This window comes from Hirundo rustica, chromosome Z (assembly GCF_015227805.2).
Source record: "Hirundo rustica isolate bHirRus1 chromosome Z, bHirRus1.pri.v3, whole genome shotgun sequence".
NCBI classification, from domain to species: domain Eukaryota; kingdom Metazoa; phylum Chordata; class Aves; order Passeriformes; family Hirundinidae; genus Hirundo; species Hirundo rustica.
Genome location: NC_053488.1, coordinates 37,430,657 through 37,574,835, shown reverse-complemented (window position 1 = coordinate 37,574,835; position 144,179 = coordinate 37,430,657). Strand labels below are relative to the sequence as shown.

The 144,179-nt window shown below is 38.9% G+C and overlaps 1 protein-coding gene across 4 annotated transcripts; it reads left to right on the top strand.

Annotated features, from left to right (window-relative positions):
* Positions 1-38,686: 38,686 nt before the first annotated feature.
* Positions 38,687-118,892, top strand: LOC120765157 (transducin-like enhancer protein 1). 4 transcript variants are annotated; one of them, XM_040089675.1, is made up of 20 exons: positions 38,687-39,936; positions 40,518-40,618; positions 42,262-42,325; positions 42,420-42,464; positions 61,633-61,695; positions 62,579-62,653; positions 85,103-85,304; positions 86,046-86,062; positions 93,840-93,956; positions 97,250-97,303; positions 98,914-99,066; positions 99,892-100,036; positions 100,756-100,946; positions 102,398-102,474; positions 110,392-110,641; positions 112,314-112,561; positions 114,282-114,429; positions 114,818-114,968; positions 115,392-115,468; positions 115,639-118,892. In XM_040089675.1, exons 1-20 carry the CDS (start codon positions 39,913-39,915, stop codon positions 115,744-115,746), a joined length of 2,310 nt encoding a protein of 769 aa, XP_039945609.1. In that variant the 5' UTR covers positions 38,687-39,912; the 3' UTR covers positions 115,747-118,892. The 4 variants fall into 4 exon arrangements, with proteins under 4 accessions (XP_039945609.1, XP_039945608.1, XP_039945607.1 ...); XM_040089674.1 differs by having other exon boundaries at positions 85,100-85,304; XM_040089673.1 differs by having other exon boundaries at positions 62,579-62,683; positions 85,100-85,304.
* The last annotated feature ends 25,287 nt before the right edge of the window (positions 118,893-144,179 follow it).

Sequence of the window (144,179 nt, the reverse complement as noted above, 5' to 3'; positions counted from 1 at the left end):
CATACAAATTGAAGCAGTTACGTGGCATACTGTGCAGTGCATTCAAATAATTTCACTCTATAATAAAATTTTCCAGCTGCATTACTTTTATCAGCAATTGTTACTATGTGTCATACAATATGTCACACTCAAAAGGAATCTGGTTTTCTTCAGCGCAGTGATACTAGAAAAACTTCTTCAAAATACTGCTTTGCAATAGATAAGCCTTTTTCTCAGTTTGATTCAAGGACTGAGGCCAGTTACCCTAGCTGTAATGATTAAAGGTCTGTATTACATTAAACACTGTGTCAGGAGCTCCAGGAGCACAACCAGACAGTAATGTTTTCCTCATTTGGAAAGGAAACTGATCTCAGTTGACCTTCCTACCTAAGCAAGACTTTAAAATGGTTAACAGATTTGTTGAAAGTGACTGATAACAGAAAGTCTACAATTAAGATGATCTTCTTCAGAAAACTGTTTGCTATTCTGGCCCCAGTAATAAAGATTGTCATGTCAAATCAAGCTCTTGATTATTCTTGTATATTTTCCTGCATCATCACAGGTCCAAAAACAAACTGATGATAAAACAGTTTTGTTAAGTAAAATAAATTTCATTGGATAATTCATGCCTCTAGTCCCTCCCCTCTCCACAACCCTAACACACAGATGCTGTCTTTTTCCATACTCAATAATTTAGAAAGCACAAACTTTGTGGGTGATTATATTTTCATCTTGGGAAAGAAATAATTAAAGACTGACTGTACTTTTAAAATTGTTGTGCTTGATTCTGTAACCAGCCCTTCTAAACTTCTCAAAGGAGCATTCTTACAGAACCAAATAAGCTTTCATAAGCAGGAATTTGGACGACTGGGCTTTACTAGATGAATAATTTTCACATGTGTGTTAAGCTCTATTCCTCTGGTTATCCATCCATACGTTATGTGTGTTGTCTTTACAATGGTTTCTACTTAGTGGTCATTTCGACATGAAAATAAGGATATTTCTGAGGAAATCAGTGGTCAAGTTTCTATGAAAAATCTTCAGATTCAAAATGAAAATCAGAGATTTGCAATGGACATTGCATTAATGGCACAATAAGGCCACTATATTTCACCTGCATCTGCTTGCAAGAAATTATTTTGTGTGAGTACATATTATAAAAGTTCTTCATAGGTTAGTAAAATTCATATAGTTTTAAGAATATAGTTTTTACTGTAGCCTCCCAAAATAAAACCTGTTCTTTTGCAAGCAGAATTTCTGTATTCATGAACTTACTCTGATATGTAGTTTGCACAAGATACATAGAGCCTTTACACAAGCTAATGCAGCCTATTTTAAAAATAATTTTGAATAAAGTTTGTTATAAAATAGTTTGTGTAGGTATGTAATATACAGTTGAGTGATGAAGTAAATGAGAGAAACTTTCAGGGAAGATTCATCAGAAAAACTGAGGAGGATAACTGTTGGGGGCTCTTTTTTAGGAGCTTAAATTCTCTGGCATTTAGGTGGTTTTAGAGTTTTGGCTTTTTGCAAAGCTTTGTGCTAAACGTAGGAAAAGACGGAGTCTTTAAGGTTACATGCTTTTTTATTAGTTTTTATTTTACAATTTTTTTAGTGTCTAAAAGATGTTTGCTGCGGCTTGGACATTTGGTGATTCTTTCTGTCTTTGGGCTGTTTTTATCTTTTATATTAATTGCTACGTGTTTTTTATTTACTATTTTTTATTAATGTCTATTACTATTACTAAAAAGGTTATTTTTACTTTGACTTAATCTTTACTAACTACTTTGTGCTAACGTCACTGTAGAAATGGAGTGAGGGAACAAGAAGGAAGAAGAAAGAGACAACGCCCTAAATTCTCCATCTTGCCCCATTCACTTCAATGCCAAGAATCCCAAACCCACTGTTTTTTCACCCTGTGATATACTAAACTACTATTTTTACACTCTTGTGGCCTGCAATGCTTCCTGCAGTGCAAGAAGCCTCTCCCATGGACTGAAATCAAAGCCAGTGTCTCTCTGAGCTCTGGGCTGGGGTCCCAGACCCCCCTGCCCAGGTCCCTGACCCTCCAGGGCAACCAAAGGAAACCCCTGGACTCCAACAGATAACCTTCTTGAATACCTGTTTCCAAAACACTACAAATTACAATCTTCCGTAACTTGAAGTTACACTTCTGAGAAGAAGAAGAAGGGAAAAAAAAAAAAAAAAAGGAAAAAAAAAAAAAAAAAAGTACCAGAAAACAATGATACTAATGTTTTTCCTGTAACACTAATACATATGCTGTCATCTTAAGCTTATCTTTACATCTATTGAAATTGTACCAGAGGGGAAAATGTGGTTTGGAAAAGTTATTTCATTTGCTGTTTTGCAAAAATCAGGAGAGGTAAAGAAATATTAGTAATTAACATTTTCTACGGTATATTTGTTCATTTAGTGGCTCATAAACTTCCAGACAAGAAGAACTGCATCAGAAACTCGTGGATCTGTTGTAATCTCCCTTTTGTATGTGGAGGGAAAATAATTCAAATTACTTTCAGTAGGAAGAATTGCTTACACATTTTTCTACAAACTTCCATCACCCTGTATGCAGTGGTACTGTGATCAAATTCATCATCTGGTCATAACTTCACCAGCTCTTGGAATCATAGTCTAAACTTTACATGACTGCAATGGTTTGGGTTTGGTTGGTTGTGTTTTTTGTTTGGTTTGGTGTTTTTTTTTTGTTTTGTTTTTTTTTTTTTTTTTTTTTTTGTTTTGTTTTGTGTTTTTTTTTTTGTTTTTTTTTTGTTTGTTTGGTGGTTTTTTTTTTTTTTGTTTTGTTTTTTTTTTTAATTTTTTTTTATTATTCCTGAGTGAAGGAGATTATGTGTAAATCAGCCCTTTAAGGAATCCATAGTTATTGCAGAAGTTTTTTGTCCCATTATTCCAATGCAATAACCTCCCTGCTGTTTCTTTAAACATTGGAAATAATTTTAGTTCTTTTTCAGTAATTGGAAACTTATGCAATTTTGTGGCTTAATATTGCATATGTAAATATAGACTAATTGAAATTTCCAACTAATAAATGTTCCTAATATAATATTCATAAATGCAGTATATTTCACACAAATATTTGGCTGCGTATGAGACATCTGAATTAAATTTTGCTTTGAATAATAATAATAATAAAAAAGCCTTCATTTTATTGAATTAGGCTTAAAATGTCATCCTAGACTTGGAAAAAATGTATTCATACAGAAAGATTATGACAAATATCAGAAGATGCATAATCATATTGCAATTCTTCCGTCTTGTTAATGATTTATACCATAAAAGTTTACCTCTGGATAAGAAACTGCAATGATTGGTGGTGGCAAAACAGAATCATATTTTTCATGCCAATGTTTCTAATTTTGTCTGTGTTTCATGGCTATCTTTTCCATTTAAAGTTATGTTCTCAGCTTGATCATGGTATATGCTGCTCGCAGGTTCTAAAATGCAGCAGGTATGGCATGGCACCAGTAAATTTGATAGTCAAAATAAGAATTATTTAAAAATAGGAACATAACCTCATGAAACTGTAAGTCCACTGCATTTCTTGTACAGTGTACACTTGGGAAGAAACACTGTTTCATGGCAACCATCAGGCTGCTTTATCAATAAGCAGAAAAAGACACTAACACTCTAAACACAAACGTGCCCACCTTATCACTGAAAACAGCCTTTCCACCACTGCCCACAGGCAGTTGGTAACTGCAGGTGTCTTCTCCACAGTGGCAGCCCCAGGTGACAGAGGTCAGAGAGAGTTTTCTGTAAAAGTACTAGTAAGTACTGAAAATAGTATGAAATACCTTGGTGAATAAGACATTAATCAGACAGCTGAAATGGTGAATGGGGTTGAAGAACTAAAATGAGTATAAAGTGGAGTCATATTTGTATCAATAGTGTTTACTCTACAGCAAAATTACAACTGTGGCGCACTTTTATCCATGTATCCTGGTTGTTTCTCATGTCAAAGTAGCCTGCTAATGTGTTGAAAGGTAATACAGATCCTCTAGTATGAATGTAATTACAAAAAATATCTAGAGACTTGCTAGTCATCTTGAAAGCTCACGTGTGAACCAAAAGCATATGGTTTTATAAAATCTCTCTTTATTCTCTGAATGGGTTACAGTATTTGATGAGTAGGTACTTTTAGCGAGCTAGCCTTTGACATCTCACTGGGAGGCGCAACATGGCCATCTGTGAGTTTGCAGTGGCACAATACTTTTGGTCATATACCCACTGGTGTTTCTTCCCCATAGCCATCAAAAAAGTGGTGAAGAATGATTTCTCCTTTCTCTGAGACACTTTCTATGATTGAATTCTCTCAATTGGATCTGTTGCTGGCTCTCAGGTCACAGAAAAAAATTAGACTTACATCTGTACAGACACAAGGATTGTGTCTCTGGACACAAACCTTTTTCACATCCTTCTTCCCAAATAGCCTGACTTTTTTTCTCCTTAGTGCACATGGCTTTGAGATGTCAGCTATCTGCCAAAAGCTGAAGATTTGCCCAAGCTGACTTTGGCTAACAAATTAGCCAGCATGTGTTTCTACTATGTATGCTATTGGCTTAATTAGGTTTAATTAACAAGTGCTTATGACTGTTGTAGTGGACAATGGCTATCTAGCAAAGGCTTACATATTGGCAACATATGGTATTTTGGTAAACGATTGTCAGAACAACTATAATGAAGCCTTTAAAAGAGCTTGTTCAGTTCAGAACACTGAACTTGGAACACTAAAAATGTTTTTTAAATGTCTGCACAGTTCTTACTTCTTTGAAAATGGGCCTGGTGCTTCTTTCAGCATGTTGTGATGTAAAGAGATGAGAATTGGGGGGAAGAAACTGTAATAATATTACATTATTTCAGCAAAATCTTGCATTTATAAAACAGTAGAGGTACCTGGAAGCATAATAGTATTATTGAAAAACAGCATCATTTAGAAAACATGCTAAAATTCCTTGTTTGTATCCTAGCACAGTTACACCCTAGACTTTATAGTGATAAACCAAGAAACAGAATCTCCATTTCAAAAGACACAGAAATTTAGCATTAGCTTTGAGTAACTTGTAAAGCAGGATACAATTAGAAATGTATATACTCATGGACTCTATACAAGCACAGACACTAACAGTAGTTAAAAAGATTTGCCACAAAAATTTATCTAAGAGAAAAAATTGGCAAATCCCACATAATAAAAGATGCTGGTATAAGCAAACATGGACTTTGCAATATAATGCTTTTTAATAGGATTGGCAAGTAAAAGCACAAATTCTGAACAATAGTTTGCCATTAAAGTTAATCTTCTGATCCAGGGTCGATGCTGACAGGATTTCTATCTGGATTTTAGCTAGGAGCTCATTGGCAGTTTAACCACCTCTGAATAAAAATGTTTATTCTTTCATAGAATTATCTTGACTTTTGCTGGAAACAAAGCTCTTTCCTTTTATTACTTCTTTGAATTCTTGTTTTCAGGCCTGTACTTGCAAACCAACACTGGAAAAAACAGCCACACCAGTCCTGGAATCCTTTTGGCATAAAGTGGCATGCAAACTGAATTTACAGGCTTCTAAGAGGTTGCCTTATAAATGGAAATTTCCAGGACAAAATTTTCATTCTGAATTAGTGTTCTCAGCATCTCAGCATCATTTGGGTTTATATTGTATTTCATTTATATTGTATTTCATTTTATATTGGGGTTTGTAATGGTTTCTTCTGTACCACCCCATTCCCTTGGAAAATGTATCACGAGGTTTGTCCCTGCTCCTTCTCCCCGCCCATCCTCCCACATTGGAATGTAACGCAACTCTGTTCCACTCCCACCTTATCCCTGATTGGGTAGCGGCTTGTCCCTGCCTTTAACCTCTTGGCCCTGGGTAAAAGCCCTGGGACCACTTGGAAATCTCTCTGGCTTTTGGGACCAGGACAGGGACGGGAACTGGTCTGGGCTCCTGACCCTGCGGGGGCAGGAGCAGAGACTGAATAAAGCCTTGATTCCCTCTGGACCAAGGGCAGACTCTTTCCTTTTGCCAGCAACGGACACCTGCTCCCTCTAAAGGAAAAGTTTCCGGCTCTCTGGGATCTTTAAGGCCCTGAAGGGAAAATTCCTTCTAGTGTGGTTTCCCTCTCAAGCTAGCTGAGGCAAAAACGGAGCAGGGGCTCCGAGGGAGAGAGAGCCACATCAAGCATCAATCCCATATCTAATATTACTGAGGGGACTCTACACCACTCCCTTCCCCACCCCTCAGATAAAGAATGATAGATCTCTTGTTGGTAGGCAGCTTTCATAGCTCCTTTTTCCCTGGAGGAATAAGGACCAGGAGGTTTTCCTATACCACCTCATGCTATTGCCAGGCATGGGGGAAAGGGAATCTCTTCCTGGGAGAAGGGTCGCTCTGGTTGAGTAAATGTGGCAAAGGGAACACAGGAGGACCCCACTTCCAAGTAACCTTAGGCAGATCGTTCACCTATCCTGTAGATTTCATTATTGTTTGTGCTGTTGTTACTGGTCCCTTTCTTATCTCATTGCTGTTTCCAGTAAATTGGTCTTGTTTCAAACCATGATCTTTACCTTTTGTGTTACCAGTTCTCCTCTTCAGTATGTCAAGGGAGAAGGGGAAACGAAGAGGGGGAGAGAGTCGAGAGAGATTGAGAGGGAGAGAGATGTAGGAACATGTCTTGGTTTGAAAAGACAGGTGTCTGCTAAGGAGAGGCAGGCCTCTCCAGGAAATGAGGAATTCAAATCCTTCTCTCCATGTTATTATATTTTGGAAGATTAAAAAAAAAAAAACAAAAAAAAAAACACAAAAACTTTTCAGTCAGAGCTATGGGGAAAAGGAATAACAGTCCTTCACTAGTAAATATAATAGGACAGACAAAAAAAACCCAACAGCAATTATAACAATAGTAGAACAGAACCAAGAACCCCGAGGACAAACGGTGGAAGCTCTGGCGCTGATGGCTGGAAGCCGGGCGCGGTGGACTGTCCTCCGCAGGCACGGGGTGTCCTGGCAGGCAGAGGTGGCAGTGCCGGAAAAGCCGCAGCGGCTGGACCCGGGCTGACCCAAAATCCAGCAGGACAGCGAAGAAAACTCCGAATTCCTGGGTGCTCCAACAGACGGTAGAATTCCCAGGGCCAGACCCCTCCGTTACCCGTGGACTCCAGCAGCCAGCAGTGGCCCGATTGGTGTTCCCCCTGGAAGAAGAGACCCGCGAGACCCCCCCCCACCCTCAGCTCTCTCCGGGAGCTTTTCTCCCTCCCCCAAACTAAGTTATCAGTTTCTTTTGTCCAGGTTAAGCACTCAGCATTTAGTCTCCTAGCAACTTGGGAGGGGGAAAAAATTCTACAGTAAACTTAACCCTCAACAGAACACCATTCGTAAACCACTACAGAGACAAATAAAATATAACCGTTTTAAGGGACTGCATCGTTCAGGGCTGTTATAGTCAGCTAATCCAAAGCTGAAGTGTGGAAAAAGAACAGTCATGGGATAAGAAGTCCTGTGTGATCGCTTCTGTGGAAGTGTTTTATCAGTATAAACTCCCAGTATTTATAAAGAAATGTCACAAAACCTCTAAATCATTGATATTTAACCAAGACTGGTGGAACCATATGGCACTTCAGCTTCTTGTTCTAAGAAAATATTATAAAATACTTAGAGTGTGTAAAGGTTTTATAAATTTAGTTTTATAATGTTGGCAATATCAGCAGGAAAAAGGAGGAACTATTTTTGACTGATTGAATGCTATTACCTAAAGGCAGCTCATAGGACAAAGTGTATGAAAACTATCCACAGTTCTTCAGTATCTGAATGATTCACATGAAGTTTGCATATTCAAGGCAAATGCAGCCCCAGTATGACCCCACAGAAGTCAGTGATATTATATCTCTTACACTAAATTTGATTTCAGTATGTATTTCCTTGTTTAAACAAGTAGACAGATTGCTTGGTTCATACTGCAGTCATGAAAAATATAAACAAGCATATTAAGAAAATTGAACAATTTTTTTTGGAGGAGAGTATTTCTATCATTACCTTTGTTATTGGGCCTCCACATTTACTGTTAGTGAAATCCTGGAAGATCTGAGGCACCCAGAAAATGTGGACATCAGACAGGATTCCTCATCAAAGTTTTATGAATAGGCTTATAAAAAATTGCAGTCTCAAAATAAAACTTTGCTAATAATATGGTAGTCAGGAACAGCTCACCAGCTCTAAATACAACAACTCATTAGTTGGCCAGGGCCTATGTGAACAAGAAAAGTCTTTTGAGATATATTCTTATTTGTGGCAGGGTTAGATGCATCTTCCAAGAAATGCTGCTGTGATTACAAAATAATATTTCATTGGAAGATGCAGAAATACTAAGAGAGGTTGAAATGTAGCTAGGATCTTTTTAAATCCACCCCATGATTGGCAAAGTAGGATGAAATATGTATAAGAACTGTACTTGAAAACAACACTATAGCAACATTAGAGTGGAAATCCTTTTTGTTCAAAAAACTAAAGAAACTCCAAGTCAAGCTTCTCACTGAAAGCATGATCGTGTCCCTCATTACTTCTGAAGTACATGACTTCTTAAATTATTTATAATTGCCTAATATACACCAAGTGAAGTCTCATAACTTAATGATTGACAAAGAAAAAAAAGGTGTTCCTTCCTACCCCATAACTTGTGAACATTGTGTCATAAAGACCTTTAGCATATGCTGAAGCAAAGAAGGAAAAAATAAAGTATTCTTGTTGCCCTGAGATTTTAAGCCTTCTGATTGTTTGCATTTTTATAGTGGAATTTCTCACGGAATGTAACATAAACAAAGTGATTGTTTTCGCATTCCTCCTTGGAGGAGGGACAGTTGATGGACTTCTAGTTTGACCAGTGGTGTCGGAGAGGTGGCAACCTCATTCTCCAGTCCCTGGTCAATGTCCAAGGTCTATAAAAATCAAGGCTGAGAAAGAAAATGCCTTCTTTTTGCCCTGACAATAGACTGCGTGATTGTAGTTATTTTCATGTCCTCTAGCGATGTTGAGAACAGATTTGAAATTCTGATGACTGGTGCTCAACTGAAACAGGGCTATGCTGGAAAAACAGGGAATGAAATTCTACGGTGTCCTAGGTTACAATGTAAAATGTGCCCAAAGTATGTATTCTATCACCATCTACATGAAATGTTGTTGTGCACCACTGTTTCCCGTGCCCCCTCCCTCCAGACTATCTTCTGTTAATGGCCCATCAATACCGTCCTGCATGACTCATAGATAACTCTCCCCAGGAGCTATCTCTGTTTAATAGGCAATCAAGGACCCATTGCAAAAACTGATAAAAATGATATCAGTCCATTGTGAGATGCTCCGCCCAGGGGGAGGAGCCAAGCATTCCCACCTGGATATAATCGGGGCCTTGGGACAGCACAGGCAGCCTTACCCACTGGACTCCCAGAGGACAAGAGCTACCAGACCTTTCTGCAAGAACACTGCTTCAACAAGACCACTTCATCTGGACTGCCACCACCACGGTTTCAGGTTGTATTCTGACTCTGTCAGTGATCTTTTGTACCATTGCATGTGTTTTATTTTATTTTACTTTTTTTTTCCTCTCCTATTAAATTGTTTTTTCTGACTTGGAGTCTCTCGCTGGTTTTGCCTTCAAGCCAGCACATATATTTTGGCGCCCAACGTGGGGCAGGAGGTACTGAGAAAAGTCAGAATTACAATTTTGTAGTGAGGAAAAAAGAAACAGCTGTCCGCTATGATGCTCAACATGCTTTCATATATCTTATACCTAGCTCTCTACATTTTCCCACACATGGGGCAGTATTTGCCAGTCTTAATGCTCATGTGTAGACCAGGGTATGGTACCAGAATTGCTGTATTGGTCTATTATGTTTATTGTATGATAACCTCTGAGGCAATGAGCATCATTCGGAATATATACTCTATTTTGTGTTCTTGTCCTGGTCCAGAATGCTACATCTGGGCTCTCAATAATCGCACCCAGCCCCTGTGGGGAGGGGTAAAGAATGATTTTTTCCAGTCTTTTAGGTATGGCACAGGAGTTTTCAAAAGTATTGAGTTCTCTCTAGGTGCCAAGGACAGCATAATATTGTTGTTAGTTCTGCTTTGCCTTCTCTGCACGGTCTGCACCATGTTTAGAAATCAAACACTACATGGGGTGGTGCAGCGTCTCCTTGAGGAGGAGGGAAAAAGAAACAAATGCAAAACAACGGCATCCGTGTCTACACAAACTGTCGTAGAGGAAACAGTTTCTGCATCTACTCAGACCATCACAGAAGAGAAAGGAACCAAAAACAAAGCAACAGTTTCTGCATCTACTCAGACCATCACAAAGGAGAAAGGAACCAAAAACAAAGCAACAGTGTCAGTGTCTACACAAGCTGTCACAGAGGAGAAAGAAACCAAAAGTGCCATCAGCATCTCCACACAAACTGTCACCGAAGCAGAACAACCTAAACCAGTGGCAGTTGCCCCTGTTCAGAAGAAGAAATCAAAGAGCAAATCAGTCCGCATAATGACTGATGAGGATGTGGCAGGACCTTCGCACCCAGCAGAAGAGACAGAGCCAGAGATCATCACCCGCTCTCTATCCCTGGGTGAACTGCGTGACCTGCGGAGGGAATTCACCCGCCAGACAAACGAGTCCATCCTGACCTGGCTGCTCCGCATCTGGGACGCTGCAGCCAATGACACCATTCTGGATGGAAGTGAGGCCAGGCAACTGGGATCGCTGTCTCGGGATGTGGTCATTGACCAGGAGATCGGGAGAACCCAACAAACTCTCAGCCTCTGGCGGCGACTGCTAACAAGTGTGAGGAACAGATACCTTTGTAAAGAAGACCTCCAGGTGCACCAAGGAAAATGGAGCACAATGGAACAAGGTACCCGATGCCTGAGGGAATTGGCTGTGCTGGAGATCATTTTCTCAGAAGACGAGAGATTTCCTAAAAGCCCAGATGATGTCCAGTGCACATCGCAGATGTGGTTGAGATTTGCACGGCTTGGACCAGAGATGTACTCCCGTTACCTGGCAACGCTGCAATGGAGGGAAGGTGAGGACAAGGTGGGCGTCTTGGTCAATAAACTAAGAATTTACGAGGATACTGTCACCGCCCCATTTCGTACCCATGTCTCATCCGTGGAAACAAGGCTGGCTGAGCAAGTCCGGAGCTTGATTGAAGAGAGCCATCAGAAACTAAAAAAGGAACTTAAGGAAGAAATTTACCACATCTCGCCAGAACCAACAAGAGTCTCTGCCATTAGGAGCAAGTACCCACCAGCCAGGGAGAGAGCATACACTCCACGGGGTAACCTCTGGTCTTTTCTTCGGGAACATGGAGAAGACATGAGGAATTGGGATGGAAAACCCACCTCCTCCTTAGCAGCCCGGGTACGTGAACTGAAGAGAGAGACACCTACCACGAAGAGCTCATCTAGAGCCAACATTGCTCCAGTCTCAAAGGCACAGAACCCCAGACAGTATAAGAAGAATGATATGACTGATCCACTTGAAGGGACCTCAGGAACATATTTACAGGAAGAAAGCAACGTGTACCATGACCAGGAATAGGGGGGCCCTGCCTCTAGCCAGGTAGAGGAAAGGGACAATCAAATCTATTAGACTGTGTAGATCCAATAGCCTGGCACATCTGACCCACAAAAATATACGGCTTTGGTTGACACTGGTGCCCAATGTACCCTGATGCCATCAAGGTATGTAGGAACAGAATCCATTTCTATTTCTGGAGTGACAGGAGGGTCCCAGCAGCTGACTGTATTGGAGGCCGAAGTGAGTTTAACCGGGAATGGATGGCAAAAACACCCCATCGTGACTGGCCCAGAGGCCCCATGCATCCTTAGCATAGACTACCTCAGAAATGGATACTTCAAAGATCCAAAAAGATATCGCTGGGCTTTTGGGATAGCTGCTGTAGAGACAGAAGACATCAGACAACTGAGTACCTTGCCTGGTCTCTCAGATGACTCCTGTGCTGTAGGACTACTAAGAGTTGAAGAACAACAGGTACCAATCGCCACAACAACAGTACACCGACGGCAATACCGCACCGACAGAGACTCTGTGACTCCTATCCATGAGATGATTCGGAAACTGGAGAGCCAAGGAGTGGTCAGCAAGGCTCGTTCACCTTTCAACAGCCCTATATGGCCAGTGCGTAAGTCCAGTGGAGAATAGAGACTGACTGTGGATTACCGTGCTCTGAATGAAGTCACCCCACCACTAAGTGCTGCTGTGCCAGACATGTTGGAGCTTCAGTACGAGCTAGAGTCCAAGGCAGCAAAGTGGTATGCGACCATTGATATTGCCAATGCCTTCTTCTCCATTCCTTTGGCAGCAGAGTGCAGGGCCCAGTTTGCCTTCACCTGGAAGGGCATACAGTACACCTGGAACCGACTGCCCCAGGGGTGGAAACACAGCCCCACCATCTGCCATGGACTGATCCAGACTGCACTGGAAAAAGGTGAGGCTCCTGAACATTTACAGTACATTGATGACATCATTGTATGGGGGAACACAGCAGGGGAAGTCTTTGAGAAAGGAGAAAAGATCATCCAGATTCTGCTGAAAGCTGGTTTTGCCATTAAGCGAAGTAAAGTGAAGGGACCGGCCCAAGAAATCCAGTTCCTGGGAGTAAAGTGGCAAGATGGACGGCGGCAGATTCCCACTGAGGTCATCAATAAGATCATCGCCATGTCCCCACCGACCAGCAAGAAGGAGACACAAGCTTTCCTAGGCGCCATAGGTTTCTGGAGGATGCACATTCCTGAGTACAGCCAGATTGTGAGCCCTCTCTACCTGGTCACCCGCAAGAAGAACGATTTCCACTGGGGCCCTGAACAGCAGCAAGCCTTTGCCCAGATCAAGCAGGAGATCGCTCATGCAGTAGCCCTTGGCCCAGTGAGGACGAGACCAGAGGTGAAGAACGTGCTCTACTCAGCAGCCGGGAACAATGGCCTGTCTTGGAGTCTTTGGCAGAAGGTGCCTGGGGAGACTCGGGGCCGACCACTGGGATTCTGGAGCCGAAGCTACAGAGGATCTGAAGCCAACTACACTCCCACAGAGAAGGAAATCTTAGCCGCCTATGAAGGACTTCAAGCTGCCTCAGAAGTAATTGGCACTGAAACGCAGCTGCTTTTGGCACCTCGACTACCAGTGCTGGGATGGATGTTCAAGGGAAAGGTTCCTTCCACGCATCATGCCACTGACACCACATGGAGCAAATAGATTGCCCTCATCACACAGCGCGCCCGTATTGGAAACCCGAATCGCCCTGGGATTCTAGAAATTATAACTAACTGGCCTGAAGGTGAGACTTTTGGACTATCTTTTGAAGAAGAGGAAGAACAAGTGACACGTGCCGAGGAAGCCCCACCGTATAACGAGCTACCAGAGACTGAAAGACAATATGCCCTTTTCACTGACGGTTCCTGTCGAATTGTAGGCGCTAACCGGAAATGGAAGGCTGCAGTATGGAGCCCCACACGACAAGTTGCACAAGCTACTGAAGGACAAGGTGGATCAAGTCAAATTGCAGAACTTAAAGCCATCCAGCTAGCTTTAGATATTGCCGAACGAGAGAAGTGGCCAAGACTCTATCTCTACACCGACTCGTGGATAGTAGCTAATGCTCTGTGGGGATGGCTGAACCGCTGGAAAAAGGCCAATTGGCAGCGCAGAGGGAAACCCATCTGGGCTGCTGAGATTTGGCAAGACATCGCCGCCCGAGTAGAGAAGCTGACCGTTAAGGTTCGACACGTGGACGCACATGTGTCCAAGAGTCAGGCTAATGAAGAGCATCACAACAACGAGCAGGTGGACAAAGCCGCCAAGGTGAAAGTATCACAGGTGGATCTAGACTGGCAACACAAGGGAGAAGTATTCTTAGCCCGTTGGGCCCATGATGCATCTGGTCATCAGGGGAGAGATGCAACATACCGATGGGCCCGTGACCGAGGGGTGGACCTTACTATGGACAACATCTCACAGGTCATCCACAACTGTGAGACCTGCGCTGCAATCAAACAGGCCAAGCGGGTAAAGCCTCTGTAGTACGGTGGACGATGGTTGAAGTACAGGTATGGGGAGGCCTGGCAGATTGACTACATCACCCTTCCCCAAACCCGCCAAGGCAAGCGCTATGTGCTAACTATGGTGGAAGCCACCACTGGATGGTTAGAGACCTACCCTGTACCTCATGCTACTGCTCGGAATACTATCTTAGGCCTTGAAAAGCAGGTCTTGTGGAGACATGGCACTCCTGAGAGAATCGAGTCAGACAATGGGACCCATTTCAAGAACGGCCTTATAAACACCTGGGCTAGAGAACATGGCATTGAATGGATATATCACATCCCTTATCATGCACCAGCTGCCGGGAAAGTTGAAAGGTGCAATGGGTTACTTAAGACTACCCTGAAGGCGCTCGGTGGGGGGACTTTCAAAAATTGGGAACTGAACTTAGCAAAGGCCACCTGGATGGTCAACACTCGAAGGTCAATCAATCGAGCTGGTCCTGCCCAGTCTGAACCCTTGCACACAGTGGATGGAGATAAAGTCCCTGTGGTACACATGAAAGGCATCTTAGGAAAAACTGTTTGGATTAATCCCACATCAAGCAAAGGCAGACCCATCCGTGGGATTGTTTTTGCTCAAGGACCTGGTTCCACTTGGTAGGTAATGCAGAAAGATGGAGAAACCCGTTGTGTACCACAGGGAGACCTAATTTTAAGTAAGAACTGAGTGTAAGGTTTCATTCTGTATATGTGTATATTTATCTATCTAGCTGTAAGAATGTATTAATTTAGGTATAATGTAGATGGTCATAGAATAAGGGGTGGATTATGTCCTAGGTTACAATGTAAAATGTGCCCAAAGTATGTATTCTATCACCATCTACATGAAATGTTGTTGTGCACCACTGTTTCCCGTGCCCCCTCCCTCCAGACTATCTTCTGTTAATGGCCCATCAATACCGTCCTGCATGACTCATAGATAACTCTCCCCAGGAGCTATCTCTGTTTAATAGGCAATCAAGGACCCATTGCAAAAACTGATAAAAATGATATCAGTCCATTGTGAGATGCTCCGCCCAGGGGGAGGAGCCAAGCATTCCCACCTGGATATAATCGGGGCCTTGGGACAGCACAGGCAGCCTTACCCACTGGACTCCCAGAGGACAAGAGCTACCAGACCTTTCTGCAAGAACACTGCTTCAACAAGACCACTTCATCTGGACTGCCACCACCACGGTTTCAGGTTGTATTCTGACTCTGTCAGTGATCTTTTGTACCATTGCATGTGTTTTATTTTATTTTACTTTTTTTTTCCTCTCCTATTAAATTGTTTTTTCTGACTTGGAGTCTCTCGCTGGTTTTGCCTTCAAGCCAGCACATACGGTTTCTCTCTCCCCTCTATTCCACCAATGCACTTAAGAGACTTTGGCTTTCCCAGCTGTCTAAGGAAAGGGCTGTAATGGTTTTAATTTAATAAAACCAGGCAGAGACACCAATTAATGTAGGTGTTTTAGTATTTATTCTCTTTCTGTGGGAGGGAGAGACTAGGAGGAAAAAAACAAAGCAGGCTTAAGCTTAAAAATGAAGAAAATTAGTTTTATTAACACACACTAAAAGAATGATAAAAAAAGACCTGAGAAAAAGAGAACCTAAACTAAAACAGAGTGACACTTTAAAACACGCTCCTCTCCTCTTACAAACTATTAACTTTCTTATTAAGCAACATAGAAAGACACAACCTGAGATTTTCAGTTTCACTATTTAGGCATAATCACTCATTACTTAGGAGAAGAGTCTCTCTAAGTTTTTTTTTATGAAGATGTTTGCCACAAGACAAAAATAGTCCAGTGCTCCCAATGTCACACATATGATGCCGCCTGGAGTTTTCGCAGACTGTGATGTTCTATCAGCAAAGCTTCTCAGCGTATCTGGGGTACTATTTACGATTACTTCTTCTAGTCTAATATCATCTTTGTCTCAAAGGCTGAGACCTCCTTCTAGCCCAGGAGTGGGGGCTTTAAAGTTCTCAAATAAATCTCAATTACATTAGTCCTCAATTTTGATTAGAATTAGCATTCTACCCAACAACACTAAGATGCTGCAAAGAACAGTCCATTTCTCCACAGTTTACCTTAGAGAAGTCCGGTTGAAAATGTCCACTTCTTCAATCCTATTTCAATATCATTAGTTCTTTTAATCTAACTGACTTCATTTGGTATCTGTTCTACGTACCCTCTGTTTTCTTTCTTCTTTCTTTCAAAGAAGAATTGTGCTTTAAAAGCTCCATGTTGCTAGGAAAGAGTTAAATCTGCCCCGGCCTGCAAGGGACACATACAGGCCCTGGGCAGCAGGGGCTGAAGAAAATGCAAGGCTGTGCTGATGGAGGAAGCTGGTAGATGTCCTTTTTTCCACCCCTCGGTCTCATCCAAGGCAGCTCAGCTCAGAGATGTTATGAAGCTGCAGGTTTTCTTTCTCTGCTGCCAGTGGCGATTAAGCTGGGCCATGGCTTGGCCCCTTTCTGCTGTGGTCTGAGCACGTGGCCAGCACTGCCGAGCTGCAGTCGCTTTTCTTCCCTGCCGTGTCAGGGGAAAGGGGCTCAGCCAGCCAAGGCTGCTCCCTGTCTGGGCAGCGGCCCCCGGAGGCCCGGATGAGCCCAGCCCGGCTGAGCCCAGCCCGGCCGCCCGGAGGGGCAGCAAGGCCCGATCCAGGCCAGCCCGCCACCTCCGATGTTACCTCATGGCTGATTCTAAAGCGAGAGAGAGACCAATCAGCAGGAGAGTAGTCTTAGATATCCCCTCCAAAGTCGCATCGACATTTCCCATTGGTCAATCTAGCTGCCAATATCCTGGCCAGCTTTTTGATAGGTCCCTGTCCTCCCCCCCAAACCACTCCACAGTCATGGCAGGGAAGAACATTTCACATTTCTCTATAACCAGAAAATAAAATTGTGCCAACCCATGATAAGGGCTAATGTCCTTAGTGGTGGATGTAGATGCTCCTTGAAAGAAATATAGGCACTCAATCAAAAACCTGAGCAGTAGACTGAGATACAAATTAAGATGTCAAAGTGTTCTGAAGTTTTCCCATATCCAGGCTCAGGCGGATCTGTTTTCTCTCTGGGGTACTCCATAGGCCTCACCCTTCACTTGTGTGGTACCAGTAGCTGGAATACATAACACAAAACTGCATATTCATATATTGCATATAAGGTATTGTCTTGGTTTGAAAAGACAGGTATCTGCTAGGGAGAGGCGGGCCTCTCTAGGAATGGGGAATTCCAATCCCTTCCCTCTGTGTTATTATACTTTGGAAGATAAAAAGAAAACAAAAACAAAACAGAAAACCTAACTTTTTAGTTTGAGCTATGGGGAAAGGAATAACAGTCCTTTACTAGTAAATATAACAGGACAAACAAACAACAACAGCAATGATAACAACAATAATAATAAACAGAACCAAGAACCTCGAGGGGCTTTGTCTCACAAGTCCTGGGCAGTCTGATCTCTCGGGACCCCAAGAGCACCAAACCGAAATGGTGGAAACTCCGGGCTGATGGCTGGAAACGGTGGGGTGTCCCGGCAGGCAGGGGGTGTCCTGTCAGGCAAAGTGAGCAGTGCTGGAGAAGCCACGGTGGCTGGACCCGGGCTGACCCAGCTCCAGCAGTGCGGGCGAAGAGCTCCGAATTCCTGGGTGCTTTGGCAGATGATAGAATTCCCTGGACCGGACCCTCCATTAACAGTGGACTCCTCACGCAGTCAGCAGTCACCTGACTGTCCTCTACAGAAGACCAAGAAGAAAAAACCACCACCCTCAGCTCCCAGAGCCCCCGAGCCTTTCCCTCACCCCTAAACTAAGTGATCTACTTCTTTTGTATGGGTCAAGCACCCTTTAAGCATCAGTATTTAGTCTCCTGGCAATTTATGGGGGGAAAAATTCCACAGGAAAACTTAACCCCCAACAGGTATAAGCCCAAGGATTGTCTAAAGTCCCAAACCCCTACATGAACCTCAGCTCAGGCCATATCTCTACACAATTCAATAAGGTGTCACATTGCAGTATGAGTAAGGCTTAAATTTCACTTGAAGTGGTGGGAAGTGTAACTAAAAAAATATTGGAACAATTTTTAAATTCATAAAGCCTTTTAAATTAACCTTCTTCCTACATTCTTTAAAATCCCTGAAGCAATGGCCTTCATCTTAGCACAAGCATTACATTGCACAGAGCCAAGATTAGCCTTGTCATAGTGAAAAGTAGCAATCTGGCAGTCCTGGTAGAGTGTAACAGTGTTGCACTCAGAAAAGAAATTATTCATTTTAACTATGGAAAGCTACTCTCATGTCTAATACCATTACTGTGTTTAAAAGTAACTTTAATTGTTGTCACTTTCACTAGGAGATCAATGACATTTTTCCATGAGGAAGTAGGCGGTGACAAAATTGAAGGGGTGTGTACAATGACATTGAGATTTTGTCCCTCTCTTAAAAAGTCTCATTGCCTGCAGAAAATTGTTAGGAAAAAAAAAAAAATCTATATTTTTTCTAGTATCTGCCAGATAGTCATTCCCAGGTGTCAGCTTTCTGATTCAGAGCAATATATCCATTTGCCACTCCTCTTCTGAATGTGCCATACAGTAAGAAGAGCACTGTTGCTGACATGACCCTGATAGGCTGACATACAAACAAAATTAAAATTATGGTGTTCAGCCTCCCGCTCATTGCCAGAATGCCCTTATAAAGACACTACTCAGACTGGGTGTTTATGTTTACTATGGAAAGGAAACAAAAGGGTTTGCTCTATATGTCTTCCATGAGAGTATCCTCACATTTTCTCTAACATAAAGTGACTTCAAAAGTTGTTTTAAACAAGACGAAAAATAGGAACTACTTTCCTTTTATGCAGTGAGACAAATCAAAATTACAAAAGAGAAAAATCTCCTTAACATTCTTAAATTAGTACTTGTAGTTGTACAAACAATCAAAAGCATGTGTGTGCAGATAAAAAGTAATTATAGAAAGAGTAATGTATTATATTATTCATCAGATAGTTAATTTCCAACACAGCATCTGCTGCAGAAAAGCTAGTGTTAAAAAGCAATGACCTTTAGATGGGCAGAACTTTAGGCTCCATGCAGTAGCTGATCAACTACTCTAAAGTCATCGAAAGACCAAGTCAAAATAGACACAATTTCTTTTCTTCTCCTACTTCTTTCCCATTTTAAAATAATTGCACTCCTCCACAAAGCCTAATAAAGATAACTTCCTATAACTACACTATAGTTATAGCCTATAACTATAGTTATAGCCTATAGCCTATAACTTCCATTATAACTACACACTTTATGTTTTGCCACTGGATTTCATAATAATGGTTGATCTGGATGTCAATAGTGTTGTCAATTCAAGTAGAGCTTATTCAGCATTTCTTCATTATGTGCATTCCTGAACGGTCCATGACAATAAGATATGGAATTTTGGAATGCATTTGGTTTGTGCAGTTTGTGGAAAGGCAGAGCAAGCCTATCTCTCCCTTTTCTTATCCTACCTTTCATCTTTCACACTGATCAGATTTTATTTATTTGTTAAAAGAGAAAAAATATTCCAGGAAGGATGAATGCAAAGTCTAATTTCAGATTGTGAGTCTCTGTGAGTCCTGGGGGTTTTTTTGTGGCATTATGTTTATCAGAAAGGGATCCCAAGACTCACCTCAGTTCAATACAAAAAGGAGACATTAATGACTTTCTGTGAAAGGCACATAGAAGCACAATCACATGACCACAGATTTTACAGCATAACATGCCAATCATCCATGTAAGAATGTATTATTTTTACAGCATTAAAAAAATTCTATTTCTAGAAAACAACAAGGGAAACCAGTGGTGAGGAATGTTGTAATGCCTGCAAAATCTTCATAACCTCATTAATTAAAATATGAAAATATAAATTAATATAGGTAATCTCAAATTTAAGAAAAATTGATTATATGCAATTGAAATAGGCAAACAAGATGTTTCAGTAGTTCTTTCTAAATGGAATAAAAACCTGAGTTTCAATATTTAAATGAAAGTATTTTTAAAAATATGATTAGGAAAAATATCTAAGGTAAAGATGAGATTCATAAGGAAATTTTTATTTATTAAATTTTTATTATAAATCAAAGGATCTTCCAGTCCAAAAGACCTTCTTTTTCTTTAAGTAAATTGAACTTACTTAAAGTATCAATCAAAACTCTACTTAATATAACATAATGAAGTCCCATGCTGTAAAAGGGATACTCAGAACATAAAGGTGCACATGGGCAGTTAGTTTAACTAATAAATATGGAATTATCAAGACAGACAATTTAATCTTACTATTCATGTAAGGTTCTCTCATGGTATGACACAAATGGAAGCAGGGGATTCATTTAGTCCTTTTCTTCCATATTGACCTACAATCTTTTCTCATTTCCCTGAGCACTACCAAAGTTTCTTATTCCTCCTCTCCTCTCCTCTCCTCTCCTCTCCTCTCCTCTCCTCTCCTCTCCTCTCCTCTCCTCTCCTCTCCTCTCCTCTCCTCTCCTCTCCTCTCCTCTCCTCTCCTCTCCTCTCCTCTCCTCTCCTCTCCTCTCCTCTCCTCTCCTCTCCTCTCCTCTCCTCTCCTCTCCTCTCCTCTCCTCTCCCTCTCCTCTCCTCTCCTCTCCTCTCCTCTCCTCCTCCTCTCCTCTCCTCTCCTCTCCTCTCCTCTCCTCTCCTCTCCTCTCCTCTCCTCTCCCAACAAATATAAACAGAGAGAGATCATTACTAATAAAAAGTTTTGAGCAGAAAGGAAGATACTTCTTTCTGTATGAAGGCAGAGATTTTTAAAAACAGTGTTTACTTATAGAAGCATATTACTGGAAATGAGAGACAGGTAATTGTTTCACTCAGTGGTAAACATGAATTACTACTTTGTTTCCAAAGGAGTTTCACGCACCCTCTAAAAGCTGAATAGCATGTAAGGTGAAATGCAAGATTGAAAACATAGAAAAGCTTTTTGTTGATTTAAGCTCACTTGAGAAGACACAGAGACAACAGAGCCATGGGCTGATATGAGACATGCATGATGCAGGAACATTAGTCACGTAAATAAGGCCACCTGAAAGGATTAATAAGATAAATTATACCCTAGTTATCACCATCTGAAAATATGAAAGAAAATATTTTTTTTAAACATCAGATCACATGTTCCACAAACAAAGGATAAAAGTTGACAATCTAGATAATAACCCATGTTCTTATAGGTATGCTACTGGTTATAAAGGAATGCAGTCCATGCTCCAGGTTTTGCAGGAGCAGTCTTATGCCTGTTTGCCTGCTTGTGGATGTTTCTCTTTTAATTGAGATATAATTATTTTCCTTGCTCTAACAAACAGTTTAGGCCAGAAATTTCAGGTACAAAACCTCCAAATAATCAATTTTGCCTAGTCATAAGACTTGTTCTCCAGACTCTTTATCAGCTCCATTGCTCTTTCACGGACATGCTACAGCTCCTCCATGTCTCTTGTCATGAGGGGCCCAGAACTGAACACAGGATTCAAGGTGTGCCTTACTAGTGCCGTGTACAGGGGAATGAGCCCTTACTTAGTCCTGATGGCCACACTATGTTGGATGTAAGCTAGGAGCCTCATGTCATTGGCCTCAGCCCATGGATCTATTCCAGCCTACAGATTTCCTTCTTCCAGCGGATCAATACTCCTGACTGACTTGGAGTCAGCAGCAATCTGACAGATCTACCATAAGAAACCCAGGCTGTTTTTCTGCTTGCCACGTGCCTGAGTATATACTTGTCCTAGGTTACAATGTAAGATGTGCCCAAAGTATGTATTCAATCACCATCTACATGAGATGTTGAAGCTAGGCTGGGCAGTGTTTCCCTTGCCCCCTCCCTCCAGACTATCTTCTGTTAATGGCCCATCAATGCCCTGCTGCATGACTCATAGATAACTCCCTCCAGGAGCTATCTCTGTTTAATGGGCCATCAAGGACACATTGCAAGACTGATAAAATGATATCAGCCCATGGTGAGATGCTCCGCCCAGGGGGAGGAGCCAAGCATTCCCACCTGGATATAATCTGGGATTTGGGACAGCACAGGCAGCCTTACCCACTGGATTCCCAGAGGACAAGAGCTACCAGACCTTTCTGCAGGAACACTGCTTCGACAAGACCACTTCATCTGGACTGCTACCACCACCGTTTCAGGTTGTATTCTGACTCTGTCAGTGATCTTTTGTACTAGTGCATGTGTTTTGTTTTGTTTATTTTACTATTTTTCCCTCTCCTATCAAATTGTTTTTTCTGACTTGGAGTCTCTCACTGGTTTTGCTTTCAAGCCAGCACAATACTGCAGGAGCAGTATACAGTCTCCAGCACTATGAGAAATGTATCAATTATTTTTTATTTTAACCATGGACTTGACAACTTCCTGTTGAATTTCTACTTTATGAGGCCTGTCTACACAGTCTCCAGTTTCTCTTTAGGATTTACCTGCCCCCTCTGCACAAAGATCTTGTGTTGTGCCCTGTGTATTTATTTTCATATTGTATTTTATGTTATTTATTTTTGTTGTAATGGTTTGTTCTGTACTCTCCTGTTCTCCTGAAGAAATGTTATGTTCTGAGGTTTGTCCCTGTTCCTCTTCCCTGTCAATCCTCTCATATTCTTCCCAGTCCCCTCCTACGGGCCCTGTCTGTCATTTGATTGTTCCTCCTGACTTCTAGAGAGTTTGGGTAAGGACGTCAAGTGATAGGGCAGGAGCTGAGGAGGTTTCTCCCTTTATGTTCCCACTGGTTTCTTTAAATGGCCCTCCAACCCTGTTCCACTCCCACCTTGTCCCTCATTGGATGTTGGTTTGTCTCCTCCTTTAGCCCCTCTCCTGTATTTAGTCCCGGAGCTCACTGCCCTGGGGCTCAGCTGGAGAGGCTCCCTAAGGTTCAGGTGTCCCTGGGTGGGACTGAATAAACACCTTGGACTTTGCCCTCCAGCTGAGCCTGATTCCTCCCTCTGTCTTCAGCTAGGTCTCTCCCATGATAAGGGGAAAACCTCCTTGGCCGCTCCTCTGGTTCCCAAAATCCAGAGGAGTGTTCCCCATCTGATCGCAGTGTCAGAGGGTCAGAGCTAGCTTGGGTGGACGGAGTCATTGCTCCAAGAAGGCACTAAACCACAAACCTTTCTAAGTCTTCTTAAGAGGTGTTTACACCTTACAGGCAAGGCCTACAGCCACATGCCTCACATTGCCTATTCAGCCACCAACTATCTATGGATTTTGGGAATTTTTTTTTTTTTTTTTTTTTTTTTTTTTTCTTTCTTTCCATAGCCTTCTTTTTTGACAGCCACTGATTTGAAATATTCACAGAGATCTGCCCCCCGGGGGACTGGGAAGCATGCTTGTGACCAAAGTGAGGAACTAGGCACTTTGCTTTGTTGAGTCTCATACCACTGGCCCTGGCCCATTGGTCCAGCCTGTGCAGAACCTCTGCAGAGCCCTCTGATCTTCGGACAGATCAACACTCTTTTCCCATTTGGTGTCATCTGCAAACTGACTGAGAGTGCCCTTGATCCTCTTGTTCAGGTCATCACTAAAGGTATTAAACAGAACTGGCTTCAACACTCTGGAGCCCTGGGGAGCCCCACTACTGACTGGCTGTCAGCTGGATGTAACTCCATTCACCAGCACTCTGGGCTCAGTGTGTGGGCCATCCAGCCAGTTTTTATCCAGCAAAGAGCGCACTCACCCAAGACATGGGCTGCCTGTTCTACAGGAGAACACTGTGGGTCACAAAATCGAAAGCTTATTGAAGTCCAGGCAGACTGCATGCATAGCCTTCCCCTCACTTACTAGGCATGAATACAGCATGCTACGGAAGACGCATAATGTGCTTTCCCAGAAATACCTTACTTTGCTCTTTTGTTGCTTTTCAACGCTTCTTTCCTCTAATAATAAGAAGAGGGAAAAAAGAGTGAAAGACTTTTTTTTTTTTTTTTTTTTTTTTTTTTTTTTTTTTTTTTTTTTTTTTCCCTCCCCAAGTTTAAAGCAAGCAGATCTTTTTAACTGGAAACCTCGAACAATGGCAAAAAAAAAAATCTTCAAGAATATATGGAAGACCTAGAAGTAACCTGTGTTTCCAACTGAGATATTTATTTCCAGAAAACAGCCCATGAAATGCTGTAGATCTTTTAACAGTTTAATGTCCTTCTTGGCTACTGAACAGCAGATTTCACAACTTTTCTGTGCCACTAAGTCATTCCTGGGTATTTCCTCAAATCAATGTGCATCAATGGTTCTCACATACAATGATAACTCAAGGGAATATTAAAAAAAAATCAGACCACTTTAATAATAATTAAAAAAAAAAAGTTCTTTAGGAAAAGCAATATTTTTAAAAATAATTTTTCAATTATTTCAATAAGTGCTTTCAGCTTCATAATGTGCATATATGCTGGTAGGTATCATGGGAACAGGTTATAAAGAAGCAATAACATTACAAAGATGCAGAACTTCAATGTTATCAAATTGGATGCACTTGCAATTCTTTAACAAGCCATTGTGTTGGGTTTTGGTAGGGTTTTTAATTTGTTTTTGGTTTGATTGGTTGGTTGGTTGGGGTTTTGTTCAGTTTTTTGTTTGTGAGTTTTTTTTATTATTATTTTTAATAAAGAGAGTGAAAGTAGTTGATTTCTGAAAGAAAAGGAAGTAAATTTAAGGTAGCAGCAATAATATAGCGGGAAACACACTCAAGATTTTTGAATACTGAAAGCTGTGGCCATTTGTTAACCAATCTACTAATTCCAGTCAAGACTACTATAAAAAGGAAATATAATATGTAATTGACAGAGGGGCATCTTTTGCCCACCAAAAAGAATCAGACTTTCTTAGGGACAGACTAGGTCTTTGCTTTTCCTCAGTATACTACATTTCAGATGTTAGAAGCTAGATGAAGGACACCTGATAGAGGTTCAAAACTGTGTCATGGTAGGTATTGCGGAAGTGAAAGAAAATTTAGTCAGACTTCTACCACATAACAGCAACTCACAGCCACTGGGTTTTGTTCTTACTTAAGAAAGTCTTATTAATTCTCACTACATCACATGTCTAAGAAACCTGAGTCAAGATTTATAAAATGGCTAATATGAAAAAAAAAAAAAAAAAAAAATCCAGAAGTTATTTCTGTAAATAATGTAGGATCTGAACTACAGCATAAACAGAATCACATTAAATGAGTTTTACTATTATTTCAAACATACATATAAACATGTAGAAATGCCTGTGACTTGCTGTTTATGAGAAAGCTCAACATATTTGATTTAAAATGTAGATAGATTGATTTTTTTATACTTTCCATAGTTTTTATCATTTAAGTATAGATAAAACAGAGCTTTTTAGTATACACAAACCAAACCATGCATTCTGTATAGAAATGTCTGCTTATATTCCCCAAACTGCTATGACTTCCAGCAAAAGATTGTTTTAAAGTTATTTTTTGGCTAAAAATTAGGAGAAGCTCCACCAGAAAGAAGACATGGCTTATGACCACACATCATCAATGTAGCAGGTGGTGGGTAGCATGAAATCCATTTGTCTGCAGATATGGCTCCTTCCCTTTGGAGTTACTGCAGCTCTATCAGATCTAGATGTTTAAGAGCACAAAGCTGTGCTTCATGTTGCTTGGAGTTCTTCTCATAATGGATTTGTTGCTAAATCTCTGGGTACACCAGTTGCCTCTTATTATTTTTTCCAGTTGCACTTCTTTTCCCTCATGAATTTCTGAGTAAAATCCTCATATTTGACAAAAACAAATAACGAAAAGGTATCTTTGTAGTTACACCTGACTACACACCCCAAATTTTTCATGAAGTAGATGAAATTGGGCCAGTACAGAGGGACCTGCACAGAACTGTTCCGCGTCAAAAGCACTGTTATGCCGTTACCACGTGAAAGTATCTGATAATAGCATCCCCCTTGACACAAAGAGAAGGGAACCACTGGCAGTGGTCCTTTAAGAGGAATGTCAACACCACTCGCTTCTGAAAAAGCAAGCTTCTCCTCTTGGTGCACCTATTGGCTATCCCTATATTTTGTGGAAAGCTAAGACAGTGTTCCCAATGGCTGCTGTTGGTCCTCTCTCATGTTGGCACTTTATCTTGTCATGCTAGTTCCATTTTAGCAGTTTGCATTGATCAATAAAGTACAGTTACTATTCCTGTATTTCAGCAGTTGTAAATGGCAAATTAAAAATTCAACTACATGAAAAATTCAATATTTTGACAGTTGCTTTTTTTCCATTGGAGGTCTGAGTGTGCTCTTTGAAAATTATATTAATATATCATTAGTACCCAAGTATATTTCTTAAAGGTTGTTTTGTGGTTATTATAGCAAGTTCCCCATTGCAATTGGACTACTCCACCCTTACTCCAGAAGGGAAGTCAGTGTATTGCAAAACTACATGCAATCACAGAATATTTTTTATTGCAGAAGTGCTTCAAGTACCAGTTTTCACCAAAATACCCAGCATATGGTTGATAACAAACTCTAAATGAGATAGCATAGACAGTAGAAATGACCTAGCTGTGACCACTAATTGCAAAGCAGTTTTATGCCTCTTTGTTGTATTTTGGCATGCTTCCAGTTCCCTCTTAAATCTTTTCCACAACCAATATGAGCATAGATCCACATAATTTGAAGAAGAATCTTAAATAGGGTTTGTAGAGAACAGTTTGGTTACATGAATCTTTGTTTCTCAGCCTTAAAAGGACATCTTTGATGACATGAAGAAAAATATAAATATGCTTCTACAAAGACCACACAATAATCAGGTAATTGAATCTAAAACCTAGGCACTTTGCAAAATATTCCAAAGCAATTATTTAAAAAGTACTTTAAAAGAAGCACTCAGGGCTTTTTAGCCAACATTTTTATTGTATGCTAGTTGAAAGAGATGAAGCCCTAAAAATAAATTCTATGAGGTTTCTTTTAGGGGAAAAGAAAAATAAAAAGGGGTAAACTCCAACCTTGTTATCGTGACTGTTTCCCTCTAACCACTTTCAACACCTGTAGAACCCTAATACTTAATTTGCAAACTGCAGGCTTCTTCTTTTTGGAAGTAAAAGGAGAGGTCTTTTAGCATGGAGCTGTAGCTGGATCTTTGAGTTCTTACTGAACTGGAAAGAATCGCTAGACACATAACTAGCCCTATTCTCAGTGACAGAAGCCCCCTAGTTCTTCAGATATCCATGGATAAAAGGTTGGGTTTACAAATAGCAGAGAAATGACTGAGCCCAATGTACTTGCGCAAAATAATAATTTCTCTTGACTAAACCCTTTGTCTTAAAATACCTCTGACACAAGAATATTCAGCAGATTTATGTAAAAAAAATAGTTTTAAGTGGTAACACAACAACAGACACTTTGGTCTAGACTGACTAAAACAAAATTTTGAATTAGAATATTTTTAACATAACAAAAAAAGTTATTTGACTAATTTATTCTTTGCTTCACAGAAACATTCTGACTTCCCTTTAAAGTAAATGGGATGGACATCAAGCCAGCCTTTTTTTTTTTTTTTTTTTTTTTTTTTTCCAATCTGGAATTACAAGACTGGGTGAAACAGGATTTCATATTTGTGGCTGTTTTTACCCTGAAACCTGAGGGTATTACTTGCCATATTAATAAAAGAAGCCAACCAGTGATTATTTTGTGGGACCAAACCAACACCAGTATACAACGTGAAGGTGAAGTGGTGTAGGAATATTTGATTTATTGTCTCCAGCGTTTTTTCACAAAACCTGAGGACTACCTCACAGTGGAAGTTTTTGGATTCCCTTAGTGAACCACAGGCTCTTTCACTTTGTTGTGCATTAGCTGAAGAGCAAAATGTAACTTCTGGGTATGTCCTGTCGTGATTCTGAGTATGTCCTGCCATGTCCTGCAGGACACATCTTTTCCCCCTCTAACCAGTAAGTAGGCAGCAGGAGTAATTCAAATGGAAAAAGAGAGAATGGTGTGTGGGAAAGAATATCATGTTTTCCAAAAACAGTAATGCAGCAATGCAGATGTTTAAATTAAAATAGAAAATACAGGCTTATCACCATCCTATATGAGCTCCAACACTATACAAAAATCTTAGTTTGGTACTGAGTACAGCTTTTCTCTTTGTGACCAGAGCCAGTGTGAACCACACATAAGCTATCTACATGGTCTCACAGTTTGCCCTTTGTACCTAGACAAAGGTACAATCTATGCTCATGCTCTCCTTTAACCAGATGCAAGGATGAAGATAAGTTGACAGCTTGTTTGCTTCCTATCTATAAATGTAAAACTCAAGTCCTGCTATTTAATAAGCTAAAGAACAATGAATATATATCAACTAGAAAATCCTTTTCACCAAAGCACAATCAAAATCTTTCTGTAATTTCTTCTATTCTGCATAAATTGATCACAAATCCCAGTGGCTTTGTATCTTCATACTCATGAAGGATCTTTTGATCTGTGATGTATTTTTTTGTGTCAATGCATGTGAGTGTGCAATCTTGTGTATACAGAGAAAGAGAAAAAATGGAACAACAGTCTCATATTTAAAAACATGGGTATAAACCCCACCTGACTGAAACATATAGGCCCAGAAATGGAGTGACTTGTAAGAAAAAAAGCCACAAAATGTCTAAAGCACAACTTTGAATCAGTTAATATGGTGTCAGTTTTACAACTGAGTTTGCATGAAATAAAATCAAATCATTTAGTAAAAGGAAGAAACATATGTTACCTTATTTTTGTATAAAACTTTGGGAAGAAAGGAAACAGGAACTCAATTTGCAAGAAGAATGTTCCGTTTCCTTATGATGTGATAGAAAGTTAAGGTCTTTATTAAAAAAAGATAGAAAGTTAAGGGCTCTTAATTATAGAATTATTCCAGGAGCATTTTTCTTCTTAAGATCTCAACAGACATTTATTATTTAATTTAAATTATTCTTCACATATTTATTTTGGGGTAAAAAAAAAAAAAAAAAAAAATACATCTGTTTTCACAGCTATACACATTTTCAAACAGATGATCCAAATGAAGGTGATATTACTTCCAGCAGGCTGTTTGCACTTATCAATGTCATGCCAATACTTCAGTGCATTTTAACACTCTTTTTCAGGTGCCAGTTGCAATTTTCCATTTATACTAAGGAACAGAAGATATAAAATGCTGGAAGCAGAAGACCCAGCATTTCCTAGCATCTGATGCTCTTAAAAGGAACATTTTAAACTAGACTGTTAACATTATCATGGGTTGGCACAATTTTGTTTTCTAAATATAGAGAAATGCAAAATGTTTTTCCTTGCCCTAACCGTAGCATGGGCTGGGGGGGGGGGGGGGTGGGGGGGTGGGGGGGGGGAGGACAAGGACCTATCAAAAGCAGGCTGGGATATTGACAGCTAAGCTGACCAATGAGAACTGTCAGTGCGACTCTGGAAGGAACATTTAAAACTCACCTGCAGCTGACCACCCACTCTCTTGCTTCCCTGATCCGCCATGAAGTAACATTGTGGTCGGGGCTGGGTCAGGCCCTTCTGCCTCTGGGCAGCTGGGCCAGGCCTTGCCGAGCCCTCTGAGAACTGCTGCCTGCATGAAAGCAGCCTGGATAAAGTTTTTTTGCAGCTTGGTGATAGCTGTGAGCTGGACCGCCCTGGATAAGACCGAGGGGTGGCAAAAAGGACATTTGCCAGTTTCTTCTACCAGCCCAGCGCGTGCACATGGCCTTTGCAAGCCCAGGCAAAATTTAACTATTTCTTAGCAACACAGAACTTTTAAAGCACAATTTTTCCTTGAGAGAAAGAAGAAAGAAAAAAACAGAAGGTACATGGAACAGACACTGCATGAAGTCAGTTAGATGAGAAGTGAAAGAACTAATAATATTTGAATAGGATTGAAGAAGTGGACATTTTTTACCGGACTTTTCTAAGGTTAATTATGAAGAAATGAACTGTTCTTTGCAGCATCTTAGTATTATTTGGGTAGAATGATATTCTAATCAAAATTAAGGACTGATGGAATAGAGATTTATTTGGGAACTTTGAAACCCCCGCTCTTGGGTCAAAAAGGAGGTCTCAGCCCTTTGAGACAAAGATAATTTTAGATCAGAAGAAGTATTTGTAAATAATACCCCAGATACACTGAGAAGCTCTGCAGGTAGAACTGCAAAAACTCCAGGCGCAGCAGATCTGTGTCAAAGAGCATTTGACTGTTTTGTCTTATAGCAAAACTTCTTCATAAAAAGAACTCAGAAAGACTCTTCTCCTAAGTAATGAGTAGTTATGTCTAAGTGGTCAAACTGACTGAAAACCCTAAGTTGCGTTTTTTCTATGTTGTTCAATAAGAAAGTTAATAGTTTGTAAGAGGAAAGAAGCTTGTTTTTAAGTTTCATTCTGTTTTCATTTTTTTCCCCAGCTTTCTTTTTTTCTATTCTTTTAATGTGTGTTAATAAAACTATATTTTTGTTCATTTTTAAGCTTAAGCCTGCTTTGTTTATTTTTCTCCTAATCTCTCCCTCCCACAAAAATATTAACACTAAACTCCCTACATTAATTGGTGTTTCTGCCCGGTTTTATTAAATTAAAACCATTACAAACATATATTTTGAATAATTAAGGGGAAGGGGTCGGGGGAGAGGAGAGGAGAGGAGAGGAGAGGAGAGGAGAGGAGAGGAGAGGAGAGGAGAGGAGAGGAGAGGAGAGGAGAGGAGAGGAGAGGAGAGGAGAGGAGAGGAGAGGAGAGGAGAGGAGAGGAGAGGAGAGGAGAGGAGAGGAGAGGAGAGGATGAGGAGAGGAGAGGAGAGGAGAGGAGAGGAGAGGAGAGGAGAGGAGAGGAGAGGAGAGGAGAGGAGAGGAGAGGAGAGGAGAGGAGAGGAGAGGAGAGGAGAGGAGAGGAGAGGAGAGGAGAGGAGAGATTTCCCTTGCCGTCTTGAAAAGAATTGGTAAAAGTCTTCTTGTGTTGTCCCACCTTCAGAAGATTAATAATGTAACTCTTTCATTTAAGTAAAACACCTTATTCAAAAACAAAATATGGGCAATATAAAAATACTTATTTCAATGTATAATAATGATAAATGCTGCATGTGCACCTCTATTCCTGTACACCTTGTGCTGTTTACTCTATGCTTTTTTATATGGGTGAGATTTGCAAAATCTATTGCAAAATTATTTAAGATATAATGGTTTCACTTACGAGATTCAGTCTGTTCCCAAAGTACAATCTACTGCTGGTTTTAGGGCATAGACATTCTCCTGAGTTATGCTCTAGGGTCACATTGCATTGAGATTTTCTCCTGCATGGATACTACTTAACTTGGACAGCTGAGCATCTGAGCATGCGTAAGAACATTAACAGGCAGCAAAACTACAGCAGAAAATGTGAGAGGCTGGGTAGAAAATGTCTTACTACCAACTATTGAATATATAATAGTAAATTATGAGTATGTGCATACTTTTCATTGCACTCTGGCAGATAGATGGAAAATCATTGTGCAAAAGACACACACAAACCCAACCAAAGAACAACAAAAAACCCCAACAGTGACCTGAAACAACAAAACACAATCCCTCACTGACCTCACCATCCCCTCCACATCCAAGCAATGTTCAACATCCCACCTATATTGTGCTCATTAGCTCTCTTGTTTTCAAAAGGTATCCTCTAAGTGACTCTCGTTCCTCAACAAGCAGTATTAACTCTTCACCATGTTTTCTTTCAGCTAAATATTCAGATATTTGTACTGCTAATCATGATTATTCTACTGTCTGTGTAATTATGATGTGGTTTTCTGCAATTGAAGGTATATCAGTATTTTAGAGGCAGTAATATGCAAGTGGACTTGAACAGGATGGATCTATTCTTAATACCTTCATACCAACTTTTTACTGGGTGATGTCAATAATTATGAGCATACCAGCATATCAGAATAGATGGATGGTTCCAAGACATGCCTTCTTGATTGGATGCTTCATGTGGACATTCACTTGAGAACTAAGGAGACAATACACATTAGTGATAATTCTATGTGTATGTCAAATGGTGGAATTCATTTTTTTGTGTTTTGGAAAATGGATATATTCTATTAACAATCACAGTTGTCATTACATGTTAGCTCCTCGGGATCCAAACTAAGATTCCTGCACTGAATGTAGTGGAAGGGCAGTGTAAGTAGAAAAACAGAGAGGTGGACAGTGCTGGATGACTCAGATAGTTATTTTCTTTTTATACTGTGAGCAACTGTTAGTGCTTCCAATCCTGCCTGAAGTTCAATGGTGTTTTACTAAGGAAATTTCCACATTTGTTAAGAACTGCATCACACTGGTACTGAAATGTTCCCTCCTGATTTAACTCCTCTCCAGAGCTCTCCTCCCTATCACTACTATCACTATCCTTGTAAGCAACTTCTTTCACATAATTTCTCCACTTCTCATTGGATCCTAAAAGACAAATTTGTTAATTCCATTCCTGCAAGAATATGGGACCCCAGAGCTTTCAGAGCAGATTTAATGCCTTTTTGCCACCAGTGCTGGAAGAGCATCTCCACAGATGTTGCAGCCATAGCGCCCCAGCATATTACAGCATCTGTGTTATGAAGAGACAGCAGGACAGGACAATCTGAGGTCTGGAGTAGAAGCTTGATATAAGAGTAGCTCATACAGTGTTTATAACCTCAGTGGGCAAGACCCTCTTCTGAAGGACAGAGAGGCAGAAGTTTTACAGGAAACAGCTGTCAAACTCGCGCCAACTTTCAGCTGAATCTGCTTCCTAATGGCTGACAGAGAGCCATGGTTTCGCACACAATATTTCTGTACCACATCTGTAACTTTAAAGATTCCTAAAGACTACTGCTTTCATATGTGGAGAACAGATACTCTGGTAAAGGATAGGGCTTCATGTACCTAAGCAGCAGCAAGTTGCTGTTCCTAATCCTGAAATGCCAGAGCACTTGGAGTCATCTCTCCCTCTCAGACAATTCCCTTCTTTGTAAAATGAAACTTCCATCAGCCATTTCAACAAAGGTTTTGAAAACATCATTTTCACAAGACCATTTACCTCAATATTATTTCCCCTGTAATTTTAAGTCTAAGGGCCTCTGGTGATCTGTAGACTCTTTCTAATGTTATTGACAGCTTAAGGGGAAAAAACCTTCTATTAATCCTATCAAGAGACTATATATATGGAATCAAAAGAGGATGGAAAAGTTTTAGAATTTTGCCAGGCAAGGAAAAATAGTATAACACAACTAGTCCACTGAAGTGCAGTGATTAACTGTACATTTGTGGCAACCTTCCCTTTTAGATAGCTCCAGAAAAGGAGGATAAAGCTTCTACATTTGCATGAAATCATTAGTAAAAGCACATGTGTTTTGCATATGGATGTCACACACAACCTACTATTCTGTATGCATGGCCCTAATCTGGTGAAGTCTACACAAAGACATCTTTTTTCAAGCAAGTATTGTCATGGACTTCAAAGGGACTGTTTCCAGGAGTAAAACTTTGTCATGTGTGTGATGACAGGATCAGGGAGCTGGTATGATCATGCGCTCTCATTTACTGTACCAAATATACACACATTGCTCCTTTAGTTGTCACCTCCTGCAATGGAGGCCTCATTCTGCTGTGGGCTGAAGTGTGATACACTGGCAAGTGGTCTTTATTAGAAAGGTCATTGACATTGTCAAGCACCCTTTGAAAGGTGACATTGCACCTAGAAGGTTATCAGGCCAGAGCCATGAAGTCTGCAACAATTTCTCTGTCAATATTGTAAACAGGTAATACATCTGACCTCTTTTTGGACTTAACAAAACACAGATGATTAAAGTTCTTCTACTCCTCTTTCACCCTTCTGTCATCCATGTATACACTTTCCCAAGCTTTGTCTTGAAGTACCCTGCAGAAGTAGAGAAGTTGAGAAAGAGCTACTTTAATTATAAGTACCACAGTAATGAATTCAAGTACACTTATTTATTATAAAGGGCTTCCCCATCTGTCTCTAAAGCATGCTCAAAAATGCAGTGTATTTGATAAAACAAATGTTGAGAATTTAACACATTTTAGTTTTAAGCACTCCATTTTGGCTAGCTTTCTGTAAGATTGTACAACTGAATTTTGACTGAGGGAGCAGATTGGGGGTGGAGGGGGGAGTGTGTGTATGTGTGTGTGCGCGTGCGCGTGTACATGAGTGTGTGTGGTCTCTCTCTCTAATTTATTTGCACTTCAACCCACTGGGATCAAGCTGCAATCCCTGTAGGCGAAAGAAGATTAGGGAAAGCAACTGACTGTTTTTTCCCAGACACAGAAGGCAAAGCGACTTCTCAAGTACTGCAAGTTTTTCTGGCCACTGTACAAATTGTTCCTTAGTATGGAGAGTTTCCAAAAGACCTAATTAGCAACTCGCTACAAACATTTCTTTGCATTAGCTAATGATCCGGCTACACTTGTAAGCAAACAGTACCAACATATCTAATCAATGCAGAAAACCAACAGAATGCCTATTAAACATCTGGATGTAATTTTCTAGTTAGAACAAAATGAAAACATATGCAGGTTTCTTTCATCTATGCCTCAACAAAGGAATTGTTGATAAAAAAATATACTGGCCACTCAATGTGTCATTTTCATAAAGCTCGGTCATTTCTTTTCAAATGTTCCCAGTTTAATTTTTTTTTGGTTTCCTGCAATCTCTAATTTTACCATATTGTGTGAAGCCAAAGGGACTCCTTGGATCTGATCCTATTTGAGGTTTTACTGCTGCATGATCTGCTACTGACTTGGTGGGGTTTTTTGTTTTGTTTTGGTTTCGGGTTTTTTGGGTTTTGTTGTTGTCGTTGTTTGGGGTTTTTTTTGTTTCTTTTTTGTTTCTTTTTTTAAATTCAGCTCAGGGATTTTTTAAGGGTGAAGGAATGAGGGAAGTGAAAACACTCATGATGGTAAAATAACCTAGTGCAACTTTCTGAACATCCTTGCCTACAAAGAAAGCTACTAATTAAAAAGAAATCAAATAACTAAGAGGGTATGCAATGGCTATTAGCCAAAAGGCAGCAAATAATTAGAAATGTAATTGCTTTACCCTGCTCCCATCATTTGCACTTCACAAATAAATGAATATATTAGAAGTAATATTGTTTTGCATGCCCTTATAAAAATTATTATTCTTTCAACTGGATAGACAGCCACTACTATACCACATGTACTGTATGAATTCAGTATTATTTTCTATTTCACCTGCACCACACTGGCATTAAAAACAAACAAACCAAACCTTATACAAACAAACCAAATCCCCTATGCCCATTAACACATTCATCTTCTCTTTCAGTTGAAAATCTGGTGATCTGAAACTTTGAAAGCATAAACTCTACTGAATTATAAAAATGCTTCTTCCACTGACTAGCTCTTACTATATAGAGAGTAAAGAGTGCGACAAATCACACTAAATTGTTTACTGCCCACCACCTGCAGCTACCACTTAGTGATTAACATCATCTACATCTTTGTTTTATGTGCCAGTTTGCACAAAGTTAAAAAGCATTGCTCGTAAATAGTACTGTGAATAGTGAAGGGAAAAAAAATAATGAACAGTGCACTAAACAGAACATCATACAATACATAGTTTTGCTAAAGAATGGATTCTACATCTGAAACCCTTTCAGTATATTTAACCTACATTTTGGATCCAAGAGTGGTGTTTTTGTGTTGTTTTGTTTTGTTCATTGTTGTTGTTTTGTTTTGGTTTGTGTTTTTTAATTTTTTTTTTTTTTTTTCACTCAAAGCTCCAACTACTTCCAGTATGAATTTTCAGTACATAGCCAGTTTAGAATTAGGCCCTTGGCTTTATGAGGTAGGAAGACAACAGTAAAGTTTTTACAGTAAAAAACAACTGATTTCAAATAACAGAGTAATACAGTTGACTGGCAGAACAGTTGGGGGGGGTTAATACTGAAGGAAATATATTTACTTTTGAAACATGAGACAGACATTTAAAAACAAGTATTTTCAATCCAGTTGGAGAATTGTTTAGAATATATACAGCATGGTGGCAGAGTGATCTGGAACAAAATGCTACCTACTAGAATGCAACATGCTTAGCCATATTTTCCTGCCTTTCTGTGGTGTAAATAGTGAATATTGCCATGGAATGAGAATGTTCAGTTTCCTGGAATAAATCCAGATCTATACCAATCCAAGAAAAAGAATATTTTTTAATGCTTTGATGAGCCAATGATGAGCCAATGCATTATAAATTAGTTAAACATCAGATCACGTAATTATTCCTGCTATGTAATGGCAGTAGCTGTCATTTGCAAAAAATCCAGCACATTTGATTCTGTTTCTGCTTGTACAGCTCTTCTATCTCAAATATAATGGATAACATTCAAAATGCCATTAAGTGTCTGATTCCAGAATCAAAGAAGGTTAAAAGCACTTGCTAATAAGAACCAGAAAAACAGAGCTTTTCTCTTTCTGTTAAAACATGCCTTGGATGCTTTAATGTTGACAAATACAGGTAACAAGACATTTCAACTTTCATGTAGGAGAGCAGTTAAGAAAAAAAAAAAAACACAACAACCCTTTTGTTTATGTTCCAAAACACAGTGTTGTTTTAATGTCATATCTATCAATATCTCATTACCAGCTTGTGCCAGCAGGTTAAACAAAGTACAGCGAAAGTTAGGTAAGTGTAACATTATTATAGACTCCATAGATACTAGGTACACACACAAAGTATATAATCGTAATTTTTATGGCACCTTTCATCTGAAGACCCAAATACTTTAATAAGCATAAAGTAATTAAGCTTTCCATTGCCATGAAGAGAGCAGTGAGTTGGCTCATCCAAGACAAGAAGGGAAAAGCTGGGAATAGAATGCAAGATTTTTAGCTTTGCTTGTGCAAGTGGAACACCAGACAAGTTTTCATTCCTGCCTTGGGAACCACAATCTATCAAAGCTCACTATCAAGGGTATTTTGCCTCATCTCTTAAAAACCATTAAAAGCCCCCATATTAATTTAAGCATTCCCCAGGATGTATGATAGGCACCATATACATAAACAGAAACACACATATATATGTACACCTATAGGTACAGACACCATTACATGCAGACATATACATGTACACAGACATGCATGGAACCATAGATCTGTCAGTGCTCACTGACAAAACTCTGCAGCCCTGGAATGAAATCCAAACTTTTCACTACAGAAGACTGAGACATTTTCACTCCCTTTTGTGTTGGATGTTTTTAAGTAAAACTGGGAATACAGAATATTCTGGGAATAATAATGGGAAATTATCACTCTGAAGGAATAAAGCTTTATGTTGATATTGCAAAACACTTAATTTCCTATAAAATTTTAAACATAGACTGATCTTTCTTTAAGATACAAGACGAAGCACAATACAATTCTAAGGGACCAATCTGTATCTAGTAAAGGTTAGTGGGGAATTATAAGAAAATACAGACTGTAACATGACCCACGTTTAAATAATGCAATTCAACATTCTAAGACCTCTTTTTAGGTAGCACACAAGTATATAACACCAGCAAAAGTGTGTCTTAAGGCACTGTTTTAAGTCCAAATGTATTTCACACTTCATTGTGGAATTCTGCTATTCAATAAGGTGCTTTCGAACAGAGAATATGTTTTGAAGTTTATTTGCCACTGCAAGCTATGTCACCATTTGTCATCTCCTCAGCAAGCACACACAGTCTGTGGAATTTGTTTGACCCTCATCTATCTCAAGTGGGCCTATAAACCAAAGTTATTGACAGCTTTCCTCTATCAGACCCCTCTTAAAAAGAAGCCCGTTTCCCCCAAAGGGCAACTTCCGTCTGAGAGAGGGTCACTCCAAGCAGCACAGCAGTTGGCGTGTCCTGAGCCGCGCAAGCAGGCGGGAGGGCTTAGCCTTCCTCTCGGCGTTTTCTGTGTCGCGCTGTCAGCAGGTGCCACGGCCCGGCCGCTGTCGTACGGCGAACGAGGCGGGGCCGTGCGCCCGACACGCCCGCCGTGGTACTAGCACGCATCGCCGTGCGGCGCGGAACGCTGTGCGGGTCAGTGCCGGGGCGCGGAGCGGGCAATGCCGAGACGCGCCGCGGGGCAGTGCCCGTAGGACGCGCCGTGAGGCGCTGCCCGCCCGGGACGCCACCGCCCCGCGCCCGCGGCGGAGCGCGCGCAGGCGCCGCGCGCCCGCTGCCGCAGCCCCGCCCGCCGGCGCAGCAGCCCCACGTTACTTTGATGGACAGCTCGGCCTCCCCGCTCTCCTTCCCGCCGACCTTCCCCGCCCCCCCGCGGCGCCGCGCGCCCCGCGCCCTCCCATTGGCCAGCTCCGAGCGCTCCCGCCGCTCCTCCGCAAAAACGCTTCCCAGCGAAAGCCGAGGGGCGGCGCGACTCCGGCTCTCTCCATTGGCCAGCGAGGCCGGGGCGCGTCACGGGCCCACGTTGGCTGCGGGGCCAGCGATTGGGCGGCCGCCTCCCCCCCCCCCTCGCGCGGCGGCGTGGGCGGGGCCTCGCGGCTGGTTAGCCGGCGGAGTGTGAAACCGCGTGCTAATGTAAGCGGCGCGGGCGAGCTCGGCGAGTCCAGCTCGGCCACGGCCGCGCTCAGGTCCCGCCGAGCGCCGCCCGCCAGGCCGCCGCCTCGGCTTCCCCTGCCCCTTGGCCAGCGCGGAGGGGACGGGGCAAAGGAAGCCGGTGGTGTTCCCGTCCGCTCGGGTTCGGATTTTTCAGCTGGAGAGAACTTTATCCTGGGTCGACGAGCAGCAGCGGGCCACCGCGGAGGAGAGCGAGGATGGGGATGATGCTGCTGCTGATGTCGCCGCCATGTATCGCGCTCGGGGGGCTCTGGTGAGACGCGCAGCTCCCCAGATACGCGCCCGCCTGTGGGAGGCTGTAGTGGTGCCGTTGCACGAAGGAGCTTTCCGTGTGATTTAAACCTCAAACGGACGCTTTCATTTTAATCCTCCTCAACGGGGCTGGTTGTTTGGACGCTAAGGCCAACGAACATATTGAGGGGTGTGCTTTCCTATTGTCCTAGGGACTTCTCTGCAACTAACGGAAGAGTCTGTGCTTTGTGTGTGGTACCCTTTCCTCTGCCCTCCAGCGTTTCGTGCATGTTCTATTGGAGTTGCTCCGATCGGGGACGGCTGTGCAAGAGCCTCCGCCCGCCTCCTCCCTCCTCCTCCTGCCTTCCTCCCTTGTTCATCGCTCTGTGTCTTGCCGGTGGTTTGGCCCCTGCGCCTACGCTTGGGAGCAACGCGTCCCTCCCTGGAGACTTTCTTTCGCCCCCTCGGCTTGCGACGGTCCCGCCGCGGACACTACGACCCGCTCGCTCAGCCTGGATTTTCCCCTTTTGACAACGCGGAGAAGTGGAGAGAGGAGTCACCTCCGCTCGGGGTTTCCGGCCTTACAATCGCATCGACCACTTGCGAGTCCGTGAAGGGGATTATTTGCTCCAACTGAGGGGCGGCTGTTGCCTTCCCCCCTGCGCCCCGTCGGGTCCCGTCCCGCCGCGGCCGGGCGTTGCGGGCGCCGCCCGCCGGTCGAAGCGCCGGCGAAGGACCGCGGAGCGCTGGTAACCGTCCCAAGCTCAGCCCGTCCGCCTTTCCCGGCCACCTTCAGCCCTCCTTGAAACGACAGCAACAAAGGCCGCCGCGGCTGGGGGATGTCCCCGCGGCGGGGGCACTGAGTCGCACTTCGCCCCGCTGCTGCCCGCGGCGGGTGTCGCCGCTCCTGTCCCCTTGCCGCATCGGGTGTGAAGCCGGGGCAGGGCGGGGAGTCTCGTCGCGAGAACCGCGCTGAGAGGGAGACCTGCCGCGGCTGGAGCCATGTTCCCCCAGAGCCGGCACCCGGTAAGTACGGCTTGGGCCCCGGGTTGCGGGGCGAGGGCCGGGCGGGCCGAGGGCCGGGCGGGCCGGAGCGCACCTCCGGCTCCCTTGCTCGGCTGGACCTGGGGGGCGGGAGAGGAAGGCGCCCTTCAGTTCATTCCCTCCGGAGAGGCTCATCCTGCCTGCCGGGGCGGCCTCCTCGACTTTTTCTTGCGTGGGCAACTTACTTGCCTTGGGAAGGGCGGCGGGGGTTCGCCTCCGCTCCAGGCAGCATCCGCCGAACACAGCTCCCGCAATGTGCCAGGCTGTACCACCGCGACGGGGGTCGGCGGGGAGGAGCCGGCACGCCCCGCTTTCGTGTAGATCGGTGGCGGCAGGAGCGGGTGGGTCGGGGCCGGAGCGCGGTTAACCTCGACCCTACCGCAGATGAGGGACGGGAAGGTGGGTAACAAGTGCGCGGCGCCCCGGGGCGGGGGCAGACCGGGCCGGGCGCTCTCTCCATCCCTCCGGCCCGGCCGCGATGGGCAGCGCCGCCTCCTTTTCCCCGCGGGGCGGCCGGGCAGTGTCTGAACGTGCATCTCTCTCCCGTGCCGCCACCGCGCCAGACCCCGCACCAGGCTGCGGGCCAGCCTTTCAAATTCACCATTCCGGAGTCGCTGGACCGCATCAAAGAAGAGTTCCAGTTCCTCCAGGCGCAGTACCACAGGTGAGCGCCGGCGGGCCGCCCCGGGACCAGGGACTACGGCGCGGTCCCCGTCCGGGCGCGGGGGGCTGCACCGAACGGGCGCGTCCAGGCGGTGGCGTGCGGCGTCGCGGCAGAGCCCCGCCGGGGGACCCCGACGCGCCGGTGAGGGGAGCGCGGGCAGCCCCGGCCCGCGCCCGGCGGGGGCTTCCGGGTGGACGGGGCGCGTACAGGGAGACCTGCCCGCCCTGCCCTGCCCCGCCCCGCCCTGCCCTGCGGGGGCCTGTGCTCCCCGGGCAGCTGCGAAAGCTGAACTGTCGAAACTGGAGCGTTCGGCGCCTCTGTGCATTTGAAAAAACACAGTGTGTCTTGGGAGCCCGTATGTGGAGGGGTCATCTCAGTATATCAAGAGAATACTTGTGCCAATTCTGTGGTACAGCGCGTTAAGGAGGCTGCTTCTCATGTTTGCTCGTTTGTGTGTGGTGTTAATGCAAAAGTTAATGAAACTCCAGTGTCCTGTGGTTAAGAGCCAGGGAGGACGGTTAAAATACACAGGTACTTAGAGCAGTAACTCAAAGTTTACCAGAATCCGTGGAAGTTGTGAGATGTGCTCCTCGTTGCTGCTCTGCCCTTCAGAAGTTCTTTGTGAATGTGTGCTTGCTGCTGAGGTCTTTTCAGAAATTTGGGGTACAAGTTCTTTCCGACCCTGGACGCCTGGTGTTAAAGAGCATTAATCTTCCTTAATTTTGTACTTATGTGCCCCTGGAATATTTGGAGAGAAGTAAAAGCTTTACAGGTTTCCCAGTCAGAAATCGTTTGGGTTTAGTTATGCTTCCTCTCCCTTTACCTATGATGCTGTAGTCTTACTAAAAATAATTAACTTGCTTAAGCTATTTATTGGTTAGGAAATGCTATGTGGTTTTGTAGTTCTAAGTGAAAACTACTTCTTGCGCTCTAACTGTTCCGTCGGATGCTCACAAGTATCATTAAAAAAAAGAAAAAATCAGTTTCATACAAAACAAAGGGAACATTGAGGCTCTCAGTGAAAGTAGTCAGAATTATATCACTGTTTGTGATGCAAGTTTGTGCAAGTGTCAAATGCAATTTATTTTTGTTTATGAAAACAAAAATGTAAAAAGCTTACCAGTTAATGATAGTCAAAATTAGCTGTTTTGAAGCACTGGGCAAGGTAACATTTGCTAGAGTGTATTTAAGGTAAGAATTATGCTCAAGTTGTAACTGTAAAAGTGAGTGGTATTACTTGGCAGTCATTTACTAAACCCTGTATAGAAATAAATGCCTCTATTTTATCCTTTTCTTATTCCTGAGAAGTACTTCAGGAAAATTCAGATCTTGTTCTAACTTGTAAGTTGTAGCACTTAATAGCAGCTCTTTGTCAAAGTATGAAGAGTAGATATGTTTAGGTTCTGTAGACAGTTCAGGCCTCATACAGCACCCATGAAATGTTCTGTAAATTTCTTCTTTGGCTGTTTTATTTCAAGTATGAATTAAGTCTTTCTATATTGCAAGTTAGTTTATGAGGTGGTGGTTTGTGGGTTTTTTTTGTTTGTTTGTTTGTTTGTTTTTTTTTCTAATTAGCAGCTTCTGTCAAAAAAAAAAAAAAAAAAAGAGAGACATGTTACATTAAAGCATAATCTATTTTGTAGCCTTAAATTGGAATGTGAGAAACTGGCAAGCGAAAAGACAGAAATGCAGAGACATTATGTGATGGTAAGTATATTTGTTTTTGTCTTTATTTCAGTAAATATCTCCTAGTAAAGTGTAAGTCAGCATAAGAAAATAATGTATGTTCATTTATTTGCAGTACTATGAAATGTCATATGGATTAAACATTGAAATGCACAAACAGGTAAGACATTTTGTTTTCTAAGCCACAAAATCTGCAGTCTGTCTGCTACATTTAAATGTAGCTGTGCTGTTTATGCTCGGATAACTGTATCATGTCTGAATCAATAGCCTGATTTGTAGCCTGATTAGCAGACCTTTGCCTACCTCGTGTCAGATGAGGCGTAGATTAGGTTAAGCAGCAATGCCTTTTTTGGTATTGGTCCTGAAAGACTGTGGCATAAAAAAGAAAGATCTTGTTATCTGTGGTTTTGAAAATGCAGTTCAGTACTTTACAAGTTTGGGGATTTTTTTGCATTGTTTTTTTGAGGTTTGTTTTGTTACTGGTAGGGGCTCTGACGTGTAGAACTGATCCTATGTCTGTGTAGCATATGTAGTCATAGTTACTCAAATCCCTGCCTTATAAAGGTATGAAGAGATTAGTGACTTGGAAAGCTCTAGTTATGACTATGAGTTTGCAAGTTCCCATAAAATTCACACTTATGGCCACTATAATGGTGAATAAAAAGAGTATTGAACTGGAACAAGACACTAAGGACCTCATGAGAGAAGAAAAGCTAAATGATTGCACAGCCCAGAGGACCCTCAATTGAGTAGTCATTGTCTGCCAAATAAAGCATTAATGGCAGGGTGTAAGTATTCTCTAGATATGCTGACATTCACTTTTTCATCAAGATGCTAGTACAATAAGTCTTTCAGAAATCGATGGCCTCTTAAAAAAATTATCATTAGATGAAGTTGCACAGTTGGACACATTTCAAAGTGCAACAATACAATTCTTTCTTGATGTGTATGTGCTATTTCATCTAAAACTCTTGTTTCATTAAATTAAAGAGCATGGCTGACCGGCTAGGGCACAGTGAAGAAATTGATTAGTTCAGGCTTTAGATCTTCAGTATATTCAAAGACATTCATTAAGCAAGTGAATTACAGAGTTGAATTTTGCTTTTGTAATGCTGAATCATTTGAAATTTTTTTGTTTGTTTTGTTTTCCCCTAAAAATATCATACTTGGTAAGGTGGCATTGTAGCTCTGTGATAGCTTTCTATCTGCAAATCTGGATAGGTATTCTTTAGGGCTCTGGAGGTATGATTGTTTCAATTCAAAATGCCATTAAAAGGAGCCATGACAACATTTTTTAATTTTTTTTTTTTTTAAATAATGCACCAAATAGCCAGATAGAACAGCAAGCTTAGTGTTTGTCTTGGTTCTGTACTGTAGCTTAATTAATTTTCTTGTGGCTTGTGTTTTAGAAGTTTTTCTGTGAGGTGATTTTTCATAGCTTTATGATTTTGAGATTTTTTTTCTTGCATTTTTTCTCTTCAACAACTTCTTGGCATACTGTAACCTGTGATGAAGCCAGTATCTGTATAGGAAGCTCATCTACTGCAAAATAGATGTTATTTTCAGGAGGTCTTTGAAGAGCATGTGTGATTTCAGTTAATATACTAGGAATTGTCTTTAGGTAAAATCAATTAAACCCACAGGATTAAAGTCGTTGAGAACTAAGGTTTCCACTTTGACCTTAACATATGTATATATAAAGGTTTAGTGTTCTGTATGTATGGCAATTAGAATTATGTACCCAGTAGGCAGTGATACTTAGGAAGCTTTTAAGATTTATGACAGAGCATTATATCTATGTTGGTTGTAGTTGGGGAGAGTAGTGCACACTTGATCTGTGCATGCTGTTAAGAAAAAAATAGGCTTTTGAAGATATAAATACATTTCTCTGGATGTGAGTCTCGATACTATGCTTTTACATATTAAGGAATTCTAATTTCTGGTAAAAGTAGCACCTTCATGTTCAAGGCTATTGATTCAGATGCCTGCAGTGAGGATGCCAAATGGTGTTGCAGTTCAGTATGTAGGTGGCCTTAGATGACAGGAAGAAAAAAGAAAACAAACAAACAAAAAAACCCCAAACAAACAAACAAAAAAACCCCCAAAAAACAACAACAACAAAACGGAAAAAAAAAAGCCTAACAATTACATTCTTCTGAATTTCTGCTGCAAACGATAAGTTCTGAGGAGGCTTTTGACAGATAGTAATCATAATTCTTACTAACTGGTGACGTCTACCCCCAAGGGTGTAGCCAGGCTCAAATTGATGCTTTTTGCTGGCTGATCACCAGCATGGCCTAAGTGCTCATTATGTTGTAGAAAGGGCCTTTGGAGCTCTCATTACATTTGACAGGAATTCTCTCTAGGGGGAAACTGGGCATTAGCTAGACTCCTGACAGGCTGAAATTATTCCTGCTTTATGGCTTATAACCAAATGCTAGCAAGGCATCATCAGGGGACACAAAAAATTGTCATTTCTGAAAACATCTTTGTTACTGGAAAATGCAGTGATGGGAAAACTTTCCAGTGAACAAGCTTTAACATTTTTAAGGTCTTCCTCCTGTTTGGATGCTGTACTTGTTCTGTGTGAAACTCTTCAGATTGCTTGGGCTGCTCTTAGAAAAACAAAATTACACTGTGGCCGAGCTTATTTATGGAGTGTGGTGTGTACATCACTGTTAAGGTACAGTCACTTAGATAAAATGAAGTACTTGCAGTTAGCCTGCATGTAAATGAGTTTGAGTTCTTGTACTGATGGATTTGTGTCAGCAGTTCTGTCTTCATTTAATTTAGTAATCTGTTATAATTTAACTAAAATAAAGTTAGTCAAGACTTGAATGTTATTGTAAACGGTTTTAACTGAAGTGAACTTTGCATACACAAACAGCTATACTGGCAGAGCTTTTCATATGAATAGTTGCATTTAAGTCCAGAAATGGCCATGGTAAGACTTCCTTCACAAATTTATCTTTGTCTCTTTGCAGTGTTTAACTGCATGATGTGTGCTTAAATCAAGGTGCTGCTGCATTTCAACCTGGGGCTGTATAGTGGTCAGGAAATAATCTTTTTGACACATTTGTGTCTGGTTTGGATTTGATTTTGTTTCCTTCTTTTTTTTGTGCAGGTTTTTAAACTTTTTAAAGTTAAGAATTCCAAATATTGTTTTCTTAAGAGCATGTTTCATGTAAGCACTCTATGCCATATTCTTAGAAGCTATTTTAAGGTGAATAGTTACTGAACAAGTTTTGCATTCCTGAAACAGAAACAACCACCTGAGGGTTTGTTTAGGTAGATGTAGGTTGATTTAGATGTTGTTTTCATATGTGACAAAACAGAATGAATAAGAACATTGTGTGGTCTTCAGTTTCTTTTCTGTTAGTCTGTCCAAGTGAGATTTTCCCCAGTGTGACATGTGTGGCTGGCAAGGCAGATGAATCAACTGTTAGTGCCAAGATGAAGAGTTGGTTGGGTGTTAAAAATCCTGCTGTACTTAGAGTTGCTGCCTTTGGCTCCTAGGGCACTGCATCTTTATTTTTGCCAGCTCTGCTTGTCATCTTCTGTCGTAAGTCAGAAAATAAGATTTCCTGTGCATTTAATGTCTAGAGTGGTTAGGTGCAAGATTATTTTTTATTCACTGGCAGGCAGCCACAGGAAAAAAAAATCTATCAGTGCTGAACCAAGTGCTAGACTCATAAACTACTACAATGTCTGGATTTCTGCTATCCCAGCAGTTATGGCAAGGTTTCCTTCTCTTTGGGTGTGTCTTTTTCATCTCTGTGACCTGCCTGGAGGCAGACTTGTCATTCAGTGTCCTGCCTGTTGTAGAAAGGTATACAAACTCCAAAGCTGCATTGTGTTAACCAGTTGCGCAGGAGTTACAAGTCCGTTTTATCCTGGACTGGTCTGTGGAATCATTTCTAATGCTTCATGGCAAAAGACAAAGTCTTCTAATGATATCTCATTAGAACATCAGTCTTCAAGAGAGGGTTAAACAGGAGGGAATTAAGGAGCTTAGTTAGCTCTCTGCAGCTCTTGAGTAGGATGGCTTTGCTGTTGAAAGGGATTTAAAGATAAATTAATTTTCTTCTTTTTTCCTACATTTTAATTATTGGAATGAAAAACTCCTTAAGGTTTTGGTGGTGTGCAGTGAATATTTCAAGAGCCTTTCACAGTTGGCACAGCCACAAAAGATGCAAAAATATTTTTTCTTTAAAAGAGAAAGTGGTAGGATTGATTGTCACAGTATTTTTCCCTGAAAAAAATGTACTTATACAAGTATTTGGTTTCTAAATGAGTACAATTGTGTCAGCAGCCTAGCCATTTCAACCACAAAGAGACTTGCCAGTTTGAAAGAGGGGAAAAGACTAAAGTAATTACCTCAGCTTTTGTGACTTTTGAACCATGTTTCAAGCTCAAGGCCAGCATTATTGTGAAGGTGTTATCTGACAGATTCAGGGCACTGTGAGGTACATCTCCATATGGCTTTCACATAACCATGTTGTCAGATACTGTCTATTATGTCAGCTCCATATAGAACTTAATTCAAAATTGTGTCACAGTGTAAACACTGTACATACGTTAAATCATCTCTCATTTTAGACTTAAGTCTATCAGATTTCAGGTTTCTCACAGAGCCAGACTGGGGAACACTATTCCTACCAGCTACATTGTTAAACTTCCCTTTCATTGCTGGAGCTTGCATTGCCACATCTGTTGATGTGCTCTGTGTATGTGTTCAGTTGGAGGGAAAAAAAAAAAAAGTCCTGGTACCTTTTGGGATAGGGGGGAATAGTAAGAGGGGGAGATGGTTTGTGAATGTGCAATATCCTTTTGTCACAACAGATTCCATGGGGAAAGCTTAATGGTTTTCCTCCTTCTGCTGGTTGTTATACCAAATCAAGCTGAGCATTTGAATTGCTTTTCGTCCCTCTCAGCTTAAGTGTTTGCAGCAAAGAGCTAAAATGGCAGTGTCTCCCGTGTAAAATGGAAAATTCGTATGCTTTAGGCTTAATAGATCACCACTGGCATAAAGTAAAGGCCTTTAAAACCAATTTTGGGTCAACTGGCACTTATCAGAAGACTGCACAGTACCTCCTTTAAAAATGATAACAGCTTGGAATGAAACTAATGAAATTACTTTTCTACTTGGAGTAAGATGTAGGAATATCTAATGCAATTATGTCGAACACTACTGTTGTCACTTTACTGCGTCATGCTTCTTAGTTGGTTTATTAAGTCTAGGTATTTGAACAATGGTTGATACATAGTTCCTCTCAGAATGGATAAAAACAAAGGCGGGGAGAATACATAATTTTATCAGCATTTAATTGTCAAAACAGCTAATTTAATAGATTACTTGGAGGCTATGGCTTTTAAAGTTTTTGCAAGTTGGTCCCATAATCAAGCTTAATTTACAACCTGTGTTCTGTAAATATCAAGTTTCTACTTAAAACAGTTTTCTGGAGGTAATATTTCATGACATGTCGGGGCAACACTTTCTAGTGTTTGACCTGCCCTTATTGTGAAGAATTTTATCCTTCACCAACTGGGATTTGCCTTTCCGCACTGGTAACCATTATGTGCCTTTTGTTCTTCTGTTATGCACCTCTGAGAAGGAGCTGACATAGTCCTCCCTGTATTCACTTCTTTGTCAGCAATGAGGTCTTGTCTCCCATTAATCCCCTTCTTCTTGAAGCTGATCAAGCTATTTTCTTCCTGGTATGATGCCTGATCATCTTACTGGTGGCACTTAGAAACTTGCTCTGGTTTAGCAAGATCTTCCTTCTTGCCAAACAAGGGGAACAGAAAGGGGAGTAATTTCAAACAGCCAGTTGGTTACAGTCATTCTCCTGTGTCCTCACATGAGGTGTAGCCTTCATCAGCACATGAGTGTGGGGCTGATGCATATTCAACTTGCTCTCCAGAGCCCTCCTCTGCAAAACTGCTTTCTAGTGTGTTTCCACCATTGCTGTGCTGTTACAGGGAGAAAGTTAATTCTGATTTAGGACAACCTCTCACCTTTGTTTGCTTTGAACCTGGTTTCCACTGTCTTTATTTGATGGCCACTGCTTCTCAGAACAGAAGCTGTTGATACCTAGCTGTGTTTTCATTGGAGTCAAAATGTTATACCTCTTGCAGCCCATTTGTGTTGACTCATTTCCAGGTTGGGCAGTCCCAGCTTAAACAGCTGTGTAGCTTTCTTTGATCACTTTCCTTGCTTTTCATTCAACCTTTTTTTATTTTTTAACTTAGACTTTTGAAATAAGGAAACTAGAACTATATGCAGTTCTCAGGATGCTGGTGAACCAGAGATTTGTGTTGCCACCTTTTTCTGTTTTCTGGATGTTTTTTGTTTATTTTCTTAATTTTTATTTCTTCTTCAGTAAAATTTCCAAGTTTTGTCTTTTGACTGCCATGAAATGCTGAAGTGCTGGAGACACCTTTCACATTTGAGTTCTTGCTCATGAATGATAATTGTAAGTTCAGGAACCATCATTTTACATGGCTAGGGATGTCTACTCCTAGTGTGTGTAAATTTTGTTCATGTACAATTGTTTCATTGCCCATTTACTTCTGTAAGGTCTCTTTGCAATTCTTTAGCTGTTGATTTTACTTTCTTATGGATAAAATATATTTCTATTTCCTTGTAGCCTTTGTATATGCTTTCTTTCTAATTCTTTTATGGAGTAAGTTTTCTTACGTGCTGCTTGCTGCTTTTTCTAGGCTGTGCTGCTGATCATATTAGTAAAACAGATTGCAGCCAAGGCCCCTGTGAAACTCCACCAGTGAACTGTTTGTGGCATAGAGCTGGAGGTGACTGAAAAGTGGATTACAGCTTGCTGAAATTGAGTTTAATCTTAACTGAACTCTAGTTAAATCAGGTTAGACTTAAAATCAGTTATTTCCTGAGGCTGTCTCAGCCCTAGTGCTACACAAACAAACAAAAACCTCCAACAAAACAAAAATTTAAAATAGTACAACCCTGTGAAATAATGTTATAAGCTTGCTTTTTTTTTTTTTAATTCCAATTTCACTTGAAAGTATTGTGATTATATTTTCAAGTTAGAGATTTTAATATTGTTTCCATAGGTTTGTATGAATCTTGACATCATCAAGGTGGGCTGTTCAGGTTTCTTTTGTTTTGAGTGTTGAGTATTATTTCAGATGTTAGCAAGCCTACTTACAAAGTACACTTTCTAGTTTGGTGAAATCAGTTCAGGAAATTAATACGTTTGGTGAGTGTCCCTGAACTTTTTTATAATGATAATATTCTGTGTCTAATGAGAAATTGCAGAGTGTGTTAGAAGAGTGTAGTCACTAATTGGTGATTGGCTAAGTCACTTCCACCTTTTCTTTATATTCTTCAGAACATTTGCTCTTTGTGAACAAATTAGCACTGATGATTAAATTACAGATTAAAGTTCTTTGAGGGTTGTTAGATAAGCTTATGTCAGGGCTGTTTGTCTGAATGTATTTTATACTTACATGGTCTGAAGAGCTAACTAGCCTTTTTGGTTATGTGATAATGAAACAGAAAACTTGGGCTAATTTGTGTTTTGGTTTAATACTTCCTAGTTTGTTTGGGGTTTTGGATTTTTTTTTTTTTTTTTGTCCCCCTCCCTCAGCAACATGTATGTTCTCTTTTTTTCTGTTTGGTCTTTATTTCTTTGTCTTGAAGCTTTTTGATGTTTGTGTAAACAGTTGATCAAAGCAACTTACTTGTAAGGTGACCAGTCACTGTATTGACAAGAACAGACACAATAGAAAACTGCATTAGGAGGCAAGCCGTTGGGATTTGCAGTAAATATATTGCAGAACACAAGTGCATTGCCGATACTGCTTGTTTAGCAGTTTGCAAGGGCAATGGTAGTATGGATTTTTGAATTAGAAGGGAAGGACTGGTCTTTCTGTGTGCTGGAACATCTAGTTGATGTCTGAGGATAACATTGATTTAGAGAACAAAATGCTGCCTTCTCTATTTGTGCCATTTTAAAGGTTTCTATGGATTAGCATGAAAAAACAAAAGATAGCTTTCATTTTGGAGAATGGGGACAAGAATGGGTATGCTTGCTGAGCTGCATCTTGGTAAGATATTAAGTCTATGAGAACATGCTTCTGTTAGCTCAGGAAAAAGAAAGGACATCTCAAAATAGATGGGGTTTATGATCTGTGAAAATTTGCCTATTTATGGATTGGTTTCTCAAGTGTTCTAAAAGCCTTGAAATACCATGTTCTCTGCTTTAAGACATAATCTCAACTTTAAGTATAGAAATTTGAATTAAGCTGGGGAGAAGGGATGAAAATCCTACACTTTCTTGGGAAACATGACTTCAGAAAGATCATTCTATTGTATTTTTTCTCCAACAGTTTGTATTTACAACAAAGCTTTTTGTTTTGTTAAAAAAAGCTAAAACGTTCATCTTTCTTTAAGGTGTAAGGGTATGAGGTCATTCTGAATTTCTATTGTTGTAACTGGTTATAAGATTTCCAGCCATTACTTTTCAGATAGTAAACTAGGCTAGCTGTCTGTGGCCTCAAATGGTGATTATAAATAGTCAGTTAAACAAATGCAAATTTTTCAACAAGACTTTTAGGATGCTTTTGGTTATTTCTTCAAACTGTAATATGAGCTCTAGTATCATGTCACTAGCAGGGACCTAGTGCCTCCTTGTGTCCTTCTAGCAGGATCAGCTTATATCAGTGTCATTGCTGATAGGTTGCTTGTTCTATCTGATAGTAAAGACTTCAAAAGTAGTGGCAACCCTCAAGCTCTTCAGGTAGCAGATTGCTTTTATGTCCTTGCTGTTGAAGTGCTTCTTCAGTTACAATTTCAGTTTTTTCTGCTGTATCTTCAGCTCTTTACTATGCATTTTCTTCACCCTGAATGAGGAGAGCAAAATTCCCCTGCCTTCCAGAATCATGCTGCATACCTCTAAAGCTGAGTGCTCATTCTCTGAATGGTGTTGCCCAGCTGAAGTACAGTACTCCAGGGGAGGAAATGCCACGCTGAGTAGCATAAAGGTTCACTTAGAATACGGCTTACTGTGGTAGCAGCCTTTTCTGCAAGAGCCTGCTATTGACTTATGTTCAACTTCTGATCCTCTGTGACCAAGAGATTCATTCCTAAGGCCCATTATTTCCTTTTCTTTTATGTTCCTGTCTAGGAATGCTATGGGCTTTTATCCCTGTCCTTTTTACTTTTCAGTCCATTTTTCCATTCACTGTAAAGTGAGTTCTGAAGCTATTCTCCAGCATATACTCTCTTTCTCAGCTTGAAACTCTTTGCAAATTGAGGATTAGGGTAAATGAAGAGATCTTTATGCTCATTAGTGGGAAATACTAAAAAATACTGGACCTATCATGAATGCTAAACTTCTTCGTTTCAAAAAAAACCCCCCAAACCTGATTTTATCCATACATGGTTTAATAATAAAGCACTTCTGTCCTTGTTCCCATGAAGTTTTTGCTAGTGTTGTTCCTAATAATGCTATGACTGTCAGATTAAAAGATTATTCAAAGATGTTAACATCATCTGCCTCTCTTATCTGTAATTACTTTAACTTTTTCGACTTTGCATAATTCTTATGCTTTCTACTGAAAAATATTTCTGAGCTGTGTTCTTTTAATCTGTTTCACTTCAATTTTTGTGGGTAAGAGGCTTTTTAATGCCTGAAGTTGTGTAATTAAGCTGAGTTCTTTGCTCTTTCATTTTTTGTTAGGCACTGTCCTCTCACAGTTTCCTGTCCATCTGACTCTTGAGGTTCTGCAAGGTGTCCATTAGCTGCTCACTCTTCGCTAATGTGCTTTTTGTATTTCATCAGATCTAGTCAATATGAAGATATTTTACTTGGAACTCTCCCTCACATTTCTTTGCTGTTTTGATGCCTTGGAGTGGCTACTTAGAATAGAGGCTAGACAAGATTAAGAGAATAAATGTGGATATTATTAAAGGCCTTCAGTAGACACACCTTGGGCAGTCAGAAGCCTCCAAGAGGAGCTGCACCCAAGATGGGTGATGGGCAGGAGTTTTTCAGAGAGATTTAAATTTGGTCCATTTACATATCAGGGGTTAATTGTCCAATTACAACTTCAGGTAGTGGAGTCATATACCCCCAGTTTGCTCCTCCCAGCTCACTTTTGTTTATACTTTTCAGGGCCTAAGGCAGTAGGGTGTCCTTGAGTTTCAGGCCTAGAGGAATTGTTTGACCAAAATGTGAAGACAGTAGCTAATACTCCGTATGGATTTTAGAATGTTTACACTGCCTCACTGGATTTAGCTTCCACTTAATGTATGCTTTCCTGTTTGTTTGAAGTCAGGGAAGACTCTGGGATTTCGTCTCTTGGCACAGTTCCATCCTTCCTGTTTTTCCTCTGTCCCTTCCACCTCCATGTGTAAATCTATTAGCTGTCATCCATGTCCTTAATATTGTTTCAAAAAAAAAATGTTGCCTCTCCATAATGCCATTTGATTTCCCTTATCAGTAGGAGGTCCTACGAAGCTGACCTTACCATTTGGGATGTGCTTTTCTGAAGTTTTTCTTGGTTTTCATTTCCTTCCTTTCCCAGTCATAATAGATTGCACTGTTTTCAATCTTAATCAAATTTGTTTCTATTCGGACTGTTTCAGTGCACTCTTGTCTATTAGAATGCAGTTTAGATGGTCTTTTTTACTATTGTTTCTATTCTGTAAGCAACAGAATATATTTTAAAAATAATAAAATGGTAAGGAATTTACTGTCATGCTCCCAGAGTTTTGCTGAAAGATTTGCAAACCTTTTTCTCCACACAGTGAAAATATCCATTACGTTCCCCTTCTTTGCAAATCGTGTGTGGTGGGTAATTCAGCTGGTTACTATCAAAGGAGTTGTCAGTCCTTTTTATCCTGTTATTCATTAGTGAGTCATCTGATGGCACCTGAAGCATTGATATGAATGAGTGTTTAAATTGTTTTTCTGACTTGATAGATTTTTGAAACTGAGCAGTGAATATACTAAGTACCGTTTTAAAATGGTGAAACTACATTTAAAGTAGAGTAGTATATGTGACTTAGTTGATATGCTTAATTTGGTAGTTATTTCTAAAGTCTGATTGTAGCATACTGATTATTTTTTCCCTTTCCATGATTTAGACCCTTATCTTAATATTTCTCTTTTGTTGGATGGCATGCTTATTGTTCTTGTAAATAAATTCTAGTCCTACTGCTGTAACAGTCTTACTTGAATGTTGATAAGGACAGAACCCTGACTAGGAGCTTTGTTATTGACTTGCGTACTGTAAATGTATGTGCTTGGTTTGAGGAACTTTATGCTCTGATTTTTTAGAAACCATTATTCCAGATATTTCTCTAGCTGTGTAAGAACTTTGACTTTCTACTGCCATCTCAGTCAAGTGGTTCAGTGTGACAAATACCAAAAAGATATTTGCAGAAATTCCAGTGTGGCTTATGGGAGTGAGAGCAAAATAGGAAGTAGTTTTAAAATAACATCCTAAACTAAATGAAGAGCCATTGTTGCTCTTAACTGGTAGGAGTGTAGCAGTTACAGATATACTTTTTATGATCTTCTATCTTTCTCGTCTCTTTGTCTCCTCCTTGTTACCATGTAGTGTAGTGTCGCTCAGTTGTCCAGAGTAAATCAAGGTCTTAGTGACCTTAAAGATAATACTGCACAGGATTCTGGATAATTCTGGAGACCATGCTGCTTATAGAGCACCATAACAACTTGTTAGAGTGTAGTCAGATGAGAAGTGGGGAACCCATTGATAGCTTATGTTTCACCCAAAAACCTCTGCTCGCATCTTGGTTCTCCTGATGCTTTGGGCTGTTCTCCTACTGGATGGATGCCTCCTGTGAGTTTATGTAGCTCCCTGATGTAGTGGTCTACTAAGCTGGTCCTTTCCCATTTTGTATTATAGTAATGTTTTCTGCCTGACTAGTTGTTGAGGTGTTTGGCAGGTCTGTAGATGTCTGCAGTATGGTTCAAAGAAATTGTGTCCCGGGAGGCAAAGGTGGCAAAGACCTCTTCTGGATTGGAGTCAGCCTTTGATTCGCTTAGCATCTCTTGGAATCTAAATAAAAGTGGGAACTCTGTGTCCTGGAGAACAGCTTGAAAGTAGAACAAAGCTGTGTGCTCACTTAAGAGATTTAAATACTTCTGTGTGTATTTAAGGTTAGCTTAGGCTTGGAAACTAAACAATGAAACTAAAATTTAGATAAACACACCTTTTGTAGTTCTGAGTACTTAAGCAAGATGGGCTGAAGTTAGATTAAAGGAGAAATGTGGTAACTGCTCTCTTTAGCTATGTTTTAGAAGAGTCTTGACATAGTGAAGATATGCAAAAGGAACGCTTTGACATCCTGACAACAGATTCTTTGTTGCCAGTTGGCTTTGTTTCAACAGGATTTACAGCTGTAAATGGGACGGGCAGTTGTGTACTGTGGTTCATTGAGAGTTACACAGAGCCTCTCTCTGTTATTATAAAGCATTGAAATTACACGTCTGAAATATATCCAGTCACTTTACAACTGAATGGGATCCAGATCTGTAGTAGATATTTGGCAAGTGTAGCTGTTGTCTTGTGCATCATGTGTAGCTTATGTTTAAATTAATGTGACCTTTCTGTAATTTAAACAAACATCTAAGAGGATTCAGATAAAAGTAGTTTAGGTACTGAATTAAAGCCCTTTAATTTCATTTTGGAAACTATGTAGCATTCTGTGGCTTTATAATTTTAAATTATTATTCTGTTAATATTTCTGCTAGTTCTTCCTTTCCCCACTCTCACTTATGATATGGTGGTTTGATTTTTTTCATTGCTAAAGATTTTTCATCTCAGTCGTCTGGCATGTTAATATCATCTTGTGGTGACTGATCTCACAATTAAAATGTGGGGCAGAAGGAAAACTGTATTTATGAATTATATGTCATGCTAAACTGAAGTTTATGCCCAAAGTACAGAGATTATTTCTGTTGCTGAAATGAATGCTGCCCATTGCTTCTTGTCAGATTGAATATCAAGTATCTGTTGTGAATAAACCTTCCCATTCCTTCCTATTGGTTAGAGTATTAGTGATGACAGTGTTTATAGTTTAAAATACAGTTGGAAGGCCGACTTCCACAGTTTGTCACAGGTTGGTTAATATGCCAGTAAAGGGGAGATGGATGTGGCTACTTGTGCAAGTCTATTACTCAGGAGGCCTGTAAATTTGATTGGCTGCTGCAGTTCTTCCAGAATCATTGGATTTGAGAGCAATAGAAAGATAAGATATCCAATTACCCAAATGATTTGCAGGGTTAGCCAACGTTGTCATGGAAACGCAAGTTGGAACAAATTAAATTTTAAGCAATAAAATAATCTTAAAGCACGTCTGGGAACAAGAAAATTTGGCAGTGGCACTTACCTGAATTGAATCTTAGCTTGACATGCTGTTGTTTGACATTGATATACTATGGGGACCTAAACTTTTAAATGGCATGTTGCCTTTATTTTTTCTTTTTCTTTTGCAGCTGTTTCCAAAATGGAATGTAGTGTATTAATTTTAAATAAAAGGGCATTCATAATATATGCATATCTCTTTGCTCAACCTGGATTCAATAACTCATGAATAGCAAAGTTCACAGAATGCTAGCCTTAATCATTTGAAGCTTTTGAGTGTTTAAGTTTTGCGATTTAATTATAACTCCAACATCCCCTCATCCCCTGAATTCTTAGCAACAAAGTTTTGAAGGTGCTAAAGTCTTCCTATAGTAAGTAACACAGTAAGTAAGTAACAAAGCATGCAGAAAGCGAAACCCAGTGAAATAAGTCTTTTTCTGTAATTACTCTCTGAATGTGTGTGCTTTCTGTTGTTTTTTAAGATCTTGATCACAAAAAGAGTAAAAGGTTTGTCATTTAAACACACTGCTTGTTTCAGTGATACTGTTGGAAAAAAATTAAAACACTAAATGGATATTAAACTTCAGTACAAGACTAAAGTATACAGTTTCTTAGTGCATTTCACAAGTCTTTGGATATTTGAATGAGTTCTGGCTTGCAGCAGGGATTAAAAAGGAATGGTCAAGCATGTCCCATAAAGAGGGCTTTTATTCACATGCCTTATAGACAGATAGAGATGAAAACTGGGCCGGGGTCAAGCCATTTGCAGTATTCTCATAGGCTTCATTTTTCTTCTTATCCCCTCCACAGATAATCTCCGATGATTCAGTAATGGCCAAAAGTGCAACATTGACCTTTCCTCCCCAGTGGATTACTGTGTTACATGTTGTAAATGGCAGGAAGTTAATTTTCTCCTTCCAGGAGGAGTTCAGTGTTGTACTTGGCTTTCTGAAGAGTCTTGAAAGTGTAAGCAGAGGCAAAGTGCTTAAGAATTGCCTTCTAAAGCTTTTGTGAATGTGTTTTAACAGCATATTCTTTTCTTTGCAGTAAAGGCTGATTCTCTCATTCTTTTGCTTGAAGGGAATGAATTAGGACATGCTTCTTTGGTATTATCACAATTCTAGGTTTTTGCTTTATTTTTAATCATGTTGTTCCTAAGCTGTATTTTCTGTTTTTATTAAAAAATTATTTTGAGAATTGGATCAAAATAATAGCATAAATAAAAACTTAATAAATAAGAATACCTAAAGCCATTTATCGGATAAATGATAGAGTGGTGATAGAGTGCTTTCAGGTCTGATTTAACTTTGTGGAAGTTCAGTGCAGGAAAGAATAACAAGCTTCTGACAAAAATGGACATTTTTAGCTAATCATTGCTTTGTAAAATAAAGTCTGGACAGCTTTGGGTCTCAGCAATAATAATGGAGCAGCTGTTGCCGCACAAGTGATTGCTAAAACTAATTTAATTTTTGTCTTAAATCACCATGGATGATATAGCTGAAGTTACTACTTCAGGGATATGTATTGATAGACACTGGTTGGAGCAAACAAAAAATTACTCCTGCTGAAACCTCTGAAGCTGAAAGGGGATTAAGCAGTTCCCAGAGGAAGTCTTGTGTTCTTCACTCAGAAGTTATACTGCTGGTTCCCATAAGCTAGGGGTTCTTACATTAGAACTAAAATACACGTGGGTGTTCGTTATGCTATGAAATAGAATTTGGATACTTGTATTATATTTCTTTTTAATTTCATTGCAAAAATCTGTTGTTTTCAAGACATTGTGGTGATTTAGGTATGATATGTGGAGCTTTGGAAAGTACAGGCTATCAAGATGCAAAATTATCTGGAATAAACTATCGTATAAAAATCATGTGAATACTTTTTTCTAACAATGCAGAAGGAAAACTATTCAGTTCTACAAAGAAACTTAAGTCCCTAGTAAAGTACCTTATTTAAATGAGTAATATATTTAGTAACTAGTGTGACTGCTTTGTTCTTTGTTACTATGTTAAGAATTCACTTTAACAAGTGAGCAAGACAAACTTAAGTACAAACACTCGAGTTTGGCCATGGTTAGGTCAAAACATTTAAGTCCTTAACTAAATGGAACAGAGGCAAAAAAATTACACAAGAGAAAGAGATCCATCAGCTTAACTTAATTTTACAAAATGCAGCTGAATTCCTTCATGTTAATTTTTAATGATACTTCAGAAAGGAGGGTAGCACTTCAGTGAGGGGTCTGACAAGCTAGTCATTTGCAAATAAATCAAAAGACAATCATTACAGCAGCAAGAACCAGTGAATGATGTAGTTTTGTTATTTGATGGGCCTCATGCTCAAGTTCTCTATTAGAAATGAATGTATTCAAGAGGCTCTGCATTAAGAACACGAACGATTAAGGGCACTTCAGATGCTTTGCTAAGAGCTGCCATAGAGCTCAGAGGACTTTCACGAGAGGTGCAGGCTTCTGTAGCCTGCTTTACCAAGGAGCCACAGAACACGGGCAATTAGTTGTGTTTGTCTACGTTTGAGCAGCTTTCTGCAAAATTTCCTTTGTTTATTCATCCTTAGGACCTGTCTATGTGTCTAAAGATTACCAGTTAGGTAATAGTTACATTACATTTGAAGGCCTCTAGAAACAGAATATAAGTACCTTTATTTTATTTTAAGACTTTCAAATTCATGGGCCCTAGGTGTGGGGGGCTTACTCTAGTGACTCCAGTTACTGATATCTAGTCTTGATTAAGGAAACTGTCCTTGACTCTTTGAGAAAGGGGTTTTGCTTTCCAGAATGTATGTGTATACGCAGACACATGCGCATGCATACTCAAGGGTTATTCACCTTAAAAAGCAAGTGTACATTGTCTGTTGAACTGTTGCATTTACATTTAAAGCAACAAATGTCCCTTTTCTCAGTTCTGCAAACAACCTCTTGCAACTCTTGATCAGCAAAATTACATCAATTGTGCATTAAAACCTAACTTTTACAACTTGCTAGACAACAAAAATATTTGTTTGTGAATAAAAATATTTTTTACTTAATATTAGAGGGCAGCAAACAGGAGGTGCATAAATTGCATAGTAGAGAAATGATTTTAAGTACTTTAAACATGTGTGAAAACTCTTAGACAAACTGCTTTTTAAATGCAAGCAGATTTTTTATGATTAATAGAATAGGCATTCTAGTTTTCAGTGTAGATGTCTCTTGACTGGCACTTGTGACAACAGCAAGAAATCTCAAAATAAATTTATTTTATGGCATATACATTTAAGTTTATCTAGCACTGTAGTTGAATTAAGGTTGCTATTCATATATAGTCATCAATGATACCTAGCCTTGGTAAAGATAAACTAAGGAAAATACACTTTTATTTTCTGTTCTGATACTAAATCAGGTGTGGTAGTACTGAGAATAACTTCAACAGAAGATTGGTGGGGAAAGGGGGAAAGTTGATTATTTTAGAAAAATAATAATTTTTAGAAAATAACTTAAACATCTAACTGACTTTCATTGGAAGGCAATTATAACCTGATGCATATGAGACTGCATTCTTTTATCTTACTGTTTGATGTCATATATGCTGTATTATTACAGTGTAGCTCAGATATTTGGGACAGAAGAATACAATAATATGGACAATTTGCATGTTTTACAGACTCTACTAAAAACAGGATTGCATTTTGTTTCCTTATAGCAACAATAAGGACATTTACATCAGAATAGGGAGAGTTTTGTGTAGACCATACAGGTCAAAGAACTTTCCAGTAGACACTGAGTGACTTCTTTACTTTATTCTTTCTTTATCCTCTCTTGTCACCTGCTATGATTCATACTTGTTTCTTCCTGAAAAACAAAGTTAATCCCATTGGTCTATGCAATTAAGTCCTTGGATCTTAAACATCCTAGCTAAACATCAGCCAAACAGATTGCTGTGCAACAGAGTACCTTTCCATGATGTACCCTGCTTTCTGGAGAGATATACTAGGTATGTGGAAAAACGCCCAATAGTACATGTGGTTTGTTTTTGTGTGGGATGGTGTTTTTTGTGGTTTTTTGTTTGCTTGTTTGTTTTTCTCTTTAACAGAGAAATGTCGACAGGTTTGGTAACAGTTAAGTCTGATAACTAGTGATAGTTAAGCTGGCAAATTCCAATTATTGACTTTACTATTATGTATGTAGTACTAAAGGCTAAACATGGAATTACAGATGTACTGTCTAGTTGTGGCCATACAGAATGGAAAAGACCACTGTACTCTGTGCAGTGATAGCTGTTTCAGTTGAAAATAATTTACCACCTTGCTGTAGGGGGTAAAGATTTCCTGTAAAGCAAATTTTACTTTTTTTGTTGCTCCATTGCCCTTAGTTAAGGGAAATCTTTTAATCCTAGATAGAAACCATCCCAGAACTTCTTGGAAGATTCTGCAAAACATTAGAGAGTGGGTGTGTCAAATATCAGGCTTTGGTCAGGTGGAGTGCTTCTTCCTGAGAGAGAAAAGGTGTTTTACAGATCTAGATGCCATCATGAATTTTCCCTGTGTCTGTCAGAGGTTGGGAAGGAGGTATTAAAACTTGCTAATTATACTTAGATCCCAAATCACTTGTCTTCTGAGACATAAAACTAGGGGGTGGGTTTTGTATCCCAATTGTTACATGACTGATGTATAAAGATCAACATATCATAGTCTTCTTTAAAAAACTCAGAATTATGGGAAGGTTCAGGAAAAGTCTTGGGAGATGGTTAACAGTTTTAGTCTGACTTAAGGGAGTTTATCTTAGCTCAGCTTTAATACATGTCATTTCACAGAAGGCCTGATGATCCACAGTAGTGACCACTTGTTTCTTCTGTCTTGAAAAATACAAAAAATAAAACCAACTAACCAAGAAGTAACTTCATGGGTTAATTGTACAACAGATTGACAGGAGTTGTTCAGTGTCTTTTACACAAGCTGTGTTGTTGTCTGGTTGCTGATTTTGATTTTGTACAACTGTGCTACGGTGACTGAAATAGCAGTTTTTAAGGAAGACTAAGGAAATTGTATAGGTACCTTAAGGGTTAATTATAATAGTGGTTCTGAATTAATGGGCTGATGTATAGGTCTGAAAGGCTGTAAACACTGATAACACTGAGTAATGAGAGCAAAAGATCCCTTTACCCCACCAGGAAAGCAGTGTTTAGGTAGACACGCCAAAATGGGAGATACAGAAGTACAAGATATATATAAAGCTGTTGAAAAGTGGGACTCGGACTCTTTGTCCTGCTGTAATCTCTGTTGATTTCACTGAAGAATTGTTGTGTTCTTTACTGGTTCCAGATTGTTCTACCTTGTTCTCCTGCTGCTCGTGGTTTAAAAAATTTGCCATTAGAGACTATCACATTTTCTGATCTGATTTTTTTCCCATGTTTGCATTATTTTAATTATCTTTCAATATGGATTTTAGAAGTCTGTACTTTTTGTCCCCATTCTTCATCACCTCTGTTATAGTTGTTCTTTTGTATTCCCAATGGTACATTTCTGTCGTTTTACCTTCTAATAGGCAGATAAAATTGATCATGAAAGAAGCATTTTTCTTCTACGCCTGTTGCCTTCATGTTATGCTGCTTGATAATTTGAGTAATAATAAATCTACCTTTTAAAAGGCTTCATCTTGGAGTTAATGGATTTCAAAAATGCTCTGCTTATTAATGAACTATATACAAAGACCAGATTTGTGCCTAATGTGTATACAGATTAGGTGCTTTAGACATGGCAGATGTCCTAGGATAGGTATCAAAATCTTTCCTTGTCCAGGCTTAATATATAAAGTATTTATATTTGCAGTAGTATGAAAAATGGGTAATGTTTTTCTTACTTTCTTCACTGTCTGAATATAATATAATCCTATATACTAGTTAATGTGTGTCAAACCCCCTAAAATGCAGTTTTTAATAAAAATACTTTGTTTGCCTCTATAGACAGAAATCGCGAAGAGATTGAATACAATTTGTGCACAAGTCATCCCATTTTTGTCTCAGGAAGTAAGTAAAACTGTTCAGCTGTTAAAGTGCAATTATGTTGTTTTTCTGTTTGCAAATTAGCTGGTTTTAAGATGTTAATTTTATTACACTACACAAATGTAAGGAACATCTGTTATAAGTGAAGTGTGCAAACCCCGTTCTAATTGATCTAACAAATCAAATCCGAGTTCAAACTAGTGACGACGGCTCAGCCTCATTCTTTGCCTGAGGAGACTGGGAGTCTGTAAAATAGTAGTGATACAAGAAAATGCCTTTATTTCTAGTCATGGTGATTGTTTGTTAGATTCAGTTGTCAAGTGTAGATCCAGCAAAATAAGCATGCTTATGTTCTCTACATAATTTATATCAAAGGTGAGGTTTTTAGCTCATATGCAAAACAATATTTAAGTCTGTAAACGTACATTTGGGCACAATGACTGTGATTTTAGCACGTTGTGGGCAGCTGGTGTTATGTTTTGAAACTTGTTATTTTCAAACACTACATTTGTACAAAGAGTATTTGTAATTCTTGATCAGTTTTCCCTGTTTGAAATTTCAGTTGGTTTTACTATGTGGGCACAGAGTCTATAAATGTTAAAATCAAAACTACTGTAAAGTTGGCATTATTATCCTGTCAGCTCAATTAAAATGATTATTCATTTGCCAGAAAACTAATAATGAAGGGATGTAGGATAAGAGATAAGTTGTCTGACTTCAGGTCTCTTGTTGCCTTTTGTATGCATGAAAAATAGGGCACAGTTACCTTTTACCCACATGAGATGTCTTGTAATGGGTAGCGTGGGCTTCTGCAGACAAACTGGTTTTTCAAGTATTTGTGATCCTGGTTTGATATGGTGTGGTAATACCTTAACACAAATTCTTATACCCCTTCTTCTTTCAACAGCATCAGCAACAAGTGGCCCAAGCTGTAGAACGTGCCAAACAAGTGACCATGGCTGAATTGAATGCCATCATCGGGGTACGTGGCCTTCCAGGTCTACCTCCTACAGTGTGTATAACTTGCTTTCATATCTTACTGCTTTGCTATTTTTCAAATAAACTTAATGTTTTGATATCTAACACTGTTTTTATGCCCAGTGTTGCTGAAGTGTTTTTGCTTCACACCGATTTTAGCAGAGATAAAGGTAATAGTTTACTTTGTCAGAACATAATTTTGTCCAGCAGTGCTGCATGTAACAAAACTTTTTCTGCAAGAAATACAGTTTTAGGAGAGTTGCTTGTTTATTTATGGGTATTGTATGTCAGTTGAGCTAGATACTTTTTCCTCATGCTTCTTGTGACACTTGAGTTCTTGGAGCTTTTACAACTATTCATTCTTCTTTCTTTCCCTTTCTTGTGAATCTTTCATGAATTTTAAATTAGCAAGCTACTGAATAGAAACTTCACTTGCTTTTGAAGTAGCATTAATTGTCTGACACAGTGTTCTAATAGCCTTTCACTAAGAATGTGCTTTTAAATATGCTAAAAAAGTTAATACTACTTGCTTGTGACTGGTTGTCAATCATAAGTCATTTGCTTTGTATTAATGAACTTTTTGAACCATACATTCCTTCCACTGTATGAGTTCATTTCCCCTGCCACTAAGTCTGGAATATTTCTCATGTTTTCTGCCCTTCCGACTAAGTGAAAGAAGTAGCCGAAACAAGAACCTGTCCTTTCTGATTTTATTCATAATGTGAGCGCCTTGAGCGGATTCAAATTACTCATTTATCAATTTATGTTAATTGCTTGTGAGAAGATGCCCTGCTGGTCTTTATAGTTCTCTCAGACACTTTGTAATGATAATTAGACATGCTGCTGTACGGATTAACAGTGCCATAGTCCAATGACGTCTACAGACAATGGAACCAGTTAATCCATCTGTGCTTAAAATTACATCCCAACTGGAGATGGAAAAAAAAAAAATAGGAGTGAGGGAGGATTAAAAGAATGAGCCTCAGCTTGAAAATGCTCCTTTCATCAGTTTCTCAATTGCAGATCTGCAGTCGGTTTGCCTGTGGTAAGCTATTGGCAGTCAATTAGGTGAAATAAACTGGGAGGGTGACCTTCATTTCCTTTTAATAGCTTTTCCTCCCTGAAATGGGGAGCTTCAGTGGATTTTCAGCTTAAATTTTATTCAAGCTGCTTTATTACACTTGACAGATTAGCTTTGCATAAACATACCCCCCCTTCAAATCTGCGCTGTTTTTCCTTCGTATCAAATTTTGACTGTTACTTAGTTGATTTGCTAATCACATCTTAGAAACCCACACAATTACATCTGTATTTGTCAGAATCTCCTCTATGCTTTGCTTGTGTAATGAATTTGTTTGTGAATACCTGATTTGATCTTTGAAATACACCACATGTACATTTGTAGTATTCGATTAGCAAAGATTAGAGAAGCGTACTTTCTTGCATTTTTTACAACAAATTACTTCTTAAGGATAAAAATGGGACAAAACCCCCTTCATTATGAACTAGTTTTAATGAGGAGTTTATGCAGTAAAAGAAAACATATTAAAACATATTTAAAAGATTCTTACATGCCTTAAAATAGTGCTGCTTAGGCAAACCAAATTTTGCTATCTCAGGCATATAATCTGCTTCTTTTTAAGGTCTGCACAATAGAGTTTTAAAAGCCATAGGATCTACAAGTACCACATGCAGTTAAGAACTTAAGAGTTTTTGGAGGAGCAGGGAGGGAAGCTCTTTGGAAGCAGGAGTAGTGGGCTCTACTGTTCTTGTTTTATAATTATCTAAGGTTTACCTGAAGAAATACTTTCATGTGTATCATGAAAAACTTCTGAATGATACCATACCAATCCAGAACTCTGAATGAGGCAATTAACATGCTGGGCACAAAATTTGTTTGACCATGTAGATGTGTGCATCTACATAATGCCCAGTGATCTTTTACAGTCTTATTAATCAATAGTTACCTTGTGCTGCACAATAAGTTTCATGTTCTGACATATGCTTGGTTTTGTTTGAAAGGGACGGTGTATGTCCTGAAAAATCTGAATAGCATAAAATCAGGCTGACAATTCAGTGGACCTTTGCTCCCCCTCACTGAGCACTCAGGGTGTCAAGCCCTTTCCCTAGAGGGGAGGACACATCAGAAGCCTGTCTATTCTTACAAGCGGCAGCTGCACTGAGGGTGAGCATGGCACAGTTCGATAGCAGCTGTCAGTATTGTTCAGGAGCCTGACTTAGCGTAAAGAACAATGGAAGGGCCATGCTGCTAAAGTGCAGTGTCCTTCAAGATAAGAAAAGATATAGTAATTTAACGGTTTAGACACCTATTATGGGCATGAAGGATCATCAAACTTGTTTTCAGGGTGCAAATAGGCTGGACCAATCTGTAACAGAAGAAGATGCAATCAAGGGGCTTCTGGTGTCACACTACCTTAAACATATGCATATGATAATTCTTGAGGAGTCTGTCTGGTTAACTTGCCTGGTTTCTCTTGACTGAATAAAATTCCACATTTTTACCACGCTTTGCTTTTTCCCCCGCCCTCTTCCTTTCTGTCCTTAAGGCCTGTTGCTTCCTGACACCAGAGTTTCCCAATTGGCTTACTTCAAATAGAGAAATTCCTGGTACTCCTGTGCAATGTGTGAATTCTGGAAGGGAACAAAGACCTTTTAATTTCCGGGAATAATGTTTTGAAATACTAAATTATTTTGAACTGTATTTATTTTATACTTTTTATTTCCAGTTGAAAAGAGAGAGGCGTATTAGTGGACAGACTATGAGGATAGAGACTTAGGGTCTCACAGGACTAGGATTTTTCAGAGCATTTGCCTAGAAAATCAAAAGCCAGGCTTTGGAATAGGTGTATATTAAGCATGTACAAAACAGAATGAATAAATTGACACTTTTTTTTTAAGAAAGTAATATAGTTGGGCTCAGTGAGCTTCCAAGCAGTTCTAATCCTCTGTGTTGATTAAAAATTCTTACTTCAGGAAAAAAGCCTTGCATGATGTTTGGTGATTTAACAGTCATACCCCTGCCCTTACACTTATCCTACATGTTCATGAAGGTTCTTACTTTCAGCCATGGGGTAGCAGTATAACTAAACAATCTCCTTTCATTTTTTTTAAAGAGCACCATTTAATATTTATTATATTAGAGTAAAATGAAGTAGCAATTTTGCTAGATAAATAATGAGCAAAACAGGAGCCCTAATTAAAAGGACATAGGCAGTGTCTACTTCTGCAGTCAAGGAAGAATCTAGATCATGGTATGAAAGAATTAGGTAGACTATTATGGTTTAACTTGAAGGGTTAAATTCAGAGTTGTTTTGGCTTCTTTGTGTGTGGTTTGTTGTGGTGGTGGTTTTTTTTTTTTTTTTGGTCTTGTTTCATTGTTTGCTTGGTTTTTTGTGGGGTTATTGTCTTGAGATATGTCTAGAAAATAAAAGGCTCATGTTAAGCAGTATAAAGGGACAGTTAAATTGGTATGTCTAGGTGTGAATGATGCAAGATTAGATTTACTTTCTAATCAATAAACTGGTTTTATGAGTAGAATGTGCAAATATCTGAATGAGAAATGCAGGCAGCAAACCGGAAACTTTCTTCAACATTGCATTTTTCATACATGATTTCAGCATAGAACTGAGAAGCCAGGTATGTCTTATTTTTCCTGTTGAGGTGGGTTGCTAATGATTCAGTGAAATATGTATCTTTTGGACTACAGTACTCCTGAGACAGATTGAGTTGTTGGCCTCCAAGAGGCCTCTCTGCTGTTGCATGAGGTGATTGGCTAAAGGATTAGCAAGATGTGGGATTATTTTTTCTCTCTTGGCTGTGGTTGCCAGCTATCTCTGGGATTGTAGTGTGTGAAGCTTAAGAGGATGAGGTTAACCTCTTGAGGGTTTATTCTTATGAGTGTGTAGTTAATCCCTAGAAAGCCTATAAATAACTAGGCTGTATGTTTCATTATAAAATAGAAATAGAGACTAGAGCAGAAATGAATGCAGAATTTAGTGCAAGGGAAGGGCTAAGCAGCTGTAGCATTACTTTAGATCCTTCTCAGCCATGATCTGCATTATGTGCTGAGGGAGGGGAAATTGCCTAGTTCTTTTAAATTAAATAAAATGAGATCTAGTGAGCACAAGACGCTCTCCTCACTTTCACCATAAACTCCCAATAACACCAAGTCTAAATTACTGAACTCTGGAAATAGGAGCTCTATTATGTAGCAATATCCTGGGTTATCCTTCATATTTTAGAACACATAGAAATCTTAGTTTCATCTTAGGATTCATGGGAGCTATTTTTAGAACACAAAGTCTCCTGACTTAATTTACTGGTTTAAAGTAGATAGCAAGGGAGGAAGGTATTTGTCGGCATGATAGTCAGTATACTCAAAATACTGGTCCCCAAACAATGGTTTAAACAGCAGAGATTTACTCTGAGTTTAGTGCCACTAAGCTTGGAGGAAAAATAAGAAAGTGTTATTGATATATATTGGTAACTCGACCTAGTCAAAAGAGAAAATCTGGGAGAAGGTGAAAATATGAAGGTGGTGTTAACCAAACTTGGTTTTGTCTTGACACCCCACTCCCACACACCCACTCTCTGGGGACTGATGGGAAATGAAGAATCTTGGAGCAGCAATATAGAGCGTGGTAGTATCTAAACGAGACAATTTTCTGCAGAAGGAGGTATTCTCAGTCATTCTGGAGAGGGCAAAACTGCATCCAAAAGTCAAATGGAATTGGATTGCAGGCCAGACCTCTCTTGTCTTGCAAGGCTTCATGTGGGGTAGATGGAAAAAGCTTCACCTTGGATCTTGCCCAAAAAGAAAAGCAAAAGAATGGTGGCTCTCATCAAGATCTAGTATCTAAACTACAAGTCAAAGGTGAGACCAAGTATGCAGTTACAAATTTGTGAAGCCTAAGAGCTTTCAGGAAAGGAGTGAAAATATGACTGTTAAACAAAAATACTGTTAGCTAGTGCTAAAACCTGAAGATAAGCAGCTTCAACTGTGAATGCAGAGAGAAGGTAGATTCTTATGAGATAGCATGTGAGGTACCAAATGTGAGTTGCTACCTCTTGCTTGCTATTGCTTGCTACCTCTTGCTAAATTTCTTTTTATTGAGTGGATGTTGGGGATATAGCGTTTACACTTTGAATGCTGTAGATCTCAAAACTGGTCTGTTTTGCAGCAGGGGTGAATGGTAAGTTTGGAAAAACATGTGTGCGATAACAGTGAACAAAGAAATTCTAACTGGAACGTGGTTTTAGGAGGGGTTAGAAGGATTTGATACTGAAGAGTTGATTGATTTGGTTTAGACTGGTTTAGAAAGAATGGGTTTAGTGGAATATAAGGGACTGAAGTTGGATACAAATGCTGGAATAGTGCAGTTGAAAGCAAGAATTTGCAGAATGTGGTTGGAGCAGTATGCATGTGTATTCATACATGTATTTGGCACAGAGGGTAAGTTATTTCATCCTGGAGAAAAGTATTACTTCCTCTAGAAAGTGATTCAACTCACCTCTCTGGATTCGAGTGTATAGGCAGAATAGCTTACCTTGTTTCAAGAAAGTGATAAAGTGGATAATATTCATAAACACAAAGTTAAGTAAAAGGAGACAAAATGAAGAGATGTCCATAATTTTTTCTCTTACAAATGTCTGCTTTGCTTTCATAGTTAGTGAGATATGTGGGGGAATTGGAGTAGATAGAGTCAGTAGGCTGAAATAAAATGTGATGTAACTTTCAGTACTTGGAAACTACTGGAAAGTATTTGGAAATATGGTATATTTGGAGGAGGAAGGAGTTGTGTGGGAGAAGTGAATTTGTTGATGCAGACAAAAAAAAAATTCAGGTTGGACTGCACATGAGGAGAAATTAATTGTAAAGAAGTTAGTTGGGTAAGGACAAAGGATGGTTATGTTCATCCATCCTTTAGTTGTCCCATCCCAGTGTGAGTAGGAGCAGAGAAAGTTGTTGGGAATTAGTTTGTTGAGTGATATAGGGTTGCAGGTAGGCTTACTTTACAGTAAAAGTGGTGCAGCGAATGAACCATACAGATTTTGAGAGGGAAATGCTGATAAACTGAGGTGAACTAATTGACACTGCATGGATGGGAGTGATGCGGACCGCACAGGCAAAACAGACCTCTAACTATGTGCCAATGTCAACAATTGAGTCACTGAGCGTAGGAAAGTGCAGAGGTAGATGTAGCTGGAGGAAGATATAGGGGGACACAAGTACTGTTCTGGGGTGATTTTGTGGTGTTTGTATCCACATTCATCTGTTTAGCCCAGAAATAAGTTCTACATCTTTAAGACTTGGCTCTGAGAGCAAAGCGGGGAAAGAAGAAGCGTGCAGTTTGTTTTCAGGAACTGCACTCACTCCTCCACATTCTGCTCCTAGACTGTATTGTGTACGGGCTGACAGCAAGAGAGCTCTTCTTTGCTTTTTGGTTAGTTTTTTGCTAGCTGAGGCAGAGGAGTTCCCTGGACTGTTTTTTTTGGTTTTTTGGTTTTTTTTTTTAAATCTTTTTCTTGGGACTGTTTAAACCTGTTCTGTACTGAAAAACCCTGAAAACACCCGGATCTCACACCTGCACCCCCCAGGGCCCAGTTCTGCATTTTCCAGTGCCAGAGGGACCAATGAGAGGCTGAGCACACCCATGACAAGGACTTTCTCAGTTTTGCCATCTCTCTTCAGGACAGTGAGAGGTTTTAATGTTTAATATTACTCATTTTTTAGGCTTGTGAACACTTTGCTTGTTGAACAAACAGTTTTTTTCCATTTTTCTCTTAAGGAATTTTTTTCTCAAGCCCGTTGGGGGAGGGGCAGCTTGAATTTGCTTTCTAGAGGGACTCCATTTGGACATTTCCTCACAAAATTTGCCCTAAACCAGGACACTGTAACTATAAACACTGGAAATGTACAAGAAAACAGCAACCTGCTTGCTGTGTTTTTCATGGAGGAGAAGAGCAAAACAGACTTGAGATAAGGGCTCTGTGGGAGGACTAGACAAGAAGCTTGCCTTCCTTACCCTTGCATAGAGAGAGGCTAGCATAGGCAATTAGGATAACTTTAGGAAGTAAAGGCATGACAAAGACACAGTTTTCACAGTATTTTGCTCTAACTCTTCAATATGCACAAGAATTTGTTTCAATTGCAGAATTTGTTATCTAATAACTTCATTAGTTTTGAATTTTTCAGAGTACTTGCTGAACTACCAAGGTTGCTATCTTGTATAACAGTTAATTGCCAGAAATTAATACTCAACTGCCTGAAACAGTATTTAGTACTATTTAGAAAGATGCTGGCTAACTGACTCTTTAGATTGAGTACTTAAATGCAGCAGTATTGAGGAAGTAAAAGCAAGTATAAGCAAAAGTGTTTAAATTCATATTTAGAAGTAACTGTTGTTTGGTGTGTCAAAGTTGTTATGGAATGTAGAGAAAACATAAAAGATTCTGGTCCTGGCTTGGAACACTAAATAAAGATTGGTGTAATGCTTTTCTTGTGACTGTCATATTTTTCATTTTTTTGGTGTCTGAAATGTTTTTGTAGTTAGTAGTAGCTGGGATAAAAAAGTAGTGAGTATAATTTAAAATCCTCAATTTAAATTCTAGATTTTAATTTACCAAAAAGCCTTACTACTTAATAATTTCTGTCATGCTTAGCAAGAGTTAAATTTCTGGAGACTAAAAGAGCCTGGAAGGAAAATAAATACTTTTTAAGATAATCATACGTCAGTAATAAAACCCTCTAGAGTAATATCTGTAAGTCATTTCTAAATTGATGCATGCTTGAGCTAGTTGTTTTTGGCAGCTGTGCAGTAGGAGCATGCTTTTGAAATGTTGTTGGATGGTGGTGGTATGCTAACAGTAGCTAAAAAGGCAAATACATAGATTTGAGGTTAGAAGGTGAGTAATAACAGGAATTTATGGTTGCCGCAGAAATGAAATGTGCTGGCAGTTTCTGTAGAGCAGAAGCAGTGTGTGCTGACAGCTTCATTCTAGGGACTTCAGGCTTGCATCTGAGTCTTCAGAGAAGGTGATATATACTTGTCTAAAATTAAAGAAAAGCTTTGTTCTTGAACAGACGTAGACTGACAGTGATAGAGGAATGTGAAAGGTTTCAGAAAACCAGCCTTTGTGTTGTCTGGATCAGGAGATTTTAAGGTCATCTTCTGTGACTTTTAGATTGTGGTTCTGAATTTATTACTTTCTTATGGAGTCTGGGAAATCCTTTGGTGGAGACATGTTTTCCTGAGCAAGGATCATTTTTTCTCGGGTGACTTTGATTCTAACCTTATTGTCCTATGGCATCTGTTTTTTACAGTTTTTTCTGGCTCTTCCATTGTGGCAGTCCTTTTCTCCTGGTTGCCTTCAGCTTTGCTCTTTATCCCTTATTTCTTCACAATTTAGCCTAAGAAAAGAAAAAATCTCATGATTTTATCTAAGTTAAAACAAGGCAAATAACATAATTAATACAAGGGCCCTTAAAAACATGGTCTTCTGATTAATTTCTATTTGGTTTTGTTGTTTTTTTTCTTTTGCTGTGAAGTGTTTGAGACAGGAATTGTTCTTAAACAAGCCCTGGAGCACACATTTTTTATATGTACAAACACACTGAAGATCTATGTTTTTACATAGAAGTATAAACAGTCAATATATATGTAACATACACAGAACATATATTTAGAACATGTATATATAGTATATGTTGTATGTAATGATATATTAGTGATCTATTAAGAAGTAAAATACTGTGTACATGTCATATAAAATGTGGTGCGCTTGTACATACATAAAAGGTTATACTAGCAAAAGGGCTTCTTTAGTTTGTGTTGTTTTACTCCTGCTTCAGTGGGTCTGCACGTGGTCCAGCCTAGAGTGCTAGGTTGACTTGCATTGCCTAAAAGCAGAGAGGAAGAAAGAAAACCCTTTTCTATCAGCACAAGCCTTTGTGTGGGTGCAGCTATACTAGTGAAGTGTTCATGCACCTTGGGGAGATGTCATTGAACTGGAAGAATTCCATCTGCTGGCAGTGCCCTGCATCCTCGTTGCAGGGCTCTGCCTGCGTGCAGTGGGATGATCCACAGAGGCTCCACAGCATAGAGAGGCTGCTAGAGGAGGTCTGCTCTGGTGAAGGCACCAGTCCTACTGGCAGTGCTATATAATTTTTCCATCTATGATAGTGAGAAATCCTGCCATTTAAGAATTATCACTAAAAATTTAATAGTTAATTGCTGATCACTTTAGTGGAAAAATAGCTGATGGGCTTATTTACTGGGTGGTGTGGCAAATAATTTGGGTGGGGTCACCCACACCTGTCACTTACTGTTTACAGAAGTGATCTGAAGTGTATTATCTCTTATCTTTCTAATTCTGGTGCCTGGGCTTGGCCTGGAAGATACCAAAAGGAAAGGCAGTGAAAACTAGCTGTTTACAGTAAGACAGGAAGGTGCAGTGAAGATAAGAGTTGCTTCTTGGATTTGTACTAAGGGAAAAGATAGGAGTCCTTTCCCCCTTATGATGTATAGTGATAATGTGGAAACTAATCAATGGTTAATAAGTTACCTTTGAATATTAAATTTTAAATGCTTTTTGAGTTATATTGGAAAGCATTGGACACCTGTTTTTTAGTTCTGTACGTGTAAAACTAATTACAGTATTAAAATTTAAGGATGGTATCTTGTGATTCCGAAAAAGTACTGTGTGTGTAGTGGTACTGGCCATGTAATTAAGAGCAGCCCAAGCTTTTGTTGTTGTTGTGTTGTTGTTGTTGGTTTTTCTCTTCTTATTGGAAAATCCAAAAATTCTCATAAAAGTTGAAAATATATCAGAATGCAAGACAAAGAATACCTGTACAGAATCAAAGAATGGGTAAGGTTGGAGGGGACCATCTGGTCCAACCTCCCTGCTCAAGCTGAGTCATTCTAGAGCACATGGCACAGTACAGTGTCCAGATGGTTCTTGGCTATATCCCTTGAGGGAGACTCCAAAACCTTTACTGGCAATCTGTGCTAGTGCTCGGTCACCTGCATAGTAAAGAAGTTCTTCCTCGTGTCCTCGTGGAGCTTCCTGTGCATCAGTTTCTGCCCATTGCCTCTTGTGCTCAGCACCACCAAGGAGAGCCTGGATCTGCCCTCCCTTCAGATACTCAAACATTATTGAGCATTCATCTGTCATCTGTTCTTGAGGCTGAACAGGCCCAGCTCCCTCAGCCTTTCCTCACACATGAGGTACTCCATTTCCCTAATCACCTTAATTCACTAGGTGAAGGCTTCACTACGGCTGAGTAGAGGGGCAGGATCACTTCCCATGTCCTGCTGGCAGTGCTCTTCCTAATCCATCCCAGGACCCCACTGGCCTTTTTGGCCACCGGAAGACACTGCTGGCTCATGGCTTGTTGTCTACCAGGACCCTCAGGTCCTTCTCCACAGAGCTGCTTTCCAGCAGATCAGATCCCAGCCTGTGCTGGTGCTTGAGATAATTCTTTCCCAGTGCAGGACCCTGTATTGGACCTTGTCAAATTTCAGAAGGCTCCTCTCTCCCCATCTCTCCACCCTTTTGAGGCCCTTCTGAAAGGTGCCACTCTGGGATATTGGCCACTGCTTCCAGCTCTGTGTCATCAGTGACCTGCTGAAGAGGCATCTGTCCCTCTGTCCAAGTTACTCATGAACAAATTAAACAATACTAGGGTTATTGTGAACCTTGGGTTACAGGCTTCCAGCTAGGCTTTGTGCTGTTTTGAAATAGTTTGATGGATTACTTTGAACATGTTGCTGGACCTTCTGTGTCTTATTTTTTTCTTTTAATAGTTAAAGTGACCCAAGGCCTTACTGTACTTAAAATCACTGTATCAGTGGATCACTGAAATACAACTTCTCTGTCTTAGTTACCTTAGAGCTGAAATTAGTTTGTGAAAAAAGGATTTGGGGAATGTGTGTGGCAAGCTGCCTTTATCCCAGTATAGCATCAGTTTTCTGTTTTATGAGAGGCAATTTATGCAACCCTTTACAGCTTAAAAATGTTGTTGCACAATTGATACTTATTAGTGTGGTTTGCATTGTCTGAACAAGTGAAAACAGGAAATGGGAAAAACTTTGAAGAGCTTTCTGTTCAGAAATTTAACAGACTAACTTAGGTCTTCTTTCTGACTTGGATATTTGCTTTCTGACCTAAATTCTCTTCCCAGTTGTTATGGTTTTAATTTAATAAAACTGGGCAGAAACACCAATTAATGTAGGGGTTTTAGTGTTAATATTTTTGTGGGAGGGAGAGATTAGGAGAAAAATAAACAAAGCAGGCTTAAGCCTAAAAATGAACAAAAATAGTTTTATTAACATATCTTAAAAGACTGAAAAAAGAAAAAAAAAAGTTGAGAAATAAGAAAACAGAATGAAACCTTAAAACACACTTCTTTCCTCTTACAAACTATTAACTTTCTTACTGAACAACATAGAAAGACACAACTTTAGGATTTTCAGTCAGTTTCACTACTTAGACATAACTACTCATCACTCTAGGAGAAGAGTCCTTCTAAGAACTTTTTATGAAGATGTTTGCTACAAGACAAAATAGTCCAGTGCTCTCAGTGTCACACATCTGCTGCCGCCCGGAGTTTTCTCACTGTGATGTTCTATCCGCAGAACTTCTCAGTGTATCTGGGGTATTATTTACAAATACTTCTGATCTAACATTATTTTTGTCTCAAAAGGCTGAGACTTCCTTTTGACCCAGGAGCAGGGGGTTCAAAGTTCCTAAATAAATCTCAATTACATCAGTCCTTAATTTTGATTAGAATAGCATTCTACCCAAATAATACTAAGATGCTGCAAAGAACAGTTCATTTCTTCATAAATTACCTTAGAAAAGTCCAGTTAAAAATGTCCACTTCTTCAATCTTATTCCAGTATTATTAGTTCTTTCACTTCTCATCTAACTGACTTCATGCAGTGTCTGTTCCATGTACCTTCTGTTTTTTTCTTTCTTCTTTCTCTCGAGGAAGAATTGTGCTTTAAAAGTTCTGTGTTGCTAAGAAAGGGTTACATCCACCCGGGCTTGCAAAGGCCACGTGCACGCGCTGGGCTGCAGGGCTGAAGGAAAAATGCAAGGCCGTGCTGATAAAGGAAACTGGTAACTGTCCTTTTTTCCACCCCTCGGTCTCATCTAGGGTGATCCAGCTCAGAGTTGTTATGGAGCTGCAGGTTTGCTTTCTCCGCTGCCAGCGGTGATTAAGCTGGGCCATGTTTTGGCCCCTTGGGCCGTGGTCTGAGCACACGGCCCCGCACTGCCGAGCTGCCGCTGCCCCTCTCCCCTGCCCGCAGGCAAGGGAAAGGGGCTCAGCCGGCCCCGGCTCTCTCTGTGCGGGCAGCGGCCCTCAGACACCCACAGGCCCGGCCCGGCCGCCCAAAAGGGCAGCAAGGCCCGACCCGAGGCTGCCCGCCACCCATGATGTTACCTCATTGCTGATCCCAAAGCGAGGGAGCGAGCGGTCAGCTGCAGATGGGTTTTAAATGTTCCTTCCCAAGTGGCACTGACAGTTCTCACTGGTCAACTTAGCTGCCAATATCCCAACCTGCTTTTGATAGGTCCTTGTCCTCTCCCCCAACCTATGCTACAGTCAGGGCAGGGGAAAACATTTTACATTTCCCTATATCTAGATAACAAAACTGTGCTAACCCATGATACCAGTAAAGTTGTGGGGTTTCATTTGCATTTTTGGTAGGAGTGGAAGATTCAATGTGAAGACTCCAAGACACTACCATATCTATGCATCTCCTTTAATAAAGCATTGCCATAGGTTAGTATAGTTTGGTTTTTTAGTTATAGAAGAATGTAAAATAATTCTCCAGGTCAGGACCTGGGAATTGTTTTAGAAAAGACAGGGACCTATCAGAGGGTTAGTTGGAATACTGGCATCTTTTCTGACCACTGAAAATTGTTGGCTACGACTTTGGGAAGTACCATATAAAACCCCTTGATTTGCTGTAGGTGGGCCTTTTTCTGTCTTTCTGTTGGCCAGAGAGAGACAGGTAACATTGAGTTGGACCTGCGCTGCTCTCCCCTTTTGGGGGGGAGCTGGCCTGAGGCTGGCTGGATTCCATCGGCTCCTGGGTTGGGGGAGGGAAAGAGAGGTTGCTGCTTTACAACAACTACTTTCTCCAAACTTCCCTGGAGCAGGGAGAGAACTCTGCTGGGCCCCTGATAAGAGCTATGGGCACTATTTAGGGTGAGGCCACCCCAACTTACACCGAGGGGTGGGCTGAGAAGGCATTTATGATCCTGCCTGGTTTTTTTGTGATTCCGGACTGCCCGGGTGCTCCGATCTCTGATGTTTCTGTGTGAGTTCTTCCTCCCTCATCAGTGCAGCCTTAAACATCTAACACCACGAGCTACAGAGGGAGAGACAAAGACTTCAAGCAGATTTAACCCTTTCCTGGCAACATGAAGCTTCCAGAGCTTAGCCCTTCTCTGAGAGAGTAAGAAAGGTCAAAGTGAACATAAAGAACAACAGCATGGAGTCAGTAGAGCAAGAGTGAAAAGACTGTTGGGACAGAGGATTGAAAAGTTCGTTGTTCTATTCTTACTTGAGCCATGGAAATGAACTCTATATTTAGGTCATTCCTTTAAATAATGGGAAAGATAAGCATTTGGGGAGATGATTGTTTTGATTTGTGTGTGGATTTGAGCAAAGGTGTTTGTGATAGACTAAGTGATATTAATCCTATAAGATGCTTGAACAAAGGTAGAGATGAGAAGCCCCCTGCACCAGTAAAGAAGTGAGACGATATCTCTGTACCTTGAGGTGAAGAATCCTTTGCTTTGGAGTTATTCATTTTTAAAAGGTGACACCCCAGTATGCAAAAGTCTAAGGCCCATGACCCATAAGCAGCTTGGGAACCTGCTAATAGGAGGAGTCACAAAGGCAGGTTTCTCTGGGCAGTTGTTTTTGTGACAGTTTAAAACCCACAAGAGAACTGTTCTAAGTTGTCAGTGGGATCCATGACTCTAAGAGAGACTCTTCCCCTAAAGAACTGATGAAAGACTATTATCAGACAGTGAAACTGACTGAAAATTACAAGCTTTGTCTCTTTATGTTGTTTTGTAGGAAAGTGAACAGTTTGTAAGGAGAGGGAAGAGTGTTTTTTGAAGTTTCATTCTGTTTTAGTTTTTTTCCAACTTTCTTTTTCTGTTTTTTTAGTGTGTGTTAATAAAACTAGCTGTTCATTTTTAAGGTTGAGCCTGCTTTGTTTTTCTCCTAATCTCTCTCCCACAGAAAGAGTACTAAGACCAGAATTTAGTAAACGTGAAACCACTACAAACATGAATAAGGAACAGGATTTTACCCATGGGACAGCTGGGCCTTTAAATAATCATGCCACTGCCGCACAAATTCTCTATGTGTGAAATATATGGCTTTGAATGGCTTTTGCCAGTGTTGTCCTTTTATGGACTTAAATTTCTATGGTACAATGACATTTCATGTGGTTTATAGATGGAAGAGACTTGCTCAAGACACTATTCTTTGTTTCTGATGGGATATCTCTTCCCACGTTAGGCACTGTGGCTTGTTCATTTAAGGATAGTTTTCAAACAACTTCTTCAAACCTGCATTCTTGGCTCATTAGCTAGACATGCAGAGGTGGGCACTTTAAAATTTGTTTACTGTCATAAGAGTGTGGCTTTTTTCCTGTCACAATAAAGGTTTCAGAAGACAAGGAAGCAAGGAAACAAAATTGACCAAAATAAACAAATATTTCAAAGGAAGTAGTTAGAAAATTAAGAAGTTATAGTACCTGACTAATTTTTCTAAAACTTGTTTAAACAGGGGAAACAACAGTAAGCAGTAAGAATTGGCGCATGGTCTAGTGGCAGGCCTATCGCTAGCAGGTGGACTACAAAAATTATTAAGGAACTGGAGCATCTCACTTGTGAGGAAAGGCTTACAGACTTGGGCCTGTTCAACCTCTAGCAGAGATGACTGAGAGTAGTCCTCTTCAGTGTTTGTGTGTAGCTGAAGGGAGGATGTCAGAGGATGGATCCAGGCTCTGCTCAGTGGTGCCAATCAATAGGATAAGAGGCCATTGTCACAGACTGATGCACAGGAAATTCCATTTGAATATGAGGAAGAAATTCTCTGCTTTATGGGTGACCTAGTGCTGGAACAGATCATCCAGAGAGGTTGTGGAGTCTCCCTCACTGGAGATATTCAAGAAATACCACATGGACACAGTCCTGTGCCATGTGCTCTGGGGTGACCTGGCTTAAGCAGGGAGGTTGGACCAGATATCCCCCTGTGGTCCCTCAAAGCCTCAGGCATTGTGATTCTGCAGTCCAGGAATCATGAAATTGTTAAGGCTGGAAGCGACCACTGGGGGTCATCTTATCTGCCTGCCCCTGCTCAAACAAGACCACCTAGGGCCAGGTATGCAGGACCATGTCCATGCAGCTTTTGAATGTGTTTAAGGATGGACACTCCAAAACTCCCTGCGTAGCCTGTGCACGAGCTTGGTCAAAAAATGAGTGCATTCTAACGTTCAAGATGAACCTCCTGTGTTTCAGTCTGCACCCATTGCCTCTTGTCTTGTGATTGGGCCATACAGTGATGGGCTATAAATGTAAGGGACTGGGATATGTTGTAAGAGGAGGAGCTGAGAGGCCTGGGACTATTTAGCCATCTCTAGACATATTGTTGGATGCTCTCTGTTTTGTTCACATTTTTTGTAAGGAGAAACCCAGAACAGGATATAGTATTCCAGTAGATAAGAAGGAACCCCCCTCCCTAGACCTGCTGGCATGCAGCTCAGGATGCCATTCACCTGCTTTTCCACAAGGAAACATTGCTGCTGGCTCATGCACAATTTGGTATGGAAGGACCTTTTCTGCAAACCTGCTTTCTAGGTGTGTGGGCCCCAACATATATGAGTTTATGGGATTGTTCTGCCTGGTGTATAGGATATCACACTTGCCCTCGTTGAATGTCATGAGATTCCTCTGAGTCCATTTTTCCAGCCTGTTGAGTTCTCTGTGAATGTTATCGCAGCTGTCTGGTATATCAGCCACTCCTCACAGTAGTCTAGTGTCAGCAAAAGAAACCAAACTCAGACCTTAGTTTTGTAAATTGCTGCATTAGTACTGAACATTAGGTCAGATTGAAATAGGTCAGAAGGAAGTCTTGTGAGGACTATTAACACACTTTGTGTGGTGATATTATCAAGGAAAAAGAAACATGTAGAAGCATCAAGAAGGAAATATAACAGCTGCTGCCAAAGCAAAATTGGGAAATGGAGCAGTAAGTAGTACATATTCGGTGTTTCATAAATCTGTTTACCTATAATAGAAAGGTTTGGATTGGAAGCAACATTCAAAGGTCAAGCCCAACCCCTCCACCATGGGCAGGGACACCTTCTATGAGGCAGGTTGCTCAAAGTCCCATCCAGGGTGACTTTGAGCACTTCCAGGGATAGGGCATCCAGTGTCTCACCACCCACAACATAAGAAGTTTTGTCATTGTGTCCAGTGTAAACTTACCATCTTTCAGTGTGAAACCGCAGCCTCTTGTTCTGTAGCTACAGGCTCTGGTAAAAAGTATTTCCATTTTCTTACCCACCCACTTCTATATATATAAGATCACAATAAGGTGTCTCTGGAGCCTTCAGGCTGAACAACCCTAACTTTGTCTTTTTTCTTAGGAAAGGTGTTCCTGCCGTCTCAGATCATTTTTGTGGACCTTCTCTGAACCTGCTGTGTAGCAGGTTAATGTCTGTCTTGCACTATGGACCCCAGAGTGGGGCATAGTACTCCAGCAGGCATCTCATGATGTAAAGGGAAGAAGAGGGACAGAATCACTTCCTTTGACCTGCTGGCTAAATTCTTTTGATGCATCCCAGGATACAGTAGGCATTTTGGGCTGCAGATGCACTATCCAATGATTTATCTTCTAGCACCTGCCAGTCCTTTTCAGCAGGGCCATTCCCAAGCCCTTCATACCCTAGTCTAGGAATTGTCACAGCTCAGGTGCCAGACATTGCATTTGGCATTGTGGAACTTCATGAGAACCTCATAGATGGTCTCACTTCTCAGGCCGGTCAAAGTCCATCTCAATGTCACCCCTTCCCTTAAGTGAATTAATTGCACTGCACAGCTTGGTGTCATCTGCAAACTTGCAGAGGAGACAGTCAGTGTCAGTGACACAGTCCCATTACCTGTGTTATTGATGAAGATGTTGAGTAGTGTTGGTCAAATTTTGCCCTCCTGAGGGACACTACTAGTTACTGTTTTCCACAGGGGGTGGAGCCATTGACTCTTTTTGGGTTAAAGTTTCATTGACTCTTCAGATGCAGTCATCCATCCAGTTCCTTATCCATGTAATAATCCATCCCTCAATGCTCTATTTCTTTGAGTGGCAAGAATTTTGTGAGGGGCAATATCAAAGACATGCCAGAAGTCTTAAGTAGATGGTATCTGTTACTCTCCCCATGACCATGGATACAGTCACTTCTGCAGAAGAATGTGGATATATTCTTTCACGGGATTTGTTTGTTATCCTGAAATATGCTGTTCCCTGTAGCTGAAATACTCTTTGGAAAGTCCTCTTACAGAAATTTAAATGTAAGTATTCATCAACATCTTAGAGTCTATTGAGTTTCCTCGTGCCAAATTGGAATGCTGGTACTGTGGGTTGTGCATGCAGTGTTTTGGGCTTTTTAAGGATGGGGGAAAAAACGGGATGTGACAGGAGCATAGTCGTGAATGTTATTTGTTTTATAAGGTTATATTTGCAATACTGGTTTTAAGAATATTTCTGAACAGTGAGGGAAAAGGTTATTCCTTGATCAACTACCTGCGTGTGCTCAGACAGTGGCTCTCTTGTGTTTGTTGGCCACAGATATTTGATGCAGTCTCTCATTTCCTTATGAAATTCAAGGAAGCAAATGAAAAAAATTGATTATGTCCCGTTGGAAAGGAATATGATAATGAAACTGAACACAGTACGTGTTTTTTCTCTCACAACTTTCTGTCTGCTTGAGTTGAACAAAATCCCATTTCTTCTGTTTTACAAGAGTTGACATGAAATAGCGTCCTTTACATTTTAGGTCTCTAAATTACTTGTGTTTTCCAGATATTTTCTCAGAACACCTCTATGGAGCTTGAAGGCGACTGTTGATAATATTACTAATGCCAGTGCTGAAAAGATTTTGGAAAATTTTTTCCGTGTCTATTTTTCAAGAGTTTATTTAGAAAAGCCCAAGGGAAGACAACTATTGTAGTTTGGGACAAAGCATAACTTTTTTTCCACTGTTCATTTACAATCACGTCAGAATTTTTAATCCACTGCTTTTCAAGAGATACAGAAGAGTACATCATACATCTGTTTAAAAACACAAGAATGCTCTAAGTGCTTAATGATAAGGATTAAAAACATATTTAAGTGAAAAGGTGTTAAAATAAAATCAAGTGTTTGAGATCTCAACAGAGCTGCTTTAAGGTGAGGAGTGGGATTGTAGGAGCTTGTTGTCTATCTTGATGACCAAGGAGCATAAGGGAGATCCTAGCCACTGTTTGATAACAGGAACTCTATTTCACAAAGACATACTAACGCTGTCTTTGGAAGTCTTTGTCAGAGATTGAAAATGTAATTCCACATTTTAAGTCCTGAATAAAGATCTCTTCATAGCTGGACTTTGCCTAAAATATGGGAGATAAAAAAACTGTACTGCCTTTGAAATTGATAGGAGGTACTTGCTTGTAGACACTAATACTGTTTTTTATATGCCAAGTTTTGGGTCTCTATGGTTTGGTTATGGAGACACTGGGGAATAAAAATCTGAGGCAGTAAAACCTACATCCAAACAGTACAGTAATATGGGTTTGTAATTCCTTTTCTCCCTTTGCAAATATGAAGAACTTCTGGGTTTGTAACAAAATGGTGGGTGAACTACTGATATTTTTAAAATCATTGCTGTGGCTAATTATCTTAGTGCAGTCACTTGTATGCATCATTGCACCCTTCTCTACCTTCCCACTTTCCTCTCAAAGTGGACACAGCCTTTGCTCTGCAAATAATGATGATAATTGGTACTAAGACAGACCTGTTACTCATCCTCTTTTGAGCACATTTCTTGTGGCAGATGTCTAGTTTTTAATTAACTGCTAATGAACATGCCTAGTAGACCATGATACTGCTGCCATCCTACTCCATTTTATATCTCACTGCTGCTAAGCTCTTGAAAGGTTACAGAGCAGACATTAGTGTCTTTGAAGTGATGGGAAAGTGATTACATGCATAACATAATTGTTTGTAGGATCTACTGTGGCAAATGTTTAGTTACTAAACGCATCTGGTGAACATTGCTGTTATCCCTCTCCTTGGTCTTTATTTTTTTCCTTTGTGTGCAGCTCATTTTATCCCTCCTACAAAGATAATACAATATGCTTTTAAAAATTAAAGTTTTTTAAATAAAAAGAATACGAACTTCTGGAAAGGATCGTCTTTATGGATGATGCCTTGACTCTTAGGAAGAACTTCAAACCTATTATGAATAAATAACAAATAAGCAATAAATCAGTATATCAAAGTCCTAAACAGCAATGAACATCAGATAATAAACATGAAATCATGATATAACTTTGGTGCCTTAAAAGACCATGATCAGGGTTTTAGTCTTAAGTCAGTTTCATGTAGTGCCATATTTACATATCTTTATGTATCATGCCTGTAAGTAACCATTTGCAAAGCTACAAAAACATGCGGAGCAGCTTTGCAATGCACTTGCAGCTCTCACGCCACACCTTGCTCCTTGCTCCTCACTATCTGTGTGCAACACCACCAGTGAACATAGGATGCAACCCTCCCACTCTCAGCTTCAGAGCCTTTTATAGAGCATTAATCTGTTCCTCATTTCTCCGACTTTCATAATGCATGATATGTAGGCTACAAACCATAGCCAGGGAAATGGTGGCTAATGTGCGCCTAACATTTCTTAAAATTTTAACCTGTGCTTCCTGAAATCAAGTGGTTTAACTTGTTTGCTAATTAAACCAAGCAGGAGAGAGATGAGTGAGTAATCTTTGTACATTTCCCAAATGGTAGGGATGAAAATGGAAACAATGTTTCCTGTTTCAACTTCCCCGTAGTCATGCTGCAAAACAAGCTCATTTGAGCCTATTGTTGGAAAAGAGAGGAGGCTTTTCTGCATGAAACCAGTTTGGAAGGAATAAATCCCTTTTTATTCTTAGGCAGCTGCACCAAAACTAGGTAATGTGGGGTTGATAGTGCAGCTGGGGACAAGTAAGACCAAGGGAGGCTGCCAAAATATCTGTTTTGAGGAGATGGGGTGGAAACTACTGAAGTCATGGTAAAGTTTGCGTGAGAGGGATGTCACATTGTTCTTTAGAGGCTGGATCCAAAAAACCCAAACAAAACCTCTGCAGGCCTGTCAGACCTTACAGTGCTCCTACTGATAGTTCTTCAGTTAAGTGAAGCTTCACTAGCAAAAACTGATTGATATTGTAGAAAGTGATCTACTGTTTTAACTACCTTAATCAGTGATTCCTAATACTTCCTTCAAAAGGTTGCCTTTTGTGTTGTTGTAAACATATGAAATTAGAAGAATAAGAAGTACTTACCTTTTACCTTGTTTTCTAAACACATTAAGAAAGGTGGTGATCAGATTTATGTTTTGAAGTGTATTTTTGAGTGCATGGCTTTTAATGGAGCACTCAAAAAGTAATTCCTGATACATCGTGTGAGAAAAACAACGTGTGACTTTATAGAATTGACTAATGGATTGTGGTAAATTTAAAGATTGTTTTGTATATCAAAATAAGTAAATTATGGCTGCATGACAGTTGGGACAGCAGAAAAGTGAAAAATTAGCAAGTGCAGTCCAGAGTTCTTGAATGTTAGCCCCTGTGTCTGTATAAAATAATTTTATAAATAGCTCAAGGCATGTGAGATGGGGTTATGAGAAGTAAAAGTGTAGGACTTCAGTAGTTACATATATAAATTATAATAAGTAAATTCATTCATATGCCAGTAGATGTTATACAGGTACTGTTGACAGTTTGTCTTGAAAATTCACACCTAAAGAAACAGATGAAATATTTCTGCATTATTTTGAGTTGAGGTTTTTTTTTTTTTTTTTGGAGTAATGGGTGAAATATCATAAACTTCACTCCAGGTATGATTTCAGTAGCTACCAGCAGTCCTGTACAATTTTATATGCTGTTATAGGACCACTAGCACTCACCTGGTCAAACTTAAGTCCATCCTGTTCAGACATATGTTTTTATTTGTCTCATTTTCGATACCATGAATTGGATGGCACTCTGGCATTTTCCTGGTATCTGCCTTGAGCAGAGGGATAGTGGAGAGTGGCCAAGGTGGAGGGGATTGTTCTATCTTATATTCATATGCCCAGACACAAGGAAACAGGAGAGAAAGGCAGAATAACTGTTAACCTGGAGCAGATTATGGGAGCTATGACTAATCTAAAGGTGCTTTTTGTTGCTTAATTTTCTAAAAAACACCTGTGCTGAGCATTTTGGGCAAATTAAATGGATAGCTGAACTTGGTAAACATTAATAAAACTATGGAAGTTTTAACTAGGAAAATATCTTCATATTTAAACTATGGGGAAGACATTCTAATGTAAAAACTCTGTTTCTAAAATTGCTTACAGATTATTTTAGCAGATTGGTTACAGGATTGTATGTCCACTCATTGTGATTTTCATCTTGCAAGCTCCTTTTAAAAACAGGCGGAGGTATTAATTAATATCACATTTCTTGTTGAGAATTCCATGCTGTCCATGAGAATACCTGGATTTTCAGCTCAAAGCTGGTTCCTAAACAGTGTTAAGTCATGAATAATTTCCCCTGCTTCCCCTAAAAACCTTGGCTAGAATAAAATGCAAATTAAATTTTACTAAATATGAAATTCAGAATATCTTTAACATTTTTTAATATTCAGGGTAGAAATGTGCTTGTTGTTTCCAAGTTGGGGGAAGAGAGAGATGTGAGTTTAAATCAATCTTGCTGCTGAAACTTTTTCTTTCAGAGCAGTGATAAGGCTTTCTATAGAAAAGGAAAGGTGTTTGACTTTTCTGCCGCTGTTCTTTGTTGCCAGAGATGCTGTGGCAGGTAGTGGCTGCCCAAAGCAACCTATAGTTGCTTAACTTACTCATCAGGCTGCAAAATAAGTATCCAGCTAGCTTTTTTGGGACACGAGCAGAACTGTCCTCAGACAGCATGATATAATGCAGGGTATATAAATAGTGTGGTGGGTTAAAGGGGAGGGGCTAGATTGAGAAGAAGCAAATAAATATCAAAATCCACCATAGATTCTCAATAATTAACCAAACTTCTTCCTTATTTTTCCCAAACCCTCTGCTATACGTTGTTCTTCTGGGGATGATGATACTACTGGGAACAGCAGCAGCAGTTGCAGGCCCAGCACCTCTCCCATGGCCATGGACCTCCAGTGCCTCTAACGCCGCATCCATCAGGACTTCAGCCTCCAGGAATCCCTCCACTTGGAAGCAGTGCTGGCCTTCTTGCCCTCTCCAGTGCTTTGGGTGGGCAGTCTCACTTGGCAATAAAAGATGACAAGAAGCATCACGATGCAGACCACCACAGAGGTGAGAGGCGTGGCAGGCCTGATTAGGACATTGTCAGATTTGCACATTGTCACAAATAATGTGCATCTCTAAAGAATTCAAGTTATATAGAATGAGAAAAAACTATTGGCAAGCTTTAAAATGTCTGCATATAAACCACTGAAGCAAAATTCCGCTTGGAATTTTTCAATATTTTAAAGGGGATCACTAGGTGTCACCTGCTCTACACTCTGCAGGGCCTTTTGACATCCTGGTAAATGCTTAGTTGTAATAGCAGTGGCCTGCACCATATTGTGTAAAATTGTTAAACTGCATAATGGTGATTTTTTCAAAGAAAGTAATGTTGTGAAGTGGGTGGGTGGAATGGTAAGGGGAACAAGAAGTTAAATTTTGAAGTGAATGTGTTCAAACAAAAGATTTAAATAATTGCTTCTGTTACTTTAGTTTTATAAGCTTAAATTCTAGTACTCAGTTAAATATTGGGCAAAATTGCACTTGACTAATTTTTGAAAAGAAAATAATTTATTCTGTCATGAAATAAAACTAGGCTTTGTGTATGGTTAAACTGTAAATCATGTTTACAAAATACTGTAATTTTCAGGAAATCACTGTATTAGGAACGTGCAATGACATATAAATAAAAGCCCTTTTAAAACTGTTAGTGGCTTGTGTTCTAATTCTTTTTTCCCCTTTTTTATTTCTGTTCTTGCCTCTGTGTCTGAACGGGCATGTCTGTCCATTTCTTGGTTACTGTGGGAGCAGACAGAGAGCCAGGCACAGTAAGTACCAACATTCCTGCTAATGTTTCCATTTCCAATAATGTAGTAACCAGATATTGTGCTGTTTGTGTATTTTGTCTTCCTTTTAGTTATTTTCATGATACAAAGCATTTTCTGTTAATATATGTCTTGGTTTATGCAGAATACCAGATCATTTGATGAACTGTATCAAGGAGTTTTGTTTCTGAGCAGAATGCTTTTAGGTAAACTTGAACTTTTGTTTGCTTATTGGAGGCAGAAAGGGGGCATGAAGCTGCAAATCACAAAGAACATGGCAAATACAGCATTTTTAGTCAGAGTTAAGATTTTTTTAGCCTCTAGGATTTTCAGGAATTAGAGTTGGAGACTAGGTGAGAAATTTAAATGTGAGAATTTTAAATGTGTCACAATGGTGTTTGGTCCTAGGAGGTTTTTTTTTTTTATCTACATCTGTTTAAGCTATCCTAATGTCATTACTGTTTAATTTGTGCTTCAGGTATAACTCCTACAAACGATACATTTCCCCCCTGTAGACATAAGCTGTAGTAGAATTGGCTTTGTCTCTAAAGCTCTCTGAAGATCTGCTTGCTGCTTCTCATGCTGTTTTGAGTGATACTGCCATATTAATCTGTTAGACACAGTCATATGAAACTTACGTCAATTCAAGTAACAAAGCTCATTCTGTTTATGTCAGAGGTGAATTCAGGCTCTATTTTCTTCCTTCTCTCAATTAGAAAAGACAAGAACTAGGAAAAGTTATTTGACAGATATCTGTACGGTATTAAACTTCTGACTTTTATTGCTGTTTATTTAATATATATAAAAGGCTCACTGACAGTTTTTTACTGGAAACTATCTGCATATCTTTTGCACCAGTCTTTTTGATAACTAAGCAAGAAGCATTAATTTCAGCTTGGTTAATGTAATTAATGACAGTGTATCTGCAGAAATAATTTTAAGCTGGGTTTTTATGAAGTATCTGACTTATTAAGGACTTCTTGCTCTGTTGGAGACATACTTCTTTGAGAGCTGTTAGTTGACTGCAAGAATCCCTACCTAATGATGGCTCTGTTTTGATTTGGTTGTTATCTTTCCTGTCCTTGCCCTGGTCCCAGCTTCCCCCACCCATGTCATTTGGTCAAGGGTTTGAACTTCAAATTAGATGCTTAGCATTGTGAAGTTTGGACTCTGAATTCATCTTGTAGCTGAGAACAGTTCTTGCCTATGGAAGGAGAGCTATCAAAAATCAAACCTGGCTTTTGTGTTTTGGGAGAGTTGCAGGATAACTTGCTTAGTTTACCAGAGATGTAAATTTTACTTAAACTATGTAAAATTTTTGCTGCAGTTGCTTCTGTATCCATATGTCTAATTGATGATTGCTTGCTTACTACTTGAAGCAGACTATTTTTATGCTGGGTTTATCAGTAATTAACTTCTAAATAATCTGGGGCTTAATATCATAAAGGAATTTTGCCATGTGGATGTATTGAGTTTTGGATACTATACTACAGTCATTCTAGTTTATTTTTGGTCTCAGTTTAGGATAATACTGAGTAGCTAACTTAAACTTTAATAGCTGAATACAGGCGAACTTGAACTTAAAATTGTTTAAATACAGTGTTACATCAAAATCTTGACTTAACAGTAAAGGACACTTTCAATGAAAATAATTCAAGAGAGCGTTAAATTCAGCTCTGGCTAAAATGATCACCTGGGAATTGCAGGCTCTTAAGGATAATAGGAAATGGGTCTCAAGTACACAAGGGATAGCAGCAGGTCTGTTTGTTTATTATGTGTGGCTGAAATCACTTAATAACATCTGGGTCATCAAGATAACATCAATTTAATTTTCAGAATAACATTTTAAAAGTAGTGGTGCTGCTAAAAATCCTGACAGGCATACTTTCATCATCCAAGACAACATGCTGTTTGTAAGCTACCTAAACTCACCATGATGTTTGATATTACTGTGCAGTTCTACAGTATGATTTCCATCAAATATGTCTAGCATGACCTTTGAGCACTAGCAGTAGAAGCTAACAGCTTGACATGTCAAAGTTTGAAAAGTTAAAATTTTGTGCTTGTCTATGGTGTTTTAAATTGAGTTTTTGTGACATAAATTTGAGTTAAAGCATATTGTGACAGATTAGAGCATATTCATTTTTAAATTAGATTTGGATTTACTGTTTTAAAGTCTCCTTAGATAAATAAGCAGTCATGAGCTTTTATGTATTGTATGTCTAGAAATACACCAATATTAGTGAAATTCTTTTATTTATAAATTAATATAAAGACATGATTTTTTAAAAAAAAAATTTTTGACTAGTTTAACTATTTTTGTTATATCTAAATAGCAAGGGCTATAGTTTTCTTTTATCTATTAGCTCAAGTTCCAGAAAGTAAACTGAAGAAGTTTTTTGGTAAATGCATGTTTGTGTAATGTGTAACATATAAGTTACGGGTTTTGGCTGATGTATCTCTAACAATCCCTGACAGGGTTGTGTTATTGTGCAAATGCAGGAATCCCTTCTAATGTGGCAAATTCTGGCTGCGGGTTGTGAAACCAGGCAAAGGAAGCAAGTTTTGCAACTGAAACTGAAAGCTTTGAGAGATGTCAGTATAAAAGAACTTCGATGTCCACATTTTTTTTCATTAGGAAACATATTTGCAGCATTTTTAAAACTCATTGTAGGTGTTCATTTATCACTTGTCTTCCCACTATTCTAGTATCCTGTTTGGATAGCATAGAAATGCAAATGTTTTGATGCACTCTGTTGTTACTGTTGTAACAGTAGTGATTTTCAGACAGTGAAATCTTACTTCATTGTGTGCTTAGGTTTTACATTAGTTGGTGTTTGTCTTTTGTCCTCATAAAAAATACTGAGCTTATGTTCTAAGACCTAGGAAGTATTCATAAAATTTCCCAGACATTTTTTGTCTTCATTGTTAAGTGTAAATATATATATAAATGTTTTGTAAAACAAATGCTCTTTTCCTACTGTAGAAAAATATTCTGTGCCCTGAGCTCTCTATCCTATTCTTCATCTACCAGTCTTGAAAAAGGGGGGCATGAACAACTGAGTGCTACTTTTTGGAAGATATGTGCAAGCTGTTTTTGTTCGGTGTTTTAATTCTTTTAGTGGGGGGAGGAAATTCATAAAAGTTATGTGAAAGTTTAGGGTACTGATCAGCATAGCACAAGTATGTTTCGTGATCTTTTTGAAGAAAGAATGGGTCAAGACTACTGAAAAGGTTGCTCATATGTAAGAACTGTGGGTTGCTTTGTTGCAGTTTAGTTTGTAGCTGATAGAAGGCAGCATAAGGTTGATGACAAAGGACAATGGGATTGAGGTGGTCTGGTAAAAATTTTTGTGATTTTTTGATTTTGACAAACAGTAGCTTGAAAATACTGAAATCAACTTATTCCTTGTTAATGTCTTCTGATTATAAAATCAATGTAAATAAAAAATGGTGCTTGAAAAGAAGGTGAAGTCAAGTAGCTTTCCATCAGGAGTTACCTGACACAAAACCTACTGATGACTTTGTAAGTCAGCTTTTGGGTTCTTGACATGTGTGTTTGCAATAAGGACTTTTAACAATTTGAAGTTAATGATTCTGGAGTGGAATAGCTTTGAGTGCAATCTTCTTTTGCCTGTCATGGAGATATTAAAGTCCATCTTCCAGCATCTACTGTATTCCTGTCAGTGACTCCTAACAAAGAACAACTGATGTTTTGGGTGTAGTTGTTAGACTTGATCCTGTTTTCCCTGCTCAGCAATGAATGGCATCTGTTCTTGTGTATATGACCCTATCTGTAGACAGTACTCTTGTGGGGTGCAGTGGCAGGGCAGAAGTCCTGTGCATGGTTAAATTAAAAAAAAACACACAGCCTCTACTGAGTCAAAGCAGGCAAGCCAAAGTTGTTAGCTATTGTAACTAGTTGTGATGGCTGGTGGCTGTCCTTGGCAAGGACGTACAGGGAGTCAGGAAATGACCAAGCACAGAATAAACTTACATCTTTGGGGGAAAGGGGAGCAAGAGGACTAAGGAGCCCAGCACTAGATATTTTAATTGGGACCAGTTGTAGTTGAACCATGTGTGCAGATATAATGTAAATACTGTTTTTCAATTGCTGTAATGATCAGCATAAAGTCGGTTGTCAGTTCTGTATGTACTATTCTGTATGAATTGTTTGTGCTGTATTATAAGCGGTATAATGGGATGAATGAGATACTGTGTGCTCTCAGCTTGTACCTCTGGCACACATGGTTGAGGTTTGGAAGTGGTTCCTGTGGGGAGCAGTATGGCAGTCAAGGAGGTGCATTTGATGATGTGCATTTTATATATATATATATATTCTCATATATCCTGATAGGGGACCTACCTCTGCATCATGACTTGGTTTGTGTTTTGCATTTGGTGGTTTCAGTATTTAGCTTTTGCTGGCAGCAGAGTTGCTTTAGGGATCACAAGTTGCCTGTTTTACAGCATTTATGTGGTCTGGTAGTTGTAACAGGAAGCCATGCTACATTAACCTTTTTATTTTCTTTTGGGACTTATGGAAGAAAAGGGCTTCATGTGTATAAAGCAAATGATTGAAAGAAAAGGAAAACACATAAAACTGATTTTGACCGCTTGCTCTGATCTGAGCTTCATGATTTGCAAATGTTGCGTTTGTAATCCTTAATAAACTGAACTCTTAAGTATGAAAGGAAATCCTCAGTCATGTATCTAATCTGTTGAAATTAAGACAAAATAAAAACCACTGCCTTGCAGTTTTTCTTTAAGACATAAATCATGCATGTATATATATATTTGCCCTTTTTGCATAAGCTGATTATTATTGAAAATCTATCCCAACTAAAAATTTCTGCAGAGTTATTAAAAAAAAATTATAGCCAAAATAAAAATTCTTGTCCTACTTTTGAAAATAGCTGTTAGTAGACCTGTTGGGAGAACTTAACAGATTACTCTTCTAAAGAGAAGATAAGGAGACTCTAATATTGTGAAGCTGTTGTTGCTGCCTTTTGGCTGACCCTGTTTGATAATGGACATGCAGCAAGTATAAACTCTACCAGAGCTGAAACGAGGAAAGGTGGCTTTTATTATGCTGTCCTCACTGTTCCCTGAACCTTAACATTATAAGGGTGAGAAATATCAATAGTCCAAGGCTAATATGATCATCTCTTTACCAGTTCTTGTTTGTATTTTCATTTATCTAATCTGTTCTTCAGTGTTCTGGATTTACCATTTGCACTACTCTGAAAGATTCATATTTTCACATTGCTGAATGAAATCTTACGTGTTTGGTAGTTTGAATTATGGTAGTAGTTTACAGTAGCAAGCTGTTTTTTCTTTACATGATTTTAATCATAGTTAGAACTTTCTTGAACTTTCATGGGAAACAAAACAGGAACTTTAAAATTTTTTTTAATTTACTGATTTTGCCATAAAAAGAGCACAATCTTAATTGCAATTTCTGATGCAGCTGTTGGGAAATGAGCTGCTCTACAACAGCTTCTAGCATGGATGATCACAGAGAACAGCAGTTTAAATTAATGTGGTAAGTTACAGAAAGGTGGTGTAAATATGACCACAGGGGATATGTTTTGCACAATAGGTTTGTGATATAATTACATGTCGTGTGAGAAACCACCAAGAGAAAAAGCAAATCTAATAATCTTTGTTTGGCGTTTAGGACACAGCGGGTGCTGGGATTTCCTGTGTTAATTTCACAATTTTGAAATTCTGCAAAACAGTATAAAATAATGTCAGCATTGCCTAGGTATACTAAATTAAAAAAGAAAATCAGCTGTTGTACTTATGCCTAAACCTATAGATTGTCAAATTTTGCAAGCTGTAACTCCAAATAGCATGTTTGCTACATTTTTTCTAGATGTTGCCTCTTTGCCACATTTTTGCTATTCACACTTCTTTTTAGAAAATTGACGCGACGAGCTGACTTTGTTCTCTTTACTGCATTTGCTTTAATTTTTTAGTCTAAACTCTTGAGTAGTAAAACAGGTATTTCTAATTATTTTTATTAAGGAAAACAAAAAGACTTTCTTCCTTAAGAGGAAAATATTTCTGGTCAAGTTTGAATTGACACCTTGCTTCTTAAGGTGTTTCTGCTGCTTCCTAAGATTTTTCTACTGCCACAAATGTGATGGATTCAACATTAAAAAGTTGAAAATTAGTGAAGACTAGTGAATCCCTGAATGCATGCGCATCTTGGAGGAGATAAGGGGTTAAATTCCAAATGTATTTATCAAGGCAATTAGTTCAATGATCCGACAAGCCCACCTTTTAGCTACAAAACATTTTGGTAAAGACATTATTTTGAGCTTCTTTATACTGAATTTCAATAGACCCTCCTATATGCTTTATATAAGCCCTTTGGCATTTGTTTAGCTTGAATAGTCATGAATAAAAGAGCCTAGAGTTGGCTTTAAAGTTCAGCTTCTGAATCAGGAAAAAGAGGATTCAGAGTGCCATATGTATCCTGTTTCCTTGTCCTTCTCCTTGGGGCTAAACGTTTGTGTCTGAGCAAAACTACCTTGATGTCTTCAGGTTTTAAAGGGGAAGCTATTCAATGCACAGTTCACTGGCTCTTTGTATATGTTTATGATATATTACAAGTAAATATCTCTGTCTCTTGGGTAGATATAAATATGCCCTTTGAGGGCTTATACTGAAGTACATGTTGGTATTAGAGTTCTCTTGAGAGACTTACGTGTATGGATGTAAACGCATGTTTACTTATATATTTATGTGAGTCTATATTTATTTATCTAAGCATGTACTTGGCTATTAGGATCTAGGCTTACCAAGTCTTTGTGAAAGGAGATTTTTTTCTCAACCCATTCAGTATTGTTCACAGCATTAACACATCAGTGAACAAATTGCCCTCTTGCATATGCTAATCCTGCACTTAAAAGAACTCATTGTAACACATTTTAATGCTTTAGCTGAAACTGAGATAGAGATGGGAATCGGGAATCACAGGCATATCAAATTGTCATGTGACTGAAAAATGTCTGAAATGCTCTTTGGGTCAACAGTTTGTACTTAGCATAACTTAGCATGAATGAAAGCAGTCCATGTAGTTTGAGGAAAAGATTAGTCTTTGCTTTTGTCTTTTGTGTGCCTGTGTTGGCCTCAGTTTTTCAGATCAAGTCTGATTAAGCAACACTTTAGCCTTAATTTCACACTAGTAGTGAATGTTATGCTGGAAGTAAAAATATTTGATCTTTGTTTGCAATACATTTGTTGAAGAAATCCAATTGGAGTTTACTCCAGCTAACAACTGATGACTGCATAATGACACTCAGCAAGTACTTGTTATTTTAGGCATTAAAGGCAAGCTGCTATTTATCTGTACACACCAAAGCCTCATCTATTTATGATGTTCTAAAACTGACTGGTCAGTCAGATTGTGTAGTATTATATGGAATCTGAATATTAAAAAAATAATAAAATCGTTGTTACTTGCTCATGAATAAACCAAAAGCCTGCTTTTTCTCCTAAACAATAAATTCAGTTGAATTAATTAGTTAAATAGATGGTGACTGACAAGTGAACTAAACTTTTGATAAGTTGAACAATGGAAAGCCTAGCTTCTTAGAATGCGTGAAGCTGTACATGTTTGCCTGGAGGACTTTGTTTTGAATTAAATTGAATTAAATACTAAGTACTTATCACATTTCTAAAGCATCTATCACATCAGTTTGAGTTTTTAAGAATATATGAAGGAATCCTGAAAGGAATTTTTGATTGACCTTGTTTTTTGTCTTTACAGAGTAATTCTCTGTTGGTCCCCGACAGTCTACGAAGCACAGATAAACGCAGGAATGGCCCTGAATATGCCAATGACATCAAAAAGAGAAAGGTGGATGATAAGGATTCCAGCCACTATGTAAGCAAATCTCTGTCAAGGAAATGATTAATTTATTTGCACATTCTGTGCTTGTATGAGGAGTAAAAGAGCTGTGAAGAACAAGGCAACTTTCCTATGGTATGAATGTATGTGCCAGTAAGGCACAAGATTCAAATCCTGGGAAGAGCAGAGACTCAGTAGTTTGGGGTATTGTGAAGTAGTAATCCTGAATAGGAGTAGCTGTTTGGGATTCATGTGTGCCCTGGGGCATTTTTCAGAGTTTGAGTGACATTCTTTCTGGACTGGTCTAGAAACTGCAGGTTTGTTTGAAATGGAGGATTTTGTTATTGATAGGGGTTTGGTAAATTTTAATGCTAAGTAGCTATTACCATGCTGAGTTATAATTACTGTTACAAATTGTATATGCTGTCAATCTATACCGACTTACTGAAGTTCACTTTTGGCTGATACGGCAGTTTCAGCAGAAAGCAAATTGAAATATTGAAAGTTCAGAGTGTTTTGTTCTGCATTTTTGACTAGCTTGCTTGTTGCTTGGTCTCAAAGAGGCTTTTCAGTAGAACAATGTATGTGAACATCAGAAAGTTCACATAGGCTTTCGACTTCAAGGTTAAATGCTCAGCCAAAACACAGGATGGTTCTTGAACAGGAGACTAGGGCTGGTGTGAGAGAGTACTGAAAAGCAGAATTTAAATCTAAGAGAATGTACTGTACTTTGACATAACAATAATGTGGCAAATTGTCTGGTTTATGTGATTCAGATCACTAATTAGTTCTTGGTTACTGAAACCCAAGAGAAAGTTAGGTGCTATTTTATTTTCTTAGGGTTAAGAAAATATTTTATTTTGTTAGGGTAATTTTAATTTCTCTCTACTTGGTTAATATCTTTGAGCAGCTATCAGATATTTTAATGCTGTTAATGGTTTTACGGGCTGTATTTTTACTCCTTTCTAATAATAATGTTTTGATTAGAGAAGGTTTTGGTAAACATCCCCATGTTACTTCCTCAGCTTTAAGGGTTTGATACACTATTGACATTTTTCATTTTAAATATTTGGAGATTAGGCATTCTTAAGCTATACTTGATTTAAAAAAAAAAGGGGGGGGAGAAAAAGCTTAACTTACTTGTTTTTCTTGTGTTTCTACCATAAAGAAATTTAAAGAATGCTATTGCACAATTGAAGCAGTTTTTAATCCATATTTTAAATATGTTTCTGCCTGTTGTTTGTTTGGAATAGATTTTGCAGCTAAAGGCAGCATCAAATTAAAAAACGGAATAAAGCAAGGATATTTGAAAGTACCAGATTTATTCTAACCTTGAAGTGTTTTTGGTGTTTTTTGGTTTTTGTTTTGTTTTTGGGTTTTGTTTGTTTGGGTTTTTTTTGTTTTTGTTTTTTGGGGGTTTGTGTTGTTGGGGGTTTTTTTGTTGGTTTGGTTTGGTTTGGTTTGGGTTTTTTTTTGTTTTTTTTTTTTTTTTTGTTTGTTTTTTTTTTTTTTTTTTTTTTCCTTTTATATCCACCAGTTAAGCAAATACAAAGCTGCTGATTTTGAGCTCATTTTAGATGAACCCCTTGTAGGGACAAGGAAATAGTGCTTTTGTCAAAAGGGGCAAATGACTTGTCAAAATGAGTTGTAGGACCTGTAGCTTTTGGAATAATAATGAAAAGTAAATATTTTTTTCCCCTTTTTAACTCTGGATTAATTTTTCATGTTAGTACTTATGTAGTTTCAGTGTGTGACTTTATTAGTGAGGAGAATCTTCCGATATTAGTAGAAGTTACAGGAGATGCCTTTGATAATCCAAGGAAATGTCTATTTATTAAGATGACAAAATCAGTGGGGTTCACTTAGACATGCAACTAATTTTGCTCTCCTCCAGAGAGGTATTTCTGACAAACAAGTGTCCCACACTCTCCCACCTGTTTTAGCACACTGGATGATTCATACTTCTCAAGAAGTGGAAGATAATGGGAGCTAAATCTTTCATCTCCTTTGTTTGCACCTGTTGATTGGGTAACTTCCTGAGTACCAAACAGTGACTGTTCTGTGTCCAGTGGTACTCTTGGATCCCTAATATGTTTGCGGTATTTCTTAGAGCAAGATTCAGCTGTTAACAGAAGGGAAGGGTTGAAATTACCTGTTGGTTAGGGATTTTTTTTCAGTTGGATTTTTGGGTTTGAGGGCGGGTGGTTTTGGTTGGTTGTTTAGTTTGGGGTTTCTTGTTTGGTTAGTTTTGTGTGGCTTGGGTTTTGTGGTTTTTGGTTGGGGGTGTTTTTTTGTTTGTTTTGTTTTTGTTTGTTTGTTTGTTTGTTTTTTAAAGCATTGTGGCCCGAAGTGAGAAAGAATCTAGTGTTACATGTGAGAGCTCTTTGAAAGCAAGAAATGGAGGACAGTTGGGCAATCTTGTATGCCTGGTTTGTTTGCATAGAAGCTTTTAAACTAAAAGTACTTTTATTGGAAATGTCAAACTTGTTCCCATAAAAATTTAAAGTTTTGACATTCACTTAATTTCTTTGATTTTGAGTCAAGACTTGCCTTCTGATTGAAACACTCTGTGGTACTGTGGGAATCACTAGACTTCTGTGTATCAGAATGTGTCTGCTGGGGCATCCTGGCCTCTATTGGAGAGGGACCAGGAAGCACTACAGTAACAGCAATCATTAGTTGACCAGCTCAGGTGCACATCAATCTAAGTGGAACAGTCAAAATGCAGCCTGACAAGCTGCAGCAGAACATTTCTGTTTAGAAACGTCCAAGTGTTTTGCTTTTCTTGGGCAGAAATGTTGAAATACCTTGGCATTTCTGAAGTTTTTTCTTCCCAGCACTTTTGATTTCAAAACTTGCCTTTCTGAAAAAATTGTCTTGTCACTTTAAGGAAGATGATTCATCAAACATGCTAAAAGCTCCATTTTCTTGAGATCTGTTTTTTGGTGTTTTTCCAGGTATGCACAAGCAGTACTTTCTCTAAATTAATGCAAGATTAGTCTATGAACAGAGTACCTTTTTCTTTTAGGAGTAGTGATAACACTGTTTATGATTGTAATAAGGGGGGGGGGTTTGGACCATCTTGCACTGATGGTGAGATTCCCCATCTTTCAACTAGTTCTACCTTACTTGGGTTTTAATGTTGTAGCAGAAATAAGGTGTTCTGTTTCTGTGTTAATTGTTCTCCCTATTACTAATAACTTAATGAAAGGCTATTTGTTTTTTTTGTTTAGGAAAAGCAAAAAATGTCTGAGTAGATGCATAGTCTTTCTGTCTGGGCTCTTACTGTACTAATTGAAATGAACACTATATTTATTTATTTTTAATAGGACAGTGATGGGGACAAGAGTGACGATAACTTGGTTGTAGATGTATCCAATGAGGTAACTTTTTTCATTTTTGTAGTCCTGACGTTTGCCCAAAGGTGAAAGGAAAAGTACATGTAGTTGTTAGCAGGAAAATAATCCTCTCTGTGGATATGTTAAAATATTCACAGCTTCTCCTTTTTTATTAGTCTATGTCTTCCTCTGAGCTTTATCTGGTTGCTTTCTCAGTTTTTCCTTCTGCTGCTTTGTCCAGGTCTCTTCCCTCCGCAGTTAACATTCTGACACTTCACAGCTGCTCTCTAGTGCAGAGAGTTGTGGTGAAGTGCATGAGGAAGGCTGAGGTTTCCAAACCATTGTCTTTGAATGAAAAAGGAAGACTTTATCTAATGTTGTATTTCTTAGTAGGATTGTTATTAAATGAATTACTTTAAAATTTGCTTGTATTTTAATCCCCTAAATTAATGACATTTTTGCAGAAATGGAGTTGTTTTTTGAATTAAATTAGTTTACAAGATTTTCCAGAGGCTGTAGACACTTTTTTTCTCCACGGCTGAGATTTGGTAATGGCATCAAGGTAAAAGCATGGGTGCTCCCTTTTCTTCATCTTTTATTTCATATGACACACAGATTTAGGAACCCTGAATATGGTAGTGAGGTTCTTCTGGTCTGTGAAAAGCACAGGGAGAGAAGCTGGTAGAGAGGTGCCCTCAGTAGGTCCAGGCGCCCAAATTATGTCAGCCAAGTAGAAAAATGGGTGTCCAACTAGTGATTTTAGTAATCCTTTCAGAAGGTTGGTTCACAATGAAACTGCTTAATAATCAGTCAGTAGACTTACTGCCCTTTTGTGAGGCGTGATTTCTCCGTGGTGCTATTCTTATGAGCCAAAGGAGCGTGGAGAACCTGCAGAGCTCTGATAGTATTGTAACTCATGGGGATGCCTATTTCAAGTTAAGGTAAATGCAGAGAGAGTCTCTGGAAGAGAGAAAAATAATCACCTGAGAGGTGATTTCAGTTTTCCTGTAGATGTAAGTGGCAAGGCAATTACAGATTGTGCTTAGCAAAAATGTGACAGCTATTATGGCTTATAAAGATCCCTGTATGGGCCATTCCACTTAAGAGTTGGACTCTATGATCCTTGTGGGTCTCTTGCAACTCAAAATACCCTGTCAAATCTGTGAAGGCATGTGTCCATCTCTTCTTCTGAAGGTAGAGATTAGCAAGGTCTTTATCACCTAAAAGAGGTTATTGAAATGTTTATTGTGACAAGCAGAGAATGGAGAACCTACATGATAAAAACAGTGTCAAGTTACTGCAGTTTCTGTTGGTTTTTCCGTGCTCTTACCGCGTTTTCTGCCACTTGCTTTAGTTTGTACTTAGGTATGCTTTGCAAGCTCTGTGCTTGAAAACAATTTATGATTACATGTAGTGTAAAATAAAAACAGACTGCTTATTACATGACTTTACTTACTTCTCTAGGATGATGAAGGGATTTCAACTTTTTTCTATAAAGATAACAAAACATCTTGTCATTTGCACTTACTGCTTAAATTCTCCTAGCTTGTTTTGGTTGTTGTTGTTGTTTTTTTTTCCCCCATAGACTCCTTAGTGGTGTTTGTGTACCGGTTTATGACACGGTTCTACGCTGTTCTTCCCTCCCATTGTTTTAGGATCCTTCTTCCCCAAGGGCAAGTCCCACTCATTCACCACGTGAAAACGGTATAGATAAAACCCGCCTACTGAAGAAGGATGCCTCCAGCAGTCCAGCATCTACAGCCTCTTCAGGAAGTTCCACTTCCCTCAAATCCAAAGAAATGGGCCTGGTAGGTAGCAGTCTATGGTCCAGATAGTCTTCTTTCTTGTAAAATCTACCTCTCCTATTTTCTGCAACCACTTGTGGCACAAATTACCTGACATTAAGCTTTTGAGGCTGAAATTGACCACTGTCTTTCCAGATCTTTAAGGTATTACTGAGCTTTCCTCCTCAGCAGTATTTTCGACCTTGTATTGATTTCTTGTATTTCCTACATTTTTGTCAAATGAGTTGCAAATTTATTACAAGGAAGAAGAATTGTTTAAGCATTGGTTTGGGGAGCAGTAACTTATGGTTTAACATGATCTGTATATAGTCACTAAGAAGATCTTCAGGCTTTTGTTAAACGCCTCTAAATAAGATGTTATTCCTTGGAGACTTTTTCTTGTAGTATCACTAATAATATGATCTGATTCTCTGTAACTGTTGTGTCATGTCTTTATGATACTATCAACTATGGTGGCTTTTTTTTTTTTTTTTAATTTAGATTTTTTTCTGTCTAATAATAATTGAGATATTAATTATTTCAAACTAAAATAGCTTGGTAATGCATAAAGTATTTTCCTGAAGAAAAAATGAGCTCAGGCATTCCTTTTTCTATGCCAGTAGAAGAGGAAAAAATAGCTTTCTACGTTTCTTATTTTAATTTTGGCATCAATCAAAAAGGTCAACATTTCTCTCTCACGAGTTAATGTTGTCAGCATTGTGTGGATTTATGAAAATTGGCTGAGGGACTAGGTAGTAGGTGCCCAGCATCCCAGCTGCTGTTGTGATAAATTGCATAATATGGCCTGGATTAAAAATAATACTCATTTAATTTGTTTAATGATACCAGCATGAAAAAGCCAGCACGCCTGTTCTGAAATCCAGCACACCAACTCCTCGAGGTGATGTGCCAACCCCAGGCACTAGTGCAACTCCAGGACTCCGTCCAGGCCTTGGCAAACCTCCAACAATGGACCCTCTGGTTAACCAAGCTGGTAAATACATTACCTCATGTGTTTTTATGGTTCCAGAATTAATCTTTTTTTACACATGCGGCTGTTACCTAAATATATTGCTTTGTTCTTGATATCAAGAGAGGGCTTGATGAGAAGCAGATGTTTGGATTATCAGGAGTTTGAATATCTTTCTGTCTCTTAGTCTTCTTTGTTTACTTTTGTCTTTATCTTTTTTTGCAAATAATCCAGAGACTGAATGCAATATAGAAAGACTTCTCAGAACTTTTGCTGTTTATTCTGCATGCGATCTTTTCTCCAGTCTTTGTCTGAAACTACTAATATTTGCTGCAGTGCACAGTTTGACAAATGTTGGGGGAAGTTTACTTTTGCTATTCAGGCTGGTACACACAGTTGCTTCAGACATGAGCTGTGTAAACCATGTCTGTCAGCGTTACTGCTTAATTTGGCAAAGAAGAGATTAATGTAAACAGGGGAATATTACAGAAATGGAAATAGGTAATGCCTAGAAGAGATTGCTAGAAATAATTATCAAGTTCTGACTTCAGTAGGTCTTATTTACATTGAAAAGAGCTGGTGGTACTGACAGATTATGGCAATGTTTCTTGACAGTGTGTGAGAGGTGAAGGTGAGGGAGAAAAAAATGTTTAGGGGAGAAAGGTTACGGGAGGAAAAAAAAGGGCTTCTTTCCTGTGTGCAGGAATACATAAATAAACTCACTTAATTTCATTATTCTGTAGCTGCAGGTTTGCGGACACCACTGGCAGTACCAGGACCGTACCCTGCTCCATTTGGAATGGTACCTCATGCTGGCATGAATGGAGAGTTAACCAGTCCAGGTGCAGCCTATGCCAGTCTGCACAATATGTCACCCCAGATGAGTGCTGCTGCTGCTGCAGCTGCCGTGGTTGCCTATGGAAGATCTCCTATGGTAGGCCATACGCTGCATGCAATCTCAGTCCTGTGGGTTGTGGTTCACTGAGAAAAGCTCCATGCTTCATTTAGCACTTCGGAATTCCCAACTCATACCAGTGCCAGAGGCTTGACAGCTTCACTGCATGCTTCACTGCGTGCTTCACTTTGCTGTGTGACTGAAGAAACAAATTTGCACCTTGAAAACAAAGAATCTCATTGTATTAATGTAGGTTTTCTTTTTGTCCTTCACTTTCATCAGGGCTTTAACTGATGAATAAATGCAAAAAAATTATTTTGTGCTGCTCTGTATGAAAAAGTAGTTTCGGTAGACACTAAGTCTTTCATTGTACCTGTGGACATCTGCTTTTTTGTTGTCGAACCACATTTGTGTTCCATATAGACATAACAAATTAATCTTGAAGCATGTAAAAGTCTTTTTATCTGGGTCTCTGTCCCTGTATTTTGTTGGTTTTTTGGTGGAAGTCAACCTTAGAAGTTGGTCAGTACCTATTTTGGAGCTCTGAGATCAGGTGTTTTAAGAATAGTTGCTGTTTGTGGGTGTACTAAGTAAATGGAACCCTGGCAGTTATAGTAGCTTGTCACACAAAATAACCTAGGGGCCTGATTCTGCAAACATGAGCTCGATGGCAGCTTTCATGCATAGACAAACTGACCTACTTGTAAATTTGCAAAATTGGATTTATGCTTGTCAACTTCTCATTATTGTTTGTATGACCACTTCTTTCAAACTGGTAAAACAGGGCTTTTATGTGAAAATGTGCAGATTTTAAATAACTTACACCCTCCTTTTAATGCAATAACAATGCCTATTCTAGTATAATATTCAGAAGAAAAACTAAGCCTTTTTGGTCCAGAATTTGATAAACACTTTCTCAAGATACAAAAATACTTACTCAAGATACAAAAATTTAGTGGAATTGCAGCATGTAAAGAGAATTTCATTTTTTTAAGCTATGGATGAGCTTGTTTGCACCCCACAATTTCTCTTCTGTGAGAAATCTCAGATGCTGTGCCCACACAGAATGCTGTGGAGGCAGTGAGATCCTAGCTGGGGCCCAGAGCTACTTTCCAGCACCACTCTGTGCCAGCCTGAGTACGTGCTAGCTCTCTCAGAAGTGAAGAGCACTGGCATGACTTGGTGCTGACAGGGATTCTAATTCCAGGGTTAACAGGGCTCTCCCTGCTAACCAGGACTGCTGAGTTATGCTCAGTTGTGGGCATGCATGATAAATTATTTTCTGCTTTCATATGAGTGCTTCTATCAGAAGTATGCTCATGGAAAAGGTCTGGATTTGCCCCCCAGTGGAGGGCCATGCAGTTATCTGATACGTGGGTAAAAAACACCTTTTGGTTAAATGCATAGTACTTTGGGAGTGGAGAGAAGAGACTTGATGAGAAATGGATGAGGAATTCCAAGGGTGAGATTAATTCACTTTTTGTTGTCAGGTTGGGTTTGATCCTCCTCCTCACATGAGAGTTCCTGGAATCCCTCCAAACCTAGCAGGGATTCCTGGGGGAAAACCGTAAGTAACTTTTAACATTTTGGTAACATCTGCAATATTTTGAGGGAATGAAGTTATATTTGTCAGTGAACGGGGATTTCAAGAGGAATAGTATCTGGTTGATTTTAAGAGGGTGTTTTAGACTTCTCCAAGTAGAACCGACAGCATAAAAGTTCTCAAATGGTAGTTGTCGTATCCCAAACCAGGTGTGTGTATACCTATTTTCAAGGAAAAGTTGTTGAAGGTTTTACTCTAAAGTGTTTTATATATATATATATATTTTTTTTTTTTTTTTTTTTTTTTTTTTCCTGGGGGAAGTTAAGGGGACTACAAACTAAATGGTAAATAGTGGTAAAATGTGTTAGATAAATGAAACTAAAATATGCACTGCACTGAGGATAAATGTGTGGTGCAAACTTGCAGACTCCTTGTCTGGCACTTGTTTTATCAGGCATGGGAGTCTTCAACTGATGACAGTGGGTATCTGGAGCAGTTACTTTAGCAACAGATTATACATATCTTGCATAATGGAGCAAGCTATTTAGAACTTTTGTATGAGTGCAACTGGAGAGCAAAAGGATGGTGGTGCAGTTGTGGAGCAGGTGGTGCATAGATGTAGAAGTGTTTCCACAATGTTATTTGTATTTAAAAGTTTTGGGTTTTGGTGAAACAGTTATTAAATAAAATAATTCTATGATGCTGTGACTTACTGATGTTTCAATAAAATAAATTCAGCAGCATACATGAAATATTTCAGTAACTTGCCTTTGGTAGAACCATTGATCCTGAACTTAACCAGTGCAGTAGATTTGTGACCTCTGAAAATATGCAATTAATGTTTAGGTGTTTTTGGACAAGTACTCTATGAAGTTATTAACAGACCAAATTTAACTCAGCTGTTTCCCTGGAGAGAATGGGACAAAGAGAACTCTTAACAGTTTTTTCAACACTCTGTTAGAACCTGTTGTTTGTTCACACTTGGCAGTCAGTCCTGACTTCTCTTTCCACAGGAACTTGCAATTAGAATAGTTTTTCTCTACCTAGGTGCTTACATAATTTTGAAAGTTATTTAATATGTTGCATTTTCCCTGTGGGATGTTCATTTACATAATGTCTATTTACCAATCTAAATTTAATTTTCCCTTTTGCAGTTTCAGGAAACATTTAGAAACTATTGCTATTAGGATGCTAAGTTGTCAGACAGGGTGTGGTGAAAGTTATATACTCAGTTATATCTGTTTGCTTTGATTTTGGACTCCTGTTAGTAACTAGTAATATCAGTCTTGCACACATCCTTGAAAAGATACAAGTTTACAGGCAAAACAAAGTGTATATTTTTTTCTAATCTTTTCCTATAACAATAGGAAAGCAGCAGACTTAGTTTGGAAAGCCACCCTGAATGTGTTTTTGCTCCTGAGAACAGGCTTAGCTGTCTGTTGACAGTGTGAGAAACCTGTTAAATCTTGGTTGTACTTAAAGTTGGTAGTGTGTTGACAAGATTAGTGAAGTGAGGGCTCAATGTGTTGGTGTTGTGTATCAAATGCGGTGTGTTTAAATTTAGTGCAGTAAGGATCAGGCTTTCTACTCAAAACTCAGACACATTCTTGCTGACTTTCAAAGAATTTGGCATACTTAAATAAAATGCTTTTCAAAATTGTGTAATTGAGTGGCTCTAAGTTTTTACTTCTAAACGACTGTATTCATAAGCTTTCAAAACATATTTCATTATTAATGGCTTGCAATATTTTATATTGTAATGTAGTGAAACCTATTTTTGGTCAATCAGAAATTTTCTGTGGGTGAGTTCTAGTTGTTACACTGTTTCAGACAAAAGGAAAAAGCATATGTATACTGCTCTACTTTGAATCATGGTAATTTAGCTAAATTACTGTCGGGGGTGGGGGGGAAGCTGTGTAGGGGCTGCTTTGGGTTTTTTAAAATGTTTTTACCACTTGATCCACACTGCTTCAGATGCTGCCTACTTTGATAGGGCAGTCAAGTCCCTAGTCTCCACTTCATTTAATGTGTTCTGCAGTGTTTGAGGGTTTTGTGGTCATGTTACTCATACATTTCTTCTAAAATTACTTTTTTGCTTATCTTAGTGAAGCAAGCCTAAAATTCTATAAACTCATGGAATTGTCTTTCCTTTGACAGCTGTAAAACAATTTCATGTTTTAGTCTTGATTGGCTAGAAGCTGTCTGATACCTGCAGCATTTATGAGTATCTCACCTACTTCAGGTTTTTCTCATGTATCTTCTGTACAGTGAAGATATAATCGTGGTGGAGTACACCTTGTTTATTTTCACAGTCAGCCTTTTTCTTGAGCGCAGATATGGTGACACATTGAATTTGTTTTAATAAAACAAATGTGAAGTTTTAGTGAGTCTTATTGCAAGTAGTACAGAGAATTTTTGAATTTAACTATTGCATCCCTATTCATATGTGTATGCTTAAGGCTGCACATTTTTTATCAACAGTTATGCTTACATTGTTTTTTTCAGCCAAGAGAAAATTATGTTCCCTCCTTTCCAAAGGACACTTCTAGTGCCACCCAAGTCTGTTTTAACCTCTGTTCTGAGATCTGCTAATGACCTCCTTGTTACAAAAATGTGTAGCCTGTTAAAAACCCACTTGGACATGAACATGTGGTGTCTGAGTCCTGAACTCTTTTGTTTTGATGCATTTAAATATGCCCTGGACTGTAAGTTTTTGGTGTGTTGCTCCAATATTTTTTAATTTGTTTTGCAAACTCTTTCTAATAAGTACTTGGCTTTTAGTACTCTATGGCTGCTAAATTAACATTCTTATGGATTTCTGGTTTACATGAACCATGCCTTCTAATAGTTGGATTGTGGACTAAATAGCGTTTCAAGATTAGTGGTAAATTTATGTCCACAGTACTGCTTCCCTGGTGTCTAAAATTCTGAATTAATGGTAGTATTGAGGACAAATATATTTCTCAGCATGTTTTCCTGGACAGTGAGAAGAGCTGAAAATATACGTTTCTCATTTTAGTTGGAAAGGAAAACTTTATATGGTAAACGTTAAATCTTTCTCCTTGTACTTAAAAGCTGACTTTCATTGTGATTTTGGATAAGTGTACTATACTCTTTTGGAATTGCTTGATTTCAGTTCTGTTCTTCACATCTTCATATTTTTAGAGTGAATGTGCAATGAGAGATATTGTAAAGGAAAGCTCATTTTACCATGTTAGAGGAGATTAAGTGCTGTGTGCATCCCTGCCATTTATCTCTAAATAGACTTATTTTGTGACATGTATGAAGATGAAAATTCTGTATGAATACCTCTATCCTTATTTCTTGGCATTTTTTTCTATATGTTGAAACAACACACATGGGTATTCACTGTTTCTTGTGATAACTACAATTAAAAATGAGCTGCAGTGCAAAGAAAAGCTGAAAGTAAAACAGTCATGAAAGGAGGGAACTTCTTGCTCCTGTGGGTATTTTGCTAGTTGAAGAAGTCTGCTTGAAGTGGAGGGATAAACTGCAAGTTTTTGAGAGACTTTTTTTTTTTTAAGGCACAGTGCTTTAGTAGGCAGGAATGATGTGCATTTGTACATCAATCTGAATAGCTGGCAGGTTAGTAGCTGGCAGGTTAGTTAAGTTAATTTGCTGTATTCTTGAACTCTCCTCAGCATGTCAGATGATACTTATTTGCTGTATACTTACTTGGAAATTGGAGAGTTAAGGGGAAAAACTAGTTTGTGCTAGTATCACTTAATCATGTTGGTGTGCATAAGAACTGCACTGTTTCTCAGTAGCTACTGCTTTAACACACACGAGAGAAGTCTCTGGATCCAGTAATTCAGAAGACTACTTCCATTATTCAGAAATAATGTGATAGTATACTATTTCTCAGAACTCTTCTAAGTAAAAGGCGTGGAAGTTTGTCTTGTTATTGTTCTTGTCATAATATTCAGTGAATTAAAGTGTATATTTATGTATTACTTGGTATGTACTTAGCTTATTTTATATTAAATTTAATTGCATTTTTATAAGATATTTTTCTTTGTTTGTTGTTAGCCCAACAAAAGGAAGGACTCTTCCTTTGACCAAAGAGGGATATTCATGGAATCCATGATAGGATAGCCATCTTTGATACAGACTGAATGCTCTGAGTGAGACAGAAAACTGTGCTAGTCATGAGACTAAACAGCAGTTTCTGTCATACATGGTCAATTCTAAAAGAAAAATGGGTGGTCAAGTGATGCCGGTTTAGAAATCCTGAACCTTAGCAAACTCAATGATTTGCCAGATTTTGCTAACTGTTGACTCTTTTGAGGTTAGATAATGAAAATTCGTGTCATTTTTGAGAATTGAGGCCTGTGGATATGTCTAGTGCATTAAAAATTGAGTCTTCTGTAGGTGTAAGTGCAGTCCTTCTCAGAAGCAGCAGGATCTCTCTCATGGTGAGGAAGCCAACTGAGCTGCGAATAGTCATTTGCCCTGTTATCTCCAGTGCCTCATTCTTCTGGAGACAGACACTTTCCTTGTCCAGGGAGTGTCAGGAATGTCAGTCTGATAAAACAATGCAAGCCTTTTCAAGATTAAAAGGTATTGTGTAACAAAAGTTATACCATAATACCTAGCAGATACAAGTCACTAGATTACCATACTATAAGTATGCTGGCAGTGGCGATGTTAGCATTACATGCCACATATATTCAAGCAAACAGGAACATTTACTGTTTTAAGTGCTTGTCTTGGCAGAGGAGTTCAGTAAACTGTAGCCATTTCTTTCTACAGTGGATTGCAGATAACCTGCACTGTAGAAAAAGCTGTCCTGGCTTGTAAGAAACTATCACTGATCTGTTTGTTAGCATCAAACTCAGTCATCCTGTGTCCTGATCAACCAGTCTTACAAGCAAATGCTAGAAAAGAATGTCTGCTTCCATGATTAGTGTAGCCCCACTTTAAACGTAGACATACTGATAAAACTCTACGTGACTAAAAAATACACTGGGTAGGCCTCTGATGTTTCAAAGCATAAGAGCAATTACAATTTTACAGTAAACGGGAAGTGCTTGGAAAAAGTTTCTTTTGTCTTCCTCACACCCCATCTCAGCAAGAACTGTGGAGGTCTGTGTGTGCACCTGAGCATTTCAAAACACTAATTATTTAGGTATTTTGAATTGAACAGAACATTTGAGCTGTAACCTTCAAATAAAAAAAAAAAAAAAAGTCATGGACAAGTAGATTATTTGTCTTGGACATGCTGGAAAAAAATGCTTAATATGTGCTTAATTGTTTTGCTTCAGTCCATGATAAAAGCAAGGGCAGGCTGAAACTTCCAAGTTGTATAGTTCTGTGTACTCTTATTACTGCTAATGAATACTCTGCAACTGACTTTGATCTGGAGCCCAGGATGGGTCCAAGCTTTTCAGTGTCTTAAGTGCTATGACTCCTTTGTTGGATTCTGTAAATGAACCTGAGCAGTTCAGCCTCAAGCAGTCTTGTTGGCACTCCCATTCTGCTTCCTCTCCATCTGTTTAATGAATACCTACTTTGAGACAATCTTGTCTTTACTCTTCTTCACAGAGAGGAAAGGGTTTCTAGTTAAGCCTTTACATTATATATTAACTCTTCATACAAAAAGCCAGAAAGGGTCCCATGGGACAAAATACATTTGATATACTGTGTGCCTTTTGTACATGTAAAAGAGTGAACATTGCACTTCCTTTCTTATCTTAAATTTTCCCTTCCTGATATCTCTGTGACAAAAAAAGATGCCATTTTTTGCACTTGCTCATCCTCTATGTCTGTGTACTCTCTGAGCAAGCTTTCTGCTTATACGTCCAACCATGAAACATAAATGAGACAGGAATTGCATACATATGCACTTACAATTTCTCCTCTGTTTAAGAGCAGTTACTGTTAACCAGTTTTTACCCTTGACTTAAGAAAAAAACTGTGATATTGCATGGATTGATTGTTTTCAGTCTTTCTGTGTGAAAGTGAAAGAGCTGTAGACTTTTCATCTCTCTGAAGATATTTCAGAGGAATATCTTGTGCCCAGGAAAAGAGCAGATTCACTTGCTTTGTGATGTCTGTTAGTTCAAGGCATTTTCCTTATTCCTTCATTTCAAACTGTGTGATACTTGGGAACACGTAATAAAATACCTTGAAAATACTAGCCTATTATTCAGAACAGAAGATTTAATAGAAATATCTATTTTTGAGTTCTTGGAAGATTGATGTGATACTAAATACTTGAGCTACAGTGATTGAAGATTTCTGAGGAAGGAAGTAGATTTGGAAAAGAAAGGGAAGTTCTGAACAGAAGAATATATTAGAAATGTTTACAGTAGGGAGATGGCAGCACAATGAAAAAATAAATATAATTTTTAATCCACTTTGGCCTCTTGAAGGATGCTGTTGATGTAACAACAGCACCAAAAGCATGAGCTATGGGTGCACTTACAACAGAAATAGCAAAAAAGAAGTTCACTAGTATAGCAAAACCAGCCTCTTGCAGTAGTATTTTCATTATTAGTTAAAATAAGCAAATAAATTAACCCCCCTTAGACCTGAAACCTTCATTAGTTGGCATTTGTGCCCTTGTCCTTAGGTAGAGCTGACTTTAAATTTTTCAGTGACCATGAAAAAATTATTTCATGTACTTTCCCTGAGGAGTGTTTTTATTCAGTGCTAGAATGTCATTTCCTCAACCCTCAGTTTCCATAAACTTGAAATCATGCAATGAATACAAATAAAAGGTATTTCTGAAGTGCCAAAAGTACCTGGAAAACTGACCCTTTCAGGTTTTTCAATGTACTTATTCAAGAAAACAGAATTATGAGAAGGTGATCATCAGCTTTCTGATGAAATCTGTATGCAACCACTCTGTGTTTCCATTTGCTGTTTAAAGCACTACGTACCAGCTAGAAAGAGGGGATATGAGCACAGCCAGTGGTGCTGTTAAAGATCAGATACAGGAATCAAGCAAAACTTTGGCTTGTGGTACTGCAAGACTGTTGTTGTGTATTATTTGGGTTTATATTGTATTTAATTTTTATATTGGGTTTTGTAATAGTTTCTTCCGTACCCCCCTATTCCCCTGGAAAATGTATCATCCCAAAGTTTGTCCCTGCTCCTTTTCCCCATCCCTTCTGCCACACTGGAATGTAATCCAACTCTGTTCCACTTGCACCTTATCCTTGATTGGGTAGTGGCTTGTACCCTCTAGCCCCTTCCATGGATATAAGCCCGGAAGAGTGCGTGGAATGCATCTCGCCTGGGGGATAAGGACCAGGCTCCTGACCCTGTGGGGGCAGGACCACAGGAGAAAGACTGAATAAAGCCCTGATTCCCCCCAGATCAAGTGCAGAGACCCTTCCTTTTGCCATTGGCGGGTGCCTGCTCTCTCTAAAGGAAAAGGTTCACAACCGCTCTGCGATCTATGGGGCCCTGAAGAAAAATCCTTCCAACTGTTTGTCTCTCAAGCTAGCCAAGGCAAAAATGGAGCAGGGGCTCCAGGAGAGAGTCTGCCATACAAGGCAACAGGCACAAGCTTCATGGAAGGATGAGAGTAGTGTCTGGTGAAGGACTGCTGCTGTAGGACTTATGGTGATGAGACTCGGATCTCCTAGCTAGAAACCAGGGGCTAAAAGGTCTCGATTATCTAAGTGGTTGAGGGATAGCAGCCATGACCTTGGTCTATAGAGTTAAGGACGGCATTTAACCTTCTTCCCCATTACACAAATGCTTCAGCTGAGGCAAACTGAAAATTTTTATTGTGAATCCTTGTCTCCTGAGGGCTCATCTGCCTCTATTACTTGGCACTGTAGCTCTGATTTTCATGAGATGATTGGCGAAGAGCTAAAATGAAAAATACTGTGTTTTTCTTGCTTTGTAGTTCTGTAATGACTGATTTTTTTTAATTGTTTTGTCTTTTCTCTTTCTCTTCCCCAAAAGAGCCTACTCCTTTCATGTTACTGCAGATGGTCAAATGCAGCCAGTTCCTTTCCCTCCTGACGCCCTCATCGGTCCAGGAATCCCTCGCCATGCCCGTCAGATCAACACCCTGAACCACGGGGAAGTTGTGTGTGCAGTTACCATCAGCAACCCCACGAGACACGTGTACACAGGTGGGAAGGGCTGTGTCAAGGTTTGGGACATCAGTCAGCCTGGCAACAAGAGCCCTGTCTCTCAGCTGGACTGCCTGGTAGGTGAACAGGAATTTATGCACAAGGGTAGCATCTCCTTAGAGACTCAGAAAAAAAAAAAAAAAAAAGCTGCCCTTGTTTGGATTTTGTTCATATTAGGAGGAAATAGCAGGCAGATCTGTTTCCTGGTGTCTTTTTTTTTTTTTTTTTTCCATACATAACGGTGTTACAGAGAATAATGCTAGTTTGTTTACTGATAATTATCATTAAGGGTCAAATAACAGATTAGATCCGATTTCTGGATAGAACATGTACATCATGTTTTGAATAAAATGTGATTTTTTTTTTCTTCCCCCCGCTTTGTAGTTATACTGATGATTTTTGGGCATGAGTTTAAAAGAAATGTAGCTTGTCTTCTGCAGAGCTGCAGAGAACCTTCCTAGGTCTTTCATTCACACAAGGAGCAAAAACGTAATTTTTTTAAGATTATAGCAGCCACATACTGAAATAATGTGACACAGTACCAAAGGTTACTTTAAGTTTTGCTATGATTTTTGTTCATGATCCCCTAGTTACATATGTAGGCTGGTTATTTTCACATGTGCAGGGTACTGGGTGCAACAGTATAGGTAGCTGAAAAAGTTATTCAGAAAAAGGTAATGGCTCAGTATGAGATACTTTTCACTAGAAGCAGCATAGAAGTTTGTGCAGTGTTAACTGAGAAGACTTAATGTTGCCAAGCACAGCAATATGTGTTGTAAATTAAAATTCTAGTTTCAGTGTTGATCCAATTAAATGTGGTGGAGGGTTTGGGGTTTTTTACCCTTTGTAATTTCTTTACTGCTATCATTTTGTAATTGTCTAGTAGTAACAGTGGAGTTAAATAGGTCTTTTGTTCTGTGGCAGGTATTGGTCTAGATGCAGAGCCTTCATTTTAGTTACAGAGCTGTAATGACTGATTTAGTCAGCATTTTCACTGCCCTTGCTTCTTTGTTACAAATCAAAAAAAAAAAAATAGTAGGAATGCTGCAAACTAATTCTTGCAGTGTTTTTTTCTGTGTATTGAGTTACAGATCTTAATCATCAATTTAGTAAAAACTGTTGCCAGTTGTAATAAGGAAAGAAAAGTCTTATGTCACTAATTCCCCCTCAGTACCTCTCAAATCAACAGTAGTATCACAAACAACAGATCAATGTGTGCAATAAGAATCACGCTGAACAACAAAGGACCAACATAACTGCAGGACCAATACAGGAATCTGTAATCTTTCAACTAATACTGAATGCAAAATAGTATTTGAAAGAAAAATTCTAAAATCTGAAGGGCATGAAACTAGAATGACATTTTCATATAGGGCTGTTAAATGCCAACTGAAAGGTCATTTGCTTTAATATTTCTGTTGTTGGTTACCTTCACTGATGGAGTACATTTGCAGAAAAGCAATCTTACTTTGGCTCTGTTTTTGTGTAACAAGATAGAAAACCTTCCATTCGTCACATTTGAAACAGAGTAGATTGTGGCAACAGGAGTTTGCAGTTTTAATTTCTGCAGCTGCAGTTTCTAATTAGTGATGAAATCTAGGTGTTTCCAGCATTTTAGGATCTGCTGGTTTGTTTTCAGTACTTTGGTAATGGAAAAAGTACCAAACTGTTTGAAACTTTGATGCAGTCAGAATTACATTAGAGGTCATTACTGGCAGGTGCATAACTGAGGTGATCTGTGTTCTGCAGAACAGAGATAACTACATCCGCTCCTGCAAATTGCTGCCCGATGGATGCACCCTCATCGTTGGCGGGGAAGCCAGCACATTATCCATATGGGACCTGGCAGCTCCAACTCCTCGGATAAAAGCAGAGCTGACATCCTCAGCACCTGCCTGCTATGCTCTGGCTATCAGCCCTGATTCCAAGGTGTGCTTTTCCTGCTGCAGTGATGGGAACATTGCAGTGTGGGATTTGCACAATCAGACATTGGTCAGGTGAGTTGTTGTTTACAGAAAATTTTAATAGAAGTTATTCTTTGGACAGCTGCATAAATATTTATCTCCCTGAATAGGGTTTATGACAGCAAAGTAAATAGTGTCCCTTACTCAAAGAAATGGTTTACACCCAAGTTAGGCAGAAACTAGTTTTGGAAGCTTCAGCCTAGTCTTGGAAGATGTGTTTTCAGGGTTGGTCCATAACCTACTGTAGTCAGTGTAGAAGCTCCTATGGGTCTCTTATTTGGGATTGGTCTGCAGGTTTCTACAAACAGCATTCTTGCTGGTTTGTTACTGATAAAGACTGAACGTGCCTTTTAAGGAACATTTTGAGGTTTGTTCTTTGTCTTAAGCCTTTTTAAGTAAAAATGAGTATTTACAATTCTTATGTAGCGATGGTAAGTAGTAAAATTAATCTTACAAAAGGGGCTGAAAGCATGGATCTCTTCAGTTCTTTAGGAAAGCACAGGGGCTTACTATAAGATAAATTTAATTTATGCTTACCAAAGTGGTAGTGGCATACAATATTTTGAGAAGAGAGAGTCTGATTTGGGTATAAGCCATGATACCTTGAAAGTTCTGAACACAAAACCTAAAGAATATGCTTAGTCTGCTGCGTTTCAGTTAAACTTCTTGTATGTCCATAATTAGCTGAAAATTATATGCGGAGAGTTGTGTTAATGTGCACACAAGTTTTATTTTCTGTTGAACCTTTAGGTCAATAGATACAATTTTAGTTATATAAAGTTTTCACTTTGTCATGTGCATACTTAGTCTCTGTAAAGGTGCACTTGGCAGCATCTATACACATCTATGAACATCTTGCTGTTTAAATGGTTACTGTGTGTGTTCCCACCATTTGCACACTGGTCTTGCTGGTTGATAACAAACACAATTTTGACACCAGAGCTACTGAACAAAATGCGCCATGTGACCTTTCTGTGGCAGCTCTTGGTAATTCATACGCTTCGTTCCCAAGTTAATTGTCTTTTCCCCATCTGCCCTCCACTGTTCACACTGAGGCATAGGACTTTGCTAAAGCTAATTCCTGACGAACAATACAGGAGCCTCAGAATGCTTTCTTGCCCAAGGATTAAGAACAACTTGAGGTGACCTGGTTGCTGAAAGCTGATAGATGCTAATGAGAAGGTTATAAAACAAACTACACCATTTATTTTTTTCTATCTCCTGCCACAGAGAATGCAACTTTGTCACTCAGCAATGCTTATGTTTAACTATCTGGATCTCTATCTGGATCCCTTTCTATTAGTATATCTGCTTGTTATTTATCATCTTGACTTGCAGCCAAAAAAAAAAAAAAACCAGGAGCTGTTTTCTGAAATTGGAGGTTTTATTTTCTGACCACTTTGATTTAATCTGAGTTATCCTTAGTGGTTTTACTGGAGTTTCTGTGCTTTAATATTCTTGTGAGTGGGTTGGTGAATTTTTTTGTGTTTTTTGTTGTTTTGTTTTCTTTTTTCACAACCTGATAGGAAATATTTGACTTTATTCAGCTAGCCATGATGCAGTTCATTCCTCTAGCACCTGAAAAATGTATTTGTAATACTGGCATTTAATGCTCAGTGAGAGGGAGGGGCTGGTTTTCGTTCGTCAGACACAGAACAGATGACACATGTACAGAGTCCAAAACTAACACCACAACAGTGTTTACCTTGAGCTCTGGCAGGAAATCATTATTCAATCTGGTTTGTTTTATCAGGCAATTCCAGGGCCACACAGATGGAGCCAGCTGTATTGACATTTCTAATGATGGTACCAAGCTCTGGACAGGAGGTTTGGATAACACTGTCAGATCCTGGGACTTGAGAGAAGGGAGACAGCTACAACAGCATGACTTCACATCACAGGTAACTGCATTTTCCGCAGCTTGTGGCAATGGGTGGGGTGGGAAGGAAATCCTTAGGATCAAAGGTAAGACTGAACCCAGTAGAACTTGCAGATTGTTCCCTCTCTTCCTTTTGGCTGCTCACAACACAGTATTTTGAAGCTTTCTTATGTGCTTAGATTACAGAAGAAAATGGCAGCCTGACACTACTCTTTTCCTATTTTTCTAAGTTAATATGTAAAAACTGTGGTTATTTAATTACTCAAATTTTGAACTGCAGTTTTGCTGTTGAACTGTAAATTTGCCCTTATCTCTCACTGTATCCCCCTCACAAACAATTTTAACTGCAGAAAAAAATTGTCTATAGGAAAAAAAATTATATTTAAAAAAAAATGTGGTTTAATTTTCAGATATTTTCACTTGGTTATTGTCCTACTGGTGAATGGTTAGCTGTGGGAATGGAGAGCAGCAATGTCGAAGTGCTACATGTAAATAAACCAGACAAGTATCAACTGCACCTTCACGAGAGCTGTGTATTGTCACTCAAGTTTGCTTACTGTGGTAAGTTGCCCTGAACACAGAACTGGAGGTCAGGGCTCTTAATTCATGTTTTGCTGATTAGTTATTTCATAGTCATTAGTTATTACATCTCAGTTTCTTAAGTAATGCATAAATATCTCTGCTTTATGAATTCAAATGCACTTATCTACAAACAACCATCTGTTTGTCTAGAGGCTGCCATGAGGATTGATTCACGTGTAAAAAGCTATTTCTCTTTGAGGAGTTAAGGGATTTCCTAGCTTGTAACACACTGCAAACACGCTGAGCATCCGCATTCATTGTAAGCAAGAGTACTGTGTTGATTAGTAGTAAGGGCTTTTATAAGGGCAATTAGGTAACAGATTTCATTTATGTGAATTGAAAACTCAAAATTGGTCAGATGTCTCTTTCATGTTTCTGTAATCCTTCTGGTTTATATTCTAGGTAAATGGTTTGTGAGTACTGGGAAAGATAACCTTCTTAATGCATGGAGAACTCCTTACGGAGCCAGTATCTTCCAGGTGAGGATGATGTTGCTTTTAATGAAAAAAAAAAAAAAAAAAATAACATGCAGAATTCCAAGAGTGGAATCAGATATCTCCACATATGTGATCTACCTAAAATGAGATGATGAAATGAGGGTAAACAGACTTCTTTTTAATGATGTAATATATTTCTATTTTTCTTCTAGTCCAAAGAATCTTCATCAGTGCTTAGCTGTGACATCTCTGTGGATGATAAGTACATAGTCACTGGCTCTGGAGACAAAAAGGCTACAGTCTATGAAGTTATCTACTGAAAGATATGATGGGGATATTCTTTTAGAGGTTGAACTGGGCCAAAATTTTTTGTAGAAGTAGAAAGGTTTTAAATTTTTGAAAGGAACAAAAGTGTTGATATTCCAGACCTTGCCATGAAACTACTCCAATTTTTCAAAATAGAAGGCAACATGCAGCAACTAAGTATTGGCTACGTGGACCAGACAGAACACAGAGGCAAGACGGACGGATGTAGCCTAGGTTTTTGACATCGTTTTTAAAAGCCAAGTATACTGAAGAATGTTGGAGCCTTTTATTTTTTTCTTTTTGTGACCTCATGCAAATTTTTCTCATTGCCTAAATATGGGGGATAAATACTTTTCTGTTCCTTGCAGTTCAAGTTGCATTCTGTCCTGTGTAGAACAGCAGTATCTCAGATGAATTTGTTTCCCGATTTTGCATCTTGTGATATGTTTTTGTATTTTTGTTGAAGGTCAAACATTTGTATAAATTGTAAATATATTTAGTTTACTACAGTAAAGGCTTTAGTACCAACGACCAGTCTTCCCCTTTGCCCCTTCCCTGCTTGCCCTGCTTATTTAAAATTGAAAACCTTTTGGGGATATAAGTACCTTTTTAGGAGTAAAAGAAAACACTATGTATAGTTTGAAAATGGTGTCTTATTCTTTATAACTATTCTTAGATTCCTTTATCATACTTCAAAGTAGTTGATTTGACATACTAGGGTATCATGTCCAGTAGATATTGTCTTGTTCTACAGAAACTTAAAGGCAATTTTGTACTAATTATAGTGTAAATATAAAAATTGAACATTTCATAAAGCTGTGCAGTTTAAGTTTATTCTGATGTCCTACGTATATGTTCTTTGGCAGATACAGTAATATGTGCCTGATTATAACTCATTTGGTCATTTTGCTAGAAGAGGAGGTGACATGCCTGTTCTTTTTCCCCCAGCTGAACAGAATTCATGTAAGACTGCATTGCAAATAAGTACATCAGAGCCTTTATTCATTATATGAGGATGTCTGTGATTAGATGAGCTAGATAAGTTGCATCCTTCATGTTTTACAGAGAAGTGGTAGTTAATACCATTTCCTTTTTAAAGTCTTGTCTATACTTAGATACTCAGGTAAATTTTACTAAATTACCAAAAGTGTGAGTTTTACAGGGGATTGCTTAAAGATGTTAAATACTTGCAGGGTTGCAAGTGAAGTGAATTAAATGAAGTTAAACTTGCTTCTTAATTTCTTGTGAGAATATTGACAAAGGAATATTTTGTTTTTTAATTAATCCACTCTACAAATTAATTGGAATTAATTTTCCTGAGTGTCCCATGTTCTGCAGGCCAATAGGCTCTATGTATTCACGCTGAGCAATCTTTGAGTCCTTTCCATTATCATATCACTGTGGGACATCTGTGAAGAGCCATGATAAGCAGCCAGTTACCAAAGCTATGCATCTTCAAGTTTTCTTGGTGTACTCAAGAGCAATGGATGAGGAGAGAATGTGTTCACTTTATTTAACTATTATCTTTTCAGTCTAATGTGTTCTACCATTGTGTGCTAGACAACAAACTTTGCTGTTACACTGATGAGAGCCATACATTTCCTACATTCTGTAATTTGGTTAGAATTTCTGTTGCTAATGGAGAGCACAGATGAACAGAAGGATTTCTTTGAACAACTAATTTAGATTACACAAACTGGCAGACAGAAGAAATGCAGCTTTCTCATTTTGCTAGTATTCAACCATGGCCTGTGTACCTGCTCTTTCAAAGACACGTAGGTGGGAAGAAACAAGCTTGACTGACAGATGCATTGATTGGATAAGGAATTTTTCATCTGGGGGCAAATTTTATCTAAGTTTCTAAGTTTGAAGAGACACAGGTTTTCTTTTCAATTTACATGACCATTGTACTGAAACCATTTTCTAGCATTGAGAAGTGTTATAGCCTTAATGTATTCACATTGCATCCAGAATGTAAAATGTTACCCGTTCAGGATAATCTGGTCTCCTAGCCATTTAAAATTAGCATTCTACCAATATGTATCCATATATATATCTTTGTTGATTTCTTAGTTCTTAATTTGTATCTGTATGAAAATGACAGACCAGTTTAGATGCTGGTCATGTTGCTTTCAGACTTAATGGGGCAAAAAGCAGAATCATCAGACTTTTCAAATAATTATATTTGCTACACTGAAATACTGGGAGATGCTGTGCCATTTTTAAAAAAGAAAGTTTTGAAACAAGAGTATTTATGAGATTACTTGATTTTTACATTTTTTATATTGAATTTTTTCTGAACATCTGGCTTTGGTGGTCATCATTGACTTCCGCAACACTGGCAAATTTGCTTTAGTTAGGACCTTTGGAACTTTTTGCCAAACTGCTATCACCTTGGTTTTTACTTTGTAGGTATCCCTTTGCTGTTCCCTGAAGTCAATATCAGAGGAACCAAGAATGCATGTATTCTTACACATCCATCTAAATTTAAAAGAAAATCCTCACAAGTGTAATTGGTCAGCTATATGTTGTGACATAGTACTTGCTAGTAAGATCACATACTTTTCAATCTCGGGGTTCAAAATCATAGGAAAATCTTAAAATACCTTGGTTTTTTGGCTTCTAGAATGCACAGTGTGTTAGAGCAGTTATGGAACCAGAAATTTGTGCATGTGAATGAATTTAATCATATTAGTATTGTGTATTTCTTGATTGTAGTTAGGAAATTAATTTCACTTCTCCCTCCCCCCCCCCCATTATATCTACTTTTTGCCTTGGGTCTAATAATTAGTGGATACATGAAAATCTCTGGATGCATCATCTGTACTTGTGAATGAGTAGTTACCTCCATTTGTTGTTTCAGATTTCACTTAATGTTTATAAAACATCGTGAGTTTTTTTATTTGTCAGATAGTAAAGCATATTCTACTTGCAGATGTAATTTTTAATGAAAAGACAGATATGCTGAACTCCTAGCATGTCTGTCTATGCAATTACCTAAAAGATATAAGACTTGTGAAGCTTAAAACTTTTGCAAGTTCTTGTAGCCCTGTGTAAAGTAGTGGGTGGAAATAATTGCTTATTGAATTAAAAAACAAACCAACCAAGATCAGCAGGAACAGAAAAGGCACTGGGAAAACCATATGGGGAAAAAGAAGTGCACTAGTAACTATTGTGTAGGTAATTTTTTTTTTTCTTGGCGGGGGGGGGGGGGGTGGGGGGGTGGTCAATTACAGTCCTGAAAGACTTCCTTTGATTAGCCTCTTTTTCGGACAGTCTTTGTATGCTGGGTGGCCTTCAGTATTCAGAGATGTCTGAATGCTACTCTGGCAAATGCTAGTGCTGAATAGAAGCAGGGTGTCCTTACAAAAGACATTTTGGATGTCAGTGCAAACAATAACTGATGAAGAGGGGATTTCTGGTAATACCAATTCAACTGAACAAAATCCTTTGTGAGCTTTAATATGTATATTTTGTGTATGTGCATTTAGCATAAACCTTCATAAATTGATTGTGCAGAAGGTCATATCATCCCACACAGTGTATTTGTCAGTGTGTCACTTTCTTTTTGATTATAATTCCAAGCAACGATAGTTCCCCATGTTAGTCTACAAGACACTGGTATCTGAGAGAGAAGATTCACCTACATTAGTTCTTTCTAACTCATTTGGCATTTCAAAGGCTTTTGTTCCTTAAAGAGGGAGAACTAAATTAGGTATGATTTTCATAAGCTGTTACAACAAGTTGTTATATGTTAATGTAGAATCTGTCATCTAGTCTCAAACATACTTCTGCGTATGAATGATTGACCATAATTTTTGGGTCACATTTTCACATTGGTGATACAAGTAGAATTTCAGAAGCTTCCAAGTTACTCAAGTAACTTTAACTCAGATTGACAAACTGATTTTTGGTTTTGGTGTTTAATTCTTGGTAGAGTTTTTTGTTTGTTTGTAATTTTGTGGAATGACTGGCCCACTTAGGTGCCTGTGGGATTATGTAGTCTAGTTAGAATGGTATCTCATATTTTCTATTATATTGGTGCAATTTTGAGTTGATGGGGAAATTCCACCATTCTGTTAATTAAGAAAGGTGGATTTTAAAGTTTTAGGCTGAGGAGGAGTACTGACTTCTGATTTCGCACTACTGATAAAGTGTTTACCCTTTAAATCACTTTGCTGAATAATCTGGACTGACTCCAACTCTGCTGTCTCCTTGAAGGATTTTGGTTTTTCCTCCTACCACAAGTACACAGAAAGACTTTGAGAATGTAGGTCTGTGTAAGACTTTGGTCAATTCATTCTGTCCTGCCAGACACACTTTATTACATAATGGGGGAGGTGGAGCAACTCAGAGTTGAACCTAACAAACACCAGAATGCAAGTGAGTTCATGACAGGAAATTCATGGACAGAATTACTTTGGTTAGAAAAGCCCTTCAAGATCATCTAGTCCAACCTTTGACTGAACATCACAAGTAAACTAAACCATAGCATTATGTGCTGCATGCAGTCATTTCTTGAGCACCTGTGTGATGGGTGATTCTAAGACCTCCCTGTGCAGCCTACTCCAATGCTTGACAACTGTATCCATGATAAAATTCTTCCTAAGGTCCAACCTGAACCTCCCCTGTCTCAGCTTGAAGCTCTGTCCTCTTGTTCTGTGGCACAAGAGGAGAGGCCAAGTGACACCTAACTTGCTACAACTCATTTCAGGGAGTTGTAGAGTGATGAAGTCTCCCCTGAGCCTTTTCTCCAGGCTAAACAGCCCCAGCTCCCTTAGCCACTCCTTAAAAGACTTGTGCTCCAGACCCTTCACCAGCTCATTTGCCCTTCTCTGAACACACCTCAGTGTCCTTGTTATGAGTGGCCTGAAACTGAACAGAGGATTTGCGGTGCATCATTTCCAGTGACAACGACAGGGAAAATCCTGGCCTTAGTCCAGCTGGCCACACTATTGCTGACACAGCGGCAAACCATTGGCCACCTTGGCCATCTAGTCACACTGCAGGACAAGGGAAAATGAGAACACAGAAACACATTCTAGGTGTAATCTAATATGCAATCTACGCAATTCACCTAGAATGAGATTTCAGTGTGCAATTTCACTGACTTCTCTTTCTCAGTAAAATTGTTCAAATGTTTCTGCAGTTATTCAAGGACATTTGAGTTGTTTGTTTGAAATGGAAGTGCACATTTCTTTCATATCCATAAGCATCTTGTCATCTCATCCTAAGAGGAAAGGGAGTTAAATCATAGCCAGCTCTCAACATTACCTTTTATTTCTGTAGCTCCAGATCTGCTTCCAAGCAGTTGATAACCCCATTTTCAGAAACATGCTCCCAAATGTCCCATTGCAACTTTAATGCTTAGTGCAGTGTGGTAGATTTTGCTATGGAAACCAGACATGCAAGAACTGGGTGCTTAACTAATCTGCCATATGGGTCTATCTTACTAACATTTCTGAGAAATTTACACAGAATTTTGGCTCAGCTATATAGGAGAGCTCAAACATTTACTGAAGCATTTTCTAAATCATCAGAAAGTATGTTTTGAACATGTATTAAGCACACGGTTTGGCTTGGGGGGGAGTTTTTTGGCTTGGTTTGTGTTTTTTTAGTATTTTCTGTTGATTTGTTTCTTTTTTTCTTCTGACATAACTTTAAAAAGTATAAATTGAATACAAGAAAACATGAAGGGAAATCAAAAGAATGGATAATAGTCTTCAGAGAGCAGAATATTGCTGAAGATGCTGTATCTCAAAGCAAAGAACTTACTGTTTCTGTGATACATTACTTACTGAGAGAGCTGGATATCTATTTCACTGAGGCTAAAGTACTGCTCAGAGAACTGAATACCAAAAACTTTCTGTTGTGGGGACAAATGTTCATTATTTTCCAATCTGAGCAGGGGTTTTTGTGGGGTTTGGGTTGTTTGGGGTTTTTTTTCCCATATTTCTTAGATCTGGGTCTCACAGTTCACTCTGAGAAGCTAAGTCTTTCTGGCTCTATGCTCTACAATGCATTAGTAAGAATTTAGTTGCCTGTTAATGATACATAGTATACAGGAAAATCTGATTGAATATTTTAGTGGATAGCTGGATAATTACATTGGGCAGTGCCTGCTGTAATGATTTTCCTTACTAAAGCAAGCACTCAGATATATGATAGCTGAATTATTCTATAACCAGACTTTTAATGTTTATGGAATTCCTGGTTTGACATAGTTGACTCTTCCTAGAAAAATTCTGTGGTGGCTTCTGAGGTAAAACTTAAAATTTTGAGATTTTTCCTGTCCTATAATTTCATATGTGATTTTGCCCATATTTTTTTTAGTTATGTTGATTCATAGAAGAGATGCTGCAAGGAACACTAGACATTTATATTGTGTACCGCTCGGCGAGGATTGCCTTTACTATATTCACAACACAAAAGTATCTCTCAAACCCTGTTTCTGTCTGTTTTCTGCCAAAAATGAGTTTTAGGTGAAGATAACACATAGTCTGGAGACTTAAATAATCAAACATACTGTTATCATTATCCCTTTTGTATACTCTGTCATTAACATAGAAAATGGAGATGATAGCCTGTAACTGCAAACAATAAATGCTGTTTTTCCTTTAAGCATTGATTTTAATGGCAGTTTAAGGAAGTTAACAAGCAGAATGAAGGGGTCATAAATGAAAGTTAACCAATAGCAGTTGGAAACTGAGAAATCCTTGTTACTTTCCTGGTAGTGAGCCTAATTTGTTTAAAATAAAATCCATCTGCTCATTTCACAGTCTTTGTCACACTTCCTTCAGCAATCCACGGTGGATTACCTTCTTACTTGAAAAACTGGCTGCAATTATGATAAGCTAATAACTCTTGTGGTTTGCTGTAGCACAAAATTTTGTAGACCTATGAAGATGCCCTTTATTCATAAAAAACAGTCTGCTATTGGGGGTTTTTGCAGTTGGACACAATTTTTTTAAAATTAGATTTCAAATAAATATATAAATAAATATGTAATCTGATGCTTTGCAAATTTAAAGTATTTTCTAATTGTTGATGAATTATCCAAACACTGCTGTTAAGTATGTAAATGTCCTTAATTTCAGCCTGGTATTCACTTAGCATGCCATGCATGCAACAAAACTTTGGAATGTTTCAACTTTTGTGGCCACATTAAATTTACTTACTGGATTAAGTTTCCTTTTTCATATAGAAATCAGTTTACTACCATGCTCCTTTGTGGTTCCTCCTGAATATACATTAGATCTCTAGAGATGTTTAATGAGTTATACATACATAATGCTTCTAATTTTTCTCTGTCTTTCTGATTGTTAATTATGTGAGATGTGTATTTCTGGTAGCAGTTGAGTGAATATTCACAAATATATGATATAACTGAACTTTTGAATGTGTACTTCAAGAAGTTTGTAGACTTGTATAGATAAATAATTGATTTTCATTTGTCAAAATCAAGATTTTCAAGTCCTGATACTCTTGTATTTTTATCAGTGAATTTGTTTAAGGAAATACTTCTGAATTTTGAATGGTTTTCATAGTTTTTTTTTTAATTTGTTTATGTAAAGATTCTTTTGTTGAGTACAAGTTATTGACCCGGTATTCTATTTATAATTCTTCCTGGCTCTTCAGTATTTTACCTAGCTGTAACTTATTAAAAACCACAAATATGAAATGGGGATATTAATGACAAGTGGTTTAAATGTGAGAGTTTCAAAATGCATGTTAGAATATTTCAACACTTTATTCACTGTAATTTTACATTTTTTCATTACTTAAGTAATTAAAAAAATCCTTAGGGTTGAATTATAGTAAAATTTTACACATCTCAGTACTAATTTTGTCTCCCAGTGGACAGCAATAATTTAGATGGGATTGTTTTTACTCTATCTAATTTATTCTTGGGCGGGGGGGAAATTTTTCTAATTATAATAATTTCATTAGTATTGTTTTTAATAACCTCCATGCATTCAGAAATTTGTTCTTCTATATTTTGAAGAAAACATACAGATATACAGGGATCTGTAATAGAATGTGTTTACAATATTTATCCCCTGGGTTAGCTATAACAGTAAGGGGAAGTACAGTGACAGATACCACTTGCAATAGTTGCTAGTGCTATGTGCCTTGGAATAATTTTCTTTAGTTATTAATTTTTTTTTTTAATCTTAGGTGAGGTGAGTTGTTCTAAATCAGTTTCATTTCTGTTGAAGTAGATATAATAATACATTATTAGAGCTTTACTAGTCTTACTAATTTTAAGTTTGCTCCATCTGTTTATCTTGAATTTAACTTAAAAATTAATCCCTTTCCATAGGTGTCTGCTTTGTACCTTAACAAGTATTAAAATAATCAAAATATCAGTGTTTGACAGAGACACTGTATATTTCTCTGGTTTTGATGTGGATAGCGTTTAGCAGGGCTTGTCTAGTTAAAAGGTAGTTAAAATAGTAATCACACATGATCTGTGTCTGTCATTCTCAGAAAAAGTACAACAAAGTGATATGTGGTGATAACAATTTGGAAGGAAAAGAATATGAAATTCAGACAGCAGCTTGAATGATTTACTGTTAGCATGGGGCCCAATAACACTACAAAGCTATAAACTCTGTCTTTCTAGATTGCCCAGTTAGGTGTCAGAGATGCAATTTGTCTTTTCTGAAGCTGCCTGCTGCTAGCTAGCTCCATCTCCTGTCACAGCCTATTAGCTCCCCAAGAAAATTGGTGGGAAATTGCCTGCAGATTGTAGGAAATTGCATCTCCAGGCCCTGGAAAAAATGTAGGATAGCACAACACTGATCCTCCCAGAGCAGCTATTAATACAGCAAAAGCTGACCTTTGGCATGGTGTGAAACGACTTTGCTGAATAAAGACTGTATTATGTGCGGTTGAAGGAGGGAAGGAATTATTGTCCTACATATGCTTGTAGTCAGCCTGTTCCAGGAAGCTTAAGCATTAGCATTAGGATTTGCTGCACCCCGGCTCGTTCCCATTGGAAGGTGGGAGAGGACATGTTAGAGCCTCATACAAAAATTTTGTTGTGCAGATTGTCAAAAACATATTACATATTTAAATGATGTTAGTACATATCAAATTTAAAGGTTTAGTTACAGAGCTGAAAGGTAATTTATGAAGCTGATTGCAAAAAAATTAATAGGTACCTCTGCTCGGTCAGTCTCGGTCAGACTAGGAACACCTTTACAGCTATTTCATTCTGTTTGTATATACTTATTATACATTTGATTTTGGAGCAGTTACAGTGAAAAGGAACTGATTTGTTCTGTAACTGTGAACTGTAAAAAGTCATGGGATACATTACTTATAGATTTTAGCATTAAATTCCTTACTGCTAGGAAGCTCACTTTTGTCATGTTTAAACTGATTCCCATGTATTCTTTATGGTGTGATATACAATGAGTTTCATCCTCTGTCATTTCTACTACAGCTACCTTTCTAATTTTGTACTTTACCTCAGTTTTTTAGGGCCTTTCAATAAACGACTCAACTTTTGTGAATTCTGAGAGGGGGTATGTAAAGTTAGTTTGCAACATAAAAATAAATGCCAGCATTTTCTTTGAGCTTGCAATTGTACTTAGTTGATTCAAAGCCTCCTGAGGAAGATGTGGTTGTGAGTCAGAATGGTGTATTGATCAGAAACGAGCATGAGAAGGGTGGCAGCAGCAGGGAAAAAGTAATTTTGCAATCAAGAGCATTGCTGTTTTCAAACTCAGATGAGATCTCTTGGTAACTGGCAGCTGCCCAGGGATCTAAGTGGAACCAATAGGTTAATTTCCTGTTGTATTAGTGTCCACTGTTGTAGATGAGTTAACAGGGCTTACAAACACTCACACCACTGATTAGAGAAAATCAGTGGCCTGCCTTATGGAGCTCAGGCAGAGGCAGCAGGGCAAAAAAGGTATTGCACATAGTTCAAAGCACAGCTGAAGGGGAACAAGAGAACTTCATGTTGTGTGGCTCTCTGGACCACTGTCTTGAATTCTTGTCATCATGAATGTACACATGGTCAGTCTGAAATGCTAATTCATTGAGGCTTTTTTTTTTTGCCCTTTTTTTTTTTTTTAAATTAGTTATTGCACCTTTTGTGGAAGTTATGCAGTTTAGTGCTGTGTGACTTTTCTTGTAAAAGAAATACAGGAACAGAAGAGCTGTGGTGCTTGAGCCTTTATTCTGTATTTACAATAGCTGTTCATCTTCCAAGGTTTTACATATTAATTGCATTCTCAAAATAAACCTTGCCATTTAGTAACAAACTGGGGGGGGGGGGGGGGGGGGGTGTGTGTTTGTTTTTTGTTTGGGTTGTTTTTGTGGGTTTGGTTGGTTGGTTTTTGTTTGTTTTGGGGTTTTGTTGTTGTTGTTTTGCTGGGTTTTTTTTAATAGTTTAATACATATATTGGATAAGCAAAGGTCATTTAGAGGACACAGAAAATATTCCCTATTTAAAGGATACAGAAACCACCCTGTCTTATCACTGAATTTGCCTTCTCATAACAGACAAACTAAATTGGGTGATAAAGTATTCAGAATTTCATTTCTTCTGGCTGATGGTACTATGCGCACTCTTACCTGCATGCATACTCTGAGGCCAATCCTATTATTCTACACAGCAAGGAAGTAATAAATCATTCTGTATGAAAAGCAGAAGTTTTCTTTTCATCAATTTAAAACTTCAAGCTCTTCTTTTCTTATTGAAAGAACCAAAATTCAGTCTGGGCTGTGAGGAATTTGGAGTGCACCAAAAACTGCTGTGGATGGTTGGTTTAAAAGATGATTGGCAGAGGGGGAAGAAAAATTCCTGGCAAACTAGTTCTCAGCCAACATTGAGTGACTAGAAAAGATGTGCAAACCAGAAATAGCACCCTTAATCTTGTAACAGTTGATGGGCTCCTGCAAAAGACAGCGCACTAAACTGTGCTTGCTTCATTTTTCTGTAGCTAGTTCAAAGAGAGTTTGTTGTCAGTCTAAGTTCTAGTCAGTCCAGCTTTGGTCAGACTGTGTTTTTCATAATGCATAATTACAATCAATAACACATCAGAAAAACAACATCCAAGTTCTTTAATCAGCCTGATTTTATTTTTTAACTATGCCTTCCTGGGTAATGCTTCTCTCTTGCCACACTAGGAAAATCCAGCTTTTTTTTACCCACTACTGTTCGAATTTACAATATTCCAAGTGCAAAACCATGAAATGGTTCTAATTTACTGCAGTATGCTTGTGAACTTTTTTTTTTTTTTTTTTTTTTTTTTTGCTAGTGTTGTTTTTTCTATCCCCAGTAAAAATACTTACCTATGTTAATTTTTTTAACTATTCATTGTACCCAGAATCATATTCATGGTCATTCACTGAAACAATTCACATCTTTTTTCAAGTTCTCCATCAATGGCATTTACTGGGTATTTAATTTTTGTGAAAAATTTGCATCTTAGTATTCCTGAACTCTTTGATAATATCCTTTCTCCTACACCCCTTATCTTTCTGATACTCTATCTAGTTGAGAGTAAACTGAGTCCCCACTATTTTCTCTTAAGAATCTGACATTGTGAAAAAAATCCAAAATTGCATGGTCCATTTAGCAAAAAAGCTTTTATTTCTGTGAACTCTCCCAACATTTTTAATTTTTATTCTATTAAAAATTCATATTTCTGCTATTAAAAGGCACTAAGAAGACATCTAGCATAACTACAGCCCTTCTTAATGCTTTTCATGCTGGGATGGTGTAGGGTTAGGTTGAAATAGGGTGGAAGGAATGAAGATGAAGAGCAAAGCCTCCCTTTTGAACCCATGGGACCAAAGTCGGGAGAGACCACTGGCCACCAAGACAGGGCTGGCAAAGATTTGGAGGAGCAGAGGTGCCATGTTCTGGTAGACCCCTAGTAAAGTTGGGCATGGGGAAATGTAAGCAACAGTGTGTACACAGGGTGGTAGCTGTAGTTTGGTTTCCATCTTGCCCAGGCAGCCCCAGTGCTGCTGGGGATAGGGCTGGGGCTGGAGTGCTGAGCAATGAGCTGAGGGATGGGAAGGTGCAGGTGCAATGTTTGAGTCCTGCTGGAAGAAATTCAGGGGGGGAGAGTGTCAGCAGTGGGAAATCGGGATCAAAAGACTGCATAAATCTCTTGTGGATGAGAATAACCCCCAACATTTCTAAATAATTAATTTACAGCCCCGTCACCAAGTGTTTTTGGGGGTCTGGGCTTGTCCAAGGTGGTCCAGAGACAAGTGAAGAAAAAAAACATGACTAGTGAAGGGGTTTGTGGGGTGACACCAAGTCTTTGGCTGGTTATGGCTGCTTCCACCTGGGGTGTATCCACTAATTTAATAGTGAACTTCTCATCTCACTCACCCTGCAGCAAGCTGCTCTGCAGTGTATTCGAAGCACCTGAGGGAAAGGAATTGCACACCCTGGCTCTGCTGCCTTTCTCCAGCCAGGGCAAAGGACTTTATCTGGAGCTTGTTTACTGGGAAAAAAGGTAACCATGGATTGGATTGGAAAAGAACATTGTTTTTCTGCCAGCAGGGAAGACTTTTTCATGTGCAGAAGAAATTGAGATACATTAGAAATAGCACACTTGAGCAGCAATGAAAATGCAACATTGAAAAGGTAAGCCAAGACTCTTTACTTGGTTGAAGATATTCGGGTGGAATATTACATTCGTTTTGAAACAAATATGGCAAAGCTGGAACACATTGTTGAGTTTTGAGTTTTTCTTAATACACTCAGGAAAGAAGGGAGAGGAAGAGCAGATAACCAAGCAAATGTTTATCTGTGTGCTTGATAAGTTCCTGAGAAATGGTCTTATCCAACTAGGCAATGGCTACCAACCAGGTTAAAATACAATCTGCTTTTGGCAGAGATTTCAGCATTCTCATTTGAGACAGCTTGCTTGCAATTGTTCTGATGAAAACAAGCTGTATGTAAGTACCATCAGAGGTCCTCTCTGTTCCCAGGAAAACATCTAACTTGTAAGGAATTTCACCTTCCTGTTCCGGAACAAAATTTCCAGAAAAGACTGAAAACACCCGGTGCATGTGTGTTGATTATTTACTCTTGATCAGTCAAGCTGAAGACTTTGAAATGTAGAGCAAGAAACAGAGGAGGTATTTGCCCAGAGAAAGGCTCTGCCTTTTTTAGCCTGACATAACTATAGTATGACATTACAAGCTCCTGTTTTGTTGTAATACAGACCCTTGTCACTAAGTGCTGAACATTGTACGGCATTTACCTCCGGAAAAAAAAAAAAAAAAAAGCCTTTGATAATCTTACTGGAATTTCTTTGCTCTCTAATTTTTTGAAATCTGGCAAATAATGCAGAAAATCACAGGTATTGTTCAAAATTATTGTAACTTTTCTAGGTTTGTGACCACAGAAATCCTTGAAAGTGGGTTGTATATTTATGTGAGTTGTTAATCTCATGTAGTGACAGAATAGTGTTCTGCCATATTGCTTTGAAATGTCCCACAATGTGTACTATAGTAGTCTTTGCCACTACACTGCTTTTAAAAGTCAAAGACTTATAACAGTAATTTCCCATGCTTTCATCCAAAGCCTGAAAATATGCCTCAAGCAAGTAATTCAATCAAAACGAAAACTTTGCCAGCTATTTGACTGTCTGTCCAGCTCCTTGGGAGGTAGCTTGCTGCTACGCCAATGAGAAGAAATTCATATTACAAAAGCAAAATGAAAGAAAGCAGAAATTAAGTAATAAGAGCAGCTTCAGCTCTGAGCAATTGTCTGAGTATCCCACAGCAATCAACTTTTCGCTTCTAGAAGAACTGCTTTAATTTGATCTTACTTTCACTGATTTATTTTCTGCTTCAGTTTAAAGCTTTCACTAATTTATTTTCTGCTTCAGCTCTGAGCTTTTTAAAGGAAGTTTTCCTTTTTCCAGTGTCTCTAATTGGAGATTTGAAGGAATTCTCTAACATCTTTAACTCTCCTACTCTTTTTTCCTCCTTGATGTTTGTTTGTCTTTGGGTTGTACATAAGCAAAATATCCATCCTGAGGAATCCATGTGGTGAGTGTTTTAATTTGGGCTGCTGGACTATTCTGCATGAATGGGTAAATTACGACTAACCTCTTCAGATGAAACTAGTTAAAAATGGTTTTAAATCTCAATCTGCTGGGTGTTGGCAGCTTAGGAGGCCACAGTGGGTAGTATCTGGTTGTAATAGCAGAAAGAGCTTTTTTGTCATTTCTGCTAGCTTTGCAATGAATGTCATTTTGTGCAATCAATATGAGCTTGATTTCCTGCTGTGGGTGGAGGGAGGTTGTCTCATAACAGCCAATTCAGGCATCCAGCAGGAAATTTATTGGGGAAAAAAAAAAACAAATCCACAACAAAACCACCACAACCAAACAAAAAAACTGACTGGAAAAAAGCCTTTCTCTTTAGACCCACTTGCTCCACCAAGGGGAGGATGACACATTCACAGCCACTGTAGGTCTCCTCTATTATGCATCTATGCCAAAAACCTAGTTAACCTTGCTAAAGCCTAGTTAATTTTCAGCCAATTCTCTTGTATTTGTCCCATAAAACAACCTCATTGATTTAGTGTAGGTTCCTATCTCACTATATTGTTCTTGCTCCCTAGTGTCTATTCATTACTTTAATAAAACAAAGAAGGAAACGTAATCCTTATGCTGATATTTATCTTAAAGGCTTCTCACCTCCTGCCACCTCATTTTCAAAGCTGAATTGCTTTCGACTTGTCCAGTTGGATTTTGCTTAACTCTGAGAACAGAGATAACAAATGTTTTCTGGACAACAGGTTTCAGTGCCTAGATATTCACATTATGGCTTCTTGTGTTTTCTGGGGAGGATTTCTTGCTTGGGTTTTTTTGACTTTTTTTTCGTAATGCTGTTGGAATAAGGATTGCTGCCTCTTTTCAATTTGCTGTGCAGACCAGAGAGATGTGACTTGTCCTGTCTAGCAGGATGGGAAAATGGGAAAAAATATTATTTCTCCTGAGTAGGGGGAAAAAAATGGTAATTTTAACTCCTCTATGGTTATGACTCAGTCTTGAGTGGGCTGTAAAATCATGTCGTGGGGGTTTTTTTCCCTTTTGTTTTTTAAAGAAGGAAATTTTATCTTAAAAATGCCATTGTGGTTTCCATCCTTGAGACCTGTTAAAACTCTTCTGTTTATAAATCACTCCCTCCCATGCAGCAGCTGAGATCACTTTACCTAAACTTCAAACACAGCACTTGCATGCAGCATTGACTTTATGGAGGACTTATTCTCGGGTGAACTGCAAAAGCACTAGAAAGCTCTTACTGTGCTCAAGTTGTCCTAAAAGGTCTTTGCATAATTTGAGCAGTCACAGGAAGATTGAAATGAACTTGGAACACTGGAAGGTTCTTGGCTAGTGATAACATTGCAGTGTGGGTTCAAAAGGATAGCAGTCTTTTCATGGTCATCTTCCCCTGGGCATGCTTAACAGAGAAGACCTGGGAGTACTCAGCTCTCCTGTTGGTGCTGTCAGATATGCACATGTCCAAGACACAGTATGATGGACCAGAGGAGATCCTAAGAGAGCTTCTTTTCTGCTCCTTATTCAGCTGTTTGTAGTTTCAGCTATTGTAAAATCCATTGTGTGTCCAATTAGACACCATGTACTCTACAATAGCATTGAGATGTACAGATTATGTTTGCTAGTCAAGAGTAAGTTAAAGTTTCTGTGATGCAGAAACACCATTTTTCCAGTGTAGTAAACAAAATAGAACAAAAAATATGTGAGGATGTTGGTGGTAATGTAAAATGTGGCCTACCAGATAAAACACAGGGAACAATGTGGATTGCAGACCAAGTTAAATAAATTGCTCCAGGAGATTCAAGGTTCACTGCAGTGCAAACAGAAATCAGGGCTGACTTGTTCTGTGTTCTCAAGACATAGTAAATACATTCTTCTTGCTACTGCTTACCTTCTGCTGTGTCAGGTCTTTTAATACACTATGAGATTCCCTCTTTGGGAAAAACTCCCAAGTCTCAACTTCCTGTCTTTCGAACAGGATCTCATTTTGTTATCCTTGAAAATTTTAATTTAAGTGTGTTTGAAACTTCAATCTTTGTTTAAGAAAATGGTTGTAAAATTCATGGGTTTAGCAGCTGGCAAATTCATCTCCACATTCCAGGGCAGAAAGTTAAAAAATTTTTAGAGAGATGAGCCTCTATAGCTGGGTATCAGCTATATATAATTTTGTGCTTTGTGAAGAGCAAGTACATTGTGCCGAATGGAGAACTGGGCTACTTCAGAAGGCTTTCTTCTAGTTCAGGATTTCTTATGTGCTGTCTGTGTACTTTTATTTGTTGGTTTCTGCATTGCTGTTTGCTAATCCTAATATAACAAGTATAGCTTGTCTGCTCCTCCTTTCAGGTGAGTAGGGACAAAAAGTGGAGCATCCATCTATCTTGAGGAGAATGGAGAAAGAGTAATAAATTCAAAGAAGGCGTTCTGAAATAGGCATATTTTGAACACCTAGGAGTTCATTAATAACATAGATCTTATGGGCACGTACTAATTTTGTGTGTGCATGTGTGTGCAAAATACTCATTTTAGATACTAATGGCCTGATACACTGACTTGGATCTCTGTAGATGCTACTTGCTGAGTGTATGTTATGACATCATAAAAAGAACAAGCAATAATAGTAGCTGTCTGAAGGAAAGGAAGCTACCAAATGAGCCTTTCCTTGTTTGCCATTTGTCATGATGATTACCATTCAATTACACAATTCTGGAGCAAGTACCAGCAGGCTTTCAAAAGAGCCATGGAGCCTATCACAAATTACTACTGTGCCAAATATGATGTTGCTAGTCATACATGTGGGACTGGAGGAAGAAAAATACTCAGCAATCTGCCGTAACTTAATCCAGATGGTCAAGTTTATGTTTTCTTTAAAATGCAAACTGTCTCGAGTGATTTCATTAGAACCACATTGTAACTTTCTTTTCTAGTATAATTTTTGCAGCTAGGTTAAAAAGCCTTGGTCTGCCAAAGTTATCTCAAGTGCCTGATTATTTTATTTTTGAAGGATTTAAGCTATTCAACTAAACTTTTTCTTTCTTTCTTTCCTCTTTTTCTCATCTAGTTTTTCTTTCCCCTTTCTATTTTTTTTTAAGTACACCAGTGTACAACACTGAATTATTGGCTTGGGGTATCTAGAGATAGCTAATACACATTGTGTTTTGTCTGGGATTAATCTAGATGTTTGAATAATTTGGAGCTGTAATTGTAATGCATTCAGGCAGTGTTGCTGCGTTGCTCCTGCCATGGTTGGATCAGTTTATTGAATAAGAAACATTGTTCCTAAATAAGAGAGATGTCTTTACCCATGCTTCCAGACTGCTTCTTCCTATATCTTTTTGTTATTTTGTATTTCCTTCTTAACTTATTTCAAAGACTTGCTAAAAGTACCCAAAATTTGGGTACTTATTTAATTGTTTAATCAAAGTTCACTAAAGCTGAAGCATTTCTGAGAAACTAAATGAAATGTTTTATGTGAATTGATTCCGGTAGAATTAAATCTGTAAAGACACTCTAATAGCTACTACTAGTGGAGGAAAAAAATTTCACCTAAATAAAAGACTCCAAGAGAATACCAAACTACTGGAACCAATGCATGAGTATGGCTGTGTTTTTTATCATATGTATTAGGCAATTATTAAGCAAAGCCTCTTCTGTTTTCTAAGATGCTTCCACCCCTGCAGTGAACTTGAACTTCAATATTCAGAGACTAATGTTTGCACATGAGTCAGTGAGATGCAATCAACCATAGTAATGTTTGCACAGTGTTTGCTGTATCTGGAACAATGGGCTTACTTACTTTGCTGACATGCCGCTTTCAGTATTGAAGTAGTGTCCAGTTGGAATCAGCATTTCATTAGGCTCCAGTAGTTGAAACAACCATACCAAAAAAGCATCTTATGCTAAACGATATAGGATCTGCTTTAGAATAAATTAAACAATCTGGCAGAAAGGTGAAATGGTAGACCAGGTTAAGCACTGGAAGTTGGGGTTTTCTTGTGGTGTTTTGTTGTTGTTGTTGTTTTGTTTGTTTTGGGGTGTTTTTTTTTGTTGGTTGGTGGTTTTTTCCCCTCTCTCTCTCTCTTTTTTTTTTTTTTTTTTTTTTTTTTTTTTTTTTTAATTGGAAAACAAAACTGAAAGAGTATCTTCTTTATAACACAAGAGAAAAAAGCACTGATGCTTGCAAGGTGCTTTATTTGTGAAGTAGCAAAACATTCAAGGGAACGTGCCAGCATTGGTCCAAGAGAGTATTGCATGACAAGGGATTGAGTAATGATATTCATATCCAGCCTGGCAAATTTTGTCTTGTGTGAGAATGTAACAAGAGTCAGAGGTTGGAATCAAGATGCTTAGAAAATTATCACCTGTTCCAAAATTTTTACAAATGCATTTCAGGTATCATAGGATAGATGGCTCTGAGATACTGCCAGGAGACCTAGGACCACAAGACAGACACCTGGTACAGGTTGCTGGAATCATTACAGTAAGAAGCATGTGGGGTTCAAACTTCAGACTCACAATGGAAAGATGGAGGGGTTTTTGGTAAGCTTTTGAAAACATACAGACATTCAAATTTGCAGAAATGCTGTCATTTACTGCTGTGAATCTGGAATTTTATCACATTTTTCAATGCCATGTTTCTAAAAGCCATGTTTCTAAAAGCTGGCAAAACAGCTGCATCTATTTTATTTTCAATATTTCTTCAGGGGTCTGATGAAGACCTACGTGAAATATTCAAAATTGCATTTTAGAGTTGTATAAAAACACAAGAAACTTTCTTCTTTTGTTGGATTTCTTTTTGTTGGTTTGTTTGTTTGTCAGAAAAGGTAATGCTTTGTGATGATGAATTACCCGAGGTGGTTTAAGCCTGTTGGAGCTCTTGTCAACTCACCTAGCTAAACTTTCAGTAGCCCTTTTTTGCTGGGGATGCCAGTATTTCCCAAGTCTCCTGGGAAACCTGAATGATAAAACAAGCTTATTTCCCTCTAGGCACTACTTCTAATCTCAACAAATCATGATTTAAACACAGTTTAAAACACAGACAGAATATCCAAAAAACCAGTATGTCTTTTGGTGAAAGACTTTTCTGATAAAACCCAAGGAGTCTTCCTCTAGGAAAGCTGCTGCTTTTAGAGGGACTGTCACCAAAAAGAAGCTGAGTAAATAATAGGTTTAGTGCATGCCAGGGGATAGCATGCCCTAGGTAGCATGAGTGCTTTTCCTCAGTTAATAGTCTTCAGTTTTCTGCAATTCTGTTGTGAAACAAGAGCATAACAAAGACCGTGACAGCATGGCTAGTGCTTTTAACTTACAACTGTATGCCATACAACTTCATCCTTTTGCTTTTTTCCTCTTCCAAGAAAGAGACCGAGAAAAAACAACCTGAATAGGCCAAATTTGTGCTCCTTTAGTAGCATTACACTTGCCTAGCAATTTTATTCATAAACCAGATTCAGTATGTGAAAGAGGGCTGGTAGGCACCTCTGTGTGAGGTTCTTGGAAGGGTAATCTCATTCCAAAAATCTAGGTGGCTGGAATTCCCTCCCCCTCCCCTTTAATACAAATCCTTAAGTGTTAAGTCAGGCAGAAAATGAGTCTAGTCCACATTTATTTTACTGAATGGCAGTCAACTCCCACCTAATCTTTCAACATATATTTGTTCAGTGGATCAACAGATTGTGTAAGCAGCATGACGGATGGGTTTAGAAATGTGTCTTCTTATGTTTAGTTTGTACTGAACCACTGACCATTTTGTGTGTGAATTCATCATAAATTACATCTCCAGGTTATTCAGTATGAGTGAGGAGGGGAAATCCTTGTTCTCACTGTATTGAAAGGCATCTTACAAAGCTGTCAGTCCCCAGAATGGAAGCAGAATCACAGTACAACTTTAGCTCTGTTTTTTCCAAAGCTGAATGGGTATGGCTTTGCTTTCACAAGATTTTGCTAATTGCAACTCTACTGCTCTTTGAAGAAAACATAAGACAAAAGGCAAGAACTGTCATTGTGAATTAAATGTGTGATAATTGGGGAACAAGGGTACGGTAGGGATTGTGCATGTTATTTTAGGTGCATTTGACAAAACCAAGGCTAAGTAACATCAGAAATATATAAGCTTTTTAACTAATGAAAATACATATTAAAATTTCAACAAATACAGAATGACCTGATGGTTGTATTTAGTAAAATGTGAAAGCCAGCTAAGAGGGTGCCGCTCCAAGCATCAACAGCCGTGTGGACTGTGTAAATACTTTGATTAACTCTTCCGGATCTGAAAATTGTTTTTAATATAGTCATTATGTGACTACTGCTACAGTCAAAGACAGAGGAAAAGGAGGAATTTCTAGGAACTAGAAACTGCTTTTCTGTAAATAGGAAGAGCTTGCCTGAAAATGGCCAGGGAGTAGGGGACATGGAAATTACCAGAGTCCTGCCAAGCATCCCTCCCCAGAGGCCAGAAAGCCCAAATGCAACATCTTCCACTTTTGGTGATTGCGTTGTTTTTGAGCCGCTGCCTACCCAGAAAGCATAGGCATATGGCACAAAGCTTCCTTATCTCTATGCATCCCCTCAAAGAGTTGGGTAAAGGCTTAAAAAGGGAGAAAATATGAAAAAAAGGTCACCCCTATTGTTACCGCCCATCTCATTTCAATCTAAAAGTTATGACTTTGAAAATAATTTTGAACATGAAAGAGACTTGCCTTATCCTATCCATGTTTCTGGAGGCAGTGAGCCCCAGATCTGACTTCCTGCAGCCTGCCCCAAGGTTTGGTTAAACAGGTTTGAGCTACAACTGAATGGCTTTGGAAAAAAATGGGAAGAGAGCCAGAGAAGAAGACAGAGGACTAGGTTTCTTCATTCAGGTAATGGGGAGAAACTGAAGGAGAGTGATATTGGCCACTTTTCTCTTTTAGATGATTATGTTCTCAGGAAGGCAAGTTTTTGATTCATGTGGAATTTTTTGTGGGATTTGTGTTATCCTCTTTTCATAGTCTCTTGTGCATTGAGAATTTTTAGGATTGGTAGGAAATGATTGAATTTTTTGTTGTTTGAAAGGCTAGACGGCAATGGAAAACATGCACTGAATGTTTTTTTCTTTTTAAAGAAAGCACAAGAAAACTATTTTTGGCAAACAAAGTGCACATAATTATGTTTTCATTATGTTTTAATTTTTTTTTTTTTTTTTTTTTTGGCGCAGAGTAAATTTGTCATTTCTCTATGGGATAATGCTTTCAATTTTCAGTTCAGCAGAAAAAATTTTTTTTCTCCTAATCTCTAGTGAGATCTTACCTGATAAGTAAAAAAAAAAAAAAGGAGAGAGAGAGGGAGGAAAGCAGTCTTGACATTATGAAGAAGAAACTAGGAATGAAAAACTGAGCATATCTATAGAACAAGATTTAGGGCACAGAAACTAAAATGAAGCTTGTAACTGAGAGAGTAGCATGAATGCTACCCCGTGAACTTGAAACCTCTTTTTCTTAACTATCATCCTCTAAGAAAAAAAAATCTAACATCTATTCAGTATAGTAATCCCTGGAGTTTCATTTTAGTAATTTTACTAACTGTATTTCTTTTATATAGGTCATAATACTGACTGAAATTTCCCTACCCTCTTCTATCTTGCTAAGATGTAGGGGACTTTAGAAACTGCTTCTAGAACACAGTGCCTTCCAAATATTGGCTCAGGGAATAAGATGGCTGTGAATGCCTGTGTTTGCTGAAATAAATGACCCTACACTGTCCTTGCGAATACTTTTGTTGTTTTTTTCCATTCCCTCTTTTTTAAAAAAATAAAGTTGAATGAGATGGCTTGAATACCCCCTTACATACCATTAAGGATTTCAAGTATCACATTCTTGCTTTTATCTTTTGTTTATTTTCAGCTCTTCCTCTAAACAATACTGAGTTACTTTCTTAGCCAAAAACTACGGTATTAAAGTCTATTTCTTCATTTTGAAAAAATCAATTACTTTATAAATCAAAACAAAAGCCCTTACACCCAGGAAAAATGTATATATAAAAATATCAATAGGTATTTCTACTACTTTTTTTTACAGCTACTACTTCATATAACACACTGAATATCCTGTCTATGAATATAAGTGTGATTTAGTGAATGATTCATTTCGTCCGTGCCCTTGTGTGCATATACACTAAATATCAAGGTTGTGACAGAACTGATTGGACATTAAAAGTCGTATTTTTCTCTCAGTGTACATTATTTGTCAGGCCAGCAAACTAAAATTTGTAGTGCAAGAAATATATTAATCAGCTCATTTGAAAAGTTATTTCTTTAGAAATGTGTATTATTTCTGTGTCACTATCTAACTAGGTAATTTGCGATTTGTTGTTGAAATGATTAATTACAGAAATTCAGTTAGATATCTGCTGCCCCTCTACCAATAAAAAGGGGGTTGCTGTTTGGAACTAAGGCTAATTGAAAATCTGATTCCTTTTCAAGAATTGTGTTATCTTTTCCACAGAAAATATTTTTTGTTGTTGTTGAAAATACAATCTCTTCTGATCTCAGATGCTTCAGTCTTCTGTGTCCTTCGGTTCTTCTTTTTCCTAGTGCTCAAATTCCTCACCGGGTTTCATTGTGGGGATGCTGGAGGGAATAAAACCACTCTGAATACAAGTAATCACAAGAGAACATGGGCTAACTGGGCAGATTTTTATACAAGAAGAATATGGACATGAAATCTTCAAACTAGAAGACCCATGTAATATGATTATGAAACATATTTTTAAAACTTTTTGTTCCTTGAAAGTTTATCTCCATCTTGCCCCTTTCTTCATAATACTTCGAGTAATTTTAAATGGGAAATATAAGTCCTCTTTTGAAGCCTGAAGTTGTAATGCAAGTCCAACAATTCAAAAGCAGGTCTCAAAATGTTTTTCATTCTGTTTTGAGTGCTGTACACTAGGTATGCAAATTACAATTTATTCTCATTCCAGTTACTTTTAAGCCAAATCATATAGCTGAAGTAGCATGAACCCACACAAAATGTTGAAAAAGATTTAGAGAGGATAAACAACAGAAAACTTATGGTGTGCCGCACTGATCCCTTTGCCAACACTGGCAAATGTTTTGTTGTCACTGAGACAGAAGATGCAGTGCTGAGGCACACACAGGTGTAAGCAGTGTTAATGCTGCAGTCCTCACTGAGATGCCTTCTGAGTAGTCTTAAAACATGTCAGACATACAGAGATTCAGACACACTTAAGCACTGTCCTTTAGGCATGTGATGCATTTGCATCCTTCTGCAAGTAACCAAGAAATTCAGGTTTGGATATATAGTTCTTCACGGATTTATCTTTCTTGAAAGATGTGGTTGGAATTTTGTTTATTTAACCCACAGACCTCTCCCAGAGATGTTTTAATTTTTTTTTTTTTTTTTTTAAATTTTGGCTCCTTAAAACTAGGAGTTTGCTATTTTTGACACCTGATTTCCAAACTGGCATAAACTACCTTTGTTTTTTCTATCAAAAGGATGTTTGAACATGTTTGTTTTCTTTTTTCTGTCTGCTGCTTAACCTGCTCTTTTATCAATGTTAGAGACTGTGGGATAAGTGAAAAAAGCTTCAGTGTTCTTTAGTGAAGGAAGATATGGTACAACACAGCAGAGTAGAGTGGCTGGCTAAGAGCCAGCTTGTTTTTAATCATCTGCTAAAGAAATACATTGCAGTTTTAGATGGTTACTGACATTTTCATATGGAAGCATGTTTTGATTAGAGTCTTTCTTTGCTTTTCAAGTATAAATTAGTAAGGTTTCAAGTGGTTTCAGCAGCAGGATCTGGTTTGAATGGAGTCTCAAAATATGGCATTGGAGTGTGCTAGAACAGATAAAGCACTCCTGGTGAAAAATCAACTGAGAATACATTTTAGGAGAGGACCAGCCTGTGAAAGTGAAAACTTAAAAGGCGCCTTGTGCCTTGCCCTTACTCTTTTGTAGCATCAAGGGTTCAAGTTCCATAGCATGGCATGAAAACCCTATTCTTTGGACCCATGTCTCCAAGTTGTTTCTGAAATTGTGCTGGCAGGCAGGGAGTGACCATTCTGGCTCAGAATGTTACTGGCCCCTGTTTAAGTCATCAGGAATGGCTTTCCTGAGAAGCCTCTTGTGGGCTTCTTCATCACACTGTCTCTTGCTCTTATTTGTCTGCTTAATGACAAGTTGCTTACCATCTTCTGTATTGTGCTTGAGATTCATATCTAAAATGCCATGTAAAAGCTAGGTAGCACTAATCTATAGTGGCAGCTTGTTAAAATGTGGATTCAGTTATGCATTTATAACCACTCTAACATAAGATAAATGTGACAAGTGCTAATTCCAAACACCCACAATACTGAAACTGAGAACAGCTTAGCTAAAGCACTTTGAATTTCCTAAGGACGTCTGAGGTCTATGGTTACAACATTTCATCTGCTTTTACCTGAGCATCTCAGGTTGCTTTTACCTGAAAAATTAAAACTTTACATTAAAGATTCAAGATTAAATGACAAATGCATGTTTTAAAAGAGGTTAGGGCAGAAATGCTGTGCATATGTTTGAAATCTGCAAACATTTCCTATTCTCCAAAGTGAAGGAAGTTGTAGGGTAAAAATAGGTTGGTCTCCTCATGGGAAAAAGAAATAAGCTTATACCTAAGTACAAAGACCTATGCATTAGCACAACTTCATTTGTGAGCATCCCTTTTAATGATATTTTCCTGATGAGTCTGTGTCATGGACACAAGAGATTCTATCTAATGTGAAGAGGAAGCTTTTCTTTGTTTGAGTGGGAAGTTCTGTCCACAATAATGCTGAAATTTGGCCACCATCAGTGCCCGGTGAAAGCAATGACAATTGCAGGGATTTTGAAATTTTCATTTGAAAAATGAGAGAGACAGAAAAAGCAAAACTGCATCATCTTCCAATGACTTTAGCCTATTTCCATGTGGAAGATGTTAAAATGATGAATAGCCTGATGTCAAATTAGAAGAAAGTGCAAGATGTCAACCACATCCTGAGGAATCACTGATCAAAAAGTACCTGGCTGGTACTACTGACTCCAAGAAGGTAAAAGGGCCTTGTATGACAGACAGTAAAAAGTGCTTGGGGTGGTGGTAATATTGTGCAGCTGCAGAACAAGCATGGAATGGTGAAAAAAAGGAGAATGACAAGAGGTATGTAAGCAGTCTGCAAACCATGAGGCAGGGTCTCAGCTATACCATGTTGAGTTTGGAGGTTAAATCATGGTTTGTGCATAGCTGCTGGAAAAGAGTATAGAGAAAGTTCTTTCACACAGTGAAAGTGAAAGAAGGAAACTTATAATGGGGATGTGTATGTTTTACCATGTGGTGCTTATTTGGAACAGTGGAACTGTACAGAAAGGGATTCCTTTCCCATTATAAATCTCATACACTGATATTTTTCATCTCCCAGCAAGAACAATATAAGAAGAACAGTGATTAGGTATCTTTTCCATTGTTCTTTCTATGTTATTGTGAGGTATTTTTTCCAGAAACTATTGTTCTGTGTAGATATTTGGATATGGAAAAAGTTTCTGGGTTCCAGATCACAAACAATTAAAAGATGTCTATGTAGACAATAACTATAAAGAAGCAGGGAGAGAGACAAAGAACCTTTATCATATTTGCCAAAATTTCACTTAGCCTTGAAATAGATTGTTCATCTCTCTCTCTTTTCTTTCTACTTTTCCTCTTTTTTTTTTTTTTTCCCTCCCTCTGGCTCTTAACCCCTGGGAAAAAAAAAACAAACACACACACATATATACATATATATATATATATATATGTATATATATATAAAATGTGGGGGGTTTTTTAACAGAGAAAAATATTTTTCTTTTGCTGCCTTTTTTCTTTTTTTTTTTTTCTTTCTCTCTGAAGTATGTGATGCAGTTATTCTTTATACTTGAAACAATTTTCCCTGACACTCCAGCTACATCTTCCTTTGGTTTTTGTTCCTTTGTGTGAGATATGGCTTCCTTATTGAAGCTGTAATGAGCTTATCTTCATGAATCACTAGAGATCAGCCAGGCTAAAGTCTCCACATTAAATTTCACCCAAGAGTGACACTATTCACTGTAACACAATGTTTAGGTGAAATAGCCCTTTATTATATAAACAAGTGCAATAATAAGTATGTAAAAATGACAGATCTACTAGTATAGTGGTCACAGAATATCTTAGGTCGGAAGGGACCTTAAAGATCATATAGTTCCAAACCCTCATTTCATGAGTACAGACACCTTCCACCAGACCAGGTTGTTCAAAGCTCCATCCAGCCTGGCCTTAATATTTCCAGGAATGAGACATCCACAGCTTCTTTGGGCAATTTGTTCCTAATATCTGATCTAAACCTACTTGCTTTAAGTGTGAAGTAATTTCTCTTTGTCCTGTTCACTATATGCTCTTGCTAAAATCCCCTGTCCAGCTTCCTTGGCACTAGAAGGCCACAATTAAGTCACACTAAAGTCTTCTTTTCTCCAGGCTAAACAAACTGTCTCAGGTTTTTCTCACAGGAGAGGTGCTCCATCCCTCTAATCATCTTGGTGGCCTCCTCTGCCCCCATTCCAATAGATCCATGCCATTCCTTTGCTGGAGATCCAAAAGCTGGATGCAACACTTAAGGTAGTGGGTAGTGTGGCAATAAGGTCAGTGTTATAGATGGGTGGTGTGGTAATTGGCTCTCACAAATGAGGAATGGACATTATGTGTGTTAAAAGATGCTTTGCTGAGGTTTAAAGTTCTTTTGATGTGTGACTCTGCTTTTGTAGGTTGCTTTTACACCCCTTCTTGTCTTCCCTTTAACCCTCTCTTCTCCCCTCTGTATTGTCATCAGGGTTGTCAGAGACGTGCGGGGAGGGTGTGTCTATATGTGCCCCTTGCAAGAGGCAGCCAGGAATGGGGCAAGTTTGTCACTGGGGGGATGGACTTGGCATGACAACACCTCACCTCCAATCAATTTGCAAGAAGGTCTCCACCAATGGACGGCAAGATGAGTCAACTGGCAGACTTTGGGATGGGCCAGGGATATGTATGGAAAATGTTTGAATATGTATGACTGTTTGTGAATATATATTTGGTTGATGTGACACCAGGGGTATTCAAAGCGTAACTGCCATTTTGTGGATGAGCCTCTGGTGGTCGGTCATGCTCCCAGTACTATCCCTTTTGCTTTGTGAAGTTTTTATTAGTTGTCAATAAAACTTTTACAACTCATTCCCACTTGGGGTCTGAGTCATTTATAACAGTATAACAGTCGGGCAGTGAAAGCTAATCTGACTGCATCCTTATTTGCTGATAAAAAGTTATTTAAGAGTAGTCCTTGAATTTCTATGTGTGATATGCCTGTCTGTGTGAGGGAAAGTGATACAGGAAAGTGATATAGCTGTAAATCCATGGCTAACATGGTTTCTACGTGAGGAAGAGGAAGGGAAGCTCTGGGGCAGTTCCTCAGGCTGCATAGAGAGGAGGACTACTGATAAGTCATGTCTAGGCAAGATTGAAATATGTGTATCTCCCTCCTCAAACATAGATTTATTTTTATTGTTTGGGGCTTCTTGATCTCTCTCCTTTTGGCACGGCTTGTACCTCTGAGTAATGCCCATCACAAACATATGATCATAAACACCAAAATTATCTTATGACTGAATCTAATTAGCCCTGAATCTTCTCATGTCCCCACTCATGTCCGCCACTGGATGTAAATCAGCTTAGTGTCCCCTGGCAGCTGTCTTGTCCCCTCTTGGATGCAGAATGGACGGCAGCAGTGGACCAGCATAATGTTTTTCATTTGCAGAAAATGAACTGGGACCAGAATATGTAACTGGGCGTCTCTGCCTCATAGCAAGGTGACGCCATGCATGAGGTGACTGCTGCCAAAAACACCAGTTCTCAAGGTTAGTGAGCTGATTGCATCAGATTTTTGTGAGCAGCTGTGAAAAACCTTGAGAAAGAGGGCCCTCTTTTTCCCGAGGGGAATCAGTAATACAGCCAGATGAGCTAGATATTTTGCTCTTTTGAGAGCTGAGCTGTGCAAATCATCTGCAACCCTTGGTTATGATGGTGCGGCTGGCAGACCCAATGCTGGCTGCCTGAGCTGCAGCTGGTGCTGCTCCTGGCCTTCCTTGGGCTAACTTGCCAAAACCTGCCTCTGCATTTGCACTCAGAGTGACAGGTCAACAGGTCCCAGCTCCCCCTTTCATCTGGTGCCTACTTATGTTTTAGCTGCCTTCACCATTGTCCTAGGTTACCATGTAAGATGTGCCCAAAGTGTGTACTCTATCACCATCTACATGAGCTGTTGAAACTAGGCTGGGCAGTGTTTCCCTTGTCCCCTCCCTCCAGACTATCTTCTGTTAATGGCCCATCAATGCACTGCTGCATGA

Coding starts and splice junctions, on each gene's coding strand:
- LOC120765157 (XM_040089673.1), top strand. CDS start 39,913: ATGTTCCCCCAGAGCCGGCACCCG. Junction 40,619..42,261: donor CTCCAGGCGCAGTACCACAG/GTGAGCGCCGGC, acceptor TCTATTTTGTAG/CCTTAAATTGGAATGTGAGA. Junction 97,304..98,913: donor TTGTAGATGTATCCAATGAG/GTAACTTTTTTC, acceptor CCATTGTTTTAG/GATCCTTCTTCCCCAAGGGC.